The sequence below is a fragment of the Felis catus genome, chromosome B4, assembly GCF_018350175.1.
Source record: "Felis catus isolate Fca126 chromosome B4, F.catus_Fca126_mat1.0, whole genome shotgun sequence".
Lineage (NCBI taxonomy): Eukaryota > Metazoa > Chordata > Mammalia > Carnivora > Felidae > Felis > Felis catus.
In genome coordinates, this window is record NC_058374.1 from 63,959,501 (window position 1) to 64,103,679 (window position 144,179).

Sequence of the window (144,179 nt, forward strand, 5' to 3'; positions counted from 1 at the left end):
CGACTGCGCCACCCAGGCGCCCCTGTAGGCGGATATTTAGAGGTAAAAATCATAAAGTCAAATGATAGCTCAATTGTTATTAGACACTTGACAAGTCTGCTTGGTAGCATTTGGGTCAATTTTAATAAAAACAAGACAGTTCTTTCTTTTACCTAAGAAATAATAATATATCAACACCAAGCAACAACAGAAAGAAAAATCCATGTCTGTTTTTCATGACTTATCTGGTCTATCTTATCTTATAGGAATGTAAGGCCTTTTCTGGACTATCGAATATACAATAGCCCAGGAAAAAACATTTAAGTTGTACCATAGAGAAAGAGAGGAAGGCAGGATTGGAGAGAGACTAGTTCTAAGAATAGAAAGTGGATCAATTTTAAAATTATTAAGGTGGGCTGGGGCATCTGGGTGGCTAAGTGGGTTAAGCTACCGGCTCTTGATTTCAGCTCAGGTCATGATCTCAGGATTCATGAGTTGGGAGCCCCACATCAGGCTCTCTGCTGTCAGCACGGAGCCAGCTTTGGATCCTCTGTCTCCCTGTCACTTCTCCTCCCCCACTCGTATGCGCTAGCTCTGTCAAGAATAAATAAACGTTTAAAAAAATATTAAGGTGGGGAAAGGACATTGAGCAGTCCCTTTACCTAGTTCCAAGTGTTGGTTAAAGTAGCTTCACATTACTAAATGCATCTTCAGTGATGAGCACTTAGATTTTCTTTAAAGTTTATTGATTTATTTTTGAGAGAGACAGGGACAACATGAGTTGGGGAGGGGCAGAGAGACAGGGAGAGAGAGAATCCCAAGCAGTTTCCTCGGCACTGTCAGTGCAGAGCCCTACGCAGAGCTCAAACTCTTGAAACCCGGAGATGGTGACCTGAGCTGAAACCAAGAATCTGATGCTAAACTGACTGAGCCACCCACGCGCCCCTTGAGCACTTAGATTTTTACTACAAATCCTCTTTTGTAGCAACATTAGGCTTGCTTCTTCTCCCTGGTGTCTTGGGCAACAGTTGGGTTGTTCATGCTATTCACTGGGATAGAACACAGAAGCTAGTTAAAAATAATTCTTTGACAAATTGATCTTGAACATGTATTAAGGTTTATTGCTAGTGAGGGAATGGGAGAGCATGTGGAAATAAGAAGTTATAGTTGAGAAAACAAAGGTTTACATCAACAGCTTTTAAAAAGTAGCTAGTTAATAAATAGAGTTTTATTCACAGTCATTAGTTTTATAGAGGAAATCTAGGGCAGAATGACTCAGAAATGCTAGGTGTGTAGCCTACCAATTTAAAATAAGTATAGCTATTCATGCAAGAAGGAAATGATAAGGATGCATCTGGGCTTGTTAACTGGAGTAACAGTTTCATTCCCTTCCAGTAGTTCCTAGAAGTTCCAGTTTACAGGAAAAATGGGAAACCCCATAAACTGAGGGCAGAAATGGAAAACAGAAGCAACGAGCTCTAATTTTGAAAGGTGGCTGCCAGATACTGCCAACTAAGACGCAGAAACTTGGTTTGTCTGTTTTTTCATTTGGGGTCAATTTTCCTTTCCTTTGGCACAGCAGAGCAGGTTTTAATTGTTGTCAGGAGGGATGGTGAGTTGATTTTGGACTATATTTAGTTGAAGGTTGGAAGATGGACATATGGGTCCAGAACTCGAGTGATATAGGTTGCAAACAGACTTACATTGTACATTTATGAAAATTATTGTAAAAGGGAAGACATACATCATGATTTAATCTCAGTTGAAGGTAAGCGTCATAAAAGGCTTATACTGTGACTATTTTGCTTACCATTCTATGCAGGGTGCCTAGAAGTGTGTGAAGGGGCTCAGAAGGAATTGCCCCAAGGTATGCCACTTTGGCCTGCAGATTATTTCTGAGCTGAAAACAATCAAGGTGCAAAAAAGACTTAGGAAGAAACTGACCTCCCCTAACTGCCTAAAAGAATTTAAAAAGAGCTATCACCATAGATGACTATAGTATAAGATGAATTAGATGTGATTAGGGAGGAATTTAGCAGTCTTAAAATTCCTCTCTATGTCCAGAAGAGAGCTATCACCATAGATGACTATAGTATAAGATGAATTAGATGTGATTAGGGAGGAATTTAGCAGTCTTAAAATTCCTCTCTATGTCCCATTGTTTCCTATGGGGCAGCAAACATTTCTTTACCAAACATTTACTCCTTTTCATCTTCTGTGAATTGCTTTCCTTCCCTTTGAAGTCCCAAACTCCCTTCTCCTCAGTTCAGGATGACATATATCCTCATTTTATCTTCCTGCCTTTTCATTTCTCCTGTACCTGGCATTCCCCATAGGTACAAAATTCAATTTGGTCTTCTTCTGTTAATGTATTTAATGTCAATTTAAGACTAAGATCAGCTGGAAGAAGCTTTGAAGGGTAGAGGAAAGGAAGAGAAACCTATTTCCTCTCCAACACGTGCCTGGCACAAAGCAGATGCTCCAGTTTGACTGGATTTTGTAGAAATCAGAGTTTGGCGGTCCCCGGTTCCCAGAGGGAGGTGGAGCGCCACCTCCTCCAGAAGCCCTGTCCCTTTAAGAAAGGTAGGAAAAGGGAGAGAGAGGCTGCTGGGAAGGAGGGCGGGGCCCTCTGCCACCCGGAGCAGCGCGTCAACCTCCACGCGGGGGCTCGCAAGCGCCAGGCTCGCTTCTAAAAAACGCCGGAAAAGAGGCACTGGGGCCGGGGGCTTAGCTTCCCTGGGCCGTGTTAGCCCAGCCTGGTAAGAAGAGGACTGTGTCTGCCCCTTTAAGGCTGACTCCTGTTCTCCTTGGAGGGAAATAACGTGGTCACACACACATTTGGGACTTACCCTTTTGAACTTCCCCTTCTTAACAGTGCATACAGGTACCAAGTGTCCTCTACGTAAGTCGCGTGTTCATAACAGATGCTTCATTGGTGCTGGAGTGGGAGGGGGAAACGTCGGTCTAGAAGACATGGTGTCCCAAACCAAAACCAGTTTCATGTTTGTTCTGCTGTATTTTTAAGCTTAGGCTTGTGCGATTCAAGGGCTGACCCGATACTTCTAATAGAAGGAGTCCAGTGAGAAGGCAGGCTGTTAGAGACCCTGGGATCCCGAGGGCACGATCCGGAGATGATTAACACCCGCTGGAAGTCTGTACCGAGTTCACACAAGTGGCCTGACAGGTATTTTAGCCTGCCCTGTGTTTTGATATTTTAATTGATCGCTTGCATTTACAAGTGGGAGTTTATGTGTAAATATCTGGGTTATTATCTTGGGAAGATCTGGCAGTGTGTTCTTCCCTGACCAGTTTGCTGGCCTCTTTGGACTATTGAGAAACCATCGCCAGTTCGCTACAGTCTTTCTGTTACAACCATTGGCATCACTCATCACGAGTCTGGACCCTAGTAAGGGTTTGAGTTTGGGGCCCCTCCTCTAAATATTGGAGTGGATGGATATATGACTATTTAAAACATTTATGTAGAACAGATCAGAGGTCCCAAGTAACTGGGTGTATAGTTCGTGTTTAAACTGCTGTTCCTTGCTCTCGCTTATTCTCATTCAAGGTGTTTTTCTGTTGGAACAAGCGTTTTTGGCCCAGGCTTGGGAAAGATGAGTCATCAGAGATATTTACAGAAAGATATTTGGGAGTTGATATTCTTTTGTGACAATTAAATCCACAAAGTTTTCTTTTAAGGAAAACATCTGAATCTTGATTACATTGATGTTTTATGCTACAACAATTTATATTGAAATAGAGTGTACTCAGTATGATTTATATGTCTTTGTCCACAGGCAGTTATAGTTTGTTAACCTCCACAACTCTTGGCAAGGCTTCATAAAAGCAAGACCAGTGTTTGCCCTGGTAATAACTCTGCCTCACCCACTAGAATCTAAGCTTCTTGAAGCCACAGACTTTTATTTTGTTCAGGGTGCGTGCTTAAAGGTAAGTGATTTATTCAATGTGTGAAAGCACTTTAAAGGTAAACCTTACTTTATGTAACAGGCATGTTCCCAAGGATTTCTCTCAGATTCAAGTGCGTGTATATTTGTTGTTCTAAATTATTAAAAGGCTTTTGTTGTGAAAAGGCTTCCTTTTTGAAAGGTTGTATTTTCCTAAATTGATGCACCAACACTTCCATCTGAAATGGACTTGCACTTGTGAATCATCTGCTACAGAGCTTACACTGTAATATTTTCTCACTGTGTAATGGGATTTGGACGTGTCAGTGAGCCTTGGAATTTTCAGCTTTATTTCTGTTTTTAGAGACGCACAGATTTCCAGTTGAGATCAGTGTGGCAGCCAGACCCTTCCTTCCTCTTGAGGAGCGGCAGCTCTTGTCAACAGCATCACTGACAGAACCTGTGTTTTGGAAAAGGACTGATGGCTTTGAGCCTGGGTGGGAGAACATTTGCACCATTTCCTGTGAACCACTCTGGTGTCTTTCTGAAAGCTGTGAGAAGCAATGGTCTTCCCTTGTTTCCCTGGAGCCACAGCCCCTGGAGAAGAACTGGAAACGTTTTGGATCCTGAGATGAAAGCTTTCCTGGAAGAGAACACTGAAGTCACCAACAGAGGCAGCCTCACTCCTGAGATCCGGTTGCGGCTTTTGACGCCAAGATGCAAGTTCTGGTGGCAAAGAGCTGACCTGTGGCCCTACAGCGATCCTTACTGGGCAATCTACTGGCCAGGAGGCCAAGCCCTGTCTAGGTACTGCCCTAATTGAAATGGGAACCTTTAAGGACCATTCAGATCCTTTCTGTTTTCTACAGATCCTTTTTTCTGCATTCTCCTTCTCACAAAAAACCAGAGTAAATCCCTAAATTCTTGTTTGTTTAATTTGGAACAGTTTACTTCAGGCTTATCAAGGTAATTCCGCATAGACAGTTCTCTCTCCAAGAGAAACCCTAGGGTCAGCTGTGAAGACCATCGCCAGCTATAAATGATCTGGAAATTTCACACTATTCTCAGGTTCATGGTTCATAATATATGGCCAATGCAGAGTTCCTAGATGAAAACTAAAGCCCCAGTCCTTCAGCTTTCCTAGTTTAATTTCATAAATATTGCTCCTCGAGCCTCACACTCCCTCCATCATTGCATCTTAATCTCTCAAAGAACAAGAGATATGAGTGGGCCCCACAAAGGTTCCCTCTTCTGTAGTGGCTTATTGACGTCTCAAGTGAACTCTGGACTTGAATCAGCATTTTTTTTTTTTTTTTTTTAAAGTAAGCCATATGCCCATTGTGGGGCTTAAACTCATGTCCCCAAGACCAAGGGTTGCACCTCTACTGACTGAGCCAGACAGGCGCCTCTGAATCTGCATTTTTTAAGGTCTCCTAATTCCCCAGACTGCAAAAGTGTTCTTTTTTTTTTTTTTAAAGTGTATTTATTTATTTTTAGAGAGAGAGAGCACATTCGAGCAGAAGAGGGGCAGAGAAAGAGGGAGAGAAAAAATCCCAAGCAGGCTCTGTGCTGTCAGCTCAAGTCCTGGGGCTCCATCCCACGAACCTCAAGATCATGAATGAACCTCAATATCATGACCGGAACCAAAATCTAGAGTTGGAGGCTTAACCGACTGAGCCACCCAGGCACCCACAAAGGTGTTCTTTAGAACATTTTCTCACACATTCACACTATGCTTTTTATTAAAACACAGCTGCTGAAACAAAGGCAAGACCTTGCAGCATTTCAATCTGGTCTTTGCTCTTGGATTGGTAAATGATTAAACCTGTTTATGCCTTGAGGTTCTAGAGCTCTGAAATGAAAAGGATAAGGACTTCTCATTCATTGGTATCATATGGCCTAACAGAACTAATGTTGCTTACAGTTTTAAATGTAAATTAAATAAATGTAAATATAGGGCTCTTCAGAGAATGAAGATTGGAAAGCTTTCTAGGTGTTAATAAACAATTCTGATTTTCTGGTTGTTGTTGGCAAATTTTCAAGCTTTCTTCACTTACATCCTACCTTAAAAATATTGACATTTTAAATGACGTATATTAAAGTGATTGTTTATCAACTTCAAATACAAATTCCTTAACAGACTGAATCGGAGGCTGCACATCGGTGCACCCACAGATGTGTTTTGTTTGGCCTTGTAAGCTTAAAACAAAAAATTAGTTGCTAACATTTTACAACTTGGAAAACTTCATGTAAAAATCTACTCTGACTTGAAAAACAGGACTATGTGATAACATGGGATTTTGTGTGGCAACAGTGCGCTGAAGATAGGGTACCAGCTCTCCCTTTAGCCTGGCCATGGACACCCCTACTTTGCCATAGTCCCTGCTGTTCTTCACTTTCCACTAGTAAGGTCGAGTGTTAGTTGATAATTATTATTTCAGGGTTTCTCATCCATCTTCATTGTTTGATAACTATTTATCCCTGGTCCAAATTCTTTAGTTGAACTGGACTGTGTGCCTTATCAGAGAGGTCATTATAATGTTAGCAGTAGGTAAAACCATTCTAGGATGAACAATCAAGAGGAGACTGAATTTCGGATCTCACTTACTGAGTCCTGATTGTAGCAATATTTTGTCTGCTTATATTCTTGGTGCTTAACAGTTTCTGGATCCTAGTAAAGTGCTCAGTACTTTAAAACGACACATTTTTGGTGGGTGCTTGGCTGGCTCAGTTGGTAGAGCATGTGACTTTTCATCTTAGGGTCATGAGTTCAAGCCCCATGTTGGTGTAGAGCTTAAAAAAAAAAGGCTTTTTCTTTTATTATTTAAAAAAAATTTTTTTTTTTAACGTTTATTTATTTTTGAGACAGAGACAGAGCATGAACAGGGGAGGAGCAGAGAGAGAGGGAGACACAGAATCTGAAACAGGCTCCAGGCTTTGAGCTGTCAGCACAGAGCCCAACGCGGGGCTGGAACTCCTGGACCGTGAGATCATGACCTGATCCGAAGTCGGACGCTTAACTGACCAAGCCACCCAGGCGCCCCGCCATTTCTTTTATACTTCTTACTGACCTTCTCCCATCTCAGATAGTGTTTTTTTCTTTCTTTCTATTTAGGTATCTTTTGGATAATCCTGATGTTGTCAGAGGAAGGTCTGTATTGGATCTTGGGAGTGGATGTGGAGCTACAGCTATTGCTGCTAAGATGGGCGGGGCATCGAGGATCTTGGCCAACGACATAGACCCTAGTAAGGATTTCATATTTAAAACTCAACTTTATTTTCTTTCAGGATAAATATCTATAGATGCCTCAACGTGATAGCTTATTTCCATGCGTATTTTGTAATCTGATATCGTGAACTTATGTTCAGTGGGATATTGATATTATCTGTGAGGATCCTGTGAGGCCTGAATTAAGTACATTTTTCTTAACAGGATTTATATTTATGTCTGTCAGATATCCCAAGGCGATACCACTTGGGAGCCTGGGAGCGCTCACTGTTAATTTCTGGGCTGCGAATTTCCTGAAATATGTAGGTTGTGTGTATTTGACCCCAAACTGAAGTGAGGAGAGGCCTTGGGTTCTTAAGGGAGATTTTAGTCCATTAAAACCCAAGTTGAGACAGGTAAGTTTTAATTTCATCTGAGTTTCTTTTAGTTTTCAGTTTTACCGAGGATTTAGCTCTTGAAGATCCTGTTTTATACAGGGGTCTCAGTTCTAACTTGCCACATTGCTCAAGCCCAAGGTTTGTTTCCCTGTCTTCTAGACTAACAAACCAAACCTCTTGGTTTCTAGGTCAGCAAATGTTCCTTAAAACCTCCACAGTTTTAGGTGTTTTGTGTTGTTTTGTTTTCAGGATATCCATTCATATATCTGAAGCAGTAAATGGTTTCTATTGGTGTAAACTGCTTTACCTAAAAAACAACTGACAACAAAAGGGAAAAAATATTGTTAGGAGATTTTCTGAATCACTTAAATGAACCAATAGGGAATCAAAACTGCCCAGCATATACCAATGCATTTTGTTCTTTTTAAAGTTGCAGGAATGGCTATCACACTGAATTGTGAATTGAACGAACTGAATCCTTTTCCAATTTTAACCAAAAACATTTTGGATTTGGAACAAGATAAGTGGGACCTTGTTGTGCTTGGAGACATGTTTTATGATGAAGACCTTGCAGACAGTCTTCATCAATGGCTGAAGAATTGCTTTTGGACTCACAGAACTCGAGTACTGATTGGTGACCCTGGGCGACCCCAGTTCAGTGGACATAGCATTCAACATCAGCTGCACAAAGTGGTAGAATATTCACTTCCAGAGCCTACTAGGAAGGAAAACAATGGATTGACAACAAGCACAGTATGGGATTTTCGGCCTTGAATTGTCCAAGTGTTTCTAAGATGAATATAGCTATGTTTGGGTTTACTCCTAAGAGACCTGCCAGTTTAGAGCATGCCGTTCCTGTTAAATGGCAAATCTTGTTTCCAAAATGTGAAGGCTTAAAGTTTTGTCAGCCGTTGTCACGTAGTTCTGCATTATGCCAAATATACAAATCTCTACCTGCAATTTTCTAGTTTTACTGCTGTAGGGATAGAACTATAAAAGACAGTACCAAAATGGTAGCAACATGTAATTTAAGTAGTGGAGAGAAATGAGAAAGTGTAGCAAAGTCTGTTTGTATAGTTGAGGACAACTATATGATATATCTTTGAATTAAACACAATACAAAATATATAATAATGCTGTATTTCCAAAAAATTACCTGTAAAGATCAAAGATGCAGTTAACATGGTACAGAGTACATGGGCTTTGGAGTCAGGCAACTCTGTCACTTTCTAGTTGGGATTTTCAGGTAGTTAAGCTCTCTGAGCTCTAATTTCCTCATCTATAAAATTGTAACAAAACTTAGTAAACCTCACCTCAAAGGCTATTATATTAAATGAAAGCATAAATATATGAAAGCATAATATATAATAGGACCTCAATGGACAGTCATGCATAAAAATAAAGATTCTAGAATTTCCTACATACTCTGTACTGTGACACCTTATGATGCCTCTTTATGTCTCGCTAAGGTTAGCTAGAAATTGGTTATGCTACCACTACATGTCCCAGGTTGTCAGGATCTGATAAATCAGAAAAAACCCTATGACATAAATGAGAATGTAAAGAAGAATATGTACAGTATGCCACTATTTATATAGAAAAGATATACATATGTACTTACATATATGTTCACATATAAAATACGTATTTGCTTGCAACATACATAGACTATCCCTGAAAAGATAAATAAGTAACTGGTAACAGTGGTTGCGTTCGGGGTAGGGTACCAGATAGCTGGTAGACTGGGGTGGGAGGGAGACCTAGATTTTACCTTTGGGTCTTATAATTTTGTACTAATTCTATGTACTACATTTTCTTTCTTTTCCTTTTTTTTTTTTTTTTTTTTACTTTTTTTAATGTTTAGTTTTGAGACAGTGAGCACGAGTGGGGAAAGGGCAGAGAGAGGGGGACAAAATCTGAAGCGGGCTCCACCCTGACAGCAGCAAGGCAACGCGGGGCTTGAACTCCTGAACTATGAGATCATGACCTGAGCTGATATCAGACGCTCAACCTACTGAGCCTCCCAGGTGCCCCTATGTACTATATTTTCTATTCTCTAATTTAAAACTAAACACCAGCATCATATATGTTACAAGTGAAGTAGAAGATGCAGCCTTTCTAATGTGCTCTCACGTTCTTATACACTGCTTAGGAATTGTTTATAACATATGCATTATATGTAAGCTTTCTAATAATATATGCATGCCACTGGGATTAGGGTACCAAGGAGATGTGATCAGTTATAGTCATACAGCAGAAATGTGCAGAAAGCAGTAAAGGACAAGTTGTTGCTTAAATAGGAAAATGGATAATTAGATGGGAATTTTGGAGCTGGGGCTGCAGAGGAACTTGGGATTCTTGAACTTGGAAGTCAGAATTTATTCCAGCCTATGAAACAACTCTTGTGCATCTAATTCCTGCTGGTTTACTGGGTCTCAAACATTATCAACTGTAAATTTTTATTCAGCCTTGGTTAAAATTAATAGAAATTATAGGCTACAATGGCATTGGATGATATTTGAGAGGAAAGAGTTTTGTTGACATATCCTTTGAAGATTCAGAGTATTCTGCTGGTTATTGCCCTTCTTAGCAAGATAAGAAAGAGAAAATTGGAGAAAATTACACTCTGGAGCACTGTGGAAATTAACCTGAGACAAAGAGAAGATTTAAGCTTAAATATCTACGAACCCTGCTTCTATTATCCTCTCTTGATGATTTATTTGGAGGGCACAAGAAGGTCGTTGAGGTATCCAAATGTTACTTATTTTAAAATCTCCCATGTATATAATGGTGAGCCGTGAATGACTTCATAGTTTAACAAACAGGTTTGTATTAAGACTGTTCACATTTAGTGGTGCCTGGCTGGCTCAATTAGTGGAGCATGGGACTCTTGATCTCACCCCATGTTGAGTGTAGACATTACTTTAAAAAATCCTTTTTTTTTTTTTAAAAAGGACCATTCAGGGAGCGCCTGGGTGGCTCAGTCAGTTAAATGTCCAACTTCGGCTCAGGTCATGATTTCACGGTTCATGGGTTCAAGCCCCGCATCGGGCTCTGTGCTGACAGCTCAGAGCCTGGAACCTGCTTCAGATTCTGTGTCTCCCTCTTTCTGCCCCTCCCCTGCTTGTGTGTGCTCTCTCTCAGAAATAAACATTTATTTTTAAATTTTTTAAATGTTTTTTAATGTTTATTTTTGAGAGAAAGAGAGAGAGACTGAGCATGAGCAGGGGAGGGACAGAGACAGAGGGAGACACAGAATCCGAAGCAGGCTCCAGCCTCTGAGCTGTCAGTGCAGAGCCAGATGCGGGGCTCAAACCCACGAGCTGTGAGGTCATGACCTGAGCTGAAGTTGGACACCTAACCAACTGAGCCACCCAGGTGCCCCAAAAATAAATAAACATTAAAAAAAATAATAAAAAAGGACCATTCAATTTTAAAGTGGTTATTGATATAGTTGGATTAATATCTTCCATATTTGTAACTGTTTCCTATTTGTAGCCCGAGTTCCTGGTTTCCTTTTGGTGTTCTACTCTTGTCCTGCCTTCTCTGCTTTAAAGTTTTTTTTGTTTAATGTTTATTTTTGAGAGAGAGATGGAGCGAGAGACAGAGTGTGAGCAGGGGAGGGCAGAGAGAGGGAAACACAGACTCTGAAGCGGGTTTCAGGCTTTGCGCTGTCAGCACAGAGCCTGATGCAGGGCTCGAACTCATGTACTGTGAGAACATGACCTGAGCCAAAGCCGGGCGCTTAACTGACTGAGCCACCCAGGTGCCCCCTGCCTTCTCTGCTTTAAAAAAAAATTTTTTTTTTTAATGTTTATTTTTGAGAGAGAGAGCGAGCGAGAGCACAGGGGGAGGGGCAGAGAGAGAGGGAGACAAAGAATCCAAAGCAGGCTCCAGGCTCTGAGCTGTGAGCACAGAGCGTGAAGTGGGGCTCAAACTCACAAACTGCAAGATAATGACCTGACCTGAAGTCAGACACTTAACTGACTGAGCCACCCAGGTGCCCTGTGCCTTCTCTGCTCTTAATTGAGCATTTTCTATGATTCTCTCTCTTCCCTTAGGATATCAATTATACATACTAAAAAAAATTTTTTTAGTGGTATACATTTATAACTAGGCCAAGTCCACTTATAGTACAAGCAGTATTGTAGCACTTAATGACTTTCAGTTTGTTCAGCTTTTATCTTTCGAGGACAGGAGTGATGACTTCCAATCTCTTTATAACATCAGACCGGAAACTGGAAGTACGGAGATTATTTTTATTTATTTATTTTTGTCCTTTATTTTTTTCTGTGTCCATCAATTCAACAAATATTGGGTGCTTGTTATGTACCAGATACTGTTCTAGGTACTGGGAATACAGCAACGGGAAAAAAATTTTTTCTGTCTTCGTGAAGCTTATATTCTAGGGTGGGGAGACAGATAGTAAACAAAAAATAGACAAGATGTCAGATGGTGATAGATGGTAAGGAGAAAAATAGAGATCAAGGTAACAGGTGAGGATGATAGAGATAGATAGGCACGGGGTCCTGAAATTTTAAATAGAAATAGCTAATACAACCAGCAATATAAAAAGTCAAGAATATTAAACTGCAAAGTGCTTTAGGAAGATAATCCTTTACAGACCCTAAAAAGCTGATCTTTAGATCTTAAAACTTGTTTCCCCAAGAGAGGAAAAAGCTACTTTGTTTGATATTTACTATTAAATTTTATTGAATTTGTCTTTAGGGGTAGCTGGCTGGCTCAGTTCGTAGAGGAGGTGAGTCTTAATTTTAGGGTTATGAGTTCAAGCCCCACATTGGTGGAACCTACTTAAAAGAAAATTCACAGGTAAAACAGGCTTTACCCATTTTACACATATACATATGTACCACCTTTGAGGGGCAATATATATATCCATACTATAAACACACCATATTTATAAAGTAATTAATAGTAAGGTCAAGAAATAGAGTTGACTGTGTAAACCCTCCTTCTAAACATGTAGAAGAATTTTGCCTATGCTATACTTCCCTTCTTTTGCACTACATCAGAGTTAAAATAGAAAATCTTTAAGAAAGTCCCACTGAGACAGGCTCATGGCACAGGGAATATTCTGAATTTGGGGGTAGTTTAAACACTGTATATTTCACTGTATATGTATGATAATAAAAGAGCAATACGTTTGAAAACTAAGACCTGTGCTATTTGTTTCACAATGTGAAACCAACAGAGCTTTAGAAACAGCCTCTATAATGATATTTTGTAGCTACTCATTCTTAGAAATTCCTGAATGCAGTTTTTAAGGAAGAAATTTCATAGATGCATAGCACGTATTTGGAAAAAGTAGCCATAAAAAGTAAGTGGCTGGGCAAGGGCCTCAGTAACATTCATATGCTGAATGGCTGAGGTGTATGATGTCATGGGTTTATGGCATTAAACTATTATATTTCTTTCTTTTATTGAAATATTGAATTCTGGGAAGATTTAAAGGCCTGATGTTCAGCTTTCCTTTTATCCAATGAGCACTTAAATACTTCAGGAAGGTAGGGGCCAGAAAATAGTTAGGAAGGTAATTATGCCTTTAGAGATACTTAGAATTCTAATGGTTATTCATATTGGTAAAATTTCTCTTATAATGGCTCAAATATGTAAGTAGGAGAAGGAAATCTCCAGGGAAAACTGGTAATTTAAAACTTTGTTATTTAAGAAACAAACACAATACTCCCCCCACCCCCACCCCCGAATACATCAGAGGGCATGCTAGGCTTACCATGTCAAAAACAATGACTCCTCAAACAAACATAGAATAATACCACTATTAAAATGTTTAAGAGTCTGGTTAACTTCAAAGCAAAAACCACATTATTGGAAAGCCAATCTCAAAAACCATTGTTTCCTGGGAATGTAGTATGAAGATCATTGCTTTGATAAGCTTCAATAAGCATCAATAAACAGTCCAAGTCACTTGCTTTAGTTTGTTTGGGCCTACTAATTGCTCCAGGACTTCTCGTGAATGATCTACAAAAGAAAACAATGACAATATATTAACTCACAATAATCAGAAATATTTAATACGTCCTCAATATAAACTAGGGGTGATAATAACTTATATCTCATAGGGGTATTTAAAAGATTAAAGGGCATGATATACAAAGAATAGCATACAACTAAAAACATTTAATTAATGGTAACCTTCATTTATTAGCTGCAGTGCACATGTCATAGCAATACTTTTTAAAAATGGGTATTCATTATTTTCTCTGTAATTTCATCTTAATTTCACCAACCAGAGAGTAATGGTATAATTTCACCATTAGTCTGTGTATGAACTTTCCCAGGGTCCTGGTGGGAAACAGACATGCTAAAGTGGTGTGCTTGAACAGGGTTTAACGAAACAACTATTTACAAAGGAGTGAGCAGGATTAAAGAAAACCTATAGGTGTGGTAAAGCACCTTGGAAAGCTGCAATATAAATGGTGAGGGGAAGGAGCAGTTACTAGGACAATTTGACCGGTCGGTAAACATTTCCACATCATACAATATTATTATAAAGCATAATTTTTAATCGATAACTATTATATGAATTCATTATGATTTAACCAATCTATATTATTGGACATTTGGATGTTCTCAGTTATTCATATTGTATAGCAGCAGTTTTAATATGGTTTACATTTCTTTTGCAAAATTGATTTTATAAGATCTTTTAAAAATATGAATTAAAGCAAAAATACTGATAAAATGTTATTGCTTTAAAAATTATTCACAAGTTTACCAAACTTGTTCCATAGATACAGCCTATGTTGTATATACAACAGATCTCCAAACTAGTCTTGGAAAGTTTCTAGGTTAGCGGTTGTTAGTTACAGATTTCACAAACCAATAGAAAAAAATTGGGCCCAATATATGGTCCCTAAATTTGATTTTAAGCAATACAAAAATAAGCCAAAATGCCAAGATTTAGTGCAAGCAAGAGAACCAGAGTGTATGAAATGAGAATTATAGTTCAAAAAACAAAGGTTTATATCAGCAGCTATTTTTTTTTTTTAAAGCAGCTTGTAAGTGAACAAATGAAGTTATTTTGTCATAAATATCAGGGGTGGGGGTCCTAGGTGGCTCAGTCAGTTAAGCGACCAACTTCAGCTCAGGTCCTGATCTCACATTCCTGAGTTCGAGCCCTGCGTCGGGCTCTGTGCTGACAGCTCAGAGTCTGCTTCAGATTCTATGTCTCCCTCTCTGTCTGCTCCTCCCCCACTTGTGCTCTCTCTTTCCCTCTCTCTCTCTCAAAAATAAATAAACATTTAAAAAATGTATCAGGGCGCCTGGGTGGCTGGCTCAGGTATGTCCAACTCTTCTTGATTTCGGCTCAGGTCATGATCTCAGGGTGGTGGGATCAAGCCCCATGTCAGGCTCCATGCTCAGAGTGAGATTCTTCCTCTCTCTCTTCCTCTGCCTCTTCCCCTTGCTCTCTCTAATGTAAATTTAGAAAAAAAAATTTTCAACGTTTATTTATTTATTTTTAATTATTATTATATTTTTTTAGAGAGAGAGCGTGTGCGAGTGTGAGAGGGGCACAGAGAGAGGGAGACACAGAATCTGAAGCAGTCTCCAGGCTCTGAGCTATCAGCATAGAGCCCGATGTGGGGCTTGAACCCATGAACTGTGAGATCATGACCTGAGCTGAAGTCTGACACTTAACCAACTGAGCCAGCCAGGTGCCCCAACGTTTATTTATTTTTTGAGAGAGAGAGTGAGAAAGGCAGAAGTGAATGAGGGAGGGGCAGAGACACAGAATCTGAAGCAGACTCCAGGCTCCAAGCTGTCAGCACAGAGCCTGATGCAGGGCTCAAACCCACAAACCGTGAGATTATGACAGCTGAAGTCAGATGCCCAAACAACTGAGCCACCCAGGCACCCCTCTCTAATGTAAATTTTAAAAATATCATTTATTATAGAGGAAATCTAGATTAAAGGCAGGTTTTAAATAGTTTGAAAGCAAAAAGATGGACAAGGCTGTATCATGAAAACAGTAACTATTAACAAAGCTGGAGTGGTTTTACTAAGAGCCGAAATGGGGAATACTTCCTAACTCATTCTGTAAGACCAGTATTACCCTGATGCCCTGATGCCAAATAAAGACACCACATACACACAAAGCTACAGACCTGTATCTCTAGTAAATATGTACTCAAAAATCCTCAACAATACACTAGCAAATCAAATCTAACAACATATAAAAAAGCTCATATGCCATGATCAACTGGGATCTATCCCAGGAATGAAAGGTTGGCTTAACATCTGAAAATGAATTAATGTAATACACTGTATTACTTTCTTATTACTAATGTAATAAATTACTACAACCTTACTGGATTAAAGCAACACAAATTTATTATTATATAGTCAGAATCCAAATTAAGTCTCATTGGGCTAAAATGGATCAGCATTCCTTTTTGGAGGCTCAAGGGAGAGGATTTACCTTTGACTTTTCCAGCTTCTAGAGGCCACCACATTCCTTGCATTCCTCCATATTCAAATGGAACAACATGGGACAGAGTCCCCATGTTGCCATCTCTATGATTCTCCTTCTGCCTCCCTCTTCCATTTACAAAGATTTATGATTACACTGAGCCCACCTAGATAATCCAGGATAATCTCTATTTTAAGGTCAACTGATTAGCAACTTTAGTTCCATTTCCAATCTTATGTAACATAGCATACTCAGGTCCTGTGCATTAAAATGTGGACATCTTTGGGTGGGGGCATCATTCTGCCTATAACATATATATCAATAGACTAAAGGACAAAAGCCACATCATTTCAATAGATGCAGAAAAAGCATTTTACAACACTGATGGTAAAAACATTCAACAAACTGGGAATAGAAGGGAACTTCCTCAACCTGATAAAGAACATCTAGGAAAAAGCTAATACTTAATGATGAGAGACTAATGTTTCCCCACTAAGATGAGAAACAAGATAAGGATGTCTGCTCTTTCCACTTCTATTCAGCATTGCAGTGGAGGTTCTAGCCAAGGAAATTAGGAAAGAAAAAGAAATAAAAGGCATCCATGTTGGTAAGAAAGTAAAACTATTATTACCTGTACATTATATAATACTGTATACAGAATGTCCTAAGGAATACACTAAAAAATTAGAACTAGTAAATGAGTTCAACAAGTCTCTACATACAAGATCAATATACAAAAATCAAATGATTTATATACACTAGCAAGGAACAATCCAAAAATGAAATTAAGAATTCCATTTATGTTACCAATAAAAAAAAATAAAATACTTAGAGATAAATTTAACAAAAGAAGTGAAAAAGTCTGAAAGCTATAAAACATTGTTGAGAGAAATTCAAGATTTAAATAAATGGAAAGACATCTGTGTTCACAGATCAGAAGATAATATTAACATGGCAATACTCCCTAAACTGATTGCAGATTCAATGCAATCTCTCCCAGAATCCCGGTTGCCTTTTTTTTTTTTTTTTTGAAATTGACAAGGGATGCCTGGCTGGCTCAGTAGGTAGGGCATGTGACTCTTGATCTCAGGGTTGTAAGTTTGAGCTCCACGATGGATGTAGAGATTACTTAAAAATAATAAAATCTTTAAAAAAAATTGAGAAGATGATCCTAAAGATGAGGGAGCATGGGGCACACTGAGGGCAAGGTATAGGCTAACAGCACACTCTGCACCCCCCCCCCCCCCCCCCCCCCCCCGTGGAATACGTGTGATATTCCATGGACACTCCTGGCTATCGAAGAACAAAAGGAAAGGGATTTAAGTGCTTGCCATGGTGATGTGGGAAACTAAGGCAAATGAAAAATTAAACTCTCTTACTGCCTACAGCCCACTGACAAGTCCTTGAAACCAGCAGAGTGACCTCCCACTACGAGCTCAGCTGCCTCTAAGATGACACTTTGCTGGGGGCAAAAGAGAATCTTAGCTGAACATTATCCCAACCTCAAGGATCCTGTAAGTCTACTTCCTTTATCTCAACTGCCCCAACATATATGCTGTCAATCATACTTCAAGATTATGGCCTCCTCATATACATCTGAAGGGTTCATGACTGAGGCTTTACTAAACGGTAATAAATGGTGTTTTCCTAACAACAGTTAGCCACCCCCCCCGCCGGGTCCTGGAAACCTTGCTTCCAAAATTTCTTAGAGACTTACACTGTCCCTGACCCTCTCCCAACCTGAGGGTATATAATGAGTTACCGGTCACAACTCCAGTGCAGCTCTTTCTGCCCATGGGTCCTGTCCCTGTGCTTTAATAAAATCACCTTTTTGCACCAAAGATGTCTTCAAGAATTCTTTCTTGGCCGTCAGCTCCAAACCCCAAAACTTCATCACTAATATGTATATGGGAATTCAAGGGACCCAGAACAGCCAGTACAATTTTGAAAAGAAGAACAAAATTGGAAACTATACTTCCCAATTTCCTTTTAGTTGTTTTTAGGATTATTTTGGCATTTTTACTAGTTAGGAATATGTTATCAAACATTATACATACATGTTTGTTTTCTAACTCTATTTGAGTCATTCTTCTGTAGAAATTTATTACTGCACATAAATAAGAGGACACTTTTCCCTCCAATAGTAACCATACAATATATTTTTATGTAATTTAAAGATTTTTGAGGCTAGATGGCAGTATTATATTACTCAAAGTCTCCCCAGGCACCTTTTTCCTGAGAAAATAGAGTATTTAGGACTGTGAGTTTGAACAGGAGGAGTATTTGGTGCCTATGAGTTTATTATGCTCTATGGAGAAACTGGATTCTCTAAGTATTTAGTGATCCCTTGCCAGAACACTGTAGAAACTGTAGGGGAGGAAAAACAATTTCCCCTCTATCCTCTAAGTTCTTGGCTGAGACACTCTTGTAAAAAAAAAAAAAAAAGGCAATTAACCAGAAAAAAAAAAAACAATTTATCAATATGTTTACTTACTTCATGTATGCATGAGAGATACCCAGGGAAAATAAGTAAACTCCCTGAGACAGCCCTAGCCACCACCTCAAATCCCATCTTCAGCTAAAGACAAAAGAAAGATATTGGGGTGGAGTGGGCAGGCCAATTATAGGAAGTTACTAGAAAAAGCACAGTAAGGAGTAAAAGGTAAGATTTGCTATACACATTTAGATTGGTGTCTCCTCCATTGGTAAGATTCTCTTGGATTTAGAGTTACCCTTTTCCTTCCCGGTGTAGAGGGGGAGATCCTTACAGATGGAGATTTCCTTTATAAATGCAAGTTTCTCTTACAAGAGGATAACTTCTCCATTTTCAGAGCTCTCTGGTTGTCTGCTGTTTCTCAGACACAATCAGCTCAAAAAAAAAAATCCTTATCCTAAAGAAGTATATTTTGGGGTGGCATGTTCTGTCACCCTTTAAAACACAAACTCTCAACATTGAAAAAGACTCAAAACGTCATCAAACCAATCCCACTGCTGTTGCTTGATGTCACTCTCCTATTTCCCTCCCTTTTCTAGTAACAGTTAAGCCTCTTGACACTGTCGGCTCAGGAAATTGCTCTGTTGGGGAAAGAATTAGAGACTGAATCAGGTGACCTAGGTTTTTTACTCCCAGTTCTACTATCAAATGTTTCCACTTAAATTCATTCTCTGTTCCCTTATCCTTAAAACAAGGGTGTTGTATAGATGAAGTCTAAGGAAGCTTCTACCATCTCTCAAAATCTATGACTAACATAGTTGGAGGCCACTTTTTGAAAGAGATGCATGGCAGGGGCTTTTAAAGCACCAAGAAAAAGAAGAAACTGTGGGAAATATAAATTAATGAATGTTTTCAAATGATCAAGGAAGATGTAATTTAGATATTTTTGTAGAATACACAGTGAAAAAGGTGAGGCTGGCAGATTTTTACAAACAATAGTTCTAATGCTTCAAGGTTCTAATGCTTCATTTGTGTCTGGCAGCAAGAAGTTCTGTCATGCGTGGGGCTGGGGCAGGTGGGGATCGCCCGGGTGGCTCAGTCAGTTAAGCCCTTAAGCATCAGACTTCAGCTCAGGCGAACTCAGGCTCAAGTGATCTCAGGGAGTTCAAGCCCCCTGTCAGGCTCTGTGCTGACAGCCTGGAGCCTGCTTTGGATTCTGTGTCTCCCTCTCTCTGCCCCTCCCCTGCACACACACACACACACACACACACACACACACACACACACACACACTCTTTCTCTCTTTCAAAATAAGTAATAAAAACATTTTAAAAACATTTAAAAAAAAGTTCTATCATGTGGGATTGGTAATGGATGTGAGAAGTCAGAACCCCCACCTTTGCTACATAAATAACCGCTTATGCGCCCCACCCTAACCGCTTTCATTTCGCTTCTGTAAAACCGCTTATGCGCCCCACCCTAGCCGGAAAGTCCCCAGCCGCTACGCAACCCGGGCCCCGAGTTGCATCAGCCGCTTCGCAACCCGGGCTCCGAGTTGCATCAGCCGAAAGAAACTTCATTTCCCAAGCTTCCCCGGGACGAAATTACCCACAACCCCAACCACCACCGAGCAGAGAGCCTATCGCCAGCCTGTATGCAAATGTAACTCAAAATGGTATAAAAGACCTGTAACCCCGTTTATCGGGGCTCTCCCGCTTTCCAACACTGGGGAGCCCTGGTGCACCAGTAAAGACTCTCTGCCGACGTCGGAGTGCCGTGTGGTTCTTTGCGCCAACTCTCATTCCATAGGGCTTAGGAGCTTGGCTCCTAACATTTGGTGCATTGGCCGGGAATCGAGGGAAGGCGAGAGAGCCCCGGCCCCGTCGGTGGATGACTCTCCGGCCCGGGCCACTGACGGACTGACTGAAGACAGACTTCTGTGCCTTTGTCTGCACACAGGTATTGTGTTCTATGTTTTGTCTCTGAACTGTGAATTCTGAGGCCGGCCGGCCACCTCCGTAGGAGTGTTGAAGGAGGACAGACGTGTCCTGAACCTTCACACCCCAGCCCCGAGGGACGCCTCGGTGGTGTTTGTAGGGGAGAACTGACAAGTTCGTCAGACTCCCCAAATCCGTAGGCAGGCCTCCCCTGCCATCTGAATCTGAATACTGGCCGCGGCTCCTTGGTTGTTGTCTAGTCTGTGTTGTCTGGTCTGTGTCAACATTGTAGTCATCTTTGTGTATGTGTGTGTAAGTGTGCTGGTGTGGACGCGTGGACAGGACAGGACGACACAGCCATGGGACAGACATTGACTACTCCTCTAACTTTGACTCTGACTCATTTCTCGGACGTCCAAGCAAGAGCTCACAATCTTTCCCTTGAGGTTCGGAAAGGTCGATGGCGAACTTATTGTTCATCAGAGTGGCCCACCCTATCCGTAGGGTGGCCCCGGGACGGGACTTTTGACCTCTCTATTATATTACAGGTTAAGACGAAGGTAATGGATCCCGGACCACAAGGTCATCCAGATCAAGTAGCCTATATCCTCACTTGGGAGGATCTCATTCGGAATCCTCCGGCATGGATGAAACCCTTCCTCCCTTCCTGCCCCCTATCTCAATCTACCCTTCTTCCCCTGAAAACCTCAAAAGACCGTGCCTCAACCCAAGCTTCAGACCTGCCCAAACCAGTTCTTCCTGATAAGTCCCAAAAGGACCCTCTTCTCCTAGACGCTTTGTCCTCGCCGCCCTACAACCCCCTCTTACAGCCTCCACCCTATAATCCGCCCCTGGCCCCCGCCTTGACCCCGGTGGCCCCTACTTCCCTTCCTGCCTCCAGTTCCTCCTCCCCCTCCCCAATTTCTTCCCCCGCCTCCGTCTCCGGCGATCAGACGACCCGAACGGCCCTCCCACTTGGCAATCTTCCCTGTTTCCTCTCCGGACTGTCAACCGGACTATCCAGTATTGGCCATTTTCTGCATCTGATCTTTACAATTGGAAAACTCATAACCCTTCCTTTTCCCAAGAACCCCAGGCCCTAACCTCACTGATAGAATCTATCCTCCTCACACACCAGCCCACCTGGGACGACTGCCAGCAGCTCCTACAGGTCCTTTTGACTACAGAGGAAAGGCAACAAGTTCTCCTGGAGGCTTTCCAACCCAGCTCCCCAACGAAATAGATGAGGGGTTTCCCCTCACCCGCCCGGACTGGGACTATGAAACGGCTCCAGGTAGGGAGAGTCTCCGAATCTATCGCCAGGCTCTGTTGGCGGGTCTCAAGGGGGCAGGGAACGGCCCACCAATTTGGCCAAGGTAAGGACCATAATTCAAGGAAAAAAGGAAAGCTCCAACGGCTAGATGGGATTCAAACCTATGGGTTGCAGGAACTAGTTAGGGAGGCAGAAAAGGTATATAACAAGAGGGAAACTCCAGAAGAAAAGGAGGCTAGGCTAGCAAAAGAGCAGGAAGCACGGGAGGAACGAAGAGATCGAAAGAGAGATAAACATCTAACAAAAATCCTGGCAGCTGTAGTGACAGAAAATAGAACAGGAAAGTCAGGGGAAACGAAGAGGCGGCCCAAAATAGAAAAAGACCAATGTGCCTATTGCAAAGAGCGCGGGCACTGAATCAAAGACTGCCCTAAGCGCCTTAGAGACTCAAAGAAATCTACCCCCATACTCACCTTGGGCGAAGAGAGAGAGTAGGGGCGTCAGGGCTCTGGAGCCCCCCCGAGCCCCGGCTAACTTTATCTGTAGGGGGGCATCCCACCACCTTCCTGGTGGACAAGGGAGCTCAACACTCGGTCTTAACCAAGGCAAATGGGCCTCTGTCCTCGCGTACCTCCTGGGTCCAAGGAGCGACAGGAAAAAAAATTCACAAATGGACTAACCGCCGCACGGTTGACTTAGGGCAAGGGACGGTGACACACTCCTTTCTGGTGGTACCCGAATGCCCGTACCCCCTTCTGGGACGAGACCTCCTAACCAAGCTTGGAGCCCAGATACACTTCTCCGAAACAGGGGCCCAAGTGCTAAACCGGGATGGCCAGCCTATCCAAGTCTTAACTGTGTCCTTACAAGACGAACACAGACTTTTTGAAACCCCGGTCACCACTAACCTCCTCGAAGCCTGGCTGCAGGACTTTCCCCAGGCCTGGGCAGAAACGGGAGGACTCGGTCGAGCCAAATGCCAGGCCCCAATCATAACTGACCTAAAGCCCACGGCAATGCCTGTATCTATCAGGCAGTATCCCATGAGCAAGGAGGCTCATATGGGCATTCAGCCACACATTACCAGATTTCTAGAGCTTGGGGTCCTGCGACCTTGCCGCTCACCTTGGAACACCCCTCTCTTACCAGTGAAAAAACCTGGTACTCGGGACTACAGGCCTGTCCAAGACTTAAGGGAGGTCAACAAAAGGACTATGGATATCCATCCTACGGTCCCCAATCCCTATAACTTGCTCAGTACCCTGAGCCCAGACCGCACCTGGTACACAGTACTGGACCTAAAAGATGCATTCTTTTGCTTACCCTTGGCCCCCCAGAGCCAAGAACTGTTTGCTTTCGAATGGAGGGACCCTAAACGAGGAATCTCAGGCCAATTAACCTGGACCCGCTTACCCCAAGGGTTCAAAAACTCCCCCACTCTCTTTGATGAGGCTCTCCACAGGGACCTAACTGACTTCCGGACTCAACACCCAGAAGTAACTCTACTCCAATACGTGGATGACCTTCTTCTGGCCGCCCCCACAAAGGAAGCCTGCATACAAGGTACCAAACATCTGCTTCGAGAATTGGGAGACAAAGGATACCGGGCATCCGCCAAGAAGGCCCAGATCTGCCAAACCAAGGTAACCTACCTGGGGTACATACTGAGTGAGGGGAAAAGATGGCTCACCCCTGGGCGAATAGAAACTGTGGCTCGCATTCCGCCACCCCAGAGCCCCAGAGAGGTACGTGAATTCCTGGGAACTGCTGGGTTCTGTCACTTATGGATACCTGGGTTCGCTGAGCTAGCCGCCCCCCTCTATGCCCTCACGAAAGAGAGTGCACCCTTCACCTGGCAGGAAAAACATCAGTCAGCCTTTGAGGCCCTAAAAGAGGCCCTCCTTTCCGCCCCGGCTCTCGGGTTGCCAGACACCTCCAAGCCCTTTACCCTCTTCATAGACGAGAAACAAGGAATTGCCAAAGGAGTTCTAACCCAAAAATTAGGGCCCTGGAAGAGACCAGTAGCATACCTGTCCAAAAAGTTGGACCCTGTGGCAGCGGGGTGGCCCCCATGTCTTCGTATCATGGCAGCCACTGCTATGCTGGTCAAGGACTCTGCCAAATTAACCCTTGGACAGCCACTAACTGTTATCACCCCGCATGCTTTAGAGGCCATAGTGCGGCAACCACCAGACCGATGGATAACCAACGCACGCCTAACTCACTACCAGGCCCTCCTACTGGACACAGACCGCGTCCAATTTGGACCTCCGGTTACCTTGAACCCTGCCACGTTGCTACCGGCACCGAAAGACCAACAGAGCGCACACGATTGCCGGCAAGTACTGGCTGAGACCCATGGGACACGGGAAGATCTTAAAGATCAAGAGCTCCCAGATGCGGATCACTCTTGGTATACGGACGGGAGCAGTTACATCGACTCAGGTACCCGGAGGGCGGGAGCGGCGGTAGTAGATGGCCACCACATCATATGGGCACAATCACTACCTCCTGGCACGTCTGCCCAAAAGGCTGAGCTGATAGCACTCACCAAGGCCCTAGAGCTATCCGAAGGGAAAAAGGCTAACATATATACAGATAGCCGATATGCCTTTGCAACGGCTCATACACATGGGAGTATTTATGAAAGAAGGGGCCTACTAACCTCAGAAGGAAAAGAAATTAAAAATAAAGCTGAAATCATTGCATTATTAAAGGCCCTTTTTCTTCCCCGGAGAGTAGCCATAATTCATTGCCCCGGGCATCAGAAAGGACAAGACCCAATTGCAACAGGAAATAGACAGGCAGACCAAGTAGCCAGGCAAGTCGCTGTGGCAGAAACGTTGACTTTGACCACAAAGCTTGAAGAAACCAATCTTACGACCAACAAATATGCTTACACCCCAGAAGACCAGGAAGAGGCAAAGGCCATAGGGGCTATACTGAATCAGGACACTAAAGACTGGGAAAAAGAAGGAAAGATAGTCCTTCCCCGAAAGGAAGCCCTAGCAATGATCCAACAAATGCACGCCTGGACACATTTAAGTAATCGGAAGCTGAAGTCACTGATTGAAAAGACTGACTTCTTAATCCCTAAGGCAGGCACCCTCATAGAACAGGTGACCTCCGCCTGTAAGGTCTGTCAACAGGTAAACGCTGGGGCTACCCGAGTGCCAGAAGGAAAACGGACTCGTGGTAACCGCCCAGGAGTCTATTGGGAAATAGATTTTACTGAAGTAAAGCCTCACTATGCGGGGTATAAGTACCTATTAGTGTTTGTAGACACCTTTTCAGGATGGGTAGAAGCCTACCCCACCCGACAGGAAACGGCACACGTGGTAGCCAAGAAGATTTTAGAAGAAATCTTCCCCAGATTTGGACTTCCCAAGGTAATCGGGTCAGATAACGGGCCGGCCTTCGTTTCCCAGGTAAGTCAGGGGCTCGCCAGGACACTGGGGATTAATTGGAAATTACACTGTGCATATAGGCCCCAGAGCTCAGGACAGGTAGAAAGAATGAATAGAACAATAAAAGAGACCCTTACTAAATTGACCTTAGAGACTGGCTTAAAAGATTGGAGACGCCTCCTATCTCTGGCCTTGTTAAGAGCCAGAAATACGCCCAACCGTTTCGGGCTCACCCCGTATGAAATCCTTTATGGGGGACCCCCCCCTTTGTCAACCTTGCTCAATTCCTTCTCCCCCTCCGATCCTAAGACTGATTTACAGGCCCGACTAAAAGGGCTGCAAGCGGTGCAGGCCCAAATCTGGACACCCCTGGCCGAACTGTACCGGCCAGGACATCCACAAACTAGCCACCCATTTCAGGTAGGAGACTCCGTGTACGTCCGGCGGCACCGCTCTCAAGGATTGGAGCCTCGTTGGAAGGGACCTTACATCGTCCTGCTGACCACGCCCACCGCAGCATTCACCACCGGAGCTACAGGCCTAGGTGTCTCCGTCACCCAGTATACAAAATTATCCCATCAGTTAATATCTGATGTCCAAGTCTTATCCGGTACCATACAAGATTTACAAGACCAGGTAGACTCGTTAGCTGAAGTAGTTCTCCAAAATAGGAGGGGACTGGATCTACTGACGGCAGAACAAGGAGGAATTTGTTTAGCCTTACAAGAAAAATGCTGTTTTTATGCTAACAAGTCAGGAATTGTTAGAGATAAAATAAGAACCCTACAAGAAGAATTACAAAAACGCAGGGAAAGCCTGGCATCCAACCCTCTCTGGACCGGGCTGCAGGGCTTTCTTCCGTACCTCCTACCTCTCCTGGGACCCCTACTCACCCTCCTACTCATACTAACCATTGGGCCATGCGTTTTCAGTCGCCTCATGGCCTTCATTAATGATAGACTTAATGTTGTACATGCCATGGTGCTGGCCCAGCAATACCAAGCACTCAAAGCTGAGGAAGAAGCTCAGGATTGAGCTTCCGGGACAAAAGCAGGGGGGAATGAGAAGTCAGAACCCCCACCTTTGCTACATAAATAACCGCTTATGCGCCCCACCCTAACCGCTTTCATTTCGCTTCTGTAAAACCGCTTATGCGCCCCACCCTAGCCGGAAAGTCCCCAGCCGCTACGCAACCCGGGCCCCGAGTTGCATCAGCCGCTTCGCAACCCGGGCTCCGAGTTGCATCAGCCGAAAGAAACTTCATTTCCCAAGCTTCCCCGGGACGAAATTACCCACAACCCCAACCACCACCGAGCAGAGAGCCTATCGCCAGCCTGTATGCAAATGTAACTCAAAATGGTATAAAAGACCTGTAACCCCGTTTATCGGGGCTCTCCCGCTTTCCAACACTGGGGAGCCCTGGTGCACCAGTAAAGACTCTCTGCCGACGTCGGAGTGCCGTGTGGTTCTTTGCGCCAACTCTCATTCCATAGGGCTTAGGAGCTTGGCTCCTAACAGATGAATAAATAAGGAGAAGGAATGGGGCACCTGGGTGGCGCAGTCGGTTAAGTGTCCGACTTCAGCCAGGTCACGATCTCGTGGTCTGTGAGTTCGAGCCCCGCGTCGGGCTCTGTGCTGACAGCTCAGAGCCTGGAGCCTGTTTCCAATTCTGTGTCTCCCTCTCTCTCTGCCCCTCCCCCGTTCATGCTCTGTCTCTCTCTGTCCCAAAATAAATAAACATTGAAAAAAAATTAAAAAAAAGTAGAAGGAAACAATAATATAGGGTTTAGAAAAAGTAAAATACAAAATAAAGGAGTTGTCCTTTAAGCAAGGAATCAACTTTAATTAAAGGAAACTCTGAAGCAAAACACTTGGGTCTTAAAATATATATATTTTTAAGTTTATTTATTTATTTTTAAAGAGATTGAGAGAGAGAGAGGGCAAGCGAGTATGAGCTGGGGAGGGGCCGAAAGACAGGGAGACAGAGAATCCCAAGCAGGCTCTGTGCTGTCAGCAGAGTCTGATGAGAGGCTGGAACTCATGAATTAGGAGATAATGACCTGAGCTGAAACCAAGAGTTGGTTGCTTAACTGACTGAGCCACACAGGTGCCCCGTAAAATACTTTTGTTTTGGGCTCTATGTGGTAAATCGTGACATATTTATGATCCAGGAATTGAAGTAAAGAACTTCCTTGTATAGTAATCAGGATGAAACATATTCTCACATGTGACTAAAATTTGGGTCAGTTCAATAAAAAGTGGCAGATTTCCTGTTGGATTTTCCTGTCTTTCAGTGTAATACATAAATTAATCTAGTGCTGTCTCATTGCTTTATTGCCCTTCTAAAATCTAAACCTCCATGCCTGCAAATACTGTGAAACTGAAATGCATGTCTGTTGTAGATTAGTAAAGGTGTATGAGTTGAACTTACTGATAATCATTGCAGACATAATTGAATTAAAAATAGTTTAATAAGTTGTAAAATTATTTTCCTGCCTCCATAACATGTATAAAAAATATATTATGTGAAAGAACAAAATTCAACCGAGTAAATTATTGGCTTTATTAATCGGTTCATTAATCAGGCTGCATCCCATCTAGCAAGTAGAGGGGAGTTCTAAGGAGTTGTACAAAATGGAAGATTTTTATAGGAAGGAGAGTAAGGCAAGAACTTATTAGCAAAAGAAAAGAAAGGATTGGTTCAGGCAAGTTCACCTTCTCATAGGAGGAAAGGCAAGGAAGGGGTCTTATTAGGTGGATTATCTCATCTTTCTTTGGGGGATGAAGAGGGCCCATATGACAGATTACCTCAGTGGTGCTGACCAGAAAACTCACATTGATTGGCTTAAAATTTCACTCTTGGAGAAGTTGAAACTTCAGTTAAGTCTTAGTTTGCTGTACTGGGGCAAGTGACTCTACCTTTGGCCTGTGGCTTTCTAACAATCATAATTTACGATATTTTAAATAACAGCATAGTTTTTTTTCTTTTCTCTTCTGCAGTAATAAAATCAGCGTGTTTCTAAGTTTCAAGACCCAATTTATAATGTGGAGTTCTGTTATAGTTTGACCGTAAGGTTAAGAAAATTTAAATATACTAAGAATTATAGTAGAGAAGATAAACCTATTAATTGAGGGAATTTGATGAGAAACTACAGCAGACACTGCCAATTTTGGGGTCTGCTTACTTTGAGGTTAACATTATAATTGAACATACATGTGCATATATGTTTTAATGGAAAATAAATCATATTATCTTATATATTCATATATAAGCAACCACATAGATATACGAGCATGAAAAAAAAATGTTATATAATGTGTCACATGAAAGACAAAAAACTTTCATTTACCAGGCCAAGAAATTCTTTGGAGAAAAAATAAATAAAAATTAAATATAAAGTGAATATATTACCTCAGTTTATTCTCATTCAATGACAGCAGCAAAAATATACAATGGTTGTAGTGCCGACAGGAAAGGGGGAAGAGTAGAGATGATCTGGGTAGCTGAAAAACTTCAGCTTCTTCTCTTTATAAACCTTTATTAATAAAACCATGGTATATGAACTCTTTTGCATTATTATCAGATCTCCCAATTTTATGTCTGACAATTATACTCAAGGGAAAGCTGAGGTGCACAAAAGTGTTCTGTGCTAAAAAATCTTGGGAAATGCCTGCATAAAGAAAGTTAAATAAGATTCTTACCTATAGTGTTTCTCAGAGTCTTTGATAAATTAAAATTCATTATAGTGGTATATTGCATTTCTCAAACTTTTTGGACATATAAACACTTTTAGTTCTATGCTATTGTTGGAGAAGAAAAATTTCCCTCTACCCTTCAAGATTTTTCTGGCTGATCTATGAATTAAATTGACATGACATAGATTAACAGGAGAAAATAAAATTTAATTTCCACGTATGGAGGTCTCATAGATATGGGACCTAACAAGTGACCAAGACAGGCAGCTTTTATACTTTTTTGACAGAGAAACAAATTTGTGGGGAACTGACAGGAAAAAGAAAACTTATGTTTGGGAGCTTGAATTAATAAGGAATTCTAAACAGAATTTGGGCTGGGGTAGTAAATAAGTAAAAAAACAAGGTTTGTTTACATAGGCTTCTTAGGTCCTGAATTCTGCATCTCTGATGATAAGGATGTCTTTCTATCTCCTGGTACAGGGAGGGTACCTTTCACATGGGAGATTTGTTTCCTGCTTTCTAGAGACAAAAGACGGTCAGAGTGTTCTTGCACGGGCTGTTTCTTAAGTAACTTTACTTTTTATTTTTATTTTTTTAAAACTTTTATTTATTTTTGAGAGAGAGAGAGAAAGAGAGAGCTCAAGGGGTAGAGGGGCAGAGAGACAGGGAATCAGAGGATGTGAAGTGGGCTCTGTGCTGATAGCAGAGAGCCGGATGCAGGGCTCAAAGTCATGAACTGTGAGACCATGACCTGAGCTGAAGTTAAATACTTAACTGACTGAGCCATCCAGGTGCCCCTCTTAAGTAACTTTAATTCAAAATAATAAATATGCTCCAGGGCATATTTTTGGGTGGTCTGCCCTGAGCCCAACACTATACCTATGGTATTTTCTAGAACACCATACTATACCAGGTCACTGTAGTAAGTTTAAGGGATTTCAGGGTAGAGCAAGGAAAAAGATATGACCACACGGTGGCAGTAGGACACAACGAGCTTTATTTGGGCAGTGCTTTGACAGATTTGTTCGCAGAAGTCCCTCACAACATAAGACCTTCCAAAGACAACAGTGTGTGTGTGTGTGTCTGTCTGTCTGTGTGTGTGGTGGTGGTGGGGCACTACTGAGAAGAGAAGGAGGGTAAGGCAACTCTCAGAGGACAGGAGAGGAGGTTTAGGTCTAATGATGTTGCTCAGCATCAAGATAAGGAGTCTCTGGGTCAGAGAGTTCCAAAAGGCAAGGGGGTCTTTCACACCCCTAGGTTTCATCTTATCTATGGTGGTAGATGTTGAATGAAGTTTTTCAGGGTATGCAAAGCAGGCAAGCTCTGGAGGGCTAAAAATCTTCTTCTTCTTTTAAAAATTTATTTTATTTTATTTATTTTATTTTATTTATTAATTTTTTAATTGTTTTAAAATTTAAGTTTATTTATTTATTTTGAGAAAGATTAGATAGCACAAGCAGGGGGAGGGGAAGAGAGAAGGAGAGACAGAATCCCAAGCAGGCTTTACGCCATCAGCACAGAATCTGATGTGGGGCTTAAACTCACGAACTGTGAAATCATGACCTGAGCTGAGATAAGAGTCGGCCACTTGGGGCGCCTGTGTGGCTCAGTCAGTTAAGCATCCAACTTCGGCTCAGGTCACGATCTCAAAATTCCTGAGTTTGAGTCCTGCGTTGGGCTCTGTGCTGACAGCTCAGAGCCTGGAGGCTGCTTCAGATTCTGTGTCTCCCTCTCTCTCTGCCCCTCCCTTGCTCACATTCTGTCTCTCTCTCAAAAATAAATAAATGTTAAAACAATTAAAAAAAAAAAGAGTCAGATGCTTAACTGATTGCACCACCCATGTACCCCCTTTATTTTTTTTATTTTAGAGAGAGTGTGTGAGTTGGGGAGAAGGACAGAGGGAGAGAAAGAATTCCAAGCAGTCTCCTCATTCAGCGTGTAGCCCAATGAGGGGCTTGATCCTATGACCCTGGGATCATGACCTGAGCTGAAATCAAGAGTCAGACACTCAACCAACTGAGCTACCCAGGCCCCCCCAAGATCTGCTTTCTTAGCCTGTATTTAAAACCATTGGATAAACAAAGATTCAGTGCTGGTGGGCTTTTGAACTAACAGTCCCAATTTGATGTGAAGAAGTAAACAACATAGAAGTCATCTTTGGTTCATTTACATAACAGTAACATAGTTGGTAAATGCTGGCCTAGATAATCTTCCAGGTCAAACTATAGTTATTTTATCCCAAGTATTTTGAACTTCTGTCATTTTAATGTCTACTTTCACTTCCAGTAGTCACATGAAAATATAAGAAGTGATTTGAAAGGGATATTTGTTCCTGCTCCAAATGCTGAAGTTAACTGATAACTGTTTTTTTTTTACTGTAAAGCAATGGTTCTCAAAGTGTGGTCTGCAGATCCTCCAGTCAGACCTTTTTAGGATTGTGAGCTAAACTAGTCATTTTATTCATGGCACACCATTTTTATTTGAAAGAATAACTGTTAGCCTAAGGTTATTCAGACTTGGGCGCTTCTCAGACGATTTCTTGAAAAAGAGCGAAATGAACCTATCACTTCAAAGAAAACAAGTGACAGAATTTGTTGGCAATGAAAAATTTTAGCATCCAAGTGAATTTTGGAAAATTTGTAGCTGCCACTATGATCTTGACAACCACCCAATGGTGATATTAACAAATGTGACTTTTTTTGTCTGATGAAATGTGTCAACATTGGAAGATCTGTATTACTAACAGAACCAATATTGTCTACACTGCCAATGCATGACATTACAAAATCATGTATGGGTAAAAGATCAAAGATCTAATCAAATGCAAGACAGACCAATGGATTGTAATGTAAGTATATAAAAATTTCATTAATATGTTTTCATTTCCTACACTGCAATTAACCTTTAAGAAACTACCAGTTACTGAGTTTTGGGGTAATATCAAAGAAGAGCATCCACAGGGTAACCAGAAAGATAATGACGGTAAAATGAGCAACAGTTGATTTTATGACATGTTGTCTAGCCAAGTTATCCTGAGACAAATATAACAGAACATTAAAATAGAACTATTTCAGCTAATGTTCCAGGACTATAGTTACCAGCTACTCTCTGATTCTAGTGAGATTCCAGACCACGTATACATGACTTGAAAATGCTTGGCTAAAATCTGATTTTGGAATTCATGGCACTTCATCCATTCAAAGATACGAAAGTGTTAAAGTTAGAAGGGATGGAGAGTAGGAAGTTGAAGAAAGGATTTCTTTGAAGACAGCTGTGACTGGAGTTCTAGAAAGAAGCCTGGAGGTGCTTGCTTTTCCCTTCAAGCCTAGTGAGAGGAAATTCTAAGGAGATCAGTCGGTGAGTCTGATATGTCCCTTGGAGCTTGGGGGACACAGGACACCAATATCAGACCCATATCTGAGAAAAATAAAGGACAAAAAGCTATGGTGAGAGTCTATACAGCTAAAGAGAAGACTGGGTTGGGAAGTACCCACACTCTCATTGCTGAAAGTATGTTTCCTGTGGACAGAGGTGGGCTGCCATGGGTTTGCCTTATATTCTGCTCATGAAAGCAACTGAGATAAGTTAGGAAACCTGAAACAGAGAAAGACTGAAGATATATGCTGGATTCCTGGGGATAGAGAAAGAAAACAGTAGCTACTAGCCAGAAGAGGCACCATGGCTTAAATCAAGAGAACTGCAGATAGGAGATATATGCAGTGATGGGGGTGGGTAGTAGGAAGTGGGCCCTGAAGAACCTCAAAAGTGCCCCACTGTTGACAGAGTACAGATCAGCTCTCCACAGGCCTGGAGTGCTGATATTCAGTCACAGTAGCACTGATAAGTAAGCCTTTTCTTTCCCTTCCCTCTGTTCCTGCTTATCCCAGGCCCACCCTGTACTAACATTGGTGGGATCAGAAACTGCAGTGGGCAAGCTGGGGGTAGGAAGAAAACTGAGGGCTGGTAAAAGAGAGGAACTAACAATGTCTGCTTACCCACTGCAGGCCAAATCTGAGCTGACCAGAGGAGCAAAAGCTTTCACTTGAACTTGTTTAGAGTACTGCATGGATTGAAGACGTTTTAGTTACCGAAATGAGAGGTTTCAGTGATAAGAAATGACAAGGCATTTTAACTCTCTGAGAATGATAAGAAAAGCCAATGGCACCTGGGATTTCATCTGGCAGTAGGGAAAATCTGCTCTTTAGAGCAGATTTGTAATTAAGTAGTGTGAGGAAAACAGAGTGACTATGAGTACCCCTTGCTTATTCAATCTATTGATCAAATGCACACATAGCTCAGGGGGTAGATTTACACACTTAGATTGTTATTCTGGAAAGATTATCAAAGATTGCTGTTATTTCATTCCATATTCTGTGGTCTTCTCTACCTTAAAATAAGAGCCTACTTGTTAGAATACATTTTTTTTTGCCTTATTTGATAACCAGAGAACCTCTGTTTGCCTTCTCACAACCCCCAGGATAATGTACGCAGGTACCAATCCCCTGCACTCAGTCCCATGAGTTTTTCTTGCTCTAAGTGATTTTTTAAAAATTATTATTACTAATTTTAATAGATATAACCATCCACATGATACAAAATTCAAAAGGTACAAAGGGTATATAGTATAGGCTTTTTCTTGCTCTTGTCCCTCCACAACTTTCCCTGGAGGTAAGCACTGTTAACACTTCCTTCCTTTCTTTTTTTTAATTTGGGAGAGAGAGAGAGAGAGAGAGAGAGAGAGAGAGAGAGAGAGAGAGAGAGAGTGCAAGTGTGAGCAGGGAAGTGGGGCAGAGGGAGAGAGAATCCCAAGCAGGCTCCATGCTGCCAGCACAGAGCCTAATGTGGGACTCGATCCCACAACCCTGGGATCATGACCTGAGCTGAAACCGAGTCAGATGCTGAACCAATTCAGTCACCCAGGTGCCCGTTAACAGTTCCTGATGTCCTTTTTGGCCTTAGTTTTTTGAGAAATGTCTTGGCCAAAAATAAGATTTAGTCTTCATTGTAGATGTCACTGATACCACATACAACCTGTTGTCGGCTAGGTTTACATTCACAGTCCAAACATAAGAACAGAAGTTGCTAAAAGGACTTCTAGGATCATAACTCAACCCAGAGAATAACTGTTTAGACTGTAACTAGAGAAATGACATGGAAGGACTGGGCATCAATGCTGACTTACAAGTGAAGTCCAGGTTATATTGTAGTATGTGGGCCATTGCAGAGGTGATGCAAAATGGCTGAGGTGCTAAGGTTTCAAGACATGGTCATGTATATTATCATGGCTCTTTTTTTTTTCTCACAATAACAAAATATTTTATTCATTATTTTATATAAATTGTGATACCAAAATGACATTTTGCCATTTAAAAATGTATGTTCTTATATATTACTATTATTGCGATTATATTTTATAAACGATAAAATATTCTTAAAGGTAAAATCTTTATATTTTACTATCTTTAGTAAAATTTTTTCTTAAAAAATCTTTTTTTTATTTGAATAGAGTTGACACACAATGTGACATTAGTTTCAGGTGTACAACATAGTGATTCAACATCTCTGCATGTTATACTATCCTCACCACAAATGTGGCTACCATCTGTCACCACACAACAATATCATTGGTTATATTCCCTATGCTATACCTTTTATTTCCAGTATCATGGCTCTTATACAGGCCAAATGGGCTGTGACTACTTTGTTCTCCTTCAGTGATGTATCACATTAGCCTAAGAATCCAAATTGTTCTGAATATGTTATGCTCTGCTCTGCTCACCACAAGTGCAGCCACCATCTGTCATCATACAACATCATTGGCTATATTCCCTATGCTGTACCTTTTATTTCCAGTGTCATGGCTTCCAGCCACAGGCCAAATGGCCTGTGACTACTTTGTTCTCCTTCAGCGAAGTATCTATCACATTAGCCTGAGTCCAAATTGCTCTGAATCTCATTGGCTATAGTTTGATGAGATTATAGTCAACAGGTCATTTAGCATATTTAATAGACGTAATATTACAAGCTTGAATTTTTTGTGTCTACATAAAACATCATGTTTAATGTCAACACTACTACCACCACTATCATACTCATCATAGTTAACATTTTTTTAATTTTTAAAAATGTTTATTTATTTTAGAAAGAGAGTGTGAGCAGTAGAGGGACAGATAGAGAGGGGGATAGAGAATCTAAAGCATGGTCATCACAAAGCCCAATGTGGGGCTCGATCCCACGCACTGCGAGATCATGACCTGAGCTGAAGTCAGATGCTCAACTGACTGAGCCACCCAGGCGCCCCCATAGTTAACGTTTATTGAACACTTAGCATTACCAGCACCACCAACATCGTGACTAACATTTACTGAGCCTTTACTATGTGCTAGCCACCATATAAAGTGCTGTCAGATAATTTTCACGATCAAGTTACTACTATCATGTCCATTTACAGATGAGGAAAGTGAATAATGGAATGAGTTGAGTAATTTATTCAAGGTCACAGTTATTAAAAGATGAAGCCAGGATTTGAACCCAAGCAGTCTATCATACTAACCTGTTATTAGGGGGCATCCATGGAAGAGTAATATACGTATCTGAGGACAGCAAGTGAGGACAGCTTCTACAGCTTCATCAGTCAGATTCACACAATGTCCCATATGAATCTCCTATTTAAAAATAAAGAAAGGACAGTTAAAAAAAAAACAAATTTATGATGACAGTATGAAAAAGCGTGGGAAATACTCTGATACAAAAAGAACCAGGGGCGCCTGGCTGGCTCAGTTGGAGGAGCATGCACATCTTGATCTCTTGGTCATGAGTTTGAGCCCCATGTTGGGTGTAGAGATCACTCAAATAAATAAAACTTAAACAGGAAACAAACAAAAAGAACGAAATATCTACTTGCAAGAAAAATCCTATAGAAAGGACTAATGTAAGTATGTAGTAATTTGGAAAGTATAGATGACTTAAAAGTTAAGTGCCCAACCATTTTATAAATCAATATGGCAAAATCTGTTAAGGCTGAAGACAAGTATACCCCAGAACCCAGCAGTACCAACTGCAAGTGTCCATTATACATAGAGTTACTCTTGTATATGTGCCCAAGGAAATAACTTATAAATGTGCTCATTTTAATATTATTTGTAATAGTAAAGAAGTGAGTAATGAATAAACAAATGGTGGTTTATTAATGGAACAGAAAAAAGAGTTAAAATGAAAAATATCTCCTTGTATTAATAGGCATAAATCTCAAACAGAACATTAGTTCAGAAACTTTGGAAACCTGTATGGTTGTGTTTTTTAAAGCCAAATGTGGACTTTCTATATCTAGCAATTCCACTCCTAGGTGTTTACCCAAGAAAAATGAAAATGTATGTCTACACAAAGATTTGTACACAAATCTTCATAGCAGTATTCATAACAGTCCAAAATTAGAACAACCCAAATATCCCTCAAATGGTGAATACCCGAACAAACTGTGTCATATCCACACTATGGAATACTACTCAGCAAAATGAATAAATAAAAGGAATGAAATATTAATACATGCAACAACATGGATGAATCTCAAAAACATTATGCTAAGTGAAAGAAGTAAAATAAAAAGGTAAAAAAGAACAGTATTTCATGACTCCATTTATATAAAATTCTAGAAAAGGCAAAACTATAATGACAAAGTAAATCACTGGTTACCTGGGGATGGAGGCATGGCAAGGAACGATTGCAAAGGGATGGGAGAAAACTTTTTTAGGATGATGGAATGTTTTATATATAATTGTGGTGGTTACAAGGCTGTATAACAATTACCAAAATTCATCAAACTTCATTACACTTAAAATGGGTAAATTTTATTGTATGCAAATTATACTTTAATAAAGCTTGGAAAATTAAACAATTTTGAATAAAAAAGCAAATTGTAATAGAACACATATATTATGAAGCTATCATTTGAAAATTTATAACATAAGACAATACTCTATCTTGTTTATAGATCTGTATCTATATGTTTCTATCCATATATAGATAAAGTATGCAAACACACAAGGATAAATACACAGGCATCTTTAGAATAGTGGTTACTTCTGCAGGAAGAAAGGGAGAATGAATGTCATGGGAACTTTACAGGTAACATATAATTTTTAACAAGGAACTGAAGTAAGTGCAGAAAATGTTAAAATTCAAGGAGTGTCTGGGTGGCTCAGTTGGTTAAGCATCCAGCTCTTGATTTTAGCCCAGGTCATGATCTCATGGTTCATGGGATCGATCCCCACGTCGGGCTCTGTGCTGACAGCATGAAGCCTGCTTGGGATTCACCTCTCCCTCTCTCTCTGCCCCTCCCCTGCTCATGCTCTCTCTTTCAAAATAAATAAATAAATTAAAAAAAAAGAAAATGTTAAAATTCAAGTGTTTGGTCCACAGGTTTATGTTATATTACTTTCTATACTTTTTCATATGTTTGAAATATTATATACCCCTTGTTTGATGTTTTAATTTGGAATCCTTCTGCATTGGTGGTGGGAATATAAAATAGTACAGCCACTATGAAAATAGTATGACAGTTCCTTAAAAAAATTAAACATAGCATTACCATATAATCCAGCTATTTCACTTCTAGGTAAATGCCCAAAGAATTGAAAGCAAAGACTCGAACATATTTTTCTATACCTATGCTCATAGCAGCAGTATTCACAATAGTGAAAAGGTAGAAACGAATATTGATAGGTGAATGGATAAACGAAATGTTTATGTACTTATATATACACACCCATAAGCATACATATATAAAACATATCATATATAAGCATGCACATGTTTCTGCATATATATATGAATATACCATATATCTACAATGAAATATTATTCAGTCTTAAAAGGAACGAAATTCTGATATGTGCAACAACAGAGATAAACCTTGCAAACATTGTGCTAAATGAAATAAGTCAGACACAAAAGGACACATATTGTATGATCCACTTATATATGAGTTATCTGGAATAGGCAATTCATCGAGACAGAAAGTAGAATAGAGATAGAGGCTGGGCGTAAGGGGTAATGGGGAATTACTGTTTTATTTTATTTATTTTATTTTTTTTATTTAAAAAAATTGTTTTTTTTAACATTTATTTATTTTTGGGAAGAGAGAGACAGAGCATGAACGGGGGAGGGTCAGAGAGAGAGGGAGACACAGAATCGGAAGCAGGCTCCAGACTCCGAGCCGTCAGCCTAGAGCCTGATGCGGGGCTCGAACTCACTGACTGTGAGATTGTGACCTGAGCTGAAGTCGGATGCTTAACTGACTGAGCCACCCAGGCGCCCCCGGAATTACTGTTTTAATGGGTAATGAGTTTCAGTGTAGGATGAAGAAAAATATCTGGGAATGGATAGTGGTGTTGGCAGCACAATAATGTGAAAGTGCTTAATTCCACTGAATTGTACACTAAAAATGGTTAAAGTGGTAAAGTTTGCATTGTGTATATTTGACCACAGCAAAAAATATTTTAAGAATTTTGGAAGTAAGGGGGCACCCTGGTGGCTCAGTCGGATGACTGCCTGACTCTGGATTTCTGCTCAGGTCATGATCTCACAGTTTGTGAGTTTGAGCCCTGTATTGGGCTCTGCGCTGACAGTGCAGAGCCTGCTTGGTATTCTCTCTCTCTCTGTCTCTCTCTGCCCCTCCCTCACTCATGCTGTCTCTCTTTCTAAACAAACAAACAAACTTAAAAAAAAGAATTTTGGAAGTAAGGTTATATAATGGTTGACACATTTATTTATGGCATTAATATTTTTTCCTTCCAAAAAGTTGATATTAAGTTGGTGTGCATATTATAATCAATCATATCTTGTAAGTAAAGGAAACCTGCATATACCGAAAACTCATAAAATTGAGGAAAAAAGCATTTTCTGTTATAAACTGGCAAAGGTAGCCTATGATATAAATTGGCAAAGGATACGGACAAAGAAATACAATTTGAGAACAGATGGAAGGAATAGCGCTCCACCCAGGTACCATTTAAATATATTAAGGCATTTAAAAAAAAAAAAAGATTCAATGTGCAAACTGGGGTCTTGGCAAAATTGTGAATTCACAACATAACCTTTATAGGAAACAATCTTACAATATGAATTTAGGAGCATTAAAATATCCATACCTATTGACCCACTGATTCCATTTTTTGGAGTTTGTTACAGCAATGGAAGAAAAAATTTGTAAGCCCCAACATATGACTATTTCTAACAGTTAAAAACTGGAAATAATCTGGATTACCAATAACAGAAAAAATGATTAAAGTAAGGAATGATACATTGTATGAACAGATTTTGTTCTCTGATATACCAATGCCTAGAACATAGCAAGTGCTTAATAAATAATTGTTGAATAAATGAAATTTTACAGGAAAAAAACTTTTAACGATGAAGACTGTAGAAACTTACAAAATGACTGTAATATAAAGTTAATATGATAACATTTATTGAAGTACTATCATGTGCCTGGAACTGCAGTAATACATAGGGATAAAATGATGATAAAATGATGAACAAAATGGTCTCTGCCCACTGGGAACTTAAATCAACAGAAATTTCAAAAACAATCATGACATTCAATAAATGTTGTCACATAAGTTTGTATAACTGTTTCTCCATCTTTAGGAAAGGTTGTTAGACTTTCTTTCTTTCTTTCTTTCTTTCTTTCTTTCTTTCTTTCTCTCTCTTTCTCTCTCTTTCTTTCTTTCTTTCTTTCTTTCTTTCTTTCTTTCTTTCTTTCTTTCTTTCTTTTTCTTTCTTTCTTATTAAGTAAGCTCTATTCCCAATGTGGGGCTTGAACTCATAACACTAAGATCAAGAGTTGCATACTCTACTGACTGAGCCAGCCAGGTACCTGAAGTCCTTAGAGTTTTAATCAAATTTCTTGTCTTTCTTTCTTTTTTAAAGCTTATTTATTTATTTTAAGAGAGCGAGAGAGAGTAAGCATGGGCAGGAGAGAGGCAGAGAGAGAGGGAGAAAGAGAATCCCAAGAAGGCGCCATGCTATCAGCCCACAGCCCAATGCTGGGCTCAATCCCACAAACCATGAGATCATGACCTGAGCTGAAATCAAGGGCAGGATGGATGCCCAACTGACTGAGCAACCCAGGCATCCCCAAATTTATTTTCAAGTTATAAACAATTCAGTAACATTGATAATATAATTTCCAGGAAGAGAACATATAAAAAGCAAGAGATTAAAACAGAGCATGTGATAAAAGGTAGGAATACATATTGCCCACAAGAGAAAAATCAGTAAAAAAGATGAAAAAGTTTGTGTTTCAATGAGCCAGAAATTGTGGTCACAAAAATACTAGATGCTATCAGAAAAAAGTCAAAGTATATTTACTTTAAGGAAGGACTTAAGTTCTTCTTTAAAAATTAAAAAAAAAATTTCTTTTAATGTTTATTTTTGAGAGAGAGAGAGAGAGAGAGAGAGAGAGAGAGAGAGAGACAGAGCATGAGCAGGGGAGGAACAGAGAGAGAGGGAGACACAGAATCCGAAGCAGGCTCCAGGCTCTGAGCTGTCAGCACAGAGCCCGACTCAGAGCTCAAACTCATGAACTGCAAGATCATGACCTGAGCCAAAGTTGGATGCTTAACCGACTAAGGCACCCAGGTGCCCCTTCTTTAAAAATTTTTTTTTAATGTTTATTCATTCTTAAGAGATAGAGACAGAGTGTGAGTTGGGGTGAGGCAGAGAGAGAGGGAGACCCAGAATCTGAAGTGGGTTCGAGGCTCTGAGCTGTCAGCACAGAGCCCAATGTGAGGCTTGAACCGTGAGATTATGACCTGAGCTGAAGTCAGAGGCTTAACCGACTGAGCCACCCAGATGACCCAACTTCTAATAAAGTTTAGAAATATTTCCATTGAAATATTTTGGCACTTAAAGAAATAAGATTTGTAAGATTGAAAATATGAAAAATTGAATGATATGGCAGTATAATTGCCAACACTTATTGGTTCCTGAATCTCTTCCTAAGTCTGCTTAGGTTGGTGCTCCTAGTTTTGTAACACTGAAGTAAATATGCCGGTATGTTTCCTATCACTGCATAACATCTAATTTCCTGGTAGTTTTATTTGGGAATGGTAAACTGTGTTAACTGTTTGGGAACTTTATCAAAAATGATGATGGGGGCTCCTGGGTAGCTCAGTTGGTTGAGTGTTGACTCTTGATTGTGGCTCAGGTCATGATCCCAGGGTCATGGGATCAAGCCCTGCATCAGGCTCTGTGCTGAGTGTAGAGCCTGACTGAGATTCTCTCTCTCTCCCTCTCTCTCTCCCTCCCCGCCCCCCTCTATCCCCTCCCCTGCTCATGCTCTCTCTCTCTCAACTTAAAAAAAATTATGATGAGTATAGGATAATGTTGTTGTAAGAATTAGATAACCTAATGAATATAAGGCAACAGTATGTAATATACAGTAAGTGCTCAACAAATGTTAGTATTTCAAACAGTAAACGTTATGGCAGAGTTTATTACCCCTACAGTTAGGATGCAATTTGGAATATTGGAACTTGGTATAAGAAATACGGTAATTTGTTAATCAAAGGATTTGTAAAAATATATATGCTATATGTATGTATATATACACATACACATGCAAACACACATACATACAAGCAGCATGCAGATATAAAAACAAAAAAATTATCTCAGGGCAATAACTCAAGGAGAAATATTTGGGCAAAAACATGGCACTGCTATTCTATTATGATAGTATTAACATTTATAATTCATTTACAGCCTGTTTACTTCCAAAAAACATTTGTTGTGGCTTATTAATATAAAGCACATCTATATTAAATAAGACTTAAAAAACCCCAATATAAACTGGGAAAGGCGGAAATCAAAATCCTGGGATAAAAGGCTTCTTAATATATTTAGAAACAGGTTATAGGTGCCACATCAGTCACTGAATGGAAGGGCTGCACACTAATTTAGGATCTTTTTAAATAGCTGTACAATGCAGCTGTTGGGGAGGAAAGCTTTTTCTCTACTCTATTATGTTCTATCTTTGGGAGCTTGTGAATTAAACTGACAAAGACAGACTAGCAAGAGAAAAGACAAAGTTTATTCACACACTAGCTCACAAAGAAAGTGGTTCAAAGAAATGGCTATGATTTTGAGTTTATATATCATCTTAACAGGAGAAAGGGAGGGGGAGATAGGACACTTAGAGAAAAACAGATGACTTTTAGGGAAAACAAAATGGGCCTTTAGAGAGTAAAGGAGGTATGACAGTCTTGTGATAATGTTTGTTTATGTAATTTCTCATTTGATTCCTCCAGTGATGGAAGCAATCTTCCTGGTATTGGGTAGTCTTCCTTGAAAGGGGTTCGAGGCAGTTGAGTGCTTTTGGAAGTCTCTGTTTTTAGGCAGATGGGGTGTGTGTGTGTGTGTGTGTGTGTGTGTGTGTGTGTGTGTGTGTTTCAGACAAAGTCTCTTTTTGCATTTGTAGATTTTTTAAAAGTTTATTTACTTTGAGAGAAAGTGAGAGAGCAAGCTGGGGAGGGTTAGAGAGAGAGAGAGAGAGAGAGAGAGAGAGAGAGAGAGAGAGAGAGAATCACAAGCAGGCTCCACACCGCGAGCACAGAGCCTGATGTGAGGCTCGAACTCACTAACCATGAGATCACAACCTGAACCGAAATCTAGAGCCGGATGCTTAACTGACTAAGCCACCCAGGCGCCTGCATCTGTTGATTTTTAAACATCTTTAGCTCAAAATAAGTTTTATGTGACTGGCATATTCTGAATCCCTTCATGTATATTAAGAAAATAGAATAGTAAGGGACTAAGTAGTCCTGGCAATGAAGATTCTAAAGAATGTAATTTTTACACTGATAAACTTTCATAATCTTTACCCATAATAAGATTATCCTTAAATGTGTTAGAAACTAAAACTTATGGAAAATGAGACCTTTTGTTAGAAGCAGAATGGGTTTTTATTTGAAGCATGCTTTATCTAACTTTACTGTTTTTCTTCACTCTGGAAATAAAGAGGTGGAGGCAAAAACCCAAAGCAAACCCAATCAAAATAATGCCATGGAAACACCTAATTTATAAGGCATTGGTTGTTTGCTACATTCAAAAAATAATTTCTGACGATAATATAAAGAATTTAGTCAGCACCAACTTCATAGATATTTAAAAATTACCTCTAATTTCTTGGCACAAGGTCCATTAACAAGTGCAACCACCCCATCATCTGACACCTAAGCAAAGAGAAAAAGCAACACAGCACACAAATGGGAAAGATGGAACTAAAATTTTCTAAATATTATTAATCATTTATGTATAGTTTTATCGCCTCCCATTTAGCAAACATGTGTTTTAGCCACACTTATCTTTTTCACCCTTACTTAAAATAATTGAGGGAAATGTGCCAAATTATATTGCAATTATATAAACAGTGAAGCATGAGGTAGTCAACAAATTCAACAACAACCAAAAGAATTAATTATGCTTTTCTGATGAGTCATGGAAGTTCACTGGGCAAACACATACAGTCTCTATATAGTAAGTCTGTATTTCATTTACCTGCGTAGCTGAGAAATCAACACACTGCAAAAATGGGCAGTTTTCTCCTAATGCATGTAAGGACACATCAGTAATACCTAAACAGCCACCTAAATCAATTATCTTTAGTAGCCGGCAGTTACGTGCAAGAGCAAGGACTCCTTCATCAGTGAGATTGCAGCATCTTTTCAAAGAAGCTTCATGCAGGTATGAACAGGAGGAAGCCACTGCTTTTATTCCTGAGGGGAAACATAATTATGTATCAATGAGCTATATATGCATATATATGAGAAATGTGACTGATTTTCATTTTAGCAGTCACCAGTATTGATGTATCCAACTGTATGTTAGCCTTTTGCAAAGTAGTCCGTCTGTGAGGATATACTTATTTTCCAGTGATGCTGCCATTATTAAAACTCTTTTGGAAAGTTTCAGGAATTCTCTACATAGTCTGTAGTATATCATTCAGAATATCTGTAATGAATGGCAAGGCTTTATTGTTGACAAGTAGATTTGCCTTTAGGAAACAGCCAAAAGTTATTCAGAACCAAATTAGGCAATTGAATAGTAGATAAGTCTTTTTGTTAAAACAAAAGTTTTAAAGTAATAAGCAAAATACACAAAAGGGAAGATGGTAAATTCATATGTAGGTCATTTTTACTGTTCTCTGTATCTTAAGAACTTAGATTTTTTATTTTTTTTACCCCCCAAAAGAACTTTTATTTTATTTATCAGTGTCCAGCATGAAAGTTCTTTTTAGTGAGTTACTATTTGTGTAAACATTTAAAAAACTTAAGCTTCTTTGTAATATTATAGGTAGCCTAACTTGCTAACCAAGATGACTGCAAAATATAGCCAACTACTCACAAAACTTTCTAGAAACCTAGCTAGACAAATTAGTCCCTCTTTTTTTTTAAATTTAATTTATTCTTAAAATTTACATCCAAGTTAGTTAGCATATAGTGCAACAATGATTTCAGGAATAGATTCCTTAATGCCCCTTCCCCCTACCACATCTTCTTTATCCATTCATCCATTGATAGTCTCTCTTTCTTATATTGAAGGGAAAGGTTAAAATTCTATATTGATAGAAAAAAAGGGCAAAAACTCTGTAATTCATGCAATAGTGACACTGAAAAATGCAGTCTGACTGGCTATTAAAAACTATGCATTGTAGGGGATGAAAAGTACAGCATAGGGAATATAGTTGATGGTATTGTAATGGTCTTGCATGGTGACAGAGGGAAGCAACACTTGTGGTGAGCTTTGCATAATGTACAGGCTTGTCTAATCACAAAGTTTGTACTACTGAAACTATTGTAACATTGTATGTCAATCCTACTCCAATAAAAAATTTTTTTAATCAAAAGACATAAAAACAAAAAATAAAGTATGCATTGTACAGACTGATAGCAGAGTACTTAGTAAGCTTACTCTGATGATGATTTAACTTTCTGTTGTAATTTTGCATCAAGAAAGCCTTAAAGTATGAACTGGTCGTTTCTTATTCTATTATACCAGGAAAAATATTTAAAATACAGACATCCAAACAAACATCCATGTTTATTTTAAATATGTTTAAATTGCAAGTAGTGACTTAGTGTATTCTTAACTTTCAGCAAAGGTTATAAGCAGGAACTCTAATTTGGATTCTTTAGCTTGGTTTGAATATTAAACATTTTTTTAATGTTTATTTATTTTTGAGAGAGAGAGTGTGTGTGTGTGTGTATATATATATATATATATATATATATATATATATATATGAGTTGGGGAGGGGCAGAGAGCAAGGGAGACACAGAATCTGAAGCAAGGTCCAGGCCCCGAGCTGCCAACACAGAGCCTGACATGGGGCTCGAATCCATGAGCCGTGAGATCATGACCCGAGCTGAAGTCAGACATATAACTGACTGAGCCACCCAGGCACCCCTTAGTTTGAATATTTTTATTGATAAATACAGTTTCTGTTTGATATCTTCATACTCACTTTTGACATATTTATTACCCCTCCTTCCCGTTCTTTGTTCCAAAATTATACTAGATGAGGAATAGTAGTCTACCAATGTATTCAGTGTTAACAAACATACCTTTTGAAGTTATGGAAACTCTGTTTTCTTTTGAGGAACTTAAATTTAATTTCTTCAGCTTTCTGCAGTTGCACAGGTGCAGGAGAGCAGTATCTGAAATATCACAGCTCCGTAGATCTAGAGTTTGGACTTCAGGATGTAAAATCTATAAAAAATACATGATTTAAAAATTAATTTTTCCTATGAATATAAATGTTTATTCCATATTCAGTGTTTTGGTGGTCCCATCAGATAAATGGTGGATGGAAAATGTAGCAGAGAATACAAAGACATATCTGTGTGGAGACACATATGTAAGGCAGGAAAAATACAAGCCCACTTCTAACTGGAGGTGCAGCTTCTAGCATCCCCAAAGTCTTTGCTGGGACCTGAGAAGCAGGATCGAGGTGGTGGCACGTGCTTATCTTTTTTCAGTAGATCTTGACTATTATTAGAGATCCTGGCTACATGCCTCTGCTCAGCAGGTATGAGTCTTTAATCACTTAGACACTGAATGGTTATAGGATATGAATATTACTTATCTACAACATTTACCTCCTTCATTCTTATTGGGAGCTAGTACAAGCAGACCCAGTATTTCTGAATGTTTACTTGAAAGCAACAAATATAGCAAATCAATTTCAAAGGGTTTTGAGCTCTTTTCTTGGGCGTTCTTTTTACTTTATTTTTTCCAAAGTAGAACTAACTTTACTTTTCTGAATGCAAAAGTAATGTATTATTACTGAAAAGATTTAGACAATATAGACAAATTATAAAAATAAGAAGAGTACTAAGTACATTATATACATGATGCCATTTAGTATTCTCTCTTTCTCAAACACATAAACACTCCTGAGAGATTCGTCATTACCATATTATAAAGGAGGGAACTGAGGCATCCAGAGCTTAAATAGTAACACAAAGTACACAGCAAAAAAGAAGCAGAGCTAAGATTGAAAACCAGGTCTTTCCAAATCCAAAGGCTATGATTTTATCCACTATAACTAAAATTACCCATCATACCAATGCCCAGAGAAAAGCATTTTAGTTTTGGTGGTTTTTGACTTTAAAAAAAAAAAAAACAACTTTGAAGAAAAATGGGATCAGATTATATATAAGATGAGCACTTTTTACAAAAACAACTTATTGTGGTTGCATATGATTCCATTTTATGAATGCACCATAATGTATTAAATGCATCCTACACTGACAAACACTTCAGTTGAACATTTAGGCTGAGTTAGGAGGCAATATAGTATAGTAATTAAGAACATGTCCTCTGGAGGCAGACTGCCTGAGTTTGAACCCTTTGAGTGTGATCCAATTCTGGTTTGTGTGTGTGTGTGTGTGTGTGTGTGTGTGTGTGTGAGTGTGTGTGTATGCGCCTCAATACCCTCTTTATTAAAATTGGTAGAATATTTTGTGACAAATAAAGGTGTCTCGCTTATGTGTTATATGTAACTGTCAACTATTATGATAAATGGTATTATGATGAGCATACCTGTGTACTTTCCTGATTATTATTTCTTGGGATTCATGTCAGAAGTAAACGGTAAATGCAGATGCTAAATAACCCTATTGTGGTAATCATTTTGCAATATGTAAATGTATCAAATCATCACATTATGTTGTAGGCTGTAAACCTACACAATGTTACATGTCAATCATATCTCAATAAAACTGGAAAAAATACTAGGACTAAAATTTTTGAGTCCACAGTAAGTACATTTTTAGGACTTTTGATAGTTAATGCCACACTGTCCTCCTAAAAGGTTTTTATAAATTTACACTCCCACCAACAGGAGACAAAGTGACTGTTGCCCACACTATTGTCAACACTGGGTATTATTATTTTTTAAGTGTCTGGCAATGCCAAACTGAAAGACAAACTGTGACTTTTATTACTAATGAGGTTAAATATACTTTTATACACTGATAGTGATTTATATTTTTTCCTTTGAGTATTTCCTGATTCTTCTGTTTTAGTATTTGTTTTGATTTTTCTTATTGGTTTGTTACAAACCTATAGAATTACATGTGTATTGCAAATATTTTTCCTAGTTTGTTACTTGACTTTGTTTTTTTTTTCTTCTTGCAGTAAGAAATTTCATATTATTATGTAACCAAATCCATCAATAGTTTTCTTCTTGGTTTCTAACTTTGGTGTCATGTTTAGAAAGGCCTCCTCCATCTAACTATAAAAAGATTTAGGAAATATTTCAAAAAGAGCCATCCAATGATGCATTCAACTTTGCAACAGATGTTAGATCTGGCTTTTTGAATAATTTCATAAGCAGGACTCCATTTTATAGGACAGGCAGGGATTTGAGAGAGAGCACTAAAGAAAGCATACTTCTGTTTTTTCTCTATCTCATTCACCCCTTAGCCCTTTCCTATTCAGGTAAAATGAAGTTTAAATGAATATTAAGGATGGTCATAAAATGAACATTTAAGCCACTCCAATATAAGCTAAAGGGTTAGAACAAAATGGGGATAGTGGGGAAATGAGGAAAAGCATCAATTTTCTGTAGTTTCATAATGTTTCTTCTGTGAGCCATACACAAACTATCCACAGAACCACTGGCAGTAAGAACCTGGGGATATTATTCTACCTCCATTGAGTCAAGCAGACTGCAACACTAAAATGTCTATGTTCCAGTGCAAGCTAACATGAAGAAATCAAAGCATTACAGGTACCTCAGGCTGTTAAAAGAAACACTAATGGCACATGTAAGTGCAATTACAAAGAGAGGTCACAGGGACAGTCATGTGCTGGAGTGCTATCACCACAGTTTGTTCCCTTTTGATTCCGGGCTTTGGGCAGAATGTGTACTAAAGTCAGCAGTTGGTAGTTAGAAGCAGAGTTTCTATAGTAGACTAGTCTAGTCTAGACTAGAGTCTCCGAAGACAGTGATGATGGCTGCAAACCCATTTTATAGTTAAGGGCACTGACGCTCAATGTTAGAGAGTGGCAAAGCTAGGATTTCAAATCGGGTTGGAGGCCTTTACTATACTTATTGCCTTATAGAATAGCCAATTTTAGCTTAGCTGTAAGGAGGGAGAGTGAGCATTAGTTAGCAGGAGGGAGGTATCCAGAAGAATGAGTTTAGAGGAGTGGCTTTTAACTGCTGATTGTTAGCCATGAGTGGATAAAACCAACGTAGTGGACTCTGATCAACATTTTTGTAAACTGAAATAAGACATAATAGAACAAAATAGAAAATATTCAAGTGTACTGCACACAGTATGTTACATGTAAATGTGGTTTGTGTACCAGAGGCATAATAGAACATATATTTCTTACTGTGGGTTTTTTTTTTTTTGCCATTTGTGTATTCACCCTGCATTTTAATTTTTTCCAGCCTTATTGAGCTATAATAGTTCAAAAAGCTTAAAACTTTTAAAAAATGTAGAGATCAAGGGTGCTGGTATGATGAAGACAAGGGAAGCAGATGAAAGAATGGTGGGAGAAGATTTTTAAGTAACTATTACACATAAACATTTGGTTATATGCAGAGAAAAAAAGAACCCCAATGTTTTATTATATTTTGAAATTATTACTAAACCTAAAAAAAACCCATTATTACTAACCTACTATATGCCATTGCTCTAAAAATCTGAAACCATATCTAAATAGTAAAATATAATATGCTTGCTTTACAAATATACATACTCTTACCTCACTTATATTTGAATCTGTTATCTGCCCCTGGGTACTCATTATTTTAATCAGTCTGTCTTTTATGTTTGGAGGCAAAGGCTTAATGTCTGTGATATATCTGGAAATATTCTTCATGAAGCACCAAAGGCATCTGAAATACAAAACAATATAGTAAATTACATGGTACCTATACTGATTCCTAATATTTGATGCTGTTTGTTAGCACTTAGTCCTTTCATAAATAGGGTGTACATTTAATATAAATATTTGCAACATAAGCTTGGTAAGATTTAAAAGCCTAGCGTGTACTCAGTTGTGGACCAGAGGCTCTTCCCTCACATTTTTTTTCTCAGCATACCTCATTTACTAAAATGCATTCTAAATGTCAAAAAAAGTTTTTCCTAAGTCCTAAGTTTTTCTCTAATTCCTAAGACATACTACTAACATTTCTGTTACATATTCCTAAATAAACAGTGAGCTAGGGCCTGTTAATTGACAAGTTTTATCTATTCATGCAGCAAACTTTTCATGATTTTTCTTAAAAATTATTTGTGTAATGAAATCATGAAAGAACTATGACCATGAAGACTGCACAAATAGTACAAATCATGGAGATAACAACCAGGGTTGTATATGCCTAGAGTAGGGTTATCAGAGCAGGCAATAACCAAGACCCATATGACCAACATATCTCATATGTGGCCTGAAATTCCAACTATCTGAGAACCTCGTACTTTAAACAAACAAATAAATATAAACCTTACTTACATTTCTGACTACAAATATCCCCACATATATATAATTTTACATTCATGAATTTCCCTCTCTGATCCTTTCCCCTTCCTTCCTCCCACTAATATCTAGTGTATGTTCTTTCTTATTTTTTTCTATGCTTTTACACACACACATACACACACACAAACATACACACTTACACATTTAAAGGGTTGTGGGGGGTGGGTGATCATTGTTTCCTAAAATGGCATCACTGTGTACTCTTTTCTATACCCTCTTTAACTCAATAATATCTTACAAAATTCTTCAAAGCATCAAGTATAGTTCTAATGCTCCTTTCATGGCTATATAACATTTCAGTGTGGATGATTTATTTAGTCATTCTCCTATATATGATATTCCACTGCTTCTAGGACATGTTAACATATGCTGTCAGATTGTTTTCTAGAAAGTCTATAACACTTCATATTTATTATATCTACCCTATTTCTCTACATCCCTCAGGCAATAGGTTTATTTTACTTAATTTTTCATTTCCATTATCTCCATTTCCCAATCACATCCTCCATCATCCAGGAATCTAATGTCTAGTATGTACCCTTTTGATGTATGTGTCCTTTTAACATGCTTGTATTTCTAATTTATATATGTGGTATTTGTCATAGATTTATCTAGTTTTTCACTCACCACTGCTTTAAAAGTCTACCTACTCTTGAATGTTGGAAAATCTTATGTGTGAAAAGTGGTACATTATTACTTTAATTTGCATTTCTCTATTTACTATAAATTTGACATCTTTTCATGAACCTATTGGCTATCTGGATAGCCTATTTCTCTAAATTGTCTATTCATATCCTTTGCCTATTTTACTATTTTTTGACTTAAATTTGTAAGAGTGGTTTTTGTGGCCAAATATATGACTGAATTTGTATTTGCTCTATAAACATTTAGAGAATGTATGTTCTCTAAGAGATGTAATGTTCTCTCCATTATGCATGTTTGTCTAACTATATCTCTCCATGTATGTATATGTGTATGCACCCAAATATATTATGTGGACATATATGATTGTTTATGGATAGTATTAATTCTTCTATGTTCTTTTTTTTATGTTTATTTTTATTTTTAAGACAGAGAGAAACAGAGCATGAGTGGGGGAGGAGCAGAGAGACAGGCAGACACAAAATCTGAAGCAGGCTGCAGGCTCTGAGCTGTCAGCACGGAGCCCGATGTGAGGCTGAAACCCGCGAACCATGAGATCATGACCTGAGCCGAGCATGACGCCTAACCAACTGAGCCACCCAGCTGCCCCAACTCATCTATGTTCTTATTTTTTCTACTAAATTTGTAGAATTCTTAGTTTACAATACAATGCTTGTATTTTGAAATCAAGTTACTTTCATTTCTTTTTTGGGGGGGGTATTTTATTTTATTTATTTATTTTGTAATTTACATCCAAGGTAGTTAGCATATAGTACAATAACTATTTCAGGAGTAGAATCCAGTGATTAATCCCCTATGAAGTTACTTTCATTTCTACTAGTTTTTGCTTTTTGTGCATTACTGTTTTATAATGAAAAAATTTAAATACATAAAAATAAAATAGAATGATATAAAATCCTTGCATCATAAATCTAGAATTTTAAAATTTATTATTTATCATATTGTGTCAAATATCTTTAAGACATAAAACATTTCAGATAAAAGTAAAGCCTCCTTTGTACACCTACATAGGTTTACTCTTTATTGCCCTTGGTAGAGGCAACCACAACCATGAAGTTTTTTTTTTTTTAAACAGCTTTTAAAACAGTTTCTGTCCATGATTTTATTATATTTTTACTACTAAAGTATATGTGTGTAAATAACAGAGTATTGTTTTCTATAATTGTAAAATGTAGTATATTAAATTTCCTACCATGGCTGAATGTGTCAATTGTCTTTGTATGTGATGACATTCCTTTTAATAAGACTTTGGTGTTAGTTGCAAATTCATGATCATTATTTCTTCTTGTAGAATATTCCTTTCCTCAGTAAGTAATTTCTCTATCCACATTAATGTTTTTCACATTAGATTGTATTCAGTCTGGTTTTAACGTTGTTCTACCATTTTTCTTTGGCTTCTTTGGCTAACATGTTTACAAGATTCATCTGCATTGTTGCAGGTAGCTATAGTTGATGTAAAAAAATTGTTTCTTAAAGTTTATTCATTTTTGAGACACAGAGAGAGACAGAGCATGAGCGGGGAAGGGGCAGAGAGAGGGAGACACAGAATCTGAAACAGGCTCCAGGCTCTGAGCTGTCAGCACAGAGCCCGACGTGGGGCTCGAACACATGGACTGTGAGATCATGACCCCAGCTGAAGTTGGATGCTCAACTGACTGAGCCACCCAGGTGTCCCAAGTTGATTTTAATTTTGAGTTTGTTCAAGTCCATTTTTAATACTGTATAATATTCCACTGTTTGAACAATTTGTCTTTTCTATTGTCAGCGAACATTTGGGTGGTTTATAATTTACTATTATAAATTATATTCATATGAATGCTCTTGGACAGGTCTTTTGGTGCATGTGTGCCTGTTTTAATCAAGTATATGTCTACAAGTGGAACTGTTGGCTCATAGGGTATGCATATGTTTAGCTTCATGCCAAACAGTCTTCAGAAGTGATTGTATTGATTCCTATCTTCAATTAGTGAAAGTTCCTGGAATCCATATCCTTGTCAGCATGGCATTATCAGTCTTTTTAATTGTAGCCAATTTATGAATATATGGCAGCAATGCAATGTCACTTTAAATTGCAACCCCTTATTGGGGCGCCTGGGTGGCTCAGTTGGTTGAGCATCCAACTTTGGCTCAAGTCATGATCTCGCAGTCTGAATTCGAGCCCGGCGTTGGGCTCTGTGCTGACAGCTCAGAGCCTGGGGTTTGCTTTGGATTCTGTGTCTCCCTCTCTCTCTGCCCCTCCCCTGCTCATGCTCTCTCTCTCTCTGTCTCTCTCTCTCTCTCTCTCTGTCAAAAATAAATAAAAAAAACATTAAAAAAATTGCAACCCCTTATTATGAATTAATTTGAGCATGTTTTCATTTCTTTATTGTTCATTTGGATAGTCTCTTGTGGAGTATCTGTTCAAGTAGCCTGCCCAGTTTTCTTTTGGGTCTACATTTTACTTACTGACATGTAGGAGTTCCTCTTCCATTCTGGACATGAGCTTTCTGTTGGTTATATATGTGGCAATTATATTCTCCCATTCTGTGGACTGCCTCTTCACTCTCTTTCCCATGTCTTATGTTGAAGTATAGTCTAATGTTTTCTTTATGGCAAGTTTCTTTTGCATTCTGTTTATGAACTCTTTCACTGTCCTAAGTTCATGAAGCTAATCTGCTATGCTTTCTTCTAGGAAAAATTAACTAAATGTGTTGTTTTATCTTTCACTTAAAAAAATTTTTTTTAAATTAAATAATCTCTGTGCCCAATGTGGGGCTTGAACTCACAACCCTGAGATCATGCTCTGCTGAATGAGCCAGCTAGGCACCCCAGCTTTTCACTTTTTGACTTAAAAACTACCTGGAATTGAATTTTGCAGTTGTCAAGAACTATGCAGAGTCTGAGAATTTCCCCCACTTATAAGCTTGCAAGTTAGCCTACTACCATTTCATGAATGCTAGCAGAAATAGATTCCTGAGTCAAAGAAAAAGGACTTTATTACACATGACAAGAGCAGTAGTCAGAGCTTCACATTTATGCTGGCTCTTCATGCCCTCTAAGTCCTACCGTGTAATATAGGTAGGGCCCAGATGAATGCTTGAGAAAAACAACGAGCTTGGGTGATTCACAACTTTTATGGTAAACTGAAGCAAGTTTGCTTTTTTTTTTTTTTTTGGAAGGAGACAGTATTTGCTGCAAAAACACATTTGAGAAATGCCCTAGGTAAAGAGTAGTCAAAGCCTTACATTCTTGGCATAACCAGTAGGTTCATGGCAGATTGCCTCTCCCAACATCCACCCAACATGTTCTTGGCTGAACTCAAATATTTATATAAGTACACCACTCAGTCAGCTACTCTAATTTGACCAACAAAGGGAGAAACCAAATCTGTTCAATTTGTCTCTTAAAGCATTTAATTAAGGCTACTATCAATAGTATTCTAAATAGTAAGATAAGGCCAATCTGCAGTAATGACCTCAACAGTGCCCCCCAGAGTCCCAGACTCAGCTAACTGTGAATAAGTATGGAGGGGGGGAGGAGGACTAGTCAGTCTCATTTAGACAGACAGGATGTAGTCCAATATATCAGCTATTATGAAACATGAAAAGGAATTTAGATTGTTATTCAATCTGAGGATTCCTTAATGCCCTTTACCCATTTAGCCCATCCCCCCTCCCACGACCCCTCCAGCAATCCTCTGTTCTCTATATTTAAGAGTCTCTTATGTTTTGTCCCCCTCCCTGTTTTTTATTTTTGCTTCCCTTCCCTTACGTCCATCTGTTTTGTATCTTAAAGTCCTCATATGAGTGAAGTCATATGATATTTGTCTTTCTCAGACTGACTAATTTCGCTTAGCATGATACCCTCTAGTTCCATCCACGTAGTTGCAAATGACAAGATTTCATTCTTTTTGATTGCTGAGTAATACTCCATGGTATATATATATATATATATATATATATATATATATATATATATACCACATCTTTTTTTTTTTTTTCAACGTTTATTTATTTTTGGGACAGAGAGAGACAGAGCATGAACGGGGGAGGGGCAGAGAGAGAGGGAGACACAGAATCAGAAACAGGCTCCAGGCTCCGAGCCATCAGCCCAGAGCCTGACACGGGGCTCGAACTCACGGACCGCGAGATCGTGACCTGGCTGAGGTCGGACGCTTAACCGACTGCGCCACCCAGGCGCCCCACATCTTCTTTACCCATTCATCCATCGATGGACATTTGGGCTCTTTCCATATTTTGGCTATTGTCGATAGAGCTGCTATAAACATTGGGGCACATGTGCCCCTTCAAAACAGCACACCTGTATCCCTTGGATAAATGCCTAGCAGTGAAATTGCTGTGTTGTAGGGTAGTTCTATTTTTAAGTTTTTGAGGAACCTCCATACTGTTTTCCAGAGTGGCTGCACCAGTTTGCCTTCCTACCAGCAATGCAAAAGAGATCCTCTTTCTTTGCATCCTCACCAATATCTGTTGTTGCCTGAGTTGTTAATGTTAGCCATTTTGACAGGTGTAAGGTGGTATCTCATGTGGTTTTGATTTGTATTTCCCTAATGATGAGTGAGGTTGAGCATGTTTTCATGTGTCGGTTGGCCATCTGGATGTCTTCTTTGGAGAAGTGTCTATTCATGTCTTTTGCCCATTTCTTCACCAGATTATTTGTTTTTTGGGTGTTGAGTTTGATAAGTTCTTTATAGATTTTGGATACTAACCCTTTATCTGATATGTCATTTGCAAATATCTTCTCCCATTCCGTTGGTTGCCTTTTAGTTTGTTGTTTTTGCTTATTGTTTCCTTTGCTGTCAGTTTATTTTGATGAGGTCCCAATAGTTCATTTTTGCTTTTGTTTCCCTTGCTTCTGGAGACATGTTGAGTAAGAAGTTGGCCAAGATCAAAGAGGTTTTTGCCTGCTTTCTCCTTGAGAATTTTGATGGCTTCCTGTCTTACATTTAGGTCTTTCATCCATTTTGAGTTTATTTTGTGTATGGTGTGAGAAAGTAGTCCAGGTTCATTCTTCTGCATGTCACTGTCTGGTTTTCCCAGCACCACTTGAAGAGACTGTCTTATTCCATTGGACATTCTTTCCTGCTTTGTCAAAGATTAGTTGGCCATACGTTTGTGGGTCCATTTCTGGGTTCTCTATTCTGTTCCACTGACCTGAGTGTCTATTTTTGTGCCTTGATTACAGCTTTGTAATACAGTGTGAAGTCTGGGATTGATGCCTCCAGCTTTGGTTTTCTTTTTCAAGATTGCTTTGGCTATTTGGGGTCTTTTCTGGTTCCATACAAACTTTAGGATTGTTTGTTCTACCTCTGTGAAGAATGCTGGTGTTATTTTGATAGGGATTGCTTGTTTTTGTTTTTTTTTTAAGATTTTATTTTTAAGTAATCTCTACACCATCGTGGGTAGAGAATTTACAGTCCTGAGATTGAGAGTCCTGTGCCCTACTGAATGAGCTAGGCATCCCCACATTTTGTTTATTGATTCATTGGTGATGGACATTTAGTTGTTTCCACTTTTTGGCTATTGTGAATACTGCTACTATGAATATATGTGTATAAGTATTTGTTTGAGTACCTAGTTTCAGTACTATTAGGTACATACCTAGGAGTGGAAGCTGGGTAATATGGTAATTCTATGTTTAACTTCTTGAGGAACTGCCAAGTAGTTTTCTCCTTTACTTCTTAATATGACTTCCCTTAGTTCTTTGAACACATTTATAATACTTTCTTTGAAGCCCTCGCTAAGTCCAACACCTGGGTCCTCTCAAAGGCAGTTTCTTTTGCCTATTTTTTTTCTCTGTGTATGGGTCACAGTTTCTGTTTCTTTGTCTTGCAATTTTTTTTTTTTTCAAAAACAGCATAGTCTAGATACTATAATACAGTAACTCTGGATATTGATGCCACAGATTTGTGATTTTTTACTTGTTTGTTTAGTGACATGACTGGACTAAAGCTATTTTCCTGACTGTATGCAACCTCTGATTTGCTCCTTAGTGGGCACGACTTGGACGTAAGCATTGTTACCCTGGGATGTCAGCGGTTGTAGTAGGGGTCTCTTTGACTATCTCTCTCTCTGATTATTTTAAGTCTGTATTAGTATCACACCCGCTGTCAGCCTTCACTCATTACAGATCGATTGCTCTAATGTTTTCAACAATGCGTGGGGTATAAATTGCTCCATAACGTCATCCAATTCATTTTGGACTCCTTTGTAGGATTAGTTTCAGAGGTCAGTGTTTAAGGCTTGTTCTGACCCCAGGCAGGCTCTTGTTATATGTTCCTTTCCCCGGTTCTCTCTGGTAAACTTCCTGGCCTATGGTTTAGCTTGCATCTCACATGAAGCTCTCAGGCTCTTTGTAATTACTTTTATTTAAACTCCCCCCACCCTCTGTTTCAAATAAAGTCATTTTCTTGACAGCTTTGGAGTTCTGTGTTTTGCAGTCTGTCTTTCTTCCTGGGAAAAATCTTTAAGCCAAAATTTCAGAACTGGGAACAAGGATGATGATATGCTTTCATCTGAGTGAAACCCCTACTTTAGGAGCAGGGTGCTGGGAATTAGCTTCTGGTCTTCCTGGCTTGTCTCGTTTAGGATGGAACCTCCACCCACAAATGAGCTGCCCGATAAGTGGGGGCTAGATGGAGGTAGCAATCCCCCAATCACTGACCATACTCACCCATAATTTAGCCTGTGCACAAGTATCTGGGGTGGACTGTGATGATAAATGCTGGCATCCTGTCCTTTCCAGGAAAACACTGAGGCCTGTGAGTAGGAGCTGGGGGGAGAGGTAACCCCATCACCTTGGCCATACCCACCTGGAGTGGAGTTATAGTTCCAATGCCAGACTCTTGTTCTTACTGAGTTTTAAAAGATTATCTTGAATGAATGTTTCTTCATTTGCTGTATACCCTTAGGAAGCTGTCTGGAGACTTGAGGCAGTTGTTTTTATAATTTTCAACTTTTATGCTTATTTTACTGGGGGACATATTCTTGGAGCTTCTCATGCTGCCTTTTGTAAGTCTTCCAAATATCATCAATGTTCACATCCATTTAACAAATACCTGTATGCCATTAATAAGAAATATGGTGACTCCTTTTCTTTTAAATATGTACTTGGGTTCTTTTAAAATAAACTGTTCACTTTAAGTTTGCTTACTTTTCAGTAAAAGTTCTTTCTATCTCCATTAATTCTACAACAATTCTTGGAAAGAAATGGTGTGTGTGTGTGCGAGTTGTGTTTATAACAAGCAGCCCTGTGCCATAAAGTAATATCTCCTTCCAGGACAAATAGGTTGCTTACTGCTTACTATACATTGGCAGAGTCCCTAAATTCAGTGTTTCTTTTCTGTAATGCAACTCGTTGCTTGAGTAGACATTCATTTGGGCTGTGTTTCTCTCCTGGAATGCAACCCATTGTTTGTGTTGGCATCCATCTGAGCCCTTTGTGTTGCATCTGTGCGTCTTGGAGGTCAAGAGGAAGTGACATAAACATGCGAATGCTCATGTTGCTTGCTGTGCAATGAATAATAAAGTCCTTTGTGCCCTTGACCCAGGAGACTTTGTTCTTCTACCGGTATTCATGAAACAAGACCAGGCTAAAAATGTATTTGTTTATATATAAGACAGGTAAAATCAAATTCTACACTGACAGTCACTCCCCTTATATTTTCCTTTATGCAGATTTCAGCTATATTTTAAATGTTTACTTTTTTCCATGGTGCCATCTTTTTTGCTCCCCCATGTCTCTTCCTCAGTCTTTGTCATCTTGGCCTTTAGGGTCCTCTTCTCTGAGCTTAGCTGTGCAGCCTGTGCCACGTATTCCCCACAGTAAACGGTTTCCTCTTTCTGCTCCAGTTCCCTCCAGCAGCAACATAAGGGAGTTGGGACAGAAACAATTTAGTATTTTGAAAAATGCTGCTATGAGAATTACTAAATGGCTCACAAAAACTATCTAAAAGTCTGTTGGTCAAAGAAAGTTTATTAAATTTACTGCAGCAAGGGTTTAACAGGGTTTGGGTAATGTCTCAATAGGGGAAAGCTATGTAAGAGTACATTTGGGATTCTCCCTCCAAGATGGGGAATGGGTTAGGATGAGACAAAATTTGTAACATAATAGTATAAGACTGATGGACATGACACAGGTTCTCAAAGTAAGCCCTGATGAAACAATCTATCCTGATAAACATAATGTTTGCTCTAACAATCAAAATGTTTGCCCTAATAACCAAACATTTGTTTAGATAAACTGATTGCAAAAATTTCCTGGAGCAAAAAGTTATATTGACGTTAAGCGATCTCAGTTCTCAGTCCCAACAGTTGACATAGGTGGTCTAAGTTCTCAATACAAAATGAAAACTGGCCAGCTAGAACTTAACAAAATCTTTAAAAGTTATAGACAAAAGGGGGGGTGGTGGTGGTGGATAGATCTCTCATTCAATATGAATTGCTCTACATTTTATACTTAAACTTATTAATATAACCATCAGTTATATGGTGAAGTAATGTAACAAAGAAATGATTTTTGGCAAAATGGTCTACTGATTTAGAGAGAAAGAGAGCAAGTGGGGGAGGGGCAGAGAGAGGTGGGGACAGAGGATCTGAGGCTGGCTCTGTGCTGACAGCTGAGAGTCTGATGCATGGCATGAACTCACAAACTGTGAAATCATGACCTGAGGCGAAGTCAGACACTCAACCAACTGAGCCACCCAGGTGTCCCTAGATAGTTTTTCTTACCATGTTTTATTCTGTTTCCTCTTTGCTCACTAAGCACTACATTTTAAAGCTCCATCCATTTGAATATATATTCATCTACTCTTCACTTTCCTAACAGCTGCATAATACTTGAAGGCACCTCTCCCAGCAATGGACATCCCAATTCTCCACAATGGAATTCTGCAATGAACATCTTCATACATGTCTCCTAGTTTGGGCACTCCTTACCTCTTTCCAAGATTTTGCAACAGTTTCCTAATTGTCTCTTTATTCCCAACTTCTCCCTAATGCAAATCTCTCTCTACACCCAGTACAGTTCCAAAACCTTTTATAGACCCCTACTGCTACGAAATTAAACAGTCTAATATCATTTTGATCCCCAAAGTTCCACTTCTAATTATCAGCTTTATGTCTTACTGCTCTGCTATTCACATTGTATTCTCTAGCCAAATTGAAATGCTACTGTCTGGTCTTCTCACATATTTCTAACTCCTGCTTGTCATTCAAGCCTTTGCCCTTATTATTCCACTCCTTCTTAGACGTTTTTCCTCCCATTTGCAAACGTCAGATGCTACCAACCTTCAAATACAACCCTCTTTACAAAGCCTTCTCCTAGTCTTGTATATTCTTCTCATCAGAAATTTCAAAATTCTTTGTTAATCTCTCTTTTGTGCTATTATTCTACCAATATTATAGTTATTTATATACTTGCCTTATGCTTGCCCCATAAAACTGTACCTCTTTTATGCTAGATATTTGTCATAATCATCAGCATAGTGTTTCATATGCTAAATACATGCTTAACTGAATATTGAGCAACTCCTAAAAATAAGGAACTGTGGCTGTGAAGAGATAAAAGACTTGATTCTGGCCACAGAAGTTCAGAGGATCATTTATATGGATGCCTCAGGGAATCTTCAATATAAAGGCAGGAATTAAAAGACAGGAAGATAGCTAGGCTTTCATCTGTCTTCGTAACTTGCACTCTTAACTATTTCTCTGTCTTTACTGACAGAAAGAAAATCTTATTTGGATCAGGTATAAAGTTAAAGCCAAGAATGAAAGCAAATACTTTTCTCAGGACTCTACACAAGCCTGAGTTATACAAAGGAGAGTCAACAGATTTCTCTTTTACAAAAAGTGACTGTGAGGGGTGCTTGTGTGGCTTAGCTGGTTAAGCGTCCAACTTCAGCTGAAATCATGATCTCATGGTTCATGAGTTTGGGTCCTGTGTTGGACTCTGTGCTGACAGCTCAGAGCCTGGAGCCTGCTTTGGATTCTGTGTCTCCTTCTCTGTCTGCCCCTCCCCCTCTCGTGCTCTGTCTCTCTCAAAAATAAATAAACATGTAAAAAAACATTTAAAACAAGTGACTGTGGATTGAGGGACAGAAGTTTATGAGATGTAATGTAAATATCAATTCAAAAGCATTGATTTCAAAAGCATTCAGCAGATAAAGATAATTGTTCTCCTCAGCCTTAATTTTTACATGGCAATTTTTTTATGTAATATTAACAGACTGAAAACTCCCAGAGAGAAATAATTGCTATTGTAACTACAACTTCCAGCATATATTTCAGTGAAATAATTAATAACAATAAATAACACTTAGTAGTATTTACTACTTGCTAGGGTTAAAATAACATGCAGACCAGGCTTAAAAATTCAAGCAGACAAAACCAGTCAGGTCATATAAGTGAAATTTAATCCAGCTTATATCATGAATGTAAGAGAAACTTAACCTAGGTTATTTCTTGTACATGTCTCTGACAATCATAAATAAACCACCTTTCTAAAATGGTATAAAGAATCACTTTTAACCAATCCCCTTCTATATGTAAACTCTCATTTTTAAAAATTTTAATTCCAGTATACATAACATACAGTGTAATATTAGCTTCAAGTGTATAAAATAATGATTCAATAATTCTATGCATTGCTCAGTGCTCATCATGTTAAGTGCACTCTTTAATCTCCATTACCTATTTCACCCATCTCTACACCCACCTCCCCTCTGGTAATCATCAGTTCTCTATAGTTAAGAGTCTGATTCTTGGTTTGTCTCTCCTTCTCTCTCTCTCTCTTATTTTGCTTGTTTTGTTTATTAAATTACACATGAGTGAAATGATATGGTATTTGTCTTTCTCTGACTTCTTTCACTTAGTATTACATTTTCTAGCTTCACTCATGTTGTTGCAAATGGCAAGATTTCATTCATTTTTATGGCTGAATAATATTCCAGTGTGTGTGTGTGTGTGTGTGTGTGTATCACATCTTCTTTGTCTATTCACCTCTCAATAGACACTTGGGTTGCTTCTATAATTTGGCTATTGTAAATAGTACTGCAATAAACATAGGGGTGTATATATCTTTTTGAATTAGCGTTTTCATATTCTTCGGGGAAATACCCAGTAGTGAAATTATTGGATCATCCAGCAATCCTATTTTTAATTTTTTGAAAAACCTCCATACTGTGTAAACTCCCCTTGTAATAACCAATCATTGTAAAGATTAAACAACTTCCTCATTCTCACTTTATGAGCCATCCTATGACCACATCTCGAGATTCTAACCATTTTTGGTTTTAAGTCTCCCTGTTCACTAACAGTTTGTTTCTCACTCAGTAAAACATTCATATCAACTAAAAATCTCTGAATTTTCTTTTGAAAGTTTTTGGTGTCAAAAGTGGGATCCAAAGATGACTCCTGATGAGCTCCAAGGCCAGTGAGTAATTAGGTGCCAGCATCCATGGAGCCCAATGCACACTGCTTTCTTAACAACCATGGGATCCCAGGGCAAATCTTCCTCAGATCTAAACTCCACTCCCTTTGTGTTGACTCTTCTGATTTTACCGAGCAACACTTGTTGAAGCTTTTCAGTAAGTGATGATATTCTGTTCAAAAGAGGGGGGAATGTGTGATTCCCTCTACTTTGGAATAACTGTTGAAAAACAGGAGCCCTGATAATTAAGTTTTCTTAGGGAATCTAAGGCAAAGATGGGTTCCATCTGGTCCAAAGCTCAGATCAGGATCATGACACCTTTTTAGAAAAATGGGTAAACTTTACGAAGAATAATTGGAACTGCAGTGACCATTTTGGGAAAATCTTTAATTTAGATAAAATAGCCCACGTTAGGGGCATCTTTAAAAAAAGAGGATCCCAAATTTCTTAAAGGCAATAAATGCATTCCTTGGTTGGTATGTCAAAGCTTCTAAAAGACAAAATGATTCCAAAAATAGCTTCTCTAGAAAATTCTTACAGCAAATGAAATATGTGTGGTAAAAGCTTAAGTCATTGCAGCACATAACCTTATCCCATCAGCCAGAAACACAATTTGGGTCCAACTATTCTTTTGAGTTTTGTATTGTTGTACCTGACGTACAGCTAAAATTTTTAAATGAAAGCTACAAGATCTGTTTACAACTGTTTGTATACTAATGTATATGTATGTATATATGTATGTATGTTATGTATATGTGATTTCAAAAAGAGCTCTATTTAATTAGCTTAAAGAAAAATAAGTACTTATATAAGTTTAAGGATTCTTAAAACTCTCAGAAATATAAACTAACCGAAATGCTTTTCAAGTTCATATGATCTGGAGAATCTTGAATTATAAAAGCTTCAGAAATAGTTTAGGGGTGCCTGGGTGGCTCTGTTGGTTAGGCGTCTGACTCTCGGTTTCAGCTCAGGTTATGATCTCACAGTTTGTAGGATCAAGCCCCACATTGGGTCTGCACTGATAGCGTAGAGCCTCCTTGGAATTCTCTCCTCCCTACTCTCTCTGCCCCTCCCCCCTCTCTTTCTCTCAAAATAAAGTTAAAAAAAAAAGAAATAATTTAAATGTGTTGGTTTAATAAAAATAGGCATGTCTTCACAGTAGTCAACATTAAACACAATGCAAATATACAATCTTTTCTACCTGAGTTTACTAGTCAGATACACTGGTGCTATCTCTGTTATAAAGTTTGTAAGCAAGGAGTGCCTGGGTGGCTCAGTTGGTTAAGGGTTTGACTCTTGATTTCGGCTCAGGTCAAGATTGCATGGTTTGTGGGTTCAAGCCTCACGTTGGGCTCTGGGCTGAGAGTGAGGAGCCTGCTTGGGATTGTCTCTCTTTCCCTCTCTCTCTGTCCCTTCCCTGCTCTCTCTCTCTCTCTCTCTCAAAATAAATAAACAAACTTTAAAATAGTTTTAAATTTGTAAGCAAGAAAAACTTAAGATGCTAGTTAAGTGTTTAATGTTTAATACAAATATGATTATTAAAAACAAATTAAGTAGATTACATTAGATGATGGGTATTTGTTAAATACGTAGATCATTCAATAACAAGCTAATATACTGAAATATTAATTGCTAAACATATGTTTAAGTTTATTTACTTTTGGCTGCTTAATTTTTACGAGACAAAAGATATTTGGATCTATTTTAATGTGGCCTTTTGCTGCATTAAAAAAATGTACTATGAAGAAGCACATGTCTCTAAAAAGTATATTTTTTTATAATTAAATATTTATAAATTTGCTAATCTACTACAGGATGCTGATATATGCCAGGCAGTTCACAACTTCCTGTCCTAGTTTTCACCGGAAAATAAAGATTAATAATGGTTAAAACTTATAATCCATATATAAAAATAAGCCTCCTAAAAACAAGAGTGAAAGAAAACAACTTTGTATACAAAGTATGAGAGGAGAATGGGATGTGTTTTTTGTAAGAGTAAGCAAAGAATATAGGAGGTGTTTTTATTAGGAAAAAAGTAATTTTGTCTTAAAGTAAAATGAGAAAGAAAAAAGGAATAAAACAAAAATCTAAAAGAATACAGAAAGTTGCAAAAAGCTTGTGAAGAAATTTCTTGTTGCATGGTCAAAGTTAGCTAAAATTCAATGGATTTATTTACAAAGATTTCCAAAACTGAGCTGAATAATATACTGACACAAAACCACAGTTTAATTTTCTCTGTTAAAAGAACAAATTTTCTTAGGTTGTTAGTTTGCTCCTAATAAGGGATTATGAAAGGTTTTTCTTTACCTTTGTGTATTTTATCTAGGAAACAAAGATTCTGTGTCTTATTAATTTCCTGTGTTTCATTTTGTCTTTATCAGGTTTTTGATTGCTTAGGAAAACAGTCTTTTCAATATTAAAAGAGCTAAGGTACTTTTTTAAAACTATGTACTTTCTATATTTGCTTTTGAAATCTTTTTGTCACTTTGGTTGAATAGATAACTAAGTATTATTTCACAATGACTTGTGATCCTATTTAATCAAGTGTTTTAAACCTTTTGGCATTTTTTACAAACTTCGCAAAATCAAATTCTAAATTAAGTCTTTTTGACTTTGAGCTAACTTTCAGGGTTCCTAAAGATCTTGAAGTTTTTTTTTCTCTTCTTATAAAAAGGGAGACATTAAACTATAGGCTTTTTAAATGTGAAATTGCATGGAAAACATTATCAAGTAAAGCGGATGCTTAACCTTCTTAGGTTGTATTTGTATGGATACATGTTATTAATATAAGTGTTCCAGAAATTGCATGAAATTCCTAGGAATCTGATATGCCCTGATATAATGTTATCAGTCATAGTTCTAATCATTTTTAAATGTTGTATACCACAAAAATAGCCAAACTTAGCAGTCAATCGTATCATTTTTTTTTGTAGTGAGCTGTAACAAAGGCTATTTTTATCTTTTGTCATTTACAAACAGCTATTATTATACACTGAATCATCTATGAAAGCATTTATAACCAACTGCAGGCCAAAATGCTTTGTCTTCAAGGAAATTCATGGAAAAGACCCTGACAAATACTCTAGAATACAAGTTTCTGATAATTTTAAGATCATACCACTTAACTGGGTAAGAATTTCTAGCATGCTAATGGAGAAACTGATTGATTCATAAAACTGCTAACCCAAGAGCAAGAAAAAAATAATTGATTACATGGGACTAAACCAACTAATAGAGATGATTATCATTTTTATGACATTGTTTGAAGCATTGCTGGTTCTTTAATGTTTTGCTTTCCAAATTTAAAGAACCCCTTTTCTGTTTTCTTTTAAACTACTATATAACTGGGGAGCCTGGGTGGCTCAGGTGGTTGAGCATCTGATTCCTGATTTTGGCTCAGGTCATGATCCCAGGGTCTTGGGAGGGAGCCCTGTGTCAGGCTCTTTGCTGAGCATGGAACCTGACTAAGATTCTCTCTCTCTCTTTTCCTCTACCTCTCTCTAAAATAAAATAAAATAAATAAAATAAAATAAAGTAAAATAAAATAAAGTAAAAACTATATAACATAACAATGTGGTAAACTTTTGAGAACAAAAATTAAACATTTATCTTGTTCTCTCTACCTGATCCCTTCAGAGCTAAGACAAAAGAACTCTTACTGAGTATTGAGTATTCTTATTTTCATGGCAGTGTAGGTATTAGCACAAATTCAATCAGAATTTGCTCTCTTTGTAACAGAACACAATTGGACAACCCATTAGCTTGACTTCTTGGCCTAAAGGGGTGTTTAAAGATCTAATCTGAGATTTCTTATTACCAGACAGTTTTTAAGAAACTAACATTGGATTTTTGGAGCAAACAAAGACCCTTGGATTACCAAAGCTTGGATTTGAATATCATTTTTGAAAATGTGCATAAAGCAACTATTCTGCTGCGCTTATATAAATAATGAGCTGAATTTAATGGGACCAGATTCATTTTACAAATAAATTGGTCTTATTATGATTATCTTTGGTAAAAACAAAGTGGTTATAGAGAGAAAAATTATGTTTCAATAGAAAACTATAGTGTACCTGTTATTATATTCTAGTCCTGTTCATTATCTTTGAGGCTTTGTTATCTTTCTGTAAACTGGACTGGATCCTGAATTCTTCTAGTTTCTTCCAACATCTGGCTACAACTTTCCAACCTAACTTTTCCAATTTTCTCTTACCCTTCTGACTTGGAATAAAAACTAAAACTACCCTTTTCCTCAAGTCCTACAACCTAAAGTCAGACAAATTGATATAAACTTCAGAGAAATCATCACAACAGATCATGTACAGACAACCTTCGTGCCTACTTCTATTTCAGGCCACTCATGAGAGTTCACCAAAATACTCAATGATGTCATCAAAATCATTCAAACTGTAAACCAGGAAAATCCAACAGATAGAAATTGCCTCCTCACTCCATTATCTAAAGATGTTTTGAAAAAAATGAAAATAAAACAAAATAAAATAAAGATGTTTTGAGCTCAAATCTAGAAATTTTCTTGACTGGTTGCTCTCCAGATTCAGAAACTGAGTTTGTAATTTGCTCCAAGTGTTAATTTGTATCTTTCTTTAGTTTCAGTAGAAATGCCTAATTGCTCATACCATACAGAGGCGTAACTTAGATGGAAGCGCACCTATAACACTCCTGAAATAAGACATCCTCATGTTTATCTTCGGTGATCATAACATGATTCAATAGGGCAAGGCACTAATGCAATATTAAGAAATGTACTTTCCACCAGATTTAAAAATGTGATCCATTCCAAAAGAAAATATTCCTAGAGACTTAGTTTATTGGAAAGGATACTCACAAAAGACTACAGTTAAACCTCTTCAGGAGAGATCTTATCTTCTGCAAAATCCCTACCATTACAGCAAGAATCTGTAAACTCTTGCACAGCCTTAGACACCCTAACCACTTAACAAGGAGATGCATATGCTGTAACTGGTTAAAAAAAAAAAAAAAGGTTCCATGGATTTAAAAAAAAAAAAATTTAAAGTAGGCTTCGTGCCTACTGTGGAGCCCAACACAGGACTCCAACTCACAACCCCAAGATCAAGACCTGACTTGAGATCAAGAGTCGGACACTTAACTGATTGAGCTATCCAGGTGCCCCGTTTCCACGTTAATAAATTAGGAATTATTACCCCTAATTTAAAAGATCTTAAAGATCCGATGTCAATCTTTCATCAGATAGGTGATGCTTCTTCCACTGATTTACTTAGTTGGTTAAACCTTGGCTCCTGGGAATCTCTCCCAGAATTTTTGAATTTCCATCTCATAGTCATCATATTAACATCCCTAGCTGTAGCAGCGCTGACAACACTAACTCCATCTCTGGCCCTCCATCTTGTTTCTGCTCTTGCAATGACCTCCCTCGGAGCTGTATGTTCCAAGCCCCTTGGAGGTTAAAGTATGCCCTGACTGGAATGCAGAAAGGCTTGCTCTGATCGTCTCTCAAGTGGTGCACAGAAGGTACCACTTTAGATAACTAGTAGAGATGACTGATGCACAAAAGGCACCACTTTAGATAACCAGGAGAGATGACCGCGAATAGATGGCGCCACTTTAGATAACTACACTTTGCACCATAATGCCCTTTGCTCTATAAAAGCTGTAAGTTAAGGTTTGGACTGGGTGGAGAATAGCTGCATAGCACCTGGATTGTAATGGGACCGAGGTCCACACAGAGAGTCAAGACACTCAGGCTTTTCTTTCCAGGAAGCAACTTTATTCATTGTGCCGGCATGGGCTCAATGGGTTTGTACCTGAGAAACTGAGCACCCAGCACAGCGGGGGGTAGCCTTTTATGGAATTTCTACTTCTTTGTCTCCCATAAATGGTGACATATAGACATACAGTCTGATTGGGCGGTCTGTGTTACAAAGTCGTGAGGAATGTCACGTACACACACATAGCCAGGTTGCCTTCCCTTCAGGTTTTCACCACATTCCTTAGGGAGGGGCTCTACCACAGGATCATCTATCCACTGGCTCCCCTTTGTCAGTAGGTCACCCTGAATAAAAGTCTGTGTAAACAGTAATGGAGAGGCTGGCTTCATTTTTCTGCTTCCAAGTGCCTACTCAGTCTGGAGGATACTTTACTGTCCCTCCCCCACCTTTTAACACTAGTGCACTGTATCCTCTCAAGAGTTTTAAATGCCTTTCGGCAGCCACTCACACACCAAATGATAGCCATCAGGATTACACAACTCAAAGAACTCAGTGGTCCCACTGCCCATGTCTTCAATGACTATGCAACTGTTGGTAATGGCAACTACATGACCATACAGCCCAACGACTACATCAATGGGTATACAGTATATTGGGTATACATCAATGGGTATACAGTAACAGTATATCGGCTCACATTTTCAGCTTTCTGAGGGAATGACCCCAAGGGGGTAATTTTTAAAATAAAATAAAATAAAATAAATAAAAATTAAAAAATAAATAAAATAAAATAAAATAAAATAAAATAAAATAAAATAAAATAGAGACCATGCTTGAAAATCCCCTAAGCAGACCAAACCAGTTAGGTCACATAAGTGAAGCTAAATCTGGTTTATTTCACAAACAAAGTGAAATTTAGCAGGTTATTTCTTGTAAATCCCTCTGATAATCATAAACAAAGTTTATTTAAAAAAAATTTTTTTTTGACATTTATTTTTGAGAAACAGAGTGAGACAAAGTGTGAGCAGGGGAGGGGCAGAGAGAAGGAGACCCAGAATCTGAAGCAGGCTCCAGGCTCTGAGCAAGCGGTCAGCACAGATCAAGATGCAGGGCTGGAACCCACCAACTGTGAGATCACGACCTGAGCCGAAGTCGGGAGGCTCAACCGATTGAGCCACGCAGGCGCCCCAATCATAAACAAAGTTTAAATCATCTTCCTAAAATAGTGTAAGACGACCACTTTTAACCAATCCCTTGAGGTTTTTTAAATTGTAGTAACCAACCATTGTAATAACCAATCACTGCAAAGGATAAACAATATAGTCATTCTCAGTGTATAAGTCATTCTGCAACGACATGCCTCTGAGATTCTTGTTTCTCACTCACTAAAATATTTTTATCAAGTAAAGTTCTTTGAAATTTCTTTTGACACTAGGCATCCTTCAAAGGACTTTACATCCGTTAAATTTATTCCTTACTACAATTCTATGAGATACGTACTGTTGTTACACTAATTCGATAAATCAAGAACTCAGGCACAGAGGTTAAGTTACTCTCCGTGGTCACGCAGCTGGTGAACGGCAGACTGGGAGCTGAACCCAGCAATCGCGGTCAGGCAATCACGGAGCCGTGCTGCCTCAAAGAATCAATATCTATCCCAGTTACAGGACCTGGGGGAACTCTGCTGAAGGCTTTTGAGAGCCACATGTAGTGTTTTTGTTGTTATTGTTCTACCAAGGCTTTCAGCTCTCCTCAGAAACAGGTCACTGCCAGCAACTACCAGAGCATCGAGGGTCAAGGCTGACAGAGTTCGGACCACCACCCATCTGGCGGCGCCCGGGGCGGAGGACAGAGGGGCAAGCCTCCCCAGCAGCACACTTGGCACAACTGTCATCTACGAGGAGACGACAAGTCAGGAACCCAGCAACAGAAACACCAGCGAGCCCTCTTCAGAGGTCCAGAGGTGGAAAGCGGGCGGGGAGGGAGAGCGAGCACAGGGCGGGGCGAAGGGGAGGCGGGGACCGGGTGAACTCACAGATCCAGGAGCTGACTGACCCGCCGCGAGCTAGGCATCGCGGCCGACCAGGGAAGCCTCTTCCGTGGTCCCGGGGCCGCCCAAACGCAGCCAGAGACCGTCCGTCAACTCCTGCCACCCGCGCGACGCGTAGGCCCTCGTGACGTCACACGGCTTCTTCCGGTGACCAGGACGCAGCCACCCTCGGGACTACAGAGGGAAAGAAGAGAAGTGGCTGGAGGTGATAAAATGTAGAGTAGCCCTAAACTCGGTGAGGCACGACGGGAGTTGTAGTTCTTCCACCTCGCGGCTCCGTTTCCGGGTGGTTTCCCAGTAGTTTTAGCCGTGCGTGCAGCCTGGCCTAGTACGCCTCCGGCGGCGCTTTGCTTGGAGGTTGCTGCTGTTACTGTAGGGATGTGTTTGATGCTGGTCCATGCATTTGGCGACACACCCTGGAGACTCTTGGATACGGACACCATTAACGTCAAACGGAGAGTTTTAGAGCAACCAAGAGTGACCACTGTTTACCGAGCACGTTCTCTGAAGCACGCACTGCGCTACGTGCTCTCAATAATTAGCCACATTCATTTAATCCTATGAAGTCGGAATTATTTAGTCTTATTTTACAGATGACACTACAGGCCAACAAAAAAGCTCAGTAAGAATTCCATTATGGTGGTTGGGGGGGGGGGCGCTTGTGTTCAAATCAGAAGGAATTCCAGAGGGACACCCTTCATTTATCACGCACTGAAGGAGAGTAGAGATCGTGTTGGTGCTGAGGATTCAGTGGTGAACATATGCACCAGACAAGTAGAAGCACAATCAGAATAACTGTTAAACGCTGATACGAAGTTGGTTCTATGTGAGCACCCATGGAAGAGTAGGGAGAACAGGCAGGTAGGAGGGAAAATGGTGGTCTCTTAGGGACTGCAGACAGTTCAGGGTGGCAGCTACGAAGGGGAGTGGTGAAAAATGAGTAGAGCAGGGGTTGGCAAATTTTAAGGGCCAGACAGTAAAGATTTTACGGTTTTGTGGGCCATACTGCCTTGGTCACAGCTACTCAACTTGTAGCTGAAAAGAAGCCATAGACAGTATGAATGGGTACAGTTGTGTTCCAGTAAAGTTTTTTTTATGGATGCTGAAGTTTGAATTTCATGTAGTTTTCACTGTCATGAAATATTATTAATATTTTGAATTTTCATATATATACATACATGTATGTATATATAAAAGTTTTGTTTATTTTGAGACAGAGATAGCATGAGTTGGGGAGAGGCAGAGAGAGAGGGGGAGAGAGAGATAATACCAAACCGGCTCCTCGCTGCCAGGGCGGAGCCGGTCACAGGGCTTGGAACTCAAGAAACTGAGATCATTACCTGAGCCAGAACTGAGGGTCAGACGCTTAACCAACTGAGCCACTCAGCCGCCACATCATATTTTGATTTTTCCAACCGTTAAAAAATGTAAAGGCTTTACATTGGAAACAAAAACGGGCAGTGGGCTGGATTTGGCTGGCTGGTAGTATGTCCTCTCCTGATCCGAAAGCTAAACTGGGGCCTGATGATCTGTGTATTAAACAATTTAGGCTTTGGGTGGAGTCATAGATAAGTTTTAAGCAAGGACAGGGCATGCATAGGTAAAATGAGTTTTAGAAAGAACTCTAGCTGTTAAGCATTAAAAACTGTACAGGTCACAGGTGGAGACCAGATAGGAGTCTTTTGATGACAGCTTAAGTTAAAGTAGTAACAGTGGAATGGATGGACAGATTTGAGAGGTAATAGAAGTAGAACTGATAGGATACAGAGATTGGTGGGGATGAGGGAAAGTGAAGACTCAAGGCTAATTTCTAGGCTTTGGGATTGGAGAATTACGTGGTGTATGGTGGTGCTATTTATTGAGCTGAGAGGATTACAGGAGCTTTTTGAAGAGAGGAGGGTATTTAAATGTTGGACATGTGGATTTTGAAGTATCTATGGAAAATGTAGGCATGGAGCTTTAGATCTGCAAATTGTGCTGGTTTGCTTATAAAGACAAGATTGAGGGGTGCCTGGGTGGCTCAGTTGGTTAAGCCTCTGACTTCGGCTCAGATCATGATCTCATGGTTCCGTGGATTCGGGCCCTGTGTTGGGCTCAGTGCTGACAGCTCAGCCTGGAGCCTGCTTCGGACTCTGTGTCTCCCTCTCTCTCTCTGCCCCTCCCCCACTCACGCTCTGTCTCTGTCAAAAATAAATAAACGTTGAAAAAAATTAAAAACATAATAAAGATGAGATTGAATAGCAATGACAATACATCCATTTACTTATTAATACAGTAATTTTTTGGAAGAATTCTCTGCTGTTCTGGGAGCCAATTACACCTTGGAAGACCATAAGAGAGCTTGACAGAGCAGATAAGGTAGGACTTCATGGTCTTTTCTGTCTGTTGAGTGCTGCACATCTGTCCATCTAGGTCTTCCCACTGATTACTTGATTCTTCAAGCCCAGGAAAATATAGGCCACGTCCCATCATTATGAGATGTTCAGCCCTGGGTGCCTGAATTGTTCTCAGTGGTCAAAGGAAGTCATCACAGCTGTTTTTTTGTTTTTTTCTTTTAAGAAAATAATTATATAATGAGATAGGATGACAAAGTTCTAGTTGTTTCTAGCCAGTTATTTTAAAGGTCAAAGATGTGTAAGCCCTCATGATATGAAAATTATTAGAACTATTTTGATTATGATTTCCTGCAGCTTTTAGGACCTGTGGTGTCTACAAACCAGCCTCTCTGGTATTTAGCATACTGTATCAAGAATTATTTTGAGTCTCCACTGAATAAGATAGATCTCATATACATTGTGATTGCCTTGACAGTTTTATTTCATCCCTTCCTCTTTTCTTTTCTTCTTCTTCTTCTTCTTCTTCTTCTTCTTCTTCTTCTTCTTCTTCTTCTTCATGGCAGCCATGTGGTTTGGAGAACTGACCCCATCTTCAGAGGTGGGTCTAGATTAGGCTAATCAGTGATTGCTGCAGTAATTGATTCAGGGATAAGCAGACCTTAATCAAGAAATCACCATATTCCCTCAGCCACAGAGTTGGGTTCAAAAATAGGCCCAGGGGCATGTGACCTATTTGGAACCAATAAGAAGCAGGAAAAGTTTTGCTGCAGATTTTTGAGAAAGAAGTTTTCTCAAATTTATGATAATGCTTCATGAATCAACATTCTCAGCATTGTCACGTTGAATGAAGTTATATAGAGGAAGACAGATTAAGAGAATCAAGGGAGAGCAGCTAGGGTCCTGATTGAACCATGCCTGAACACCACCCTTCCTCTCTATTATGAAATGACAAAAATAAAACAATTTAGCATCGAGCTTGATGTTCTTTACTCGAGGGAAAAACATCCATAGATTGAGGGAATCAGTGCCCCACAAGCAGTGGAGCACTCTTCCCATGGGATGTTTGGGCAGGAATGAGTTTATAGTGTTTGAAGCAGCAACAAGGAAACAGGGAATGATTGGCTAGGGGGTCAGGGATTTCCTTATAAGGCTAGTATGTTAATCAGGGAATAAAGAAAGAATATTTGGCTTAAGCTGATTGGCTGGAGTTGCATATCTGAGAACAAATAAATCATTGCAGATTCTTAGCAGTTGGGGATTGGCTGACTGGATATACCAAACTCTGGTGAAGCAGAGCATTTACAGAAACATGAAAGTTAGAATCCAAGTTTTGTTTTGCTGATGTGGCAACCTGGGCAGGGGTGGCTTTATTTTGTGCTGTCACACAATTCAGTTAATTCCCTTTGTTGTTGATAAAATTAGTGGAGCTGAATTTTCTGTTTCTTGCTGCCAAAACATCCTAACAATTATGTATCCATAACAGGAGTCACCAGCATATAAATGGAAATTGAAGGTATGGGAATTGATGAGCTCACCCATCAGATGTATATAGAGTGAGAACAACAAGTCCTTGGAGAGGCAGCTGAGAACAGCAATTGACTGGCAATTGATACTGAGAAGGAACAGCCAAAAAGGTAGGGGAAAAAAACAGTGGGGTGCTACAGAAGATAAACATGAGCAAAATTGTCACATGCTGAAGAGATGTCAAGTGGAATAACACTTGAAGGTAGTTTAGCCACAGGAAGGTCATTGAGGGTCCTTGAGGTGATGGTAAAGGATGTAGTCTGATGTAATGGGAGGAATGAAGGGGAAGAGAAGAAATAAACACACAAGTAGCCCAGCTCTCACTTACAATACATACTTGTTCAAATGAATTGTTGCTTCTATTAAGACTCATGCTGAGAAGAAAAGGAGATTGTATAAAGGTAGAGCTCTTTGAATTTTTTTTTTAATATTTATTTTTGAGACAGAGAGAGACAGAGTGTGAGTGGGGGAAGGGCGGAGAGAGAGGGAGACACAGAATCTGAAACAGGCTCCAGGCTCTGAGCTGTCAGCACAGAGCCTGATGCAGGGCTCGAACCCACGAACCATGAGATCATGACCTGAGCCGAAGTTGGACGCTTAACCAACTGAGCCACCCAGGTGCCCCATAGACCTCTTTTTCAAAGAAGGTAAAATGGGATATTTCAGGATGATTTATGGACCTTCTAGGTGTCAAACATGGTAAATACTTACATGATCTTATGTAGTCAATCATCAACCAAGTTTGAGATATCATGCTATCTTATAGATGAAGGTGAGCCTTACCTAAATAAATAGCCGTGTCAGACTCCAAAGAACCATGCTCTTCCTACTTTATTTGGGTGCTCAGGAGAGGTTTATTTTATTTTTGAGAGACAGAGAGAGAAAGCTGGGGAGGGGCAGAGAGAGAGGGAGCCAGAGGATCTAAAGCAGGCTCTTCATTGAGAGTGGAGAGCCCAATGCGGGGCTCAAACGTATAAACCATGAGATCATGACCTGAGCCTGAGTCGGACGCTTAACCAACTGAACCACCCAGGAACCCCAGGAGAGAGGTTTATGATGCATCCAATACCCTCAATATAACTTGCAAAACTCCTTTTCAAAAGGTTATTAGGAATTTCAAGATGGTGATAGCAGAGCATTAAACCAAGGCTGGGCCTTATACGACTGCATCATTAGTTTGCCCATGAAGCTGGCCTTGGTATATCCAGTACTTACCAAGAAAATCAGTTCCAACTGTCTATCCAGTAACTCTTTGTCAGAATAAAATTCAGAAAGAAATGTGAACACAGGGAAACTTTTTTAAAAAGTTGAAGTACAGTTGACATATTAGTTTCAGGTGTACAACATGGTGAGTTGACAGTTATGTACATTATGCAATGCTCATCATAAGTTGTCATTATACAAAGTTATTATAATATTGACTGTATTCTCGATGCAGTACTTTTCATCCCTGTGATTTATTTTATTTTATCTTTTATAACTGCAGGTTTCTACCTCTTTATCCCCTTTACCTATTTTGCCTTTTATTTGCTAATAAATAAGCGAACCAGGCCTTCAGAAGTAGTGGCTCATCTCATAGAATAGGAGGAATTTATAGCTCTGATGATATGGCGGATATTTATAGCTCAGATATGGCAGCTGACAGTTCAGATTGGATAAGAACAAGATGTTCCTGTCTTTTTGAAAGGAAAACAGGATGTTCTTATTTTTGTGGCTTATCTCAAGAGGCAAAGATTTCAGGATTTCCTGTTAGTAAATGCTTTTGGGAGGTTCCTGTTATTCATGGTTTATCTTGGAATGCAAGGTTGTTAGGAATAAGTCTTTTCTGGTGCATGGTAAGTGATTTGTGGACAGTGCTAGGCTAAGGGCAGGATGTCATTTTCCCATTCTCCCCTCTTTGCTTGCTGTGCCCACTTTGCTCTAGTTTCCTCTAGCTCGAAACCTCTTCCATTTCCTACCCTAGCTACCATATAAAGAAAACTTTATATGTTTCTCTGGGCAGGTTACATGTTTCTCTGGGCAGGTTATATAAGAATAATAAGCAACATTACTTTCCTTAAATTATGCTATTTATTCCTAGTGTGTTTGTGTATGTAAAGAAAAATATATAATAAATGTATACAGATAAAATGATTAAGTATACCTTATGCTATGTATGTATGTGTATATATGTACACACACAGTTGACCCTTGAACAACATGGATTGGAACTATGCAAGTCTACTTATATGTGGATTTTTTCCAGTACTGCAAATGTATTTTCTTTATGTTTTTCTTCACTTATAATATTTTCTTCTCTCTAGCTTACTTTATTATAAGAATACAGTATATAATACATACAACATATAAAATATGTGTTAATTAACTTTATGTTTTGGTAAGCCTTCCTTCTGGTCAACAGTAGACTATTAGTAATTGAGTTTTGGGGGAGTCAAAAGTTATATGTGAATTTTCGACTGCATAGTGGGTAGGGGCATGTAACCCCCACATTATTCAAGGGTCAACTGTATATGTGTGTTTTCGTGTGTGTGCATGTGTGTGCATGTATGTAGTAAATCTTGGGTCATTTATAAGAACGTATAGGCATACAAGTAGATAGAAATAAATTGTTGTTCAAATCATCTTTACATGTCATATCAAAATATAAGAACAGGCTATGAGTTAGGGTCTTCACTCTTAAACCATATTATATTTATTTTTTTAATTAAAAATTTTTTTGGGGGCGCCTGGGTGGCTCAGTTGGTTAAGCGTCCGACTTCAGCTAGGTCATGATCTCGCAGTCCGTGAGTTCGAGCCCCGCGTCGGGCCCTGGGCCGATGGCTCAGAGCCTGGAGCCTGCTTCCAATTCTGTGTCTCCCTCTCTCTGTGCCTCTCCCCTATTCATGCTCTGTCTCTCTCTGTCTCAAAAATAAATAAACGTTAAAAATAAAATAAAATAAAAATTTTTTTAAATGTTTATCCATCCTTGAGAGAGAGACACACACAGTGTGAGCAGGTGAGGGGCAGAGAGAGAGGGAGACACAAAATCCAAAGCAGGCTCCAGGCTCTGAGCTGTTAGCACAAAGTTTAATGCGGGGCTCGAACCCACGAATGGTGAGATCGTGACCTGAGCTGAAGTCAGATGCTCAACTGACTGAACCACCCGGGTGCCCCATATTGCTTATATATAGATTCAAAATAGCAATTGCTCTTCTAAAGTTAATTTTCAGCTCAGTATAACCTATACTTCATCATCCACTGTTAACTCCAAATCTTCAGTTGGGTGTTAGTGTCCAGACCAGGTGCAAGATGGAACCACTTATGCTAAGCCCACATCAGCAAACTGGAATTTAACTAAGTTTCTATGCTTGGCTCTCCCAGAAAAAGTGGGCCTAGGCCAACCAATCAGTGCTTGCCTGTCCGCACAAGTTATCTAACCTGGCTCCAAGACTCTCCTTTGCTCCATATAAGGGAAGTAATCCTGCTTTAACCAATCAGCAAATGCCTAGTACAACTTCCTTGTTCCTTCTCACTTTGGTCTGCAAATATTTCTTGCCTTGTACAGCTCTTTAGAGCTCCTTTCTATCTGCTAGACTGGATGTTGCCCCATGTATGAGTTGCTGAATAAAAGCCTACTAGATCATTAAATTATGGAAAAAACTCCGTTAACAGTATCAGTGATAATTGTGAATACTTGCTGGGTGGCTAGAATAGTGCCTTGCACACAGTGAGTATTTTACAGGGTCAAACTCATTTCACCCTCAAAGAAATCCTCATTGGCAGGTATTTTTACTGTTATCATACCGATTTTCCAGTTGAGGAAACTGAGGCCCAAAGAGATTAAGAAACATGCCCAAGTCCATGTGGCTAGTCAGTGGTAGAGCTGGGGTTTGAAGCCAAACAATTAGGCTGCAGAGCTGGGTTCTTAAACAATACTATATTGTTGCCTCTACCTCTTTAAAATAAAAACTCTTGATAGTTCTTCATAATTATAAAATATAGTTATCAGAGATTTAGAACTAAAAGGTATCTTAGCTATAACTCATTCCATCATCTTAATTTTGTAGTTTCAGGAAAGTTGACTGATTTCTCAAGATTTCTGAGCAAAGATGGAACTAGAATATGTTTGCTAATTCCTTGCCCAGGACATTTTCTATTTCTCAGCTGTTTAGGTTGTAACTCTAAAGGGGGCTGAAAACAAACAGAATAAAGAGAAGCCAGATGAGTGACTACTTTATTATCCTACCATGTGCAGGTTATTTCCAGGTAGGAATGTCCTTAATTGGTGCCAATGTGAAAATATTTAATTTCTTTTTGTATCTCATACTGTGTCTTACTCTAAATTGGAAACAACGGTGCCCACGCTCATGAATTCTTGTGCATTGTTAAAATTTTCCATTGACTGAGCCCTTGATTTAATTTGTATACAGGCTATAGACCCAGGTCTTTCAAATTCTCAGGAGTTTGAGGCATAAAATGTATGACTCAGGATTCTTGCAGGAAACAGCTGCAGAAGTTCAAACAGGATAGGCAAGGAGATATTAATAAAGAGGCTGTTTATAAAGATGTGGGCAGAATTTAGGGAAAGCAGGGATAAGGGTGGTTCAATACCTAGACTAGCAATAGCAGGAAGCCCTTACCTCTCCTAGTCCTGAAAGCCAGGAAGGGAACAGTTACCAAAACCAGAGAGAGTGGCCATCGGTGAGGCCATCTAGAAGCAGCTATGGCTTTTGGGCCAGTAAAGGGATGTAGTCAGCCTATGGCAACACAGCTGGCAGGGATCCTGGAAGAGTAAATGCTCTAACCCCATTCTTCATCCCCCTTTAGATCTCCTGGTGCTTCTGTGCATAGTTTCAACACACCCAGAAATTAGAGGTGCAGTCTACAAAAGTCAGCCTCTTAGAGCCCAAAGTAGAGAAGGATAGAGTGGAAAATAACGGATTCATAAGCCACTGATTTTTATATAAAATAATTAAATATCACAAACATTTTGAAAATTAATAAGTAATAGCTTAGTCTGAGCCGAAGTAATAATAGTTGTAGTTTTATAACAGTGAGAGGGATGGCAATCGTGGTCTTTAATCATGATGCTGAGAGCCAGTGCAACAGCAGCTCAAGTGTTGCCTTTTCCTAGTTAGCTTCATTATTTTTATAAAACTATACAATTCGTAACCCACATTTATTAGTCATTTGCAATAGAATCTAGTGCCTGTTATTTCTGTCAGATAGAGTTTAAAAGCCCATTAATTACATTTATTCAAATAACTGTTTAATACCTATTATTTGCCAGGCAGTTTATCAGTAAACAAATGTCTCTCTTGGAGTTAACACATTAGTGTGAGAGCTACAAAACAGGCACACAAACAAAGCAATATATGGAGATAAGGGCTATAAAGAACTATAAAGATAGAATGGGGGAGGGATGGGGGAGAAGGGGGAGAGACAGAATGAGAGGGATTAGTTTTACTCTGGTGGTCAAGGAAGGCATCTTTAAGGCTGTAACATTTTTGCTGAGATTTGTTAAAAGATAAACTGAGGGGTATTAAAACTTTTATTTGAGCAAAGATGGATTGGAATTGGGCAGTGCCAAACCAAAAGTAGTTATGAGTGCTGAGCCAACAATTCAGAAGAAAGACTTGTATAGAGAAAGTGCAGAAGCAAAGAAAGGAAATTATTTGATTGGCTCTATATTAAAGTCTAGTTGGCTTTTTGTGATTGGTTATCCTTAGTGTTTTGATATTGGAACCTTGAGGCATTTACAGGCTTAGATTTTGGCTTGCATACGTAGGCCACCATGGCATTAGAGCCACCTCAGTTTAATGGCCTCCTTGTTTAATTAGTTTAACAGACTTGAAGGATGAAAGGAGCTAACCATGAAGGGATCTGGGGACAGAAGGAAAAGAAAGGCTCTGAAGCAAAAAATGTGCTTGGTAAAGTTCGAAGGATTGAAGGAGCCAGGTGGAAGGTGCCCCAGGGAAAGAGAAGAACTGTGGTGATAGTGAGCATGAACATCCATAGGACCTTCATGCCTGGGACTTCTGGGATTTCAATTCTGGGTTGGGGTCATGGTGTTGATGAGAGCATTTAGAATCTGAGACTGTTAAATCTCAGAGCCATGAAGCCTGCATGGGAAGAGCTTGGGCTGTAACCTCAGAGTTGGAACGCTTATTTTTTCCACGGTGAATGTAATGTGATTTGTAACAATGGTGAAGTTTTGGGGTGATGGGCGGTTCATGGGGTCTGGAGCTGATGGCCCAGAAATAATTCTTGAAGACATCTTAGGGGGCAAAAAAGGTGATTATTAAAGCATGGGGACAGGACCCATGGGCAGGAAGAGCTGCACTGGGGTTGTGGAGAGTGACCATTTTATGGAGTTAGGGGAGATGAAGTTAAGAGGGGAGATAAAGTCAAGAGGGAGTTTCCAAAGAGACTTTCATATACTAAAGACTTACTGGAGGCCTAGCTATTATCAAGGTAAGGTTCCCCGCCCCCCCCTCTTCTCTCTCTCAAGTCATTAACATTAAGACGGTAGGGAGTTCCTGGATGTTAGGCTGTGATGAGGTTGCCTTTTTCTGGTAAACTGGTGGAGACTCTTATCAGTTTAACCATTTGTTTTTGTTTTTGTTTTTGTTTTTGTTTTTGTTTTCTTGTCCTTTCCTGTTTTGGTGTGGCTGGGAGTGTCCAAGGAATATCATATATTTCCTACCTCGGGAGGGGGTGTGGGCTAACTTGTGCTTTGCCCTCAGTTTGCCGCAAGCTTCCTCATCAATAGGACACATATATTTGGTCTTCATCTTGTTTCTGGCAGAGCTCCTAAAACCCTTGGAATTTTTTTTTTTTTTTACATTTATTTATTTAGAGAAAGAGAATGTGCGTGCATGTGGGAGGGGCAGAGAAAGAGGGAGAGAGAGAATCCCAAGCAGTCTCTGAAGAGCCTGATTTGGGGCTGAAACTCAGGAACTGTGAGATCACGATCTGAGCAGAAATCAAGAGTCCTGTGCTTAACCTGCCACCCAGATGCCCTAACCCTTGGAATTTCTTAAGAGCAATGGGAGTAGCCTTTGTTATAATATTTGGTCTTTTGTCCTTTGTTCCTGAAATAGCTCCAGATCCTTAAAGGTGAAAGGAGTGTCTTGTTATTCATAACAAGCCCCTTTCAACCACACCTGAGTTTATGTTAATGTGGTAACTTTTGAAAAGGCTCTAAGGATGGGGGCTGGTTGTCAGGGGAAGCTACTGGATTAGAAGGTTGGAATTTTTAGTCCCACCCCCCATCTCTGGGGAGGGGAGAAGGGCTGGAGGTCACCAGTGGCCAATGATTAAGTCTATCATGCCTGTGTATGAAGCCTCCATAAAAACTCAAAAGAACAGGTTTGGAGAGCTTCCTGGGTTGGCAAACACATGGAGATTTGGGGAGGGTGTTGCACCCAGAGAGAACATGGAAGCTCCATGCTCCTTCTCCCAAACCTGCCCTATGCATTTCTTACATATGGCTGTTCCTGAGTTACATTTCTTAATAATAAATTGGTAATTTAATAAGTAAAATGTTTTCCTGACTTCTGTGAGCTGCTTTAGCAAAGTAATTGAACTGGAGAAGGGGTTCGTGGAATTTCCAATTTATAGCCAGTAGGTCAGAAACACAGGTGACAACCTGGACTTGTGACTGGCATCATATGTGAGTGTGGGAGGGGATTTGTGAGCCTTTAACTTGTGAGATCCGGTGCTATCCCCAGGTAGATAGTGTCAGATCTGAGTGAAATTGTAGGACACCCAGCTGGTGCTGCAGAATTGCTTGATGTGAAGAAAACTCACACATCTGCTGTCAGAAGTAAAGTAGTGTGCAGATGGTCCCCAACTTACAGTGTTTAACTGATGATTTTTTGACTTTATGGTGGTATGAGAGCAATATGCATTCAGTATAAACTGTACTTCAAATTTTGAATTTTGTTCTTTTCCCAGGCTAGCGATATGTGGCAGGATCCTCTTTTGTGATGTGGGTAGTGGCAATGAGCCACAGCTTCTAGCCAGCCATGATTGCAAAGGTAAACAACCAATACACTTATAACCATTCTGTTTTTCACTTTCAGTACAGTATTCAATAAATTACATAGATATTCAACACTTCATTATAGAACAGGCTTTGTGTTAGATGATTTGCCCAATATAAGTGATCTGACCATGTTTAAGGTAGGCTAGGCTAGGGGGCGCCTGGGTGGCTCAGTCAGTTGAGCGTTTGACTCTTGATTTCAGCTCAGGTCATGATCTCAAAGTTCATAGGATTGAGCTCCGTATTAGGCTCTGTGCTGTCAGTACAGAGCCTGCATGGGATTCTCTCTCTCTCTCTCTCTCTCTCTCTCTCTCTCTCTCTCTCTCCCTCTCCCTCTCCCTCTCCCTCTCCCTCTCTCCCCCTCCCCTGCATTCTCTCTCTCACACAAAATAAATAAACATTAAAATAATAATAAGTAGGCTAAGCTAAGCTATGATGCTCAGTAGTTTAGGTGTATTAAATTCATTTTTGACATGGTATTTTCAGCACATGTAGCTTTATCAAGGTGTAACCCCATCATAAGTTAAGGAAGATACATAGTAGCAGAATATTGAGACTAGAGGAGAAACACGGAAGTGAGTTTTCCTTAAATTGAGTCACTTAACTCCTTGGTAATTCAGTTTCTTCACTTGTAAAATGAGGATAGTAATATAGTATCTTATCCAAAATCCATGAGGACAGATATATCTGAGAATTTCTAAATTTTAAGATTTTAGAATGCTGTCATGGTACATATACCAGATATTATGAGACACCCTCACGGGGCTCTAGGGCAAATCAAACATTAATATTTCTGCATTGAAAGGTATTATGGTGGACAGACTCTTAAAGTGACCCCACACTCTCCACTTCCTGGTGTTTACTCCCTATATGATCCTGTCCCTTCAAGTGTGGGTAGGACCTATGACTTGCTTCTAACTGAAAGAATATGGCAAAGATAAGATGTATATGATTGCAAGTGCATGATTATGTGATTACATTACATAGGATTGTAGTATCTGTCTTGCTGGAGTGTCAGTCTCCATCTTTTCTTCTCTCTACCACTCATCCTTGCTGGCTTTGAGGAAGCAAATGGCCATGGTAGGGGATGCCACACAGCAATGAATATGACTTCTAAGCTGAGGGCAGCCTCCGACTTACAGGCAGCAAACAAAACACAACACACACACACACACACACACACCAAACTGAAGCCCTCAGTCCTACCACCTCAGGGAACTGAATTCTGCCAATAACATGAGTAAACTTGGAAGTGGATCCTTCCCTGTTTGAACCCAGTAGAGACTGCAGCCCCAGCTGACCTTGATAGAAGCCTTGTGAGATCCTCAGCAGAGAACCCAGCTTGGACTCCTGACCAATGGAAACTTAGAGATAGTAGGGGCACCTGAGTGGTTTAGTCGGTTAAATGTCTAACTTGGGCTCAGGTCGTGATCTCGCGGTTGGTGAGTTTAAGCCCCGTGTGGGCCTCTATGCTGACAGCTCAGAGCCTGGAGCCTGCTTTAGATTCTGGTACTCCCTCTCTCTCTGACCCTCCCCCACTCACACTCTGTCTTCCTCCATCTCTCAAAAATAAATAAACATTAAAAAAAAAATTAGGGGCGCCTGGGTCGCTCAGTCAGTTAAGCGTCCGACTTCAGCTCAGGTCATGATCTCACAGTTTATGAGTTCGAGCCCTGCATCAGGCTCTGTGCTGACAGCTCGCAGCCTGGAGCCTGCTTCGGATTCTGTGTCTCTTCTCTCTTTGCCCCTCCCCAACTTGTGCTCTCTCTCTCTCTGTCTCTCAAAAAACAAATAAATGTAAAAAAAAAAAAACTTTTTTAATAAAATAAAAAAAATTTAAAACTTAGAGATAGTAAATGTGTTGGTCTAAGTCACTAAATTTGTAGTAATATTGTTCCATAGCAATAGAAAACTAATAAAGTTATGGATATTCATACTTTTTTCCTGATTTTTAATTTTTTAAATAAAAAACATTATAAGTAATCTAAATAGCCTCACATCTGTTCAGGACAAATTTTGCTATCAGGAGAGTTTGGGCAGCAAATATAGGAAAAGTCTGTTGGTTTTCAGGGTCTTTTGGGCTTCCAAATTAAGATAAGAGATCTTAGACTTGTACCATATAACCTTATAGGGTTGCTGGGCAATGGAAAAAAATACTGTGTTAAGGGTTTTGGAACAGGATTTAGCACATAAGAAGTACTCCATAAACTATGATTGACTATTATTATGATTAGAATCGGAGCTCCTGGGACAGGTCAGCCTCTCTGCTGTTATTCCTTGTAAGTTGCTTCTCAAGTTTCCCCATTTCTAACAGGAGGGCTTCTTAGTGGAGACCAGAAAGAGAGTTGGGGGAATAACTTCTGTTTATTGAGCCCCTGTTCTGGGGAGGTTTGGGCTGGGTGTTCAGTGAGCTATAATGTGAATTGCTTGTGAGTGAAAAGACATAGGGTCTGCTTGTGGCCTTACTGCTGAAGAGGTGCACAACCATAGGGAAATGGCTTCTTGCTGAGTCTCAATTTCTTTTTTTTTAAATTTTATTATTATTTTTTAAGTTTTTTATTTTGAGAGTGAGAGAGTGTGCAGGTGCATGAGTGCATGAGTTGGGGAGGGGAAGAGAGAGGTAGAGAGAGAACCCCAAGTAGGCTCCACTGTCAGCACAGAGCTTGATACAGACTCAATCTCAGGAACTTGGAGACCTGAACTGAGCTCAAGAGTTGGACACCTAACCAACTGAGCCACCAGGCACCCGAGTCTCAATTTCTTGATCTCTCAGATGGGGCTAGCTGATCCCTCCCACTTAAATATGTGAGAGGAGAGGTATGAGAAGTGTACTTGAGACTGAAGGATTATTTTTGTTTTTAATGTTATTTGGAAAGGGGAAGAACATATGTAAGTTGTGCCTGACCTTTGCTTATATACACAAAGGAAATGCTCCCAACCCCAATACAAAACCTCACCTTCATCCCTGTGCAGAGCACAGAGGAGTGGCTCCTTGTTTTTTGCCTAGTCTTCTGTGCAATGTGAATGGGGACTACAGGTCTCTACCTGCTCAGATCACCATACCTACCTTTGCATCCCCTATATTTTTTTAAGTTTGTTTATTTATTTATTTATTTAGAGAGAGCACATGCGAGTGAGGGAAGGGCAGAGAGAGAGGGAGAGGGAGAATCCCAAGCAGGCTCCACACTGTTAGTGCAGAGCTTGAACTCATGAACGGTGAGACCGTGGTCTGAGCCGAAATCAAGAATCGGATGCTTAACTGGCTGAGCCACCCAGCACCCCTGCATCCCCTATTTCTTATGCAGTTATGACCTGTACAGGATCTCTCTCTACTTCCTCCACTAGACTATGGGTTCATGAGGGCAGTCCAGTGCCCTGCATGCACCTCAGTAAACATGGAATCAATGAAAACAGGAAAAGGAGTAAGGAGATTACCAGGTGAACAGGAAGGTAAAACACTTTCAACCTGGACACTCACTGTTGATAGTCCCAGGTATGGTCAGAATAGTCAAATTTGGATATATTTTGAGGGTTTAACCAATAGACTTGCTGAAGTATTGGAAATGAGGGAAAGAGAGAAATCAAGGCATTGTTCATTCATTCATTTTCAACTGATAATTATTGGCTATTGACTAGATACTAGGTACTATTTAAGATGCTTTAGGTGGAGAGCAAACAAGATGTTAAAGAGCTCATGTTCTGATTGATGGAGGCAAGCAATAAACAAGCAAGATATTGCAAAGAATGTCAAGTGCTAAGAAGAAGACAAAAGAGGACAATGTAACAGGTTATTAGGTAGGATATATTTGGCTGAAAACCCAATTCAGAATGGCGTGAACTTTAAGAGTTTTATGTCATGGGAAAACTCAGAGTAGGATTGTTCCACAGTTGGTTATTCGGTGGCTCGATGACATCATGGCTCCAGCTCAGCATCTCTGTGACTCGCAAGTTTTCTTCTCACACTTGTAAGATGATTCTACAGGACTAAGCAATACCTCCTCGCACTAAGGTGTAGGCAGGGAAAATCTGTTTTTTCTCACATCTCTCTTTCAAGGGCATAGAAATCTTTGCCTAGAAGAACCCTCCAGCTCTATCCTTACTAAACCATCCTTGCCAAGGGGAACGAGACATCATCTTTGATGTAGATCAGTCATGATTTATTCCTTGGGGTTGGACATGGGCCTGACCACCCTTGTAGCATGTAGGTTTTGGATACATGAACAAAATGATGATTCTGTTAAAGAGAGAGGGAATGGCCATAAGCAACAAACTGTCATCCAAAGAGGCAGGGAATAATTAGAAAGGGTAATGTGACCTCCCTAGAGATGGTAATGCTTGTTTGAGTCTTGTCAAGAAGTAGTTGTTAGTCTTAGGGAATCTGGGGACTAGCACTGAGTATAGGGTTTCTTTTTGGGGTGATGAAAATGTTCTGAAATTGATTGTGGTGATTTTTGTACAATTCTGTGAATATACTAAAATGTGTTAAATTATATGCCTCAAGTGGGTGAATTATATGGCCTATGAATGATATCTCAAAGATGTTATTTTCTAAAAGAACAATAAATGCAATGCCTTGAGACTAGACAAACTTGGTATGAATCACAAAAATTGTTTGATTCACTGGGCCAGATTCAGTGGAGAATTCTCATAGCAAACTTTAGTTATAATTCATTCATTAACAAAGGGTATGAAACTCAATTTCAGAACTTTTATTTTATTATTATTATGTTTTTTGGTGCAAAAAGGTGATTTTATTAAAGCGTGGGGACAGGACCCATGGGCTGGAAGAGCTGCGTCAGAACTTTTAATAAAAGGTAGAGAAATACCCTGTATTTTCAGATGTGATATTCCCTGTTGGTGTTTGTTTGTTTTTTTTTTTTTCCCCCAAGAATGCAGTTTTCCTAGGCTTCAAACCACTCAGCATGGATGGCCTCCAACAGACCTGCAGCCACTAGTAGGTGGGATCTTGTCTCATCCAAAGGGCTTCTTCTGTGGCTTATAGAGGGAGATGTTACATTCTCCTTACATGTAACATCTGGTCTACTAATTCAGATGATCATTTTCCATTGGATACAAGCTTCAATGATAGATATTACCCAGCTTAGTTTCTGTCTTTCTCTTTTGTGGCTGAGATTATTTTTGCTATTCAGGGATTAGTTTTTGTTTGTTTGTTTTTGTTTTTTTTGGTCCTAACACAATTATAAGAAAACATGTTTAAAAAATCACTTTAACATTATTGAAATATAGGGACGCCTGGGTGGCTCAGTTGGTTGAGTGTCCGACTTCGGCTTGGGTCATGATCTCATGGTTTGTGAGTTCGAGCCCCGCATTGGACTCTGTGCTGACAGCTTAGAGTCTGGAGCCTGCTTCTGATTCTGTGTCTTCTTCTCTTTCTCTGCCCCTCCCCAACTCCTGCTCTGTTTCTCTCAACAATAAATAAACATTAAAAAAAAGTTTTAAATGGGAATGCAAGCTGGTACAGCCACTCTGGAAAACAGTATGGAGGTTCCTCAAAAAGTTAAAAAGAGAACTACCCTACAACCCAGCAATTGCACTACTAAGCATTTATCCAAGGGGTACAGGTGTGCTGTTTCGAAGGGACACATGCACCCCAATGTTTATAGCAGCACTATCGACAATAGCCAAAGTATGGAAAGAGCCCAAATGTCCACTGATGGATGAATGGATAAAGAAGACGTGGTATATATATGTACACAATGGAGTATTACTTGGCAATCAAAAAGAATGAAGTCTTGCCATTTGCAACTACGTGGATGGAACTGGAAGGTATTATGCTAAGTGAAATGAGTCCATCAGAGAAAGACAAAAATCGTTTGACTTCACTCATATGAGGACTTTAAGAGACAAAACAGATGAACATAAAAGGGAAGGGAAACAAAAATAATATAAAAACAGGGAGGGGGACAAAACAGAAGAGACTCATAAATATGGAGAACAAACTGAGGGTTACGGGAGGGGTTGTGGGAGGGGGGATGGGCTAAATGGGTAAGGGGCACTAAGGAATCTACTCCTGAAATCATTGTTGCACTATATGCTAACTAATTTGGATGTAAATTAAAAAAAATAAAAGAAGTTAAAAAAAACTTTTTTTGAAAACACTGTGCTCACCATTGATAGGAGTACAGTGCCTTGTACAGATGAGGAAGCTGATACAAGTGTTATGTAACTGTTCTTTGTGTTTAATAAATGGCAGCATGAGAATCTGAAAAAAAATTTTTTAAATTATTGAAATATAGTTGACATACAATGTTGTATTAGTTTCAGGTGTAAAACGCACTGATTCAACAATTCTATAAAAAAAGAAAGCATTTTTATCAGAGCCAGTGCTTTGTACCTTGCAGCTGGGCCTTTTCTAACACTCTGCAGAGGTGCAAATGAGCATTTACTAAGAACTGGCATTTGTCCAAAGCTGTGCAAGAGAGGGAGCTCAAGTCTATCTCCTAAACATAACTGAGGAATGAAAAGAAGGCCAGTGTTGCTGGAGTTCAGGGACAGAGAGATAGGCGGGACTGGATCATTTAGGGCCTTGACAGCTAACTGCAGTTGGGAGCCACTGGAAGTCTTGAAACAAGGACATGACAAGACCTGGAAGGCATTTTAAACAGATCAATTTAGAGCCATAAATTTGGGTAAAATACCTGCAACACGAGTAACTGAAGAAGACTAGTATCTAGAGTATAAAAAGTACTCCCACAAGATAAATATGATAAAAGCCAAAAAATGCAATTGGAAAATCAGCAAAATACCTGAGTCACCAGTTTCCCCAAAGAGGAAATCCAGATGGTCAATAAACATGTAAAAAATGTTCAGTCTCATTAATCAACCAGGAAAATATGCTAAAACCACACACACACACAAATACCCATATAAGCCACCAGATTGTTAAAAGTAGAAAAAAAGAATCTGATATTATCAAAGAGCTTTGACAGTAGTAATGCAAACATTATGTAGGGAGACAGTGGAGAGCACCAGGGACTCGGGATAGAGTGTTCATAATTAAAAGCCAGACAGAGGAAGGGGTGGGTCCTCAAAAGGAGATTGAGAAGGAGCAGCCAGTGAGAAGGGAGGGGAACAGAAGAGTGTGGCTTTAGGAAATCTTAGAGAGGAAAGTGTTTCAAAGAGATACTGCTCAGAGATCAATTATGGTTTAGATGGAGAACAAATCATTAGATTTGGCAAGGTGAAGATGGGTTTTGGCAAGGTGAAGATTTGGCAGGTTTGATAAGGGATATTTTGTGGAGGAAGCAGGCAAAAGCCTGATTGACTTTACCCAGCCACACTGGGGAGTTGAATGCTCAGGGGCCACCATTTAGTTTGTTCACTTTCTTCTTTTTTACGGTTTGTCTCAAAAAATATCAAGAGACATATTGTTGACCACCAATTCTTTATAAAGCAGTGCACGTATGCCTTCTTACATGTAGCTAGCTGGTATCAGAACTAAATCCATCATGCCCTTTCCAGTCCAAGTTACAAAATAGTGATAATCTTAAAAAAAAAAAAAAAAGAGCTCTCCTTAAGCACTGGATTTTAATAATGAGCAGAACAAAAAGTCCTCTAGTACTTCTCCTTATACCACATATATGCCTAGAACTGACTCATTTTCTAGACAGTTGTGATTAGTGGCATCATACAACTCTAAATAGAATATTTGCTAGCATGAACACAGAGCAGTAATTCCTCTTTCACATTAAATGCCATTGACATTATATGATGCCAAATGCACTGACATGGAATTTTGCCAGCAGCTTGTTTTGCTTTCTCTGAGCATATTTTTCAAGAACTTTCTAGCTGGCTTTTACAAACCTTTTGACAACAGTGAGAACCACCTGGTTTAGTAAATAAGGAATGCAGCTCTGAATGAAATATTGGTAGTTTTGTTCTGTTTCTGACTTTAGCAAAAATAATTATTAAATTCTGTACTAAATTGTTTTGTTGTAGTAGTAAAAAATTTAATTGGTTTACCGGAGGTCACAATGTTATGCTAGAAATTGAAATGAAGGCATCATTAACTTCATGCCAAAACCTGACAAAGTTTCTTAGAAGATAGATAGCACAGTGTCAAAAAAAATAACTGCATTGCTGATTTTCATATATCCACCCTTACACTTCTATCCATATATTTTTTTACTTGTTTCTGTGAAATTACCACATTGGTCTCCTTCTAAAAATGGGCATCCTGTTCATTTTTTATATTTATGCCATTATGAACTTTAATATTTACGTTGCTATTTTCATCATTAAAGTTTTGCTTTAGTGCTTCCCGAGTTCTTGATAACATTTATTTAAGCATTGGAGATATAAGACCACACAGTAGTAACCACACAAAACTTAAAGTGTGAAAATATTTTAAATTGAAATGAACTGCACCTGATAACTGAATATTAGTGGAGACAAATTGCCAAACACAGTTCTTATAGTTCATGTGGTATGCCAAAAATGGTATAATCACAAAGAATGTAGCAGGACTTATTATTATTTGAAGACAGTAGTATAAAGTTAGTATTTTTCCTTTTGGGGGGTAAATCACTCAAAAGTAAAGAACAGAATAAGAAAAACTATGAGGCAAATCCTTAAATTACAAAATAAGTGGATGGGAGTGAGAGTATGGGAGGTTGTTAAGAGTGCAGATTTTAGAAAGATCTTATTAGATTTAGGGTTTCAGATTGGATTGGGGTCAGGGTTAGGATTAAATAGCAAAATATACTACTTAAAAGTTAAGGACATAGCTTAAATCTCTTGTATAGAGCCTAAATCTTTCATTTCAAAGGTAGGAATGCAATTCACAGGTTGGTTGTAGGAGCTTCCCTGGATCCACATGGCTTCAAGAATCAGAGAAAGTGCAGCAACATATGTATCACATAGACAAGTTGTACCTTCAGAAAACAGTCTTTGTCTGTGACACTTGGGGAGAAGAGATTGCACTCTGAATACCCCTATATGGCCTATCTCCATTTGCTGGGGAAAAGTTAAGGTCAAGCAAAATACTGGGTCATAAGCAAAATTCTTGTTGGTTTGGAAAACAGTAGATAGCCGGAGTAACAGGAAGCTGACTGAATGCGCAGGAAGCCAGGAAGAACCGTGTAGGCCTGAGGAAGTGTTCCTATAGCAACACAATTGTTGTGCGTACCAACCCTTGGAATGGCAGCTATGTGGACAAGCTGAACCTGGGACACTCTTAAGCCAAAACCCAAGGAAGACTGAAGTGGTCTTGGCTGCTGACAGAAATAGAAACAACCATTATCTGGAGGAGAGCTCTCCAAGTTCGGTTCAGAGGACTCCCACAGATTATGACTAAGCACTGAACTCAGAAACAAGATTACCAAATACACAAGAAGGTAATAACCATGAGTAAGAGTCAGCAGAAACAAACTATCAATTTAGATTCCCCAAAGATTTCAAGTATTGGAATTATATATATATATATATATATATATATATATATATATATATATATATATGTAACATGTATAAATAAAACATATGTATAAATAAAACATATATAAATATGTATAAATAAAATATATGTATTTATATATTTTTGAGGGGCACCTGGGTGGCTCAGTCCTTTAAGCATCTGACTTCAGCTCAGGTCATGATCTCACGGTCATGAGTTTGAGCCCTGCATCGGCTCTCTGCTGTCAGCACAGAGCCTGCTTCAGATCCTCTGTCCCCCTCTCTCTGCCCTTCCCCTGTTCTTGTGTGCATGTGCTCTCTCAAAAATAAAACATTTTTAAAAAAGCAGCTGTGTGAACTGTTTAAATAAAGCATGTAATTTAAAAAGTGATCATTCAATTAAAAACATCCAGGAATGAACAGAAACATTTTGGGAACAATTCAAAAGAAACCAGAAATAAAAAATACAATTGTTGGCAGCAAAAACAAATAAGCAAACAAATAATAAACTGTGAAGAGATTAACTAGATAACTCAAGTGGGAGTTTATGAACCAGAAGATCTGTCTGAAGATCTGATCCAGAATGTAGTAAAGAGAAACAAGGAAATGGAAAATGTGAATTAAAAAAAAAGGTTAGAAGATATGGAAGATGGAATGATAAGATCTAACACTTAGAGTTCCACATAGAAAGAATGAGAAAGGAGGAGAAGCAATATATAGAGATAATGGCTGTGAATTTTTTTCTAGAACTGATGAAAAACCATAAATCCACAGATGTTAAGAGCAAAGGGAAAAAATTTAAAAAATCTAATTCAAGAAAAAAATCACAGAAATAAAAAGATACTTGAGTCTGAAAATATAAAAGGGCAAGTACTATTTTACAAAAATAGTCCCACATGGTCAATACCAACATATGTCCTCATAAAATTCTTAGATTTCAAAAATTAGCATTCTTTGAAAGTGAAAGAAAATAAATCACTTATAATGAGGAAAACAGGCTGACTTCACATTTTTCCACAATATTCATTCCTAGAAGACATTGTAGATAGAGCAATACAGATAAAATCCTCAAGGAAAGAGATGTGACCCAGGAATTATATATCCAGTGAAACTGTTGCTGAAGTATAAAGGTAAACAGTTCTGAAAACACAAGATCCTAGGGATAATGTTTACGTTGACTCATTTGAAGATTCTGCCAGTGAACAATTTTTTATCAAACAATAGATAACTAGAAAGCATAAGGTAGGTAACATTAAGGATTGCTGATAAATAGGATTAAAGCTAAAAAACAAATATGGGTGTTATATTTACTAAACAAAGATAAACATTAAGAAAGATAAGGGGCGCCTGGGTGGCGCAGTCGGTTAAGCGTCCGACTTCAGCCAGGTCACAATCTCGCGGTCCGTGAGTTCGAGCCCTGCGTCGGGCTCTGGGCTGATGGCTCAGAGCCTGGAGCCTGTTTCCGATTCTGTGTCTCCCTCTCTCTCTGCCCCTCCCCCGTTCATGCTCTGTCTCTCTCTGTCCCAAAAATAAATAAACGTTGAAAAAAAAATTAAAAAAAAGAAAAAGATAATATAATTAACTAAAATTGGGAAGTTATGGAGAAGAAAGGGAGGTGGAATGATGAGGCAAACTACTAATAAATTGTTGCTTAAAATTGGGCATTTATAATCCTGTCTAAAGAAGATTAGACATTGACAAAAATACCAAGTCATAATTATCAGAAGAATTGCATGTCATAGGGGCACTTGTACCCCAATGTTTATAGCAGCACTCTCAACAATAGCCAAATTATGGAAAGAGCCTAAATGTCCATCAACTGATGAATGGATAAAGAAATTGTGGTTTATATACACAATGGAGTACTACGTGGCAATGAGAAAGAATGAAATATGGCCCTTTGTAGCAACATGGATGGAACTGGAGAGTGTTATGCTAAGTGAAATAAGCCATACAGAGAAAGACAGATACCATATGGTTTCACTCTTATGTGGATCCTGAGAAACTTAACAGAAACCCATGGGGGAGGGGAAGGAAAAAAAAAAAGAGGTTAGAGTGGAAGAGAGCCAAAGCATAAGAGACTGTTAAAAACTGAGAACAAACTGAGGGTTGATGGGGGGTGGGAGGGACGGGAGGTTGGGTGATGGGTATTGAGGAAGGCACCTTTTGGGATGAGCACTGGGTGTTGTATGGAAACCAATTTGACAATAAACTTCATATATTGAAAAAAAAAAAAAGAAGAATTGCATGTATAACCAAGCTAAATACCACACAGGAAATAATTTTTTAACCTTAAAAGCATGAATGATATCACAGTATAACAACTAAACAGTCATGGCATTCTTATGACTAAATAATTGTAATAATTATAATTATAATATAATTGTAAATAATTGTAATAATTATAAATGAGTTAAACTCATCCAGTAAAAGAGAAGAGTCAGATTGTATACAAAATAAAAGTAATTCTACACTGTAAAGAAAGAGAAACTTAAAACTGAAAGAAAAAAAGCATTAAATAAGACACTTCATATGCAAAAGGGTGCAATTCACAGAGATAAGAATTAGGGATACCTAGGGGTGCCTGGGTGGCTCAGTCAGTTGGGTGTCCGACTTCAGCTCAGGTCATGATCTCACGGTTCGTGAGTTCGAGCCTCACGTCAGGCTGTGTTGACAGCTCAGGGCCTGGAGCCTGTTTTGGATTCTGTGTCTCCTTCTCTCTCTCTGCTCCTCTCCTGCTCATGTTCTGTCTCTCTCTCAAAAATAAATAAAGATTAAAAAAATTAAAAAAAAAAAAAGAGTTAGGGATATCTATGTACATATGACGTAGCATCAATATAAGCATAGTCTTTAAAGCAAAAGTTAAGGTCTACACAGAGAAGTAGACAGAAGCACATTAATGGCAGGATACTTCAATTCATCCCCCAAGTCCATGACAGATTAAATATACAAAGAAACAAATAAGGATATCATGGACTTAAATAATATAGTAGAGTTATTAATCAATTTTGTGATTCTGAAAACAGAATATATCTCATATTTTCCCAATTAAACAAGAAACCTTAATAAATTCCAAAAACAAACAAAAACCAAACAGTACAGACAACTTTCTCTAGAAGCAATACAAGAAAACTAGAAGGCAATAGCATAACAAGGAAACAAAAGCCCCACTTGGAAAATAAAATATCTTGGGTTAAACAGCTCTTGGGCCCAAGGGAAAAATGGAATTGCAGACTATTTGGATAAAACAGTAATAAAAACATTACATATCAGAATTTATGTGTTACTGCTAAAAGAGTGTTCAGAGGAAAATATTTTAAATATTTTTATAGTATATCACAATTTGGTTAGAATAGCTAGGGATTGTACTAGGGGATTTCAAAAACCTACTACATACATAAATATCCTATTTAATAAGCAAAAATCACTGGCAACAAAATTATAATCCAAAACTCAATGGAATTCTAGAAATCAAAGTGTCTTTCAAACTCTTATGATGTCAAAACAAAAATATGAGTCTGGATATTAGCAAGGCAAGTATTTATTAAGGGGGACTATTGCAATAGGGAGATACTCAAAACCTAAGTGAGAAACATCTCTGAGAAGGCGTGGGCAAGCAAAATTTTTATATGCACAGACCAGGGGACAGGTGACTGTGGAAAGAGGAAGGGGGACACTAAAATTGCAAGGAGGGTGGGTCTTGAACTTAATGAACTGTGTCAAATATTGCAAAAGCAGAAAGATCAAGGTAGGAAATTTTAGTTGGTGGTTAGGCACATGGGGTGGAGTTTGCATCTGAGACGGAGCAAACAATTACAGTGCAGAAAGTTTGCATAAAGGTCAGGGTCTAACTGTCTTTTAGCAAACTAACGTTATGTCAAGCATTAAGTTTGACCAGTTTTGTCACTGGCTATCAGTGGCTGCTTAAATGATTTTGTTTTTTAAGTGGATATAAATCGCATATGTATCAGGTCATGTTGATACAAACATATCCTAGACTATAGCTCTATAAATGTTCCAAAATAGGTCTTATCCACAGGTCATTAAATTACAAAGCAGCTAGAATATTTCACCGTATTAACTAATAAGAAAGAATGAAGCATCCAAATGAAATTAAAGATCAGCAAAATAAATGTAAGAAAACAGAGACGATTAAAAAGATAAAAGTAGAAACTATTTAATTATAAAATAAAAATGGTAGAATTAAATAACCCAAGAGCTGGTTGCTTGAAAAAAGAAAAAAAAAACTTTTAAGTATGTTAATTAAGAAAAAAAGCACAAATATACATGATGCAATAATTTGGAAATTCTAGGTAAAATGGGTTTGTTTTAAGAAACTATAATATACCCAGGGTGCCTGAGTGGCTCAATCAATTAAGCATCTGACTCTTGGTTTTGACTCAGGTTATCATCTCATGGTTTATGAGATTGAGTCCACATTGGACTCTGTGCTGACAGCATGGAGCCTACTTGGGGTCCTCTCTCTCTCTCTCTCTCTCTCTCTCTCTCTGTCCCTCCCCATGCTCTTACTCACTTGCTCTCAAAATAAATAAATAAACCTTAAAAAAAAGAAAGTAGCTGTAATATGCCAAACTGATCTGAAAAGAAACTGAAGGTCTAAACAAATTAATGACTTAAAAGAAAGTATAAAGAGCTATCCCACACACAAAAAAACACTTTTTATAGGCTATTACACTGCAACCTTAAAGGATAGATAATTCCAAAATTATTTAAGGTATTCCAGCACACAGAGAAAGAAGAAACCTTCCAAGTTCTTTATATGAAACAAGAATAATTTAGATACTAAATCTGATAAAGACTATAAGGAAAGGAAATGCCCATTAATTTCACTTATTGATGAAATAATACTAAATAAAATATTAGGACATGGAATCATGCAATATCTTAAAAGAACAGTATGACAGAATGGGTTTATTTCAGGAATACAAAGGTGATTAAATATTAGGACATACATTTTATGAATAGATACAAAGAATATCAACTACAGACTTTGAAACAGGATTTGATCAAAACTTAAAATCTACTTTTGAATCAAAATGTTTATAAAAGAATAAGAATAGAATATACTACCTTAACATAAATCTATTTTAATGGCCAGACAGCTTCTGTTTGATAGAAAAATATTAGAAGCACTCCCATTAACAAAAAGTTTAAAAAATAATGACTACTATTTTCACCAGCGTTTTCCTAGCTAATGCAATTATCTTTATAATTTGGGGAAAAATTAGAAGTTAAAAAATATTGGAAATAAGTATGCTGCTCCCATTCAACATTGTACTAGAGGTTTCAGCCAAGGCAATTAGGCAAGAAAATAAAATAAAAGGTGTCTAGATTAAAAAAGAAGTAAAACTATTTCTATCTGCAGATGACATAGTTTTATATATATAGAAAGTCCTAGAGAATCTACAAATCCGTGGGGGCTAATAAATGAGTATAGCAATGTTTCAGAGATACAGCATCAATATACAAAAATAATTGTATTTTTATGCATTAGTAATAACAATCCAAAGTTGAAGAAAATACTTCCATTTACAATAGTATTAAAAAGAACAAGAAAGTTAATATAAATTTAACAAAAGAAGTGAATGGCTCATAGTTAAAAAATAAAACATCATTGAAAGAAATTAAAGAAGACTGGAAATTGAACAAACACTCATGTTTATAGATTGGAATACCTAATGTTAAGATGACACTACTCCCCCACATTAACCTACAATACAATACCTGTCAAAATTCCAATCGCCTTTTTGCAGAAATGGAGAAGCTGGTCCTCAAGTTCAAGGGGCAAGGGGCCTTATAGAGCTAAAACATCTTGAAAAAGAAGCACAATATTCCAGTTATAAAAATAAGTAAGATAGGGGCACCTGGGTGGCTCAGTTGTTTAAGTATCTGACTTCAGCTGAAGTCATGATCTTGTGGCTCATGAGTTCGAGCTCCACATTGGGCTCTGTGCTGACAGCTCAGAGCCTGGAGCCTGCTTCAGATTCTGTGTCTCCCTCTCTCTCTCCCCCTTCCCCGCTCATACTCTGTCTGTCTGTCTGTCTGTCTGTCTGTCTCAAAAATAAACATTAAAAAAATAAATAAATAAGATATAGGGATATAATGAACAGCGTAGGGAATATAGTCAATAACACTGTTACAATTTTATATGATGACCGACTTATTATGGTGACTATTTTGTATATAAATATCAAATCATGTTATACACCTGAAACTAATACAACATTGTATGTCAATTATTTTTTCAATAAAAAAGACTTTCAGATGTATAACAAAAGAAAAAGTTCAAAGTTTGAACACACAATTCTCCATTTGAAAACTTACTTTAAAGCTCCAGTATTCAAAGCTATGTGGTACTAGCATAAGGATACACATAGAGATGAATGGAATGAACTGAGAGTCCAGAAAAAAACCCATACACTTAGGGTAAAATGATTTTCAATAAGAGTGTCAAGACAATTCAATGGGGGGAAAGAATAGTCTTTAATGAATAATTCTGTGACAATTGGAATCTACAAACAAATGAATTTAGAACTTAAGTACCACCCACTATACACAAAAATTAACTGAAACCGGATTAATACCTAGATATAAGGGCTAACGCTATCAGAAAACATAGATATAGATCTTTGTGACCTTGCATTAGTCAATGGTTTCTTAGATATGGCACCAAAAGCATAAGCAACAAAAGAAAAAAAATAGATAAATTGGACTTCATTAAAATTAGAAATTTTTGTGCTTTCAGAACATTACCTAGAAAGTGAAAAGACAACCAAAGAATGGGATAAAGTGTTTTCAAGTCACATTTAAAAAAAATTCTGCAGGGGAAGAGTTACCATAAAGTAAGTCGAAAGGTAATGGCTACTTGAGGAAATTCATTTTATATTTGTATCACAAAGGGATAATTTTCCTAATATAAAAGAGCACCTACAATAACTAAAGGAAAAAACAACCCAATAAAAAAATGGACAAATCATATGACCAGATAATTCACAGAAAAGGTAATACAAATGATTCAAACATAAAAAAAAAAGTAAACTTCTTTCACAATAGAATGCTAGTTAATGTCCTGCTAAGTGATCATTTTTGAACTGTTTGATTAGCAGAGAAAATAATTTGATAATAATGTATTGTGTGGCTGAGCCTATGGGGAACTAGGCACTCTAATTTCCATGAGAGGATGAATTGCCCCCATGAAGAGAGATTTTGGCAGTAACTTTAAAAGTTACAAATTCACATACCTTTTGACCCAACAGTTCTGTCTCTAGGAATTTGTCCTACAGATAGATTCAAATGTGTATGAACTAACATTTGTACAAAGTTATTTATTAAGATCTTAGTAGTTTAAAAAAGAAAACTTCTTTATGTCCATTCAAGAATTCTCTGAGCTGTATAAGAGAATGAGACTATTCTGTGTACTGAAATGGAAGGCTGCCATAGACATACTGTTGCATGTATGTAACAAGTAAGGTGCAGAAGACTATAGCCTAAACCACTTGTCTAAAATGATCAGTGGTGTGTGTATGTGTGAGTGTGTTTTCTTATATGTTGTAAAATATCTCTGGGGGCTCCTGAGTGGCTCAGTGAATTAGGCTTCTGACTTTGGCTCAGGTCATGGTCTCGCGGTCTGTGAGTTTGAGCCCCGTGTCGGGCTCTGTGCTGACAGCTCAGAGCCTGGAGCCTGTTTCAGATTCTGTGTCTCCCTCTCTCTCTGCCCCTCCCCCGTTCATGCTCTGTCTCTCTCTGTCTCAAAAATAAACATTAAAAAAATTTTTTTTTTAAATAAAGTATCTCTGGAAGGATACATAACAAACTGACCAATATTGGCTAGGGGATGTGGTTGTGGTGAGACTTTTTACTGTTTATCCTTTGACCTTTTTCAATTTTATGTTTTAAGTAATCTCTACACCCAAGGTGGGTCTCAAACTCACAATCCCTGAGATCAGGAGTCATGTGCTCTACCGACTGAGCCAGCCAGGTGCCCCAACTGTTTTCAGTTTTGAATCATGAAAATCATAATCTATTTTTAAGATAATGAACTAAGAATATAAGAGGATTTCTGTAAAAATAAGTAATGAATCTTTAAAAAAATTTTTTTAATGTTCATTTTTGAGAGTGTGATAGAGCATGAATGGGGGAGGGGGAGAGGTGGGGGTGGGGAGGGACATAGAATCTGAAGCAGGCAGGCTCCAGGCTCTAAGCTGTTAGCACAGAGCCTGACTTGGGGCTAGAACCCACGAACTATGAGATCATGACCTGAGCCAAACTCAGATGCTTAACTGACTGAACCACCCAGGTGCCCCCAAGGAGTAATTAATCTTAACCTCACATTTATGAACTATGTGTGAACAAAATTACCTCTTTGCTTTTTCTCCCTGAAATGGCCAACTTTTTTTGAATATTTGATAAACCACCACTAGTTGACGACTCTTTGAGCAATTCTGTCCTAGAACATTAAACATTAAGATCCCAAAGAGTCCACCACAGATGGACTCAGGATCTGTCTATATTGCCTTAGGACTAAGTATTATATTCTTATACCAGAAATTAAATGGGATCTTATTTAGAGAAATTTAGTTCTTAATTCAATTCAATAAATATTTGTTGAAAACCCATTATGTAATGTAACTTGTTATGGAGAGATGAATGTATCATGGCTACCATTCTTTTTTTTTTTCAACGTTTATTTATTTTTGGGACAGAGAGAGACAGAGCATGAATGGGGGAGGGGCAGAGAGAGAGGGAGACACAGAATCGGAAACAGGCTCCAGGCTCTGAGCCATCAGCCCAGAGCCCGACGCGGGGCTCGAACTCATGGACCGCGAGATCGTGACCTGGCTGAAGTCAGACGCTTAACCGACTGCGCCACCCAGGCACCCCCATGGCTACCATTCTTAAGAAGCCCACAACCGTGCTAAAATACCAAACTATACTTAGCCATATAAAATACGTTCCAAAGATCCTAGCAACACCATAGCAACTGGCTAAAATAGCCTTCTTATAACACCTCTGTGCCTAAGTTTACATCTGAGAAGATATACATATAATTGTTATTAGCAATTACCTCTATTGGGTGGGGTTAGTAGGAAGCAGATCAGGACTTGTAAGTTTTTAAATATTAAGAAAATGAAGATGGTGGGATCATGAGTGATTTCATTTAGTTTTAGGATTTTTGTTTTTCAAATGTAAACATAGGAACAAATCAAGAGTTTTAAAAAAAACAAATAGAAGGGGTGCCTCGGTGGCTCAGTCAGTTTAAAGTCCAACTCTTGATGCTGGCTCAGGTTATGATCTCGCGGTTTGTGGGTTCAAGTCCCACATTGGGCTCTCTGCAAAGCCCACTTTGGATCCTCTGTCTTCCTCTCTCTCTGCCCCTTCCCCATTCGTGTGCTCGCTCTCTCTCTCCCTCTCTCAAAAATAAATAAATATTAAAAAAACACATAAAATTATCTCTTCCCATAATGAAAACAAATTCTTATATACTGCTTTTCCAACAACCTTCACTTAACAGTATCAAAACTTGGCACTTTGTGTTTTCCTTGACCCTTGATAAATTAAGAATAAGTTTGTCTTAAGAAGAATGTATAATATTTCAAAGGATGAGATCATCAACCAAAATGTGAAACCTAGACACTGAATTTATTGTTTACTTAAGTAAGGGAAGGCTATGCTGATCAGACACAGTCTCACTGAGCAAAGCAAATACAGGTTTTATGGGAAATTTTGTTTGGGGAGGTATTGGTTACTGAGGAAGGAGTAGCTGAAAATCAGCCTTAGAGACATGGGTTATAGAAGCATGTTTCCTGTTCCTGAGGTGTGTTTACTGAAGTTGTCACTTATCAGTTAAATAGTTTTTAAAACCAGCTTTGGTGTTTGTTACCATGGCTATAAAAATATCCATCTTTTTCTAGGTTACTGGGGATATTTTTTTATTCTTAAAAAATAAGTTATGTCTCTTTTTGCCTGCCCTGGATTTAAAAACTAGAGGTTATCTTACACTAAAAGGAAACAATTTCCTTAGTCTAACCATAATTTGTTATTAAAAGGTCTTAATATAGTGTATTCATTTCCTATTGCCAGTGTAACAGATTACTGCATATTTAGTGGTTTGAACAACAAGAATTTACTGTTTTATAGTTCGGTAGGTTAGAAATCTGACACAGGCCTCACTAGGCTAAAACTAAGGTGTCGGAAAGGCTGCATTCCTTCTGGTCTCAGGGGAAGATGCTGTTTCGTTTTCCAGCTTCTAGGGGTTGCCTACATTCCTTGCCTCACCGCCCCCTTCCTCCTCCTCCAAAGCCAGCAACATAGCATTCCTTTGACTCTGCTTCCGTTGTCACATATTTCTCTGATCCTTCCTTCTACCTCTCTCTTTCCCTTATAGGGACTTTTATGATCACATTGGGTCCAACTGGACAATCCAGGACATTCTCCCCAAATCTGGTTGAAGGGAGGTCCAAGACTGGTATGGAAGCTCAACACCACCACCAACTGACCCTTCTGTCTTGCTGTATACCATACTTGGCAATGACCGGTCAGACTCCAGAATCATGCATGTGTTCCAGGCAAGAAGCATGAAATGGAAGAGGCGGTACCAGAAATAGTATTCAGCTTACATTTCATTTGCCAGAACTGAGTTATAGGACCACCTCTAATGGCAAGGACATCTGAGAAGGTAAGTTAGCTTTCTTACATCTCTAAAAAGGGAAGGAAAATGGAGATCCGTGTTGGAACAAGGGATAGATGCGCTAACCTACCAGAATGACTGCAAGAACTAGATGAACTTAACAAAGAACTTTGTCCGGTTACTGAAGAGCAGGGACCAGGTGCTAGAATTTTAGTGGACGACTTGCTACATGTGTTATGTAATACCTGGTGACAGGTTAGGTGTGGCTTCTACTCTCCTCCACTCATCAGGGCTGAGTCACAAGAGATGAGGGCAAACCTGATGCAGACAGTTTCACCTTAGGACAGCCACCCCGTCTATTCCCTCCCCGTGTTACCCGTGTGTAATCCCCTGCTTGTTACATAGTCTCTTCAGGAGCAAATGCCAAGTCACATGCCTCCCAGTGCAGCTGCAACCCATCAGTGAGATTTCACAATGAATGCTTCTGTAAACCAGGTGCAATCTGACCTGCTAACATTCCACGTTTATCTTACTTTGCTACATTCTGGAGAGCTGAGTGGCAAGAAGGCAAATCTAAGGTCATATCCCCAGGGTCCCTTGGTCTGATGTAGGAGTTCAGACCAGCTGAAACCCCTTTTCTTGCAGGAACCAAGTACCTAAAAAAAAAATCATCCCTTTCTTCCTCTCCAATTCAGAATCAGTTGAAAGAGATACAGAGTCAGACAAATGAAGGTCAAACTATCAGCTTCATAAAGCTGACTGGAAGACACGGCCAAGTAGGCACTCTCACACTTTTCCCAGAGTTATCCAGTAGTCACTGGCACAGTGGAACAACACAGTCTTCCCAGTGGAATAAAGTCCCCGGAGAGGAAAGCTGACACGCTGTCTGCAAAACACTGGACTAGAGAGGGTGGGGGAAGGGCTGAGCTGTTTATTCTCCCCAGCTTCCCTAGGGAGGAGTAAATGAGGGGTGGAGAGAAGCTCAGTAATTCTCAGTTTTCCAGGAAGTTTGAGGTCACCAGGGAACAAATGAGCAGCCAGGTTAGAAAACCGTTTTGGTCTAGTTCAAATAGACCAAATAGTTTGGTCTAGTTCAATAGTTACTGCGTATGGAAACACAAGGGGTGGAGAGAACTCTTCTTCCCTACATCTAGGAAAGCTCATTTTGTGTTTGTGTGTGCGTTGTTTTTCTTCTTTTTTCCTAATGTTTATTTCTGAGAGAGAGAGAGAGCGCGAGAGAGAGCTAGAATGAGTGGGGGAGGGGCAGAGAAGAGGGACAGAGGATCTGAGATCTGAAGCTGGTTCCTCGCTGACAGCAGAGAGCCAGATTTAGGGCTCAAACTCATGAACTGTGAGATCATGACCTGAGCTAAGATGCTCAACTGACTGAGCCACCCAGGTGCCCCTGTTGTTTTTCTTTTTAATTAAACTTTTTTTTTGAGATAATGGTAGATTCACATACAGTTGTAAGAAATAATGCAGAGAGATCCCATCCAGCTTTCTCCGGTGGTAACATTTTGCAAAACCATAGTACAATGTCACAACCAACATATTGACATTGATACAGTCAAGGTACAGATTATTTCCATCGACACAAGGACCCTTCATCTTGCCCTTTTATAACCATGCTCATTTCTTGTCCCCCACACTCCAGAAAGGGTTGGTTTAATGCGCTCTACTCTTTTCATAAATGGTAGATTTCCTCTGATGTATTTTCCTTCCTTTTAATACCCAGCAAATAAAGACACTTGCTTTCAATTTCTTTGTATCAGTAGGACTATCTTTAGGCACCAAAAACGTTTTGCCTCTAGGCTTGTGTTAACACTCTTTTTGTTTGAGAGTCATATTACCTAGTCATATTACCTACAGTCATAAAACATTTCTCTGGGGAAAGGTGTGGGTAGGAAAATAAGTTCATTCATAAAATATCCTTCAGACATTCTTCACTAAGTTTGTAAATACCATGATCAATATAGATTTCATTTTTCCTTTGTTCAATCTCTGGAGCAGATTTTATTTTTAAGATGGTTGTGAAAATGAACTGTCTCCCTCTTGCTTAAGTCTTCAATAGCTAAATAGTGTTCTTTGATTGTATCAGAAACTAAAACACAATTAGAACTTTATTTTTTCTTTGTGGACCCATCATGACATACCTCAGTTTCTCAGGACATGTCTCTCACTGGGTTTACTTCATAGAATTTCTGGAATCATCTCAGAAGACTCCCAGAAATACCCTCACCTCACCTGTTTCACCACCCTGTCCCTCCAGTTCTCCTGGTTTTGAAGTCCCCTTCTGGCCTTACGTTTCTTTTTTTTTTTTTTTTTAAGTTTATTTATTTATTTTGAGAGAGAGAGAGCATGTGAGCAGGGGAGGGGCAGAGAGAAAGGGAGAGAGAGGGAGAGAAAATTCCAAGCAGGCTCCGTGCTGCCAGCAGAGAGTCCGATGTGTGGCTCGAACCCACGAATGGTGAGATCATGACCTGAGCCAAAATCAAAAGTCAGATGCTTAACTGACTGAGCCACTGAGGCACCCCTGGCCTCACTTTCATCCCTAGCTTGGAGGCCCTACCACCCATCATCATTTGCAGGCTTCCTGACCCTCTCACATTCTTACTCTCCTGTTCCACCTGTACTGTAACCCCCAAACAATTGTCTTCTTCATTCCCATTAGGAGGCAACTTGGCAAAGAACATACCATATTAGGTTTTACATGTGACAAATATAGATTCAGATCTTAATTCTGAAGCTTTTATTCTTTTATCTACAGCAGACATTTATTAATTTTTGCTCACCATCATCCAACCCCTTTTCTTTTGGCAAGAGCATCACAATTCTTTAGTGAATTACCTGTCCAACCCTCTAGGCTTGGAGGCAGCTCCCCTAAGCATATGAGCCTTGCTAGGACAAACAGTTTCTCTCTCTCTGGAACTGGACTCTGGAATGGAGTGATCCAAAGCATTAAGTGATTCACATAGGCAGCTATTTGTTTCTACTACCAAGACCTGTGAAAACATTTTGTCCTTTACATACTGGTTCATTAGCCTCCCCTTTGTTTTGATAGCTTGCACATATCCTTTCAATGAAATTGCTTTTTATCTTCTATTAGCCAGAGTAATTTTCTGTTGTTTGCAACCATGAGACCCTAATGTGCTAGCGGTAGAAGCTTATATTAGTGCCTTAAATTCTGTATAATCAAGACAAATTACATATACATACATGGATGTCACGAGCATTAAATGTGAAAACAAACCTAATGGTTCTGGCATGTAAGAGCCACAATAAATCCATGACCTCTAAATTCAGGTGAAACTCCAACAGAGCTTGGCAATCTCTATTTGTTCTGGGCCATCTGCTTCTCCAAAATTCCCTCAGCAGATTTTACAAACATTTATAATTTTCTTCAAGCTGCCCATTTAGCCTCCCACTCAATCTCAACAGCCTGTCTTAAGCATAACAGGAGAATGTCAAGGAGACAGAGGTACTAGGTTTGCAGAACCTTGGAAGGTTTTATTGATCTTGTGATTCATGCCAGTGTTGTGATGTCTCAAACCTAGCTCGTGAGAATAAACTTTTGAAAAACCATATATGATCAAAGCCATCCCAGATTGACGATGTTGATGACAACAATGGTAAGAGTCTCCTTTCCATTACCTACATCCTATAATAAGTAATACTTGGAGTGCTTCAGTGGTTCCTTTGGCATATAGGTACCGCTGTGCAATATGCAGACTTAGACTGGGCAGATGGATGGAGTGGGGTTGCTCTGCTGTTGAAATTCTTTCTCTTAATTTGATGATGGTGGACTTGAAGGTCATATCTGCTAGCTTACCTTCTAACGTAGGCTTCTGGTATGTGTGGAAGTCAGTACTATTCAGTCTTTGAACAGCTCTTAGGATCAGAATGCTCCTGGTTTGTTCCAGTACTAGAGACACTATTGGAAACTTTTTGTGCCTTTTTCCCAAACATCAGAATATCAAGATTACATGCGGCTCTAAATAATGAATGTAGTAAAGGGGCGCCTGGGTGGCGCAGTCGGTTAAGCGTCCGACTTCAGCCAGGTCACGATCTCGCGGTCCGGGAGTTCGAGCCCCGCGTCAGGCTCTGGGCTGATGGCTCGGAGCCTGGAGCCTGTTTCGGATTCTGTGTCTCCCTCTCTCTCTGCCCCTCCCCCGTTCATGCTCTGTCTCTGTCCCAAAAATAAATAAACGTTGAAAAAAAAATTAAAAAAAAAAAATAATGAATGTAGTAAAGGATGCAAATTATGTCTTTTTTAATTGACGTATAATTAACATACAGTGGCGTATTAGTTTCAGGTGTACAATATAATGATTCATCAGTTCTGTACATTTCTCAATGCTCAAGATAAGTATACTCTTAATCCCCTTATTAATATTTCATATTTTATATTTCACCTGTGAATAATGTCTTGGTTACAAGAGTCTATAAAGCATTCTCAAAATAACAAAAATACAAGCATATCAGTGTAAAACAACATCAGCCATAAATTTATGCAATCCCAATAAGTAAAAAAATAGTGCTATAAGAGAAAGGAATCCCGACTGACTTCCAAAGGTAGTTTCAGAGTATCTAGAGCCAAACTTTGTATTTTCTTATTAATTTCTAGATAAAGAAGCTTTTTGTATATACTTTTCTCTTTCCTTCCCTTCCCCCTCACTTTTCCTTACTCTTCCCTTCCTTCCTTTCTTCTTCTCTGCCTTTTCACCATAAATAATCTAGAACTAGCATTAAGTTTGTTAGACATGGCATTTTCTCAGTACATATGTTGTAAATATTCCATTTATTTGTTTGTTTATTTATTTATTTATTTTCCCACTTGAGAGAGAGTATGCATGCACAAGCAGGGGAGAAGGGCGGGGGGCGGGGAGAGAAAGAGAGAGAAAGAGAGAGAGAGAGAATAGAATCTCAAGCAGGCTTCACTCTGAGCATGGAGCCAAACATGGGGCTTGATCCCATAGCACTGGGATTATGACCTGAGCTGAAATTGAGCCAACCAGGCACCCCATCACATTTTTTCTATTTAAAATTTTGTTTTATTTTACAATTCTCTCCCCCCACAACTACTAAAGTTTTTCAATGTTTTCATATTTTCCCTGGATGAAACATAATTTTTCTTCTTCTTTTTATTTTTTTAAATGTTTATTTATTTTTGAGAGAGAGAAAGAACATGAGCAGGGAGGGTCAGAGAGAGAGGAAGACAGAGAATCCCAAACAAGCTCCATCCACGCTGTCAGTGCAGAGCCTGATGTGGGGCTTGAACTCAGGAACTGTGAGATCATGACCTGAGCCAAACTCAAGAGTTGGATGCTTAATGGACTGAGCCACCCAGGCACCCTGAAACATGAGTTTTTCTTGTGATCCCTGATCAATTTTATACCTTAGAACCACAGTAGCACTTGCTGGCTGGTTTCTGGCAGTCTCTTGACTAGATGGGCTTAAAGTACAGAGATGGTTACATCAGCCTTAGAATGAGGCTCTGGAGGCTCCAAGATACGGAGAAATTCTGGGTGCTCAGTCTCAATGCCAGCGACTTCACTGGCAAAAATAAGGTTTGTGGCTTGAATAAAAGGAAACACCTATGCACCTGACGTCTAGTTTTGCCCGTGAGAGGAGCACATACCAACGTGGAAATGTTCAATGTTTCTGACCCTGTGGGCATATGAACAGCAGGCTGCTGCCTGGGACCATGTGTCTGGGCATCATGACATTATTGAACATGATGAACTCTTGCTCACAGCACATTTATATGGTGGAAATGTGAGGATGTGAGGACGGCACGAGTAGCTGCAGTAACAACAGCTGCGGGTTGTGGACCCAGCGTCTGTGCTAACAACACACGGTGGGACGTGACTCAGAGTGTGGTCTCGTGACAGTAGTTTGGGAGCAGTTTGGGTCTGAAACCCTGAGCATTCCAGGGAGAAGCTGGTCTTCGCTGGACAATTTGTCCAGGAGGACAGAATGTGGCAAGGTCCTGGGAGCCTTGGCACAGCCACCGTGAAGTATCTGAAGGTGGTGCTGGCGAATGGGAGTTGATTATGAAGCTGCATGCAGCTCTTGATTTTACCAATCTCTGCATGAACTGATTTTGACAGTGAGCTGCTGACTCTTCTTTATGTTGAACTAAAATGGTGAATAATGGCTTGGTGGATAAATTGGTGGCTTCTCCTAGGAAGACAGGGAAACCCTTTGCTGGGATCACACTCCATCATGCCTTTGCACTAAAGGTTGTGCCAAATGGATAAAACTCTGTTTGGAGATAAGGTTTCCTTTAGAATACTTTTTTTTTTTGGGATGCCTGGGTGACTCAGTTGGGTGAGTGTCTGACTTCAGCTCAGGTCATGATCTCACAGTCTGTGAGTTCAAGTCCCACATCGGGCTTGCTGCTGTCAGCAGGGAGCCTGCTTTGAATCTTCTGTCCCTTTCTCTCTGTGCCCCTCTACCACTTGTGTTCCATCTCTCTCTCTCTCTCTCTCTCAAAAAAAAAAAAAAAATATATATATATATATATATATATATAATACTTTCTTTTTTTATTAAGCTTTCCCCTCCCACTTACAAGTTCTCAGAAGTAACTGATCTCCTCAAACTGAGTCAACACATCTATCTATTGAGAAACCTGTGGGGCTTTCATAGTCTTAAGCAAGGAGTTGGTTATAATGGTGTGAAGTTCAAGAAAGAGAAGGAATCTGGAGATTTAGATTTGGCAGTTAGCTGCATACAGATGGTAGCAAAAGCCACTGGAATAGAAAAAAGGGAGAGTGTTTAAAATAATAAGAAAAAGAGGTGAGGGTTGAATTGCAGAGAATACCAATACTTACAGAGAGGTAAAGGAAAAAGGTCAGCAATGGAAGTAAGAAATAGTCATGAAATTAGAACAAAAGCCAGGGAGGAATGGTGTCACAGCAGCCAAGGGAAAATAAGTTCATGGAAAACAAATGACGCAGAGATTAAGTAAGGACTGAAAATGTGTTGGAATTTACATTTTTAAATGTTTATTTATTTTTGAGCAGAGAGAGAGGGAGACAGAGAATCTGAAACAGGCTCCAGGCTCTGAGCTGTCAGCACGGAGCCCGATGCAGGGCTTGAACACATGAGCAGTGAATTCACAGCCTGAGCCGAAGTCAGATACTTAACCAACTGAGCCACCCAGGCGCCCCAAATGTATTAGAATTTTAAATGAAGAACTCCTAGCAATGTTCCAGTGACCTGGGATTACAGTTCCATTGGACAGGTTGGGGTGCAGGTCAGATTTCTGTGGACCAGGTGAAGAAGTGTAAGCGTGTGTGGATTTCTCTTTCAGGAATTCAGCCATGGAGACTGACTGGTAACTAGAGTTGAACTAGGAAGAACAGTTTAGGAAGGACTTTGTTTTTTCTTTTTTCCCAAGAAGGTATACAAGTGAAGTTTCAGAGGATAGTGTCAGAGTGTCTAGAAGCAAGATAGAAGAAGAGCTAGTAAGGACAAAGTAGTTTAAGTTGAAAGAGCACAAGGGTGATGGGAGCCAGAGAAGAGAATAAAGGATACAAGGGAAGGGAGGTAGCCAGGCTCCAGGATGTCCCCCTATGAGCCCTGCATCCCCGTATTCACACCCTTGTGTCACCTCCTCCCATATAGTATCAGGGATGGTCTTTGTGACCGATTGGATACAACAAAAATGGTGCTATGTCACTTCTGAGATGAGGTTATAAAAGACACTGTAGTTTCATCTTGGTGCCTTCTCTCTCCCTCGTTATTTGCTCTGGGGGAGGCCGGCTGCCATTGCATAAGCAATCCTATGGAGAGGGCACACATGGTGACGAGCTGAGGCTTCTTGCTGACAACCAAGTGACAGGCTTGGGAGGGGATCCTCTAGCTCCGTTAAGTCTTCATATGACCTCGGCACTGGCTGACAGTTTGGCTGTAACCTCATGAGATATTCTGAGGCAGCAACACTCAGCTAAGCTGTTCCCAGATTCCTCACCATTTGAAATGGTGTGAGATAATAAGTGTTTATTGTTTTAAGCTGCTAAGTCTCTGTAATTTGCTATGCAGTGTAGGGGGAGGAAAAAGTTTTCTTCAACCCTGTTAAGGTCCCTGGCTGGGTCTGAAAATTAAACCGGCAAAGACAGATCAACAAGAGAAAAGCATACAAATTTAATACAAGTGTTATGTGACACAGGAGCCTTCATAAGGAAATGAAGACCCAAAGAAACAGACCTCAGTATTTTGATGCTAGGTTTGCTGGAGAGTGGATTGTTGTGGAGGAATACGATAGATGAAGGGAGTATGAGGTAACTGTAGTAGCATACTTAGCAAGGCCTGTTTGCTCGGATTCTTCTTAGTGTCCTTTTGTCTTTGGAGATAAAGATGCTCCTTTCCACCACATTTAGGGAAGGCGCCTCTCACATGAGGGCTTTATGACCCGTTTCAAGGCAGAAGGGTAGGAAGAAGGTCAGAGTGATCTTGCTTCTGCTTGTTTTCTCAAACTCCTTCAGCTTAAAACACTCAGTACTCATATTTTGGGATAGCGTGTTCTGAACCCCATCTGCATAAGTAGATAAATAATACAGGAGGGATTGGCTTTGAACAGGAGGATGTTCTTTGCTTTCTCTGAGACGTTATCAAGTCTGGTCATTTTTACAAGTTCTTATTCTTTAAGCTTATCTTTTATTGCTTACACTTGGTATCTTAAAATATTTCACATTCTAACTTACAACTAGACTTTAACTATTTTTATTACTCAAAAAAAACACATTAGAATCTCCTACTTTTTTGTAACATCCCATTGGAATTTGTCTATACTACCTCTTAGCTAGTATCCATTTAATGATTCATTTGAAAAATGTTTAAACTTTAGAGAATGTTATAATGTTATAATGTTATAAACTTTAGAGAAAGCAGTGGTTACTTTTAAAATAGTAGAGTGACAGATGAGCTATTTGCTAGTATATCCAAATTATCCAACAATAAGGCTTTACTGAACAAAGCGGTATGGGTGTTAGCATAAAAGCATGAACAAATACCCAAATAGTATACTTGCGAAGTTAATAATTCAGGCAGAAAAAAATGATACATACAGAGAACCCATGCATGCCTGAAGAACAATTTGAGAACAAATCAAATCAAAGTTGTGTTCAAAGCAAAAATCATGTTTGCATGACGAACAGTAGAGTATCAGTGAAGACAAATGATACCCTTGATCACAGAACAATAAGAAATTCTTCCAGCAAGTGAGCGTAACTGCCAAATGGGATCATATAAAAGAAGTATGAAGGGAAAACTAATTTTGAGGATATAACCAGGTGGAACTGAAGCTGATTCTTGAAGTTCTGCTTCAGGTCATCCAAGAGAGTTGTGCCCCGCTTTTAACCATTAATGATAAGTATAAGATTCATGCAGGAGCGCCTGTGTGGCTCAGTTGGTTAAGCATCAGACTTCAACTCAGGTCATGATCTCACGGTTCGTGATTTCGAGCCCCATGTCGGGCTCTGTGTTGACAGCTGGGAGCCTAGAGCCTGCTTTAGATTCTGTGTGTCCCTCTCTCTCTGCCCCTCCCCTACTCATGCTCAGTCTCTCTCTCTCTCTCTCAAAAATAAACATTAAAGGGGTGCGTGGGTGTCTCAGTCAGTTAAGTGGTTAAGCATCTGACTTCGGCTCAAGGCATGATCTCACAGTTTGTGGGTTCCAGCCCCACATCAGGCTCTGTGTTAACAGCTCAGTCTGGAGCCTGCTTCAGATTCTGTGTCTCCCTCTCTCTTTTCCCCTCCCCCACTCTCACTCAAAAATAAACAAACATTAAAAAAATAAAAAAAATAAACATTAAAAAAACTTTTAAGTAAAAGATTCATACATAAACAATTATTCTGCTGGTGGATGTGACTTATTGCATTAATAAACTTGTGAATTTTCAGTCATTTCCATTATTTGTCTCAGACCGTTACTCTTGTATTCATTTTAGGAAGGATTTATATGCAAACCATTGTACAAATTTTAAAATGCCAAATATGCCTCAAAGAAATGAAAGACAGTGGGTTTTTTTTCCTTAACAAAAGAGGTGTTTTTTGTTTTTGTTTCTGTTTTTGTTTTTCATTTTTTTATTGCTATCTATTCTCCTTTGTTGTATTTTGGGTTTCCCTAGCTTGGAGCAGGATGGACCACAGTGAGAGTCTGGAGCTTGGCCGGGTCATGGGACCAGGCAAAGGTGACAAGATTAACCGGCCCTTCTGTCAGTACAGAGAAGGGTTTAACAAGGTGGACAAGGCATAGTTTTCATGGTTTCCCATTAATACTCTATAGGAAAAATTACAGTACTTGGATATGGACGATCTTGATTTGAATTCTGATTTTACTATTTAGTAGCTATGTGATACTGAGCAAGATATTTACCTCTCTGAGTCTCAGTGTCTCCCCCACAAAGTAGAGCTAAAAAAAACCCTGCCATTATTACATTCTATTTTTTTTCTTAAAAGTCAAATGAGCCCTGTATGAAATATTTGTGAAGCTATTTTTTAAATCTATAAACATTATTATTTTTATTGTTGATACTATTATCGTTTCTTCTTACCTTGAATTTTTGTGTTCTTGGCAAAAGCTTGAATGGTCTTTAAGTCTTGAATGCACTAGAGAAAGGCTAACAGCTAATGCTAAAAAAAAAAAGGAAACAAAATCATGTCTTTTAAACAAAATTATTAACACATTTGAAATTAATTTTTGAGTCAAAAAATAATGTCTAAAACAAGTCTTTATCACTGGAAAATATTAAATATTTATTTCTTTTATTAAAACTTTTTTTAAATGTTTTATTTATTTGTGAGAGAGGAACAGAGTGCGAGTGGGGCAGTGGCAAAGAGGGAGACACAGAATCCAAAGCAGGCTCCAGGCTCCAAGCTGTCAGCACAGAGCCTGATGCAGGGCTTGAACTCACAAACCGTGAGATCATGACCTGAGCTGAATCAGGTGCTTAACTGACTGAGCCACCCAGGCACCCCACATATTTATTTCTTTGAGATTGCAAGGATTGTATTTAGCACCCTAGAACAAGATCTGTTTTCCCAACACTAAAAAGCTAACCTATTAGCATTTGCTATTGCAAATAGTTGTCACAAAAATAAAACAATGGAGATTTAATTTATGGATTATATAAAAGGTGAGACCCTTAGTGTATTAAAACAATTTTTTTCTAATTATAAACATAACACATCCATTGAAGAAAATTTGGAAACTGCATATAAGTATGAAGAAGAGAATTATAACTCGTAACCACATTACTTAAAGATAGTCACTGTTAACATTTTTGCATAGTTTTTCCAATTCCTTTCTCCCTCTTTTCTGCTTCTTTCCCATATATTAAAAAAAATTTTTTTTTTAGTGTTTATTTTTGAGAGAGAGAAAAAGAGAAAGAGAAACAGATCATGAGCTGGGGAGGGGCAGAGAGAGAGGGAGACACAGAATCTGAAGCAGGCTCCAGGCTCTGAACAATCAGCAGAGAATCCCAAGCAGGCTCCTTGCCTTCAGCGCAGAACCAGACATGGGGCTTGATCTCATGAATTGTGAGATCATGACCTGAGCTGAAACCAAGAGTTGCTCACTCAATAGACTGAGTCACCCAGGCACCCCTAAAAATCTTTTTAAAATAATATCTGAAATTATTTCAAAGGTAAATATTTTTTCTCCAAGTATTTTCCTAAGGACCTACGTTCAAAGCTTTGCATTACTCCAGACTCCTTTTTTTTTCTTCCTTGTGGGAAGTCATCAATTCTATCATTGAATCCTAAGAATTCTTTCCTTTCTATCCTATTACCGTAGGCCTAGGCCAGGCTCTTTTCTCCTCCATTCCAGATTATTGAAGTAAGTTTTCTTACTGGTCTCCTTCTTTCTAGTCTTTTTGCTCTATAATTCATTTTATAGACCTTTTTAATGCATCATTACATTGCTCAAAAATATTGACTGTTTCTACGTTCTATAGCAGAGGTTGCAAAGTGGATCTCCATGGCTGGTTATAGTCTGCAAATTTGTTTTATTGCTCCAGTGTTCTGAACATTATGTTTAATTAGTTGGAATCCTTTAGGTGGGTCATATGCTTCACTGATTTATGTTCCTCGCCTGGCTTCTAGGTTTCCAAGTATAGCTGAGCAGATTTTGCGTTGTATAATTCCAGGGGGCACTATGTACATAGCACCCCCTACAGTTGTGCAGTGCACAACCTATATGATCACAGCCCGTCTTGAAGCCTCCAGATGTTTGAAGCTCTACACTCTAGTTTATATAATATGGCAAAGAAAACTGTTGTCTTGTCTAACCCTGTCCACAATAATGACTAATCAAGCCCATGACGTACTAAAGCCTAAAAAAAGGCTGACATTTCTAAAAGCATTTCGCTCTAAGACAAGTCTTAAAAAAACAGGAATATTCTAAAAGCCTTGAATTCTAAGATAAGCCATAAAGTTATTTTTTATTCAAAAGAAACATTTAGTTTTTCTTTTTTATCAAAATGGACCCCAAAGCTATCTAATCAGAATTACTGACTACCAAGGAACAAATGGAATTATCTCCTGACCTTGTGATTTTTTTTTAATTCAAAGACTTCTATTTTCTTGAATAGGTGAGCCTATTGAATAGGTGAGCCAGTTCTGTATTAACTTGTCTCCTTTGCAAATGCAAGTTAAAACTCTAGTCAGTTCTTCAATTTGTGTCTGAGTTTTGCAAAATAAAGTTCCTTTAATCCTAATTCTAAACTCTTTACAATGTGGATCCTATATCCCCACAGTTTTCTCTTTTGCATAAATATTACACTTGAGACAAACCAATTCCCCTCTTCACATAAACTTCACAATGCTTTGTTGCATTTCTCCTTCCCCTAATCCTCTGCCCTCCTTTCCTTCTTCTCTTAACCTACATCACTTCTGTTTAAGGCCATTTCACTGCCACTGCCTTTGTGAAACATCTTTTGCCACTCTAGGTTCCATCTGTTTTTCTTGGAACTCTTTATGCCCGTATTGTCTTAACCTTATTTATTCGACGCTGTGTGAACCTGTATGTATATGAATTTTTTAAAAATTATTTTTTATCTTTTTTCTTAAAATTATTTTCTATCTTTTTTCTTATAAAAGTAAAACTTGTTCAACTTCAAATACAGAAAATACAAAGGTGCAAAATGAAATGAAACACTTGTCATAAAACAGTAAATATCAAAGGAAAAGAAACCCTAATGAATATTTATATAATCTTGGGATGAAATGGGGATATTCTGATGCCAAAAACATAAACCTTGAATTTAGAAACAATAATTTCCTTTGTAAAAGAGTTACCTTTCTACGTGAACACAGGAAAAAGTGGACAGCCTTTCCAGACCTTGATTAATAGCAGCATGTATCTTTATAAAGCTCTTTGTGCTGTTGTACAGATAGGGTAAAAATGTGTAGAATGTTGACACTTACAATAGAAACTGTTCATATCACCAGAGCTTTTGGTTCTGGACAGAATTTGGACAGTTCTGGCAAGAAAATAATGGAAAATTTGTGATTTCTGGGAATGAAACTACTAAACAGCAGATGGGAATTAATCACCATTCTTTCAGGCTTAGTGCTAAAGAGAAGCTATTGGATTAGTCATTAATACTTTTGACATCTGAAGAAATCTACCTTATTTTCAAAGAGCCAAAAAAAAAAAAAAAAAAGGAAAAAGGAAAGAAAAAAAGGAATTTCTTTCCCCCAAGGAAAATCTAGTAAAACCTCTAAGTAATGAGTACCAAATAAAACACCTTCAAACTACTATGAATCACCGGTCTGTGTTCCAACCTATTGAGTGGGTGAGGTCCAACGGCAGCTTGGGAAGTCCCCTGACTCCAAAATCTCTAGGCATACTCTCTACCCCTCACCTCATACGGCTTTTGAAGTTTTCATCCTTTATTATGAATAATTGATTTTTTCTTAAACTTACGGAAACTGTGAATCAAAGCTTCTGTAGTAAATTGTGTTTTATTTATTGGCCTATAATATGTAATCTAAGTAGAAAATGATGAATTTATTATGCAAATACAAGAAAGCCTTGGGAAAGTCCCTTAGCTCTCCCTTAAAGATCCAGAATGTTGTCTTTTAGAGATGGCAACTTGGTTGGGTTGAGAAGGATGGCGAATGGTACAGTGTCATAGGGATTAGTGTTGAGCTAGTTCTTTGAGAACAAGTCATTTTCCACATCAGAGGATGTATGTGGAAGAGTTGATTAAAATTATGGAAGCAGGCGCCTGGGTAGCTCAGTCGTTTTGTATCTGACTTTGGCTCAGGTCATGATCTCACAGTTAGTGAGTTAAGTCCCACATCAGGTGACCACGAGTCCCCTTTCAGGTGAACACAAGCCCTGCTTCAGGTGAACATGAGCCTGCTTCTCTCACTCTCCCTCTCTGCCCCTCGCGGGATTCTCTCTTCCTCTGCCTCTCGCTCACTTTCATCCTCTCTCTCTCTCTCAAAAAAAAAAAAAAAAAAAAATTACATAGACACTAATGCCAATCCAAGCCTCCTTTTGTTACTGACCCCCTTCCAAATGAATTGTGTCAGTCACTGTTTTGCCTGCTTTATATTTAATAACATATTTACTCTTCTCAACAACTTGGGAGGTATGTACTATATATCCTTTTGTTTTGTGGTGAGGACATTTGAGTTTGGGAGAGAGGAAAATTTATGTAAGAGTCCCTGAGGATGCAAGAGTTTTCCATGTGGCCCCTGTATGTCTACTTTGCCTGAATTGTTTCTCCCATTCTTCTTGCACAGGATCCTAGTCCCTATCTGTCTCTCCCATCTATGTTGATAAATTCAAGTTGCCCAAATAATGGCTGGTAATCTGCAGTACAATTTCCTCCTCTTTCAAGACACTTTTCTGACCAGCTATTCCCCAAACTAGCTGAATTTTGGCTGATAGTCTCCTACTCAACACCAGCTAAAATTCTATGAAATTCTTGCCCCTTCCTTCCCGAAGATAAACTGTTCTCTAGCTCCTTCAAGACACTTCTTGGGACCAATATTTTAAAATAAATTCTTATGCTAATGGTGCTCTGACTGATTTTTTCCATATTATTTTCCCCAAAGCCACATAGTTAGGAAGTAGTAGAGCTAGGATTTAGACCCTGATCGTTTAGTAGACTATACTGATAATTCTCCATTTTAAAAGTTACTGGTTGAATTGGTTTGCAACCTGCAATACCCTTTCTCATAGAAATATCCTTATCATAGAAGTGATCCCATGGTCTGAAGCCAGCTCTTTAGGATGTTATAACCACCCTGAGCTGCTATAAGTGGAAGAAACAAAGCAATAATGAAATAAAAGACTGGAATTAAGTGAATGAAAGAAGCAGGTTTTGACAGAGTCACCATAAAGTTTATTGTCCAAGTAGGAGACTTGGGAGAGTGAGAGTTGCTATTAATAATTACACTAGGAGAACAGGCATAAATGGGGACTATACTGGACACTGCAGCACATATCTTCAATCTAGGTGTAGGTCACAGCTGAATGACTTTGAGCAAGGCCCCTTAGCCTGCTTGAGCCCCAATTTCTTCACTGTAAGTGGGAGTGTTGACACCTAACCCAAGGGGGCAGTAGTGAGAATGAAACAAGAGTATACTGCACACTTGAATTTGTAAAGTACTGTATAAATATAACCTTTTAATAATGATAATTACTAATATTACTTACCTGCACCATCACACAGTATGTGAATACATATGTATGTATGTATAATTTTTTATTGAGGTAAAATTGACATATAATATTATATTAGTTTCAGGTGTATGATTTAATGATCTGATATTTATATACATGGCAAAATGACTAGTGCACATCATCCAATGTATGTTAAATGTTGATTTGTATTGCTTTTCTCTTTGATACTCTCCCCGTCTAGATAGTCTCTTTGTAACTGTAGTAAGAGGCAGAGAAAGCAAACCAAGCAGTAAGAGGCCATAGGCATCCATTCCCTACCAGGGCACACAAACTACCTGGGGAATAAGTTGTTTCATTTCAGGGAAAACAAAACAAAACAAAACAAAACAAAACAAAACAAAACAAAACAAAAAAACCAACTTGTTTTTATTGAAGTATAATATGAATCAATGTTGTTGATTCAAAGGTCTAATTTATAACTACAAACCCCAGTCGTGAATCCAGCTGGAGAAAGGTTCATGGATATTCAATAACCATGAAGTTCTTGAGCCCAAGTTTATTTTTATTTACAGTTTAAAATCTGTACTCAGGTATTCTTATCCTTGATCCATGGTTACATCTCCCCCAGGTCTTCCTCCAAGGTGGCACTGATTAGATCAATATGCTTAGTGATGATTTTCTTCATTTCTCATTATAATATTATCCTCAAGAGGAGGCTCATCTCTTTGGTAACCAGTGCATGCCTGGGGAGTCCTGCTTTGTGGAGCCCTTTACCTACGCCCAGGGCCAGCTTCCAATGTGTTCTTGGCTTACTCGGTAAGTAAGATCTGGTTGTCTCAAGTCTGAAGCACAATTTGATCTTCATTCTTTTATCTCTTGTCTGAGAGCCAGCTTTTCAACTTCATTCTTCTTTATTGCTGACCAGGGCAATTTTCCCATAGAACTGAAAACCCTCCAAATACCCATATCTGTATGTCCTTGTTTTCCATTTTCCAAGGCTTTTAACCAAATATAACTGTTATTTACAATTCTATGTAAATTCTATGTGTGTTTCTTGCATTCTGTTAGGATTCATTTATTCGTACATTCAACAAATGTTTATTGGGCACCTAGTATATGGCATTGGTTTAGGTGTAGAGATAATACAGTGTGAAGACTAAGTTTTTGTTTGCATTCAATTGGGGAACACAAAAGCAACAAATAAATAGATAATATATTAAATAGTAATAGGTGCTATGGAGAAAAATAAGAGCAAGGCGGGTTAGGCTGTCCTAGGGGTGGGTGGCAGAAATACAAAATAGTTTGTAGGGTGGTCAGGGAGAGCTTCTCCGTGAAGGTGACATCTAAATAGAGACCTGAAGGATGTAAGGGAGGAAGCCATATGGTTATGCGATGAAATAGTCTTCTAAACAGAAGGAAAAGTAAGTGCCAAGGTCCTGAGGTATAGAAGCATGCTTGCATTCAGGAAACCGAAAAGAAGCCAGTGTGGCTGGAGATGAGGGACCAATGGGAAGAATAAAAGGAGAAGTAGGGAGGCGAGGGCTGGGTGTTGCTTATAAAATCATGAGTGAGATAGAATGTCATTGAGGCCTTGAGCCAAAATGTGACATGATCTGATGTCCATTTTCAACAGCATGAAGAACAGCTACAAAGAAATCTAGAGATTAATTAGAAAGTTATTGCAATAATCTGGGCAAGAAATGATGATGGTTTGGAACATGGTGGTAGCAGTGAAGTGCTATGGGATGGGCAGTTATGGTTATCATACATTTTGATTTTAAAGCCGATGTAATTTGTTAAAGGATTCATGGAGGGTTTGAGAGAAAGACATCAAAGATGACTCCAAGATTTTTGCCCTAAACATGCAAGAAAAGTTTTTCTTCACTGAGCTGGGTAATGCTATAGGAAGGGTAGGATTTTTTTTTGTTTTTCCCAGTTGGGGAATATTGGGTTGTTTCCAGGTTTTGGTGATTATTGATAAAGCTGCTTTAAACATTCACATACAGGTTTTTTGTGTGAACATAGATTTTCATTGCCTTCAGATAAATGTGCAAAGTGTATGTTTCACTTTAAAAGAAACTGCTAAAGACTTTTCTAAATTGGCTGTCTCACCAGCAAAATATAAGGATGCCAGTTACTTTGAGTCCTCACCAGCACTTGGTATTGTCAGGTTTTTGTGTGTGTGTAGTCATGCTAATAGGTACCTAGTATTTCATTTTCATTGTAGTTTTAATTTGCATTTCCCTAATGACTAGTGATGTTGAACATCTCTTCATAGGCTTATTTGCCATCTGTACATACTATTTGGCGAAGTGATTGTTTAAATCTTTTAAAAAGAAGGCTATTGGGGCATTTGGGGCTCAGTTGGTTAAGCATCCATTTCTTGGTTTAGCTCAGGTCACGATCTCATGGTTTGTGAAATTGAGTCCGACATGCTGACAGCATGGAGCCTGCATGGAAATCTGTCTCTGTCTCTGTCTCTGTCTCTCTCTGCCCCTCCCCTGCTCATGTGTGTGCATGCGCATTCTCTCAAAATAAATAAATAAAACTTTTAAAAAATAAAAAATAAAATAAAAAGAAGTCTATTTATTTTCTTATTTCTGCATTTTGAGAGTTCTTTCCATATTCTGGAGTCAAGTCCTTTGTCAGATAGATGGTTTGCAAATATTTTTGAGGAAAGGTAGGATTGAAAGAAAATCGGGAATTTGTTTTTGGAGAAGTTGAGTTTGTGATCCCTGACATTCAAGTGGGGGTGTGAAATAGGTAGAAGTTCAGAGGGGAGGCTCAGGCTGGATATATAAATTGGGGAGTTATCAGCTTGTAGATGGTTTTTAAAGCCATGTAACTAGTTAAGTCCACCTGAGCAAGAGTAGACAGAGAAGGGAAGAAGTCCAAAGAGTGAGTTCTGTGGGAAGATGTAGAGGAATTAGCAAAGGATACTGACACGTAGTAGGGAGATAGGAGGGGGATCAAGAGATAGAAGGGTGATGTGGTGCATGTGTGGCTCAGTTGGTTAAGCCGCTGACTCTTGATTTTGGCTCAGATCATGATCTCCTGGTTTGTGGGATCAAGCCCTGAGTCTGGGTCTGCCCTGATAGGTCTTCCCCCGCTTGCATGCCCTCTCTCTGTCTCTCAAAATATATCAACTTTTAAAGAAAGGCAGAGGAATATCACATAAGCCACATGAAGAAAATGGTCATAAACATACTCTAAAATGATATGCTTTTTAATTTTATCACATGATATCAGTTTCCTCATTTGCCGTCTTCACTAAATGTCAGATTTTGAGGCCCGGGAATTTATCACATCCATTACTCTCTCTCTGGTTAGCTCAGAGCCTGCCACATATTAGACTCTCTTGATGGGATTTCTTTTCCATGTATTTATTTATTTATTTATTTTTAATTTTTAATTTTTTTAACGTTTATTTATTTTTGAGAGAGAGAGAACCAGTGCGGGAGGAGCAGAGAGAATGGGGGACAGAGGATCTGAAGTGGGCTCTGTGCTGACAGCAGAGAACCTGACTCAGGGCTCAAACTCATGAAATGTAAGATCAACTGAGCTCAAGCTGGACGCTTAACTGACTGAGCCACCCAGGTGCCCCTACTTTTGTTTATTTTGAAAAAAGTTGTAAATTAGAGAAAAGTTACAAGAATGCTATCATGAGCTCTGGAACCCCCTTTACCCAAGTCAATAATGTTTAGTAAACATTTTGCCAGATTTGATTCTTTTTCTTTCTCCCTTTGAAACTAAGTTACAGAGATCACGACGTATCATACCTAAGTAATTTAGCATCCATCCTTAAGAAAAAGGTATTGCAGGGGCGCCTGGGTGGCGCAGTCGTTAAGCGTCCGACTTCAGCCAGGTCACGATCTCGCGGTCAGGGAGTTCGAGCCCCGCGTCGGGCTCTGGGCTGATGGCTCAGAGCCTGGAGCCTGTTTCCGATTCTATGTCTCCCTCTCTCTGCCCCTCCCCCGTTCATGCTCTGTCTCTCTCTGTCCCAAAAATAAATAAACGTTGAAAAAAAAAATTAAAAAAAAAATGTTAAAAAAAAAAAAAAAAAGAAAAAGGTATTGTCATACAAAACCACAGTATAATTACCAAATTCAGGAATTTTGACATCAATACACTGTTGCTGTGAATATACAATCCATGTACAAATTTTGCCAGTTGTTTCAGTAATGCCCTCCTTCCCCTTCTCACTTTTCATTCAGCTCCTGTGTCCCTTTAGTCTCTTCTGATCTGGAACAGTTCCTCAGACTTTGTCTTCTTTGACATTGACTTTTCTTTTTTTGACATTGATGTTTTTGAAGCACATAGACCAATGTTTTTAGAATGTTAGCCAATTAAGATTTTTTCCAATGTTTCTTCATGTTTAGATTTCTTCCATTTTAGGCAGCAAAATGCGTAAGTGACATTGTATACATATTAGAAACTCAATGTTGGTTGAATCATTATTAAAGAGAGTAATTCACTAATTTCTTAAAGGGAGATTATGTCAAGTCAGAAACGAAGATGAATATTAGATGCTACCCTGCTTGCATAGAGATAGGTAGATAGGAAGGTGGGGTTGGGGGGAGGTGCTAGCAAAAACAGGTCTCTGGATGAGAGATTAGAACTTTTATTTACTCACAGCAATAACGCCAGGTGGACTAACACTGTTGCATAGTCCCTCGGGCCTAAAACCCCACATAGGGAGACACTGATGAGAGCAAGGTGGCTAGACCTACATGTAGGGAGGGATGAGGGACTCTGCTCCCTTATAGAAAGAGAAATAACCTTTCTTCTTTCCCTTGCTTGAAGGAGGGAGAAAAGTCTTTGCCTCTAGTGTAAACTAATTCTCCTTAGGAACAGAGGGGAAGAATTCTTGGATTGTTACCCTTTGGAAGCTAAATTATCTAAATTGTCTCTGAGGGAAGATAAAACCAGCCTCTTTGAGATTGCAGCCAGGGTTTTCTGTTCTTTTGATGTGTGAGCACATAGGCAGATAGTTCCCCAAATCCTTCCTTAGGCATCTCTGGGGAGGAGGGAAAGTTCCCTGTTCTGGAATGTAAGGCTTTGACTCCAGGTAAGATAAGTTTTATTACCCTTTAAAGGGCAACAAACATCTTTGAAAGCAAGACTTTAAACATTCTCATCTTCATAGTAGATCAATGTCCATAGCTCAATGTCCTGCAGAAACACAGGAATATAGGGAAAATTGCTCTTCCCTAGGCTACAGTGCAAAATTTCAGAATGGGCAAAATTTGTATTTTGTGATGCATGGACATCCTTTCTGCACTCTTTCCCTTCTCATTTAGTGCATCTTTCCTTTGACCTTTGGTAGTCTCATGAGGCTCTACCCTATCACTTCAGTTTGGGGTATGAGATCCATTTCAAAATACTCTATGCTACAAGATTATTTTGTCCTGTGTCCCCAAATTAAAAAGTTCCATACTTTTAGGGTAGTGGATCTTAGCTTCTTAGAAGGAGAGCAAGCTAAAGTTTAACCATCAAAATTGGCCATCAGCAAATCATGTGCTCTTAATATTGCAGGAGATTTTTGTCTCCCAGAGTTCTGATACCTATCACATAGAGGTGGAGAGATTGAAAGAATGAGATGAAGTAAATTTTGTGAAAGCACACTTGGGATTCGTAAAATCCCATATAAATGAACGCAAATTTGTGTAATAATAATTACTAATGCTACTGCACTAAGGCCTGGGTACAAGAAGACACTATTTTAATTCATGGCTTGTGTTGACTTCCGCCATTTTAGTGCATAGGCATTCATTTTCCTGCTTTCCGTCTCATGGCCACAAGATGGTTGCTGCATCTACAGACACATTTGTGTACATTCCTGGCAGAAAGAAGGATGTGAAGTAAAGAGCAAAGAGGACAAAATAAGCTGTGTCTTTTTATTCAGAAAGAGACACTATCTCCAGAAACTACTACCCGATGGGGTTTTGGAGTGGTGGTGGGGGGTTTGGAGCTGGCGGCCAAGAAAGAATTCTTGGAGATGTTTTTGGTGCAAAAAGGTGATTTTATTAAAGCACAGGGACAGGACCCGTGGGCAGAAAGAACTACACTGGGGTTGTGAAGAGTGTCTGGTTATATATTATGGAGTTGGGGGAGGTAAAGTCAAGAGGAAGTTTCTTAAAGGGATTTCCATATGCTAAAGAAGACTCAGATTACTGGCGCCCTAGCTATTGTCAAGTTAAGGTTGTCTTCCCTCTAGTAAGGCATTAACATTATGACAGTAGGGGGTTCCTACTCTGTATTTGCCTCAAGTATTTGTCAATGGGCTGCAGGTTATAAAGAAATTTAATTATACCTGCCCTTTCCTTCTTGTCTTTGTTTCCCATATCACTATGAAGGAGAGGGTGATATTAGAGGATCCAGGAAACTGAGTCTATAGGTTTCTAGAGATTAGGCTATTGATAAGATTGTCCTTTTCTTGTAATTTACTAAGATATTTGTAAACTGATGGAGACCCAGGACTGGCATGACTGTGATCTCTATCAGTTAACCATTTGTTTGCTTTGCTTTCCTTTGTTCTTGGGCAGCCAGGAATGCCTGAGGAATATCACACATATCCCACGGTGGGGGGAGTTGTGAAGGGTGGGGGTGGGGAGAGCGTGGGGGTGTGTGCTAGTTTGTGATTTGCCCTCAGTTTGCCTTATGCTCCCTCATCACTACCTTCATCTTATTTTGAAAACTGTCACCTGACCAGCCCAGATGCCAAGGAAGATGAAAGAGTATTTTTTTAAATCACATCTACTTTGAATAAAATCAGTGCTCTATTAGGAGGAAGGACTGGGCAGGGGTGAGGTGGGTATTGTTTGAATAGGCAACTGGCAATGTTAGTCCCATATAACAGTTTTACTTCTAGGAATTTATCCTACAGTTTTACTCACTGTTGCAGAATCTGTTGGTACCCCAGGCATCCCTGCTACCATTTTGGTGTGCTCATCCCCCCAGCAGCTGTGGGAGCTGCTGGGAATAGCTCCCACCTACAACCCCAGAAGATTGCCCTTGGATGATTAGAGCCACCTGAATCTTAAAGTGCCTGGAGTTATGTGCTGCTTTCCCATACCTCCCCCCCCCAACCCCCATCCTGGAGTAGCCAGTGACTATTTGGATGTTGGAAGGTGGTGGGAGGGACACTAAAATATCCTCCAGGCTGAGAATGCACTTTGAGACCAAAAAACAGAGCAAGCCACTCCATACCATACACAGAACTTCTTTAGGGTGAACAACCTACTGATGGGGGAGATCAGGCAGGCAAGGATCCAGGCAACACACAGCTATTCTCTGCCCAGTCTGGACTTTAACTTACAGCTTTTTTAGAGCGAGGGGATCATTGTGGTGAGGTCAAAGGGTAGTCATCTAAAGTGGTGACTTTTGTCTGTAAATCACCTCTAGTAGTTATCTAAAAGGGTGCAATCTGTGAGCCAGTCATCTCTACTGGTTATCTAAAGTGATGTCTTCTGCGTGCCAATTTAGGGAAGGTCAGAACAAACCTTCCTGTATTCTGTTCAGGGCACACATAGTCTGGAACACATAGTCCCGAGGGAGGTCATTGTGCAGGCATGAACAAGGTGGAGGGCCAAAGATGGAGTCAGTGTTGTCAGCACTCCCACAGTGAGGGTACAAATGTTCTGGTCCTTGTCTGAAGGCAGACAGCAGCTGCTTGTACTTTATGCTTCAGAGCTCCCTGAAGGAACAGACTGAATCCAGACTTCATCTGCAACCACATTCTTGCTTTACTTCTTCTCCTTCCTTGTCCTGCTTCCCTCATTCTCTTAGGTTTACTCCTGAGAGTGTTCTAATAAAACACTTGCACAAGAATCTCCATCAGAATCTCTGCAGCTGGAAAGACAGACCTAAGACACTCACACATATGTGAAATGACACATACAAGATTATCCATTGCTTTATTATTTGTAATAGGAAAAGTCTCTTAACAAGCTAAATGCCCATCATTAGTATACTGGTTAAATAAAGTATGGTAACATATATAATTGAATACTTACCATGCGAGGGTTAAAAAGAATGAAGCAGCTAAACTTGTAATATTGGTTCTTCTGGGAAAGAAACTGTGGGTTGAGGAATAGGGTGAGAAGTAAACATTTCACTGTACTGTTTGTTCCTTTTGAATTTGAAACCATTTGGATGTATTGAATATTTTATAAAGCAAAATTGACATTAAAAATTAATGTGGACTAAGCAAGTAAATTTGGTACTTAAGTGAAAACTCCCAAGTACCTGTAACATTTATTAAATGACTATAAAATAGTAGTAACGAAAACTATTATTTACTAAGAGATTACTCTGTGGCCTATGTCTTCTCCTTTTATATCTGCATTTGTCAAAGTCATATATACATCCTGTCACCATACAGGTCTGTCCTCTCTGCTAAGATAACTCTTAATAAGCTTATCAATGACCTCCTTGTCTTTAAATCCAGTAGCTGTTTTCCAATCCTCATTTTTGTTGTCTCTCAACAGCATTCTGTGACATTATGCCTCCTGGTTTACTGCCTACACTATACCCATGTCTTCCTAGCCTCCTTGCTCAGTTTGTCTGCTGCTGCCATCTTTAAATGTCCAAATTTCTCAAGACTCAGACTTAGGCTGGCTTCCCTTCTTACTTTGTGCTCTTTTCTCAGGCCTTACTATCCACATCCATGGCTTCAGTGACAATCTATGGACAAACGCATCCCTGATTTTATAAAATCTCCTCTGAACTCCTGTTTTCAAATGCATATTTACTATGTCCTCTTGGATGTCCAGTGAATGGCACCACCAGTGACCCAATTTCTCCTTTCAGGAGACTAGAGATTGTCTTTCTCCTTTAATGCTCATATCCAATCCAATGTAATGTACCTCCCTTCAATAAAACTTTGCAATGGGTTTTCATTGCGTTTCAAATAAAATCTAAATTTCTCACCAAGGACTCCAAGACTACATGATCTGAGCTATGCCTACCTCTTCAATCTCATTTCAAAGCATTCTCACTTTGGCTCCCTCAGGGTTCTGTTCTCAATACTGGCTCTTCATTGTCTCACCTACTTTTGTTGTTTTAAGTTTTTAACGTTATTTTTCGTGCTTTCATGTGTTTGGCCTTTTCTCAGTGTTCAAGTCTCAGATCAAGTGTTACTTCCTCAAAAATTGTTCTCTAACTATGCATCTAAAGTGCCTTCATGCTGTTTTATATTTTCTTCTTAGCACTTACCACAATATGTTGTTACACTCATTTATACATGCATATACATACATACAGTATTTATTTATGAGTTTATTATCTGTCTCTAAAATTCACCTCTATCCCACATGTCCACCCTATTAGGGCAGAGACCTGTCAGTCTTATTCACCACTGTATTCCTTTTATCTAGAAAAATGCCTGGCATATAGGAAGAAATTAATAAACATTTGTTAAAAGACTTTCACATCACTCTTATGTTTTTGCCCTCTGGTCACATTGGCTTTATTTGAGCTTTCAAAAAAATGCAGGCAACTTTCTCCCTCAGCACCTTAGCACATCCTATTTGCTTTGCCTGTAGAATTCCTTGCCACCATATTTTTAGTTACCAGCTACTGTTTTTCAGGTCTTACTGTACATGTTATTTCCTCAACTTTATTATCCCTGATATTCTAGACTAGATGAGGTCAGTGTTATATAATCTCCTAATGCCTGTATTTTTCCTTCATAGCACTTATGAAAATTTGTAATTATATTTATTTGTTGCTCTGTTTCCTACAGACTAGAGATCAGCAAGCTATGGCCAATGAGCCAAATCTAGCCACAACCTATTCTGTAAATAAAATATATTGGAACACTGTAACACCCATTCATTTATATATTGCTTCTATGGCTCCTAAAATATTTACATTCTGGGTGCCTGGGTGGCTTAGTAGGTTAAGTAGCCGACTCTTGATTTCAGCTCAGGTCATAATCTGGCAGTTCTTGAGTTCAAGTCCCGCGTTGGGTTCTGTGCTGACAGTGCAGAGCTTGCTTGGGATTCTCTGTCTGCCCCTCTGTCTGCCCTCCCTGCTTTCTCACTCTCTCTCAAGATAAATAAATAAACAAACTTAAAAACAATTAAAATATTTACATCCTGGTTCTTTACAGAAAAAAATTGCTGATTATCTGCTGTAGACTAGAATATAATTTCTATTAAGGCAAGCATACTATCTGTTTTACTTATGTCTTCCTAGATCACTACTAAAAATTAAAGAACTCCAATAAAAACTAGTTAAAATAAATGAATGGTAATCACTCTGCTAAGTACTTTGCATATATTATCATATTTTATTCTTTACAACTTTATGAAATAATTAGTATTATCTACAATTTACAGATGAGGAAACTGAAGCTCAGAGCCATCAGTGAGTGCCCTAAGATCACACAACTGACATGTAGCAAACCAAAGTTTGAAACTAAGTTAAAAATTTTTTTCTTCTATAAATTTTATTTAGAAATAATTAATTGATACTAAAACTAGTCAGTAAAAGTTTAATAAGGAACAGTATATTATTACACAAATTACTAATTAATTATAAAAGAAAAACAGAACTTTACAGTGGAAACACCAGTTGATCAAGGTTAACGTCACCAATAATGGGGTAAACTGATATTATTTCCTCCTGATGCAATATAACGAGAAGGTCATAACATCTGTTATGCAATGTTAATGCCCCAAACACATGATCTGAACCTAATTACCAGGAAATATCAGACAAATTGAGGGATATTCTGCAAAATTCAAAATTTCAAAACATCAATTAAAAAAACAAAATTCAAAAATGTCGATGTCATGATAGATGAAGAAAAGGTAAGGAACTATTACAAATTAAAGGAAACTAAAGAGATATGACAACTAAAGGCAATGTGTGATCTCAAATTGGATCTTCGAATAGAGAATCTTTACTTTGTCGATAAAGGATATCATTGGAACAGCTGATGAATTTATGTTAGAAATATTGAAGGGGGTGCCTGGGTGGCTCAGTTGGTTGAGCATCTGACTCTTGGTTTCGACTCAGGTCGTGATCTCATGGTTTGTGAGATTGAGCCCTGTGTTGGGCTCTCGTCTGAGAGCATGGAGCCTGCCTGGGATTCTCTCCTTTCCTCTCTGCCCCTCCCCTGCTTGCACACACTCTCTCTCAAAAATAAGGAAACATTAAAAAAAAAAATAGTGGAGGATTACATGTAGGTGCAGATTTGTATGTAGCTTCTCCTGAAAAGAGGGGGAGACTGTTTCTCCACTGTATAAGTCAGGGCTCTCTAGAAAAAGAGAACCGATGGAATGGATATGAAAACAGATCTAGATATATAGATAAGAAGGATTGGCTCATGTGATTACAGAGGCCAAGAAGTCCCAATGTCTGCCATCTGCAAGCTGAAGAACCAAGATAGCCAGTGGTATGTTAGTCCAAGTCTGAAGTTCTGAGAATCTGGGATTGTTGGCATGTGTCCTGAGCTGAGTCTGAACTCCTGAGAACCAGGAGTGCCAATGTCTGAGGGCAGGAGGCGATGGATGTCTGAGTTCAAGCAGACCGAGTGAATTTGTCCCTCCTTTTTGTTCTACTCAGGCTTTTGAAGGGCTGGAAGATGCCCACTCACACTGATGAGGGTGTTGTTCTTTATTCAGTCTGCTGTTTCAAATGCTAATCCCTCCCGCAGACATCCCCACAGACACACTCAGAAATCATGTTTTACCAGCTATCTGGGCATCCCTTATCCCAGTTAAGCAGACAACAGAAAAGTAACCATCATGCCTACTTCTTGAATCTTGGGCTGGTCTCATGACTTAGTTTGCCCAATCAAAGTAGAAACAGTGTTATAGATTTCTGAATTTCAGCCTCCAAAGGTCTTGTGCTTTTGCTCTTGCTTTCTTAGAATGCTGCCCTGAGACTACCATGTAAATAAGCTCAGTCTAGGTTACTGGACTATAAATAATAAATAAAACAAATTTAAAATTGTTTTATTTTCATGAAGTCAGGGAGTGATTCTGTGTGCTAAGGTTTTAGATACATACCTGGTATAGTTAAAAGAGAGATGATTGTCAGAAAGGTTTATTTTTACACATAAAGCCAAACAAAACAAAACAAAACAGAAAACCTTTTTGTGAGCCTGGGTGGCTCAGTTGGTTAAGCGTCTGACTTCAGCTCAAGTCATGATCCTATGGTTCATAGGTTCGAGCCCCACATCGGGCTCTGTGCTGACAGCTCAGAGCCTGGATTCTGCTTTTGATTCTGTGTCTCCCTGTCTCTGCACTTCCCCTGCTTGTGCTCTATCTCTCTCTGACTCTCAAAAAATAAATAAATGTTAATAAAAAAATTAAAAAAAAATAACTATGCTAAAAAAATTTTTTAATGCAAAAGAAAACATAAGAATCATCTTATTTTACTTATGTGCCACTTAACTTTAATTTATTATTGTTTATTTGTGTTTAGACAAGAAAGAAGGATTTTTTTTTCAGAAAGTAAACAATTTCTATTTCAAAGGAGCACTAGTTGAGAGCCAGCACAAGTGCCATTTGTGTGAATGAGACTATCTTGGCGAGATTACTGTAGCCACATTAGTAATTCCAGGGAAGACCAGCAGAACTACTACCCAGGTGAACAAATTGCAATTCTCAAAACTATGAGCAATAAATAGATGCTGTTTTAGGTTACTAATTTTGAGGGTGGTTTGTAATGCAACAAAAGCTAACTGAGACAGGTGTATCTGAGATCAATTGGCTGCTTGAGTAAAGGCTCACGAGGTGAAATTGTTAATTAGAGTCATCAGTGTACAGTCTGGTTCTCAGCTCACAGATGTGCAAATTTAAAATCGTTAATAAATCCAGCATTGATCAGACTCCATGAATGTGATGATAACCAAACTCAGAAGAAATGGTTTATAAACCAGGACATCTAACAGAAAAAATTATAGTAAAAATTATATATTTTTTCATTTCCTCTGTTTAGGTGATTGGAAAGCATTTATATAATCACTTTACTTACAGGCGAATGGAATTAGAGCAATAGGAGGTATATTGTTTATCCAAACTATGAAATTCTTTTTTTTTAATTTGTTTTTAATGTTTATTTATTTTTGAGAGAGAGAGCACGAGTGGGGGAAGGGCAGAGAGAGAGGGAAACACGGAATCCGAAGCAGGCTCCAGGCTCTGAGCTGTTGGCACAGAGCTCAACACGGGGCTCAAACTCACGAACTGTGAAATCATGACCTGAGCTGAAGTTGGATGCTTAACTGACTGAGCCACCCAGGCACCCCAAACTATGAAATTCTTGATCTAAATTATAATGAGGTAAAGTAAGCCAAATTTATCTTCCAGGAGTCTGTAACTATGGCACAGAGTACATGTGTCCACCATGGTCAATTTCTCTGGACTCTAGTAATTAGGTAATCAGTGCCAAAATCTTGCTCTCTTGCTATCATCAATTATCTCCTCTAAACTTTGCTTTTACTGCAAAATTTCTTTGGACAGTGTAAAATTGATATTTTAGCAATGTTGGGTACAATCACATTCTAGTCCTTTCTCAATAGTCTTACATCCCAATCACCTTAATGGATCTTGTGTGTTTCTAGGTATTCTTATATCATAGGTGTTTCTCATTTGCCTTTTGACCCTGTTAATACTTTCTTGACTTATGCCATGTGTAATTTTTTTTTGGTAATCAAGTTTGTCATTTAAAAAGATCTCTTTGGGATTTTGTGTCACACTTAGGAGGTCAGAGTCCTCAGAGATATACCTCTGGGTGTTGGAGGCAAAAAAAACCCCACCAAAAAACAAAAAAAAAACAACTTTTATCCCAGGGTCAGCACTACAGGAGGAGGCTAGTTGACCTGGTAACAAAACACATGACTTCAATATAGATAGTAAGAACCCATGTCAATTATATCTCAGTAAAGCTGGAAGATAGATAGATAGATAGATAAATGAATAGATAGATAGGAAGAGTTCCTGAATATAATAAAAAATCAAAAACTTGAACTTGAAGAAAAACAATCTTCCTCATTCCTGATCTTTGAAACAATTTCCTGATTCATAATAGAGGATTGTCTCACTAGCTTTGGTTTTGTTTTATTTTCATGAAGTCAGGGAGTTGCTATTCTGTTCTGTGTGATAAGGTTTCAGATACATACCTGGTATACTTACATGACACATGATTGTCAAAAAGGTTTATTTTTAACGCTAAAGCAAAAGAAAACACAGGAATCTTCTTATTTTACTTACCTGCCACTTATTTTAATTTATTATTGTTTATTTGTGTTTAGACAAGAAAGAAGGATTTTTTTTTCAGAAATTTAAATAATTTTTATTTCAGAGACAATTTAGATAACTGTGCATTCTGGGTAACCTGAAATTTTTGTCCTGTTATAATATACACAAATATTTTTTGTATAAACATAAAACAACTTACGTTTATGTTCCCTGGCCATGACCCAAATCTATTATCTTTTAACCTAATGGTATATTATCTTTTGTATCAAAGTAAAATTTGACCTAACAGAAAAGCATATGTAAAAAAGAATAAAGCAGCATTTAGGGTATATTTGCTTATGTTGCTGTAAATTTGTATAAAGTGACATTCTAGTGATACTTCCTATATTGTCACATTTATAAATATGTGACCGGGGCACTGGGCGCTTAGTTGGTTGAGCCTCCGACTTTGGTGCAGGTCATGAACTCCAGGCCTGTAAGTTGAGCCCCACATCAGTCTCTGTGCTGTAAATGCAGAGCCCCGCTTTGGGATTCTCTGTCCTCTTCTCTCTCTGCCCCTGGCCCACTCTCATGCTGTCTCTCTGAAAAATAAATAAATAAATACATACATACATACATACATACATACAACAACAACAACAACAACAACAACAAATGTGACCATACAGTGTGGAAAAGTAATGCTATGTGTTCCTTATATAATTGTTATTATAAGATCTTACTCATTTTCAACTGTGTTTATGTCATTAAAATTGATCTCCATAGGTCTGCTTTTAGCTTATAATGCTAACTAGTGAAAATACAGAGCTTGGTTTTATCAGTGCAAACCTTTCTAATGAATAAAAGATGTCTCAGAAAGCTATAAAGGATATGCTCCCATGCCCTATAGCACAGAGGAAGAGATCTCTTTCTGTGACATAAACCTTGTTCAAAATATTTGATTTTATAAAATGTTAAATGGTGGATATTCATAAAAATATCGATTTTTTTCTGTACAATATTGAGATAGTATAAATATTCATAATTATTTTCAGCATGTTTTATAGCTTGTTATTATAAATCTGTCCTGGAAAGTATATATTTTTTTCTATTTAATGAAACTCTGTATTTCTCTTCCTTTTTTTCTTTTTATTTATGTATTTTATTTTAATTTTATTGTTTAAATTTACATCCAAATTAGTTAGCATATAGTGCAACAATGATTTCAGGAGTAGATTCCTTAATGCCCCTTGCCCATTTAACCATCCCCCCCTCCCTCAACCCCTCCAGCAACCCTCTGTTTGTTCTCCATATTTAAGAGTCTCTTATGTTTTGTCCCCCTCCCTGTTTTTATATTATTTTTGCTTCCCTTCCCTTATTCTCATCTGTTTTGTCTCTTAAAGTCCTCACATGAGTGAAGTCATATGATATTTGTCTTTCTCTAACTGGATAATCTCGCTTAGCATAATATACTCTAGTTCCATCCATGTAGTTGCAAATGGAAAGATTTCATTCTTTTTGATTGCTGAGTAATACTCCATAGTGTGTGTGTGTGTGTGTGTGTGTGTGTGTGTGTGTGTATACACCACCTCTTCTTTATCCATTCATCCATCGATGGACATTTGGACTCTTTCCATGCTTTGTCTATTGTTGACAGTGCTGCTATAAACATTGGGGTGTATGTGTCCCTTCAAAACAGCATCCCTGTATCCCTTGGATAAATACCTAGTAGTGCAATTGCTGGGTTGTAGGGTAGTTCTATTTTCAATTTTTTGAGGAACCTCCATACTGTTTTCCAGAGTGGCTGCACCAGTTTGCATTCCCACCAACAGTGCAAAAGAGATCCTCTTTCTCTGCATCCTTGCCAACATCTGTTGTTGCCTGAGTTGTTAATGTTAGCCGTTCTGACAGGTATAGGTGGTATCTCCCTGTGGTTTTGATTTGTATTTTCCTGATGGTGAGTGATGTGAGCATTTTTTCATGTGTCGGTTGGCCATCTAGATGTCTTTTTTGGAGAAGTGTCTATTCATGTCTTTTGCCTATTTCTTTACTGGATTATTTGTTTTTTGGGTGTTGAGTTTGGACTTAGCATGCTTTCAAGATTCATTCATGTTATAACATGCATTAGTACTTCATTTCTTTTTATTGCTGAATAATATTCCATTGTATAACTATATCACATTCAATTTATCCATTCATCAGTTGATGAAAGTTTGTTTCTACATTTTGGCTATGATGAATAGCGCTACCATAAACACTCATGTACAGGGTTGCCTGGGGGAGCTCAGTTGGTTAAATGTCCAGCTTTGGCTCAGGTCATGATCTTGTGGTTCATGAGTTTGAGCCCCGCGTTGGGCTTTGTGCTGACAGCTCAGAGCCTGGCGCCTGCTCCAGATTCTGTGTTTCCTCTTCTCTCTGCCCCTCACCTGCTCACACTCTGTCATTCTCTCTCAAAAATAAATAAACATTAAAAAAACTAAAAAAAATATTCATGTACAGGTTATATTTGAACATAAACTTTCATTTCTCTTGGGTGTATAGCTGGGAGTGGAATTGCTGGGTCATATGAGATTTCCAGGTTTAACATTTTGAGGAACTTCTAAACTCTTCCTTCCAGCATTGCATAAGGGTTTCTATTTTTTCACATCCTCCCCAACACTTATTATTTGTCTTTTCATGACTGCTATACAAGGTGGATTTTTTCTTTCATACTTCCAGGTATAATCTGTGATGAAAAATCAATAATTACCATCTTGAGACTGTCCTAAGTTCTGAAAAAGGATAATGCTCTGAGAGAATAGTTTCTTGTTTATCACTCAATTTTTCTGTTCAGTTTTTAGTTGGGAATATTATGTTATATAATTGTTCAAGTCAAATGATTTCTAAATTTACATATCACCAAGAAGTGGTGAATTCACCATTACTGGGCATATTTGAATAGATACGGCATGACTAGTTAGCAGAGACATTAATTACAAAGGCAGTATGGGTTAGAATAGATGGTGTTTTGGGGACTCCAAGATCACCCCACATTTGGTGATTTTTTATACAACATAAGCTACAGAGCAAAAGCAATAGGAAAAAGACATGAATCAGGTGGTGTCTAAAGAGGTCTAATACGTATTACAAATCCTGCCTTATCTGAAGCCACACAGGATATGCTTTCTCTCCAGAAGCAAATTACAGGGACATAGGAGGAATATCTTTACTCAGAGAAGGCCATTCAGGACTCAGAGTATGAGGTTTTTATGGAGGACTGGTCACACAGACACATGCTGTTGTGTTACCAGTGGTAGCAACCACAACTCAGGACCTCAACAATGAGCCCAGGTGTATATCATCAGTATGGATTTTGTGCAAAGAAAATTGACAAGCTGGTATGGCATTGTACATTGCTTCGGATGTACATAATAAAAATAATTAATTAGTGACGTAAAGAACACTCTGAGGACCACATTGCTGGAGGCTGGCCAAGGGTCAGCTCTAGTTCAAGCCTGCCTTAGAGATGTGAGGACTGAGTGACTAGACCTGGTGTATTGGCTTTCCTTATGGATAGTCTCTTAAAGAGAGTTTTTATCATTCTAGATTCTTTATTAACAAGATTCACACACAAAAAGTCAATATGCCCAAAGACTGGAGAACAAATTTATTGAGGAGAAAACTTAGATTGCAAGGAAAATAATAAGGAAGTGACTAGAATCAATTACATAAATCAGTTTTAATATATTTGCTTAAAGAAAAGATTGGTAAGTAGAACTTAGATATCAATATTGTGGTATTAATTTTTTATTATTTTTTAAGATTTTTACTTTAATTCCAGCTATTTAACATACAGGGTTGTATTAGTTTCAGGTGTACATGTGGTATTTATTTTTAACTTGGGATGGACATATCAAGTCTATTCTATCTTCTACAGCATGAAGTCTAATTTCTATCTTGATATGAGCTGAAATATGGCTCAGTAGGAGTCCAGCAGGTAGGCATGCAGGAATAAGAGAGCGTATAATCCGTTTCAGAAGGGGGAAACAGAAATTCTGGGTATCAGAAGGTTAAGTTTGGACCAGATAGCAAGGTCACACTGGCCCTTTTAGGAAAGGGAAGCTTAAACAGCTAAGAGTGAAACTTCAGGGTAGATGAGGAAGTGAAAATGCTTAGTAGGGGAAAAGAGTAGAAACAGGAAGGGAAATGGGACCACAAGTGTTGCTTTTTGTTTCTCTTCCTTTTTCTTCCTTCCTCTTCTCTCTCAACAAATATTTATAAAATACCTGTTGTATAGACATGAAGAAAATTTACAATGTGCCCTGAATGAATGATTTTCAAATCAACTTGAGTCACATGTGTCTAGATGTTTTCCTAATGTGCATTAAACCCCTCGGTTTGTTGAATTTGCACTGAGGGCTCTTAAAGGAAAGGCCTTTCCTGGGAAAGTGTGGACAGACAATAGATTGATTTATAGCTTCAGGGGAGCCTGGATGTTTGGATTCTGACTCTTGGTTAACGTAAGGGGCAGTGGAATTTATGATGTGCTATTTAAAATTTGAATCTCCCCCGGCAACTCCCAAAGTCACTTTCTTTACTAATGGTTTTCAACCAGTCTAACCAGTTAGATCACCTGGTTTGATTATGTGACCAGAGGGACAAAAACCCTGCCGGAAACTTCTGTTCTAGCCTCTCCTGAAGCCAAAGTTCCTTGCACATATCTTTATGGTTCAAATTGGTGATAAAGCCTCAGTCCTCCATAAGTTTAAGAACCAGGGGAACTTTTTTATTTTGTTGTTGTTTTAAGCTACTAAACTTTTGAGGTAATTTCCATACAGTAATAGATAAATAGCTAATTAATCAAGGCATGAGTTGGTCATTTGGGTATCTGGATGAAATAAAGCTGAATGTGATGAATAGTCTCTTTATTTCTTGCTTTAGAGAGCATTTTTACAGTTCCCCATCCACACACTACACACATTATACACATTTTGAAATGGGTGAGAGGTATGCCTTATTTTCTAAGTTGGGAAAAGAGTGATTGGAATACTAGTACACCACAACACATTCCCAAGCAGATTGGTTTTATGAGAGGGCAAATAGAAGCTGAGAGACAGAAATTAGTTCTTTTAAAGCTATTCATGTTCATGCACATCATGGAAATTCTTCAAGTTCCCCCAAGGGAACATATCCCAGTTTGAAGACTGGAGAGGAGATGTTGTGCTGTGTTGGGAAATACTCCATACTAGGAAACAGTGAGTGTGATGAAATAAATACTTTTGAAAAGGATTCCAGTGGGTCACTGTCGCCGACTGTCAAGCTATAGTCACATCTAGAAAGGCATCATAAACCAGGATCTGGGCTCAGTTGGGTTTTCTGGGACAATAGAAGACATCTATGCATGGGCTCCATCTCCTTGTCTTTTTTTTTTTTTTTTAAATTTTCTTTCCAATGTGTGTTTATTTTTGAGAGAGAGAGAGACAGAATGCAAGTGAGGGAGGAATCTGAAACAGGCCCCAGGCTCTGAGCTGTCAGCACAGAGCTGCACACGGGGCTGGAACCCACAAGCCACAAGATCGTGACCTGAGCTAAAGTTGGACGTTTATCCAATTGGGCCACCCAGGCACCCCATCCATCTCCCTGCCTTTGATGCTCTTTTTCTCTGAGAGATGGAAGATGGGTGTCAGCTTGCTTGGTTGTTTTTGACAACATTTTTCCCCCTGGAATTCTTTTGTTTTATTATGCTTGTTAATGTGGATCTTCTAATTGTTTCTTTCTCCCTCATACATATTTACCCAACATAGGATCTTTTGCCCTTCATGGTATGTTTTGCATGGCAACTCTCGATACATTTAGCCAACATAAGACATTTCAAATGTGACTCTGCAATAGCTATTTAATGTTTTATTATCACTGCCAGTGCATAATCACATTTTTAAAATTTCTTTTTTTTTAGTTTTTTTTGAGATATAATTGACGTACAGCACTACAATACATTAACACCCGTCATCTCATAGATACAAAAAAAAAAAAAGGAAAAGGAAAAAAATTGTTTCAAATATACTATACCATTTAAAAAATCTTTTCAATCCACTTGGAAGCTGACTCTTAATAAAGGGTACAAGTAGAACTCATTCTCAGATATCTTTACAGTTCCTGAGGTTTTGCTCAACTCTCATAGCTTCACTTGCCATCTATGCATCTATAACAAAGATGCTAAAAGTGATTCTTCACTAGATCAGAATTGGGGACTGGTGTTGAAAGCCGAGACAACCAAAAAAGAGAGATGTTTTAAAGAGAGTTACCCATTTTGGGGCTAGATTCCACCCCTGGGCTTACCAACACACAGTAGGATGAGCTTTACTCAAACCAGCTTTCACCCTGTCTCCAACTCCAATCTACAGAAGAGGGCTAGGGAGGGGTGAGGGTCAGAGTTGCCCACAGCCAGTGGTCCTTGCTTCCTTCACAAAACTACATGAGGGAGAAGACTCCAATAGAAATACTGAGAGAGCTTGGGATACCTACAACACGGAGACTGGCATTTCTTCTCCAGGTGAACCTTAGAGTTGTCAGCATGATAGTGAGAGACAGCCTTGGAGTTGTCACAACTCTCACTGGATGGAATGGCAGGAATACACGTGTTTTCTTGGGCCTTTAGCTAGCCCCAAAACACTTTTGGTAAGGTGAAGGGGCGCTAGCAGTAAAAAGCTAGAGGAATGCAATAGGGGTAGGATGAGGTGGAAGAGGTCAAGTGAAAGCCTGATCTCATGTCAGTGTAGTGGAGGAAATCATGGAACTGAATATTACTGACCCAACCCCACCCCCACCCCCAGCTACTTTCGGTTCCTCAAGCCAAAACTCTAGCAAGAAATGAAGAATGAAGGGTAGGGAAGTTTTGAATTACATATATGACTGCATTTTTTAAGTGGGCTGGACTAAGTTTTAATAACTGAAAGTGAGGAATCCAAATGGAGATCATGGACTCTGTCCATGATGTTGTTACAAGACAAAGAAAGGGAATTCAGCAGAGCATGATTGAAAGCACTGACTTGAGAAAAATTTTTTTTTCATATATGCACCCCACTGAATTGAGATTCTTATAAGCTGCTTACTGGCTGATGACTCTAAAATTCACATTTCTAGCTCCATTTCTATATTCTCAACGGCCTTCTGGGCATCTCCACTGGGATACTGTACAAAGTCCATATATGTTAGTTCATTAGTAGGGGCTCAGGAGCCAGACTGACTGGGTTAATTCCAGTCTCTGTAACCCTAGCTCTGTAACCCTGGGCAAGTTATTTAACCTTTTTGTGCCTCAGTTTCTTCATTTATGAAATCTTGATAATAATATATTACTCTTAGGATTGTTATATGGACTAAATTATTTATATTGGCTGGCACTTGATAGAACAAAGCGAATAGTAGAACAAGGATTTCAACCCAGTTTTATGAGATTCCAGAGTCCATGCTGTCAATCTCTGAGATCTACTCATGATTACATGCTGAAGTGACAATATTTTGACATATATGACTGTAAAATATATTAGTAAAATTCATTTCAATTAACTTCAGCTCTTTCATCTTCTTTGATGTGATTACTAGAAAATTGAAAACTGCACGTGTGGCTCACATTCTATTTCTACTGGACAGTGCTGCTCAGAACCTTATCATTATCTGAAATTTTCTAGCCTTCAAAATCTCAAACATCTCACTCACCAAATACAATCTCTTTCCTTGCATTTTTCCTAAAATGGTCTCAGCTCCTCAACTTATGCACAGAGACACCCAATCCATCAGTTCACCTAATAAACACCTATTCATCATTTAGGGGCAAATCAATGATCACTTCCTCAGAGAAGCCTTCCTTGACTTCTCTGATTAGGTCACAGGCCCTATTATAGCATTCCTTAAACATTGTATACTCAGTTCTTTCTGTCTTATTCCTTGTTATAGTTACAATTTTCTGTGTATTTATTTGTGGAATTATTTGAGTGTTGTTTGGTTCCTCCACTAGAATGGAAAATCCCTAAGCGGGTGAACTGTATGTTTTGACCCAACAGAAATTCCCCAGTGTCCAGCCAAGCAGTTAGCCCATACTAAACATTCAAAAAGATAAATTTTAAGTACATAAACATTCTTTTTAAAAAAATTTTTTTTTACATTTATTTATTTTTGACAGAGTGAGACAGAGCACAAGTGGAGGAGGGGCAGAGAAAGAAGGGGACACAGAATCTGAAGCAGGCTCCAGGCTCTGAGCTGTCAGCACAGAGCCTGATGTGGGTCCCGAACTCACAAACCATGAGATCGTGACCCGAGCTGAAGTCGGATGCTTAACCGACTGAGCCACCCAGGTGCCCCAGTACATAAACATTCTTAATAATTTCCAAACTCACAGGGCTCTAGACTCTACTGACACTAATATTCTATATTTTGTCCCTATTCATCAGTCCTCTCCTAACTGTATTGACACCTGCCCAGATTAGATGCCATGATTAATTACTGCAATGGTTTCTTGCAAGTATCAAACTCATTTTATTGCATCTCACTAGCTCTAACTTGAGGTAAACCCGATCCTCTGCCTTCTCTTTTTTTATACCTGGCTAGCCTTTTTCCAAGCCCTGATGGAGAAAATGAAACCAGGTATGGTGGGTGCCTCTAAATTCATAAACTCTAAACTTGACTGTTTGGCAAACCCAAAAGGGCTTCATACTTCCTGGCAATTCTACTTTATCTTGATGTAGAATTTCTGTCCCACTGTTGTTTAAAAAAATTTTTTTTATTGTGAAATATCATTTGTACAAAACTTTAAACACAACATATACAAAATAATAAAAAGCATCCATATATCCACCGTTCTGTTTAAGAAATAGAATATTACCAGTATCTTTAACTAAGTGTGACTTTCACCTTTTCACTTTTAAGAGTGAAAGGGTGTGCTAAATGTTCAGGATGCAATGACAAGAGGTGTAAACCAGTACTCTCCCAGGCAAATCAGGACACGTGTTCACCACAGGCACTCTCCTGTGCCCTCCTGTGTGCCTCACTCAAATTGTATACTCCTCTACTCTGAATTTCATATTATTTTTGTTTCTTTATAGTATGTATGTATTCCTAAACAAAGTTGTTTCATTTTATCTGTTTCTAAGCATAATATAAGTTGAATCATACCACATAAATTTTTCTGGTGTTTGTTTCTCTTATATAACAGTGTTTTTGAGATTTATCCATGTGATGTAAATATCTGTAGTTCATTCAGATTTTTCTGCCGTATTCCATTCATGAATACACAAAATTTACCAATTCTGTGGTTGATTGACATAAAGCAGTTTTCAGCTGGTTGACATAAGGCAGTTTTTAGTTGGGGGCTATTAGAGTGTTGTTAAGAATATTCTTGGGATTGTGTCCTGATGTTCATGTGCCAAACTGTGGATCAAGGACTTTAGGTTATGTGCATGTTCAACTTCACTCTGTAATGCAAAACTACTTTACAAAGTGGTTATATCAATTCCCACCAGCATGGGGTGAATGTTTTTATTCCATATCCTCACCGACACTTGGTATCATCAGATTAAAACATTTTTGCAAATCCAGTGCCTAGGAAATATTATCTCATTGTGTTTTTAATTTGCATTCCTTCTTTCCTAAACAGGTTGAACATTTTTTTCATATGTTTATGGTTCCTACTTTATGAAATGCTTTTTGCCCATTTTTCTGTGTATTTTTCTTTTTTATTTATAGAAATTCTTTATGTATTCTGGGTATTAATCCTTTCGGTTGTATGATTGCAGGTATTTTCCTTTTCCTTAGGCATTATCTTTCACTTAATAATGGCTTTGATAGATGTTCTTAATTCTAATGTGATTCAATTAATCAATCTTTTGTTGAGTGTTGTTTGTGTTGTTTAACAAACACTTGCTTACTTTAAATTCTTAAAATATTTTCTTATTTTGTCCTCCAAAAGTTTTGTAGTTTTGCCTTTTATATTTAAGACTATAATTTGTTTAGAATTCTTTTTTGTCTCAGCACCCTTTTCTCAGGAGCCATGCTTTTTACACTGATTTGCAGTGCTGTTCTTTCATAAGTAATGATTCTATATATGCAGGGAACTTTTTCTGGGTTCTTATTTTTATTTCATTGATCCATTTTACTATTATTTGAAAAAAATTTTTAATGTTTATTTTTGAGAGAGGGAGAGAGAGAGACAGAGTGCAAGTGGGGGAGGGGCAGAGAGAGAGGGGGCCAGAATCTGAAGCAAACTCCAGGCTCTGGCACAAAGCCCAATGAGAGGCTTGAAATCGCAAACAGCCATATCATGACCTGAGCCAAAGTCAGATGCTTAACCAACTGAGCTATCCAGGTGCCCCTCCATGGATCCATTTAAAAAAATCTCAAAGCTAACATACGTTTTTAAAAAACGGAGTATTTGGGGCGCCTGGGTGGCTCAGTCGGTTAAGCGTCTGACTTCAACTCAGGTCACGATCTCGTGGTCTGTGAGTTTGAGCCCACGTCGGGCTCTGGGCTGATGGCTCGGAGCCTGGAGCCTGCTTCCGATTATGTGTCTCCCTCTCTCTCTCTGCCCCTCCCTCGTTCATGCTCTGTCTCTCTCTGTCTCAAAAATGAATAAACGTTAAAAAAAAAAATTAAAAAAACAAAACAAAACAAAAAACACCGTAGTATTTGACTATGGTTGGCTCTTTGTTCTTCAATAATACCTTTAGAATCAGTTTGTCAAGTTATAAATTAATCTTAGAAAGTTTAAGATATTGATCCTTCTTATATAAAAGCATGATATATCACTACTTTTTAGGTTTTCTTTACTGTATCTCAATAAGTTTTATAATTTTCTCCCAAACAGTTTTGTACACTGTTAAATTTATTCTTTTTTTTTTTTAATGTTTATTTATTTTTGAGAGAGAGACAGAGTGCAAGTGGGGGAGGGACAGAGAGAGAGGGAGACACGGAATCCAAAGAAGCCTGCAGGCTCCAAGCTGTCAGCACAGAGCCCAACATGGGGCTCGAGCTCACCAACTGTGACACCATGACCTGAGCCAAAGTTGGACACTTAGCCAGCTGAGCCACCTAGATGCCCCAAAATTTATTCTTAAGCACTTGAAATTTTTATAAAATGTGTTTTTTGGGGGTATTTCCCCCAACTTTTTGTTATGAAAAACTTTCAAATACACAAGAAAATTGAAATAATATAATGAATATCTGTATATCCTTCACCTAGATTCAGTCACTGTTAATTTTGTCATATTTAATGTGTGTGTGTGTAATGTTTTGTTGTGCCATTTCCACAAACTTTGTGAAGTCATCATTTAAAACTAGGAAATCTAATTTTATTGTCACATCAAGACATTCTAAGCTAATTTTGTGTTTTCTAAGTATTCACAGTTGCCTATTCCTTTCCCTCTGCTTTGTCTTGACCAAACTGTAGTCAGGCTTCGATTTCCCCTAAGGCCTCTGAACTCTGCTTGTGCCAAGCTTCACCATACACATAAAAAAAATAGACCATGCACCCCCTTATTAGCTTCTCCTGAAAGTTGGCTGACCTTTTCCTGTCAGACCCGTCTTGCTTATCCAGTTTCTCCATAAAAGATTCTGCTCATCTCTGTTTCTCTTCTTTTATCCTATACAAGAAAAATCATTTTCTGTTTGATTTTTAGATGCTTGCAGATTTCTGAGATAAGAATGTTCTCCCTACTACAATAGTCTTTATTTCTAATTAAAGTCTCTTCCTACCTAAGTCTGGGTTTGTTATTATTTGACATTTCTCTGCCTCAGACCTGGAATCTGCCGTTTTTTCCACTTAAAAGGAAATTATTCCTTTTAGTGTATACTTTTTTATTGTCTCTGTGTGTGTTTTAGGCTTTTTTTAATGTAACTATTTGAAAGGAGGTTGTAGATATCATGACATTTCGCCTGTAAAAATCTCAACAAGCATGTTTTAGGAATAAGGGGAGCCTCTCTCATAACTATAATCTGTTACCCCATCCAAGATAATTAACTATAATTCTATAATACCTTCTGACATCTAGTCCATATTCAAATTTCTCCAAGCATCAACATGGGCTTTTATTGCTGGTTTTTGTTTGTTTGTTCTTTGATTGTTTTTCTCTTCTACACAAAATTCAATCAAGGTTCAATTTGGTCATCTGGTCTTTGGGTCACTTTCACCTTAGAACATTGGCCCTACCTTCTTTCTTTGTTCTGTATGACATTGGCTTTTGGAAACTATACATAACTATTTTTACATATATCATAGGATAAAGCAAATTAGAAAATATATCAAGAGTAAGCCATAAGAGAAATAAGATACAAAAATAAAAGAAGAGAAACCAGCAATGTTAAATTTGATCTGACAGTATCAATATCAACTCATTATTTTAAAACTGTATCACTTGCTAATTGTCTTCACTAAAGAAGCAATGACACTCCAGTAGCATTGAACACACTGAGTGCCCAGATTAGAGTTTCTAAATATTATTCCCCCCTAAAAGGAATCATTGGCTTTTAATTGAAAAAATGGGTGATTCCAGATCTGAGGCAGTGAAGTACAACGTAAGCATAGAACACCTTGTTATGACCCTGAGATTAGATTTCCTAGTGTTAAATAATGACTCTCCCACTTGCTAATTTTTGTGAAAAATAGGCCGAAAAACCCCATTAACTTCTCTGTGTTTCAATATCTTAATCTGTAAACTAGAAGATAATAATAATACTTCATAGAGTTTAATGGAATAAGTGCTCAAGAGGTATTAGGTAGAGGTATTAGGTATTGTCATTATTTTCATTAGCACCATTCAGACTTCCTATTG

The 144,179-nt window shown here is 38.8% G+C and overlaps 3 protein-coding genes across 12 annotated transcripts; 2 read left to right on the plus strand and 1 right to left on the minus strand.

Annotated features, from left to right (window-relative positions):
- The first annotated feature begins 2,593 nt into the window (after positions 1–2,593).
- On the plus strand, positions 2,594–8,909 carry ETFBKMT (electron transfer flavoprotein subunit beta lysine methyltransferase). 7 transcript variants are annotated; one of them, XM_045061624.1, is made up of 6 exons: positions 2,594–2,881; positions 3,005–3,163; positions 3,774–3,924; positions 4,246–4,688; positions 6,997–7,127; positions 7,918–8,909. In XM_045061624.1, exons 4-6 carry the CDS (start codon positions 4,363–4,365, stop codon positions 8,259–8,261), a joined length of 801 nt encoding a protein of 266 aa, XP_044917559.1. In that variant the 5' UTR covers positions 2,594–2,881; positions 3,005–3,163; positions 3,774–3,924; positions 4,246–4,362; the 3' UTR covers positions 8,262–8,909. The 7 variants fall into 7 exon arrangements, with proteins under 7 accessions (XP_044917559.1, XP_044917560.1, XP_044917558.1 ...); XM_045061625.1 differs by having other exon boundaries at positions 3,010–3,163; XM_045061623.1 differs by having other exon boundaries at positions 2,594–2,863.
- Positions 8,910–11,732: 2,823 nt separating this feature from the next.
- On the minus strand, positions 11,733–69,766 carry AMN1 (antagonist of mitotic exit network 1 homolog). 4 transcript variants are annotated; one of them, XM_045061631.1, is made up of 9 exons: positions 69,580–69,698; positions 58,112–58,263; positions 48,970–49,102; positions 45,312–45,456; positions 43,246–43,463; positions 42,864–42,920; positions 35,240–35,351; positions 29,100–29,205; positions 28,391–28,526 (listed from the first exon to the last, which is right to left on the minus strand). In XM_045061631.1, exons 2-9 carry the CDS (start codon positions 58,144–58,146, stop codon positions 28,505–28,507), a joined length of 828 nt encoding a protein of 275 aa, XP_044917566.1. In that variant the 5' UTR covers positions 58,147–58,263; positions 69,580–69,698; the 3' UTR covers positions 28,391–28,504. The 4 variants fall into 4 exon arrangements, with proteins under 4 accessions (XP_003988602.1, XP_044917566.1, XP_044917567.1 ...); XM_045061632.1 differs by lacking the exons at positions 58,112–58,263; positions 69,580–69,698 and adding an exon at positions 57,221–58,063; XM_045061630.1 differs by lacking the exon at positions 58,112–58,263 and having other exon boundaries at positions 28,490–28,526; positions 69,580–69,766.
- On the plus strand, positions 20,387–26,373 carry LOC123386567 (syncytin-1-like). Its single transcript, XM_045061633.1, has 2 exons — positions 20,387–21,604; positions 25,411–26,373. The coding sequence occupies exons 1-2, from the start codon at positions 21,554–21,556 to the stop codon at positions 26,023–26,025; spliced, it is 666 nt and encodes a 221-aa protein (XP_044917568.1). The 5' UTR covers positions 20,387–21,553; the 3' UTR covers positions 26,026–26,373.
- Positions 69,767–144,179: the final 74,413 nt, after the last annotated feature.

Coding starts and splice junctions, on each gene's coding strand:
- ETFBKMT (XM_045061624.1), top strand. CDS start 4,363: ATGGCTTTGAGCCTGGGTGGGAGAACATTTGCACCATTTCCTGTGAAC. Junction 4,689..6,996: donor GGAGGCCAAGCCCTGTCTAG/GTACTGCCCTAA, acceptor CTTTCTATTTAG/GTATCTTTTGGATAATCCTG. Junction 7,128..7,917: donor GGCCAACGACATAGACCCTA/GTAAGGATTTCA, acceptor TTCTTTTTAAAG/TTGCAGGAATGGCTATCACA.
- LOC123386567 (XM_045061633.1), top strand. CDS start 21,554: ATGAGGGGTTTCCCCTCACCCGCCCGGACTGGGACTATGAAACGGCTC. Junction 21,605..25,410: donor GGACTATGAAACGGCTCCAG/GTAGGGAGAGTC, acceptor CACCCATTTCAG/GTAGGAGACTCCGTGTACGT.
- AMN1 (XM_045061630.1), bottom strand. CDS start 69,617: ATGCCTAGCTCGCGGCGGGTCAGTCAGCTCCTGGATCT. Junction 43,464..45,311: donor AGTTTCCATAACTTCAAAAG/GTATGTTTGTTA, acceptor GTTTCCCCTCAG/GAATAAAAGCAGTGGCTTCC. Junction 35,352..42,863: donor CTTGTGCCAAGAAATTAGAG/GTAATTTTTAAA, acceptor ATTTTTAAATAG/GAGATTCATATGGGACATTG.